General features: G+C 39.5%; 2 protein-coding genes and 3 long non-coding RNA genes across 8 annotated transcripts; 3 read left to right on the forward strand and 2 right to left on the reverse strand.

Moving 5' to 3' along the window:
• Nucleotides 1-25,895: 25,895 nt before the first annotated feature.
• Nucleotides 25,896-34,908, reverse strand: SPCS3 (signal peptidase complex subunit 3). Its single transcript, XM_070598368.1, has 5 exons — nucleotides 34,557-34,908; nucleotides 32,986-33,059; nucleotides 30,819-30,895; nucleotides 27,649-27,764; nucleotides 25,896-26,688 (listed from the first exon to the last, which is right to left on the reverse strand). Exons 1-5 carry the CDS (start codon nucleotides 34,697-34,699, stop codon nucleotides 26,556-26,558), a joined length of 543 nt encoding a protein of 180 aa, XP_070454469.1. The 5' UTR covers nucleotides 34,700-34,908; the 3' UTR covers nucleotides 25,896-26,555.
• A 3,065-nt stretch (nucleotides 34,909-37,973) lies between these two features.
• LOC139080086 (uncharacterized) lies at nucleotides 37,974-39,404 on the forward strand. Its single transcript, XR_011534246.1, has 3 exons — nucleotides 37,974-38,113; nucleotides 38,885-38,986; nucleotides 39,303-39,404. It is a non-coding gene; the product is annotated as an uncharacterized lncRNA (long non-coding RNA).
• A 2,737-nt stretch (nucleotides 39,405-42,141) lies between these two features.
• Nucleotides 42,142-58,453, reverse strand: LOC139080087 (uncharacterized). Its single transcript, XR_011534247.1, has 3 exons — nucleotides 58,310-58,453; nucleotides 57,622-57,749; nucleotides 42,142-44,154 (listed from the first exon to the last, which is right to left on the reverse strand). It is a non-coding gene; the product is annotated as an uncharacterized lncRNA (long non-coding RNA).
• On the forward strand, nucleotides 49,272-51,324 carry LOC139080088 (uncharacterized). The gene is made up of 3 exons (XR_011534248.1): nucleotides 49,272-49,399; nucleotides 50,991-51,103; nucleotides 51,190-51,324. It is a non-coding gene; the product is annotated as an uncharacterized lncRNA (long non-coding RNA).
• On the forward strand, nucleotides 57,217-114,404 carry ASB5 (ankyrin repeat and SOCS box containing 5). Of its 4 annotated transcripts, XM_070598366.1 has the most exons (8): nucleotides 57,217-57,327; nucleotides 63,558-63,842; nucleotides 105,602-105,681; nucleotides 108,025-108,132; nucleotides 108,842-108,992; nucleotides 109,161-109,295; nucleotides 111,067-111,258; nucleotides 112,064-114,404. In XM_070598366.1, the coding sequence occupies exons 2-8, from the start codon at nucleotides 63,647-63,649 to the stop codon at nucleotides 112,189-112,191; spliced, it is 990 nt and encodes a 329-aa protein (XP_070454467.1). In that variant the 5' UTR covers nucleotides 57,217-57,327; nucleotides 63,558-63,646; the 3' UTR covers nucleotides 112,192-114,404. The 4 variants fall into 4 exon arrangements, with proteins under 4 accessions (XP_070454467.1, XP_008523881.1, XP_008523879.1 ...); XM_008525659.2 differs by lacking the exons at nucleotides 57,217-57,327; nucleotides 63,558-63,842 and adding an exon at nucleotides 88,388-88,706; XM_008525657.2 differs by lacking the exons at nucleotides 57,217-57,327; nucleotides 63,558-63,842 and adding an exon at nucleotides 91,619-92,574.
• The last annotated feature ends 8,957 nt before the right edge of the window (nucleotides 114,405-123,361 follow it).

Genomic DNA, 123,361 nt, shown 5'->3' on the forward strand with positions numbered 1-123,361 from the left:
CAATCTCTCATCACACAAGATGTTGATAAGTGGTCTTGCAAGGGGTTAAATTGTGCGTGTGTGTGTGTGTGTGTGTGTGTGTATGTGTGTGTAGCAATGACTCGTTCACTCATTTATTATCAATCATTCTTGATTGACAGTTTCCTTTATTCCTACTCCTGCAGCTGTGTTTATCTTGCATAAACTCCTGCATTCTGCTTAATTTTCTGTACATGGCACCAACTTGAGCCCCAGTGTGATGCCACCTTGCTCTTTCTTGCTTTTGCTATTACTGTTGCTTCCTGAATTATCCGGGGCACCTGGCTCATGCTGCCCTTGCTCCGGATAGTTCCATTCTTGCTGCTGTAGTAAAAATTTGTCCCCTTGCTGGCTCTGTGGCTGAGTGGTTAAAGTTCTGTGCACTCTGCTTTGGCGGCCCAGGTTTGCAGGTTCAGATCCCAGGCTGAAGACACTCTCCACTCATCAGCCATGCTATGGAGGCATCCCACATACAAAATAGAGGAAGACTGGCACAGATGTTAGCTCAGGGCTAATCTTCCTCATGCAAAAAAAAAAAAAAAAAAAGAGGAAGATTGCCAATGGATGTTAGTTCAGGGTGAATCTTCCTCACCAAAAAAATCCAAACAAACAACAAAAAACGTCCCCTCCTAGGCAAGGTTGTTCTGAAATGCTCTTCTAAGTTAATTCTGGGTAGTGGTAAGACCAAGTTAGTGAAGCGAAATAACTGGCTTCTTGATAAAGTGCCACCAGAATGAACAGTCCCTCTGGGCACAAACAGACTTATCATTTATCCCTGACAGCAACCAGAGCCAAGATAAAAGAGAATATAGGTCTGTGGGGGTTTCAGAATCAAAAGACACTGCTAACTTTGTACTGTGTATATACTATGTATATGTATACTATGTGTATATAATACTATGTGTGTATATATAAATCTATACTATGTATAGATTTCAAATAATGCTCCTACTCAAAGATGGTCTGAGAGATTGGCATTGCATAATTTACTGTGTTTGTTTGGGTTTATTGTGAGGAAGATCGTCCTGAGCTAACATCTGTGCCAATCTTCCTCTATTTTGTTCCTGAGACACCACTTAGATGAGTATATATGAGACGTGGCTTAGATGAGTGGTGTGTAGACCTGGGATCTGAATTTGTGAACCCCGGGCCGCCGAAGCAGAGTGCGTGAATTTAATCACTAAGCCACTGGGCAGGCCCCTACTATGTTCTTTTTTTTCTTATTTTCCAGCTCAGAGATCCTAGAAGCTTGCACTGATGCTGAGTCTCCAGCAGCCTAGGTCAGAGGCTCTGATTACAAAACCCAGAGCCCCTGCCCCTGCCTTGTACCCTCTTGAATCAGGAGTAAAAAGTAAATATGTATTGTTATTAAGCCAGTGAAATTTGGGGATTGTTTGTATTTGCAGCATAACCCAGCCAATCCTGATGGAAACAAAGGGTTAGTTAAACGTAAAATAAATAAGGTAACGCATAAATTCATGTAACTGGATAAACAGAAATACATATTAATATGCTGATCTCTCTGCATCGGGGAACTCCCACTTTTCCTGAGGATACTGTGTACGTTGTATGTTGTATGTGACATGTGAATCGTGACTTGCTGACACATTGATTGAATGAAAGTCCCAGAGTCAATGGATATTTAACCTCTCTGATCTTGCTTCCTCCTGGCTCTGTAACCATATTTCTGCTTGATAATTAAGACAAATATTCAGTCAAAAGAGAACCTTGTTTTAGCTGGTATGTCCCATGGCAGAGGATCTCAAAGGGGCCAGGTTGTTCTTTGAACTTTCACTTCAAAGGAGTCATGTTTGTTTCTCCCAGGGGGAGGCGCTCCTCCCTTGGAAAGTAAGACATTTAGATAGCACAGCTTAAGTCATGAGAACAGAAATGAGAAGGACAAGCAATGCCAGGGGGTCATTAGGTGTGAATGTTCCCTCTTCATCCCTAGACCCATGAGTGTGGCTATGGTAACAGCACTTGTCACTGGTTCTGAGTATATACTGCATCCTACTGGAAAGTACTGCCAACTTGCAAGGTGTTATTTGTCAGATGGTTCAATAAATTAGTCTTCAAAAAGCCAATCCATCATTCTTAAAGACCAGCTATTCTGGGCAATGAGGTGAGACCAATTATTCCATAAAAATCAGCCTTACTTCTCTTGCCCTAAAACAATTTCCTCGTCCAGAAATAGTGTCGTAAAGGACACTAATACTGCTGAATTAGGCATTCAGAAAGTTCACAGCTGGTGTCAAAATGCAAATCTGTTTGCAAAATAAGAATCTATTCCAGTGATGGCAAATGCCTGCTTCCTTCCTATTAGGAGTGGTCTAATATATCCAATCAACCACTAGGTGACATGGTTGCCTCCCGTGCCCCTCAGGATACGATGCCATATTGGGGACCATCAGTTGATCGATGCTGCTGGCAGTCTGAGTGATCAGCAGTGGTAGAAGTCGCCTCTAATTTGGCAAGTGGGGGGATCTTTTTGATTGAGCCCATGAAAAACTGCCATGCCTGCTAACGTGGCCACTTAGTCCTGAACACACTGAACAAGAACTGGAGGAGGTGAAGACAGAGGCTAACATTACAGGGCAAGTCATCTTTTCCACTTGGTGATTAAGAGCTCTGTCTTCAGTGAGAGCCCTTTGGTGAGTGTTTACTTGAGCCACTAATGTTCTCACATTCCGGGCCCATTATTGAATATCCTGCCATATACTCTTACTTACTCATCATCAATTCTCCAATTTTACTTCTTCCAAGTGCTGACCAACCACCAAAACTATGAGCAAGTCCCCAGGAATTGGTGTAGATCCAGTCCTCTTGCAACATCTCTTTCCAGAAAAAGTGGATCATGAGACATACTACTTAAACAGCAGGTGACTGAGATGCCCTTCTCCACTCTCCTGAAGGCCATTTCTGAGTCCTGAGTACTATAACATTAGAGCATGTCGCTCCTGGCTAATGCAGAATGTTGTGTAGAGCCATCTTGGAACCAAACTCCATTGCCCTTCTTCCTCAGATAACTCCGTATAAGTTCACAGATGTGAGTTGAGAAAGGGATGGATGGCAATAAGCTTACTAGGTCATTCAGGGCTTCTCTTACCCCATATAATCCTTTCAATTTAATGTTGGAGAATTGTAATGATTCAAGGCTGGGAGGACCAGACAAAACTTATTTCATGATGAGACTCTCAAGTCTGATAGTTACCCGGCATTTCAAAGCCCAATAGTAAGCCGAGAATTCTCTCCAAAGAATATTTACTTTCTGAGGAGAACGTGGTTTTGTTCCAAAACCCTAAGTGTTTTCACTCTGATTCACCTGTTGGAGCCCACCACAGGCTCCACACAGCATCCCAATCAGGCGCAGACTCTTGAAGCATCACTGGACCCACCAGGACGTTGGCAGAACTGCTTGCATAGCAAACTGGAAAAATGGAAGGATCTTCTTTTATTCTGGGCCACACTTTGACTTATTGGGTTATTCAGTATTTGGATTGGAGCAGTACACCAAAATATGGTATATGTTGCCTCTTCAACCCAAGATGTCCAAGAAGAAAGCTTGCTTCCCCAGCGGTACTTAGTACAAGCGGCTGCCACCTGCCTTCCACTTTAAAAGTTACGTACTATCATGACCCAGATTTCTGAATCCCCAGACACTTCACAGCAGTGACAGCTCCCTGATATTTGTGGGAAAGAGCGCCCACCTCTGATATATATGTATATTCATAGGCTATCCGGCTCACAAAATTTTATCAACATGATATCTCCCAAGTCCTAAATCAGGAATAGATCTTGCGGAATGGTGACATAATTAGGCTCTCTGCTGACTAAATTATAGCAGAAAACGAAACTATCCCCAAGGGAAGAGAGTAAAATTTACTTCAGTGTAAAAGCAAACTTCTGGCATTCTCTGCTTATTGGGAAAAAGAGAGAAAAATGCATTTGCCAGATCAATAGCTCCGTATAAGTTGCTGAGGGCTGTGTTTTTGCTCCAACAGAGACACCTGTATGTCTGCAGGACTAGATACTGTAAGCTGCTGTCCTGATGCAACACAGCTAGATCCTAGATAAAGTGAAACAAATGGAAGTTTGATGCATTTCTAGCTCTTAAGAAAACATAAGAAAGCTCCAAGGGAGGGCGGGAAAACACCACTGAGTTCAAACCTAAATGTGAGCAGTAACCCAAACCAAAATTCAGGATTTTCCAGAAGGCAGAGGTTTCATAGAAAGTTAGAACCCAGAGACTGAGCCTCAGGCCCACAGAAAGGGGAACGGGAAGCGGGGAACCTGGAACTCCCACGATAAGTCACAGCCCTTGAAACGTCTAATAAGGTCGGGGGTCAGAACAATGAACTCGATCCAGGCAGAAGCACATGTAAACCCCGCTGGAGGAGAGTTTCACCACTTTAGGAGCTCAGTATCTCTACAAAGTCTGTCCTACCAGACGTGGGCTCACAATTTAAAACACAAACAAAACAGATTGCCCAGAAAATACCATTTTTCATACTGCTAGTGCGTTTGTTTTTAATCTGATTTTCAATGACTTTTAAAAAATTTGTCTTGTTTCAGTGAGAGGGGATTTATTGGCAATGTGAACACAGACGTGATCAGACTGACTTGTTTCTGTTAGCCCTACTCTTAAAGATTTATCATTTTTTTCCATGACGTTGGTGTTCAAACCTCGTCTCAGGTTATGAGATTAGATATTGCTTTCTCTTACCTTAACACTCTCAAAGCTTTTAGCAATTTTTATGTGAGGCAAGAATAAATGAACTGACAAGTGCACATTCTTGTGGGTAATTTTTCTTTATGCTTTTCAGGGTTGTAAATCGTGCACGTTAGACAGCAATGCTACATAGCGTGAAATGCTGGGGACTTAGTATTCTCCCCAGCTATACCACCAGAGGGCACCAAAGCGCCATTAATCAGCAAAAGTAAGCCAGAAAAAAGACAAAGATTGTATTGTTTTTTCCATAGTTTTTCACAAGAACACATCTGGCCAGGGTGAATAATCTCCACTTCTTGAGATACCAGGATAAAAGAATTACCAAGGCACGAAGGTGTGAGTCGGAACAGAGCATAGTCCCCTGCTTACGGCGCTTTGTGTCTTGGCACTAAAACGTTTACTGAAAAGAAATACATTTTAAAATCAAGACACTGGGAAAAAATTACTTCCCTCTCTAGTGATTTTATCGGTGGTATTGAATTAAAAATATTTCATTTATATGGAAAATTATTCTCCTGTGCCATCTCGCTGAATAATTGAAATGCAATGCACTGTGGACATATTTGCCTCTTTCTGCTATTAATCGTTGTGACGCTTGTTGGGCCTGAGTGTTTTTCTTCTATTGACAAGTTCCTTTGTTATGGAATTTCTGGCCAAGGATACTTGACTGCTTCGGTTCACCAGAAAATATGTTTGGTGCCATCAGATATTTAAAGTTGAATATGGATGACACATAGTAGGTGAGCAGTAACCAGTGCACGCCGTTGTCCTGAAGAAACCCCTGATGGGGTCCACCCGACTGTGTTCAGATCCCCCCAGAGCTGGACCTTGAGCTAAATTTCCAGAACCTGTTTTTCCACGTCTTTACCACACTCTGTCCTGTTCTCTGAATTCTCTCCTCAGGTCTCGCTCTTCCTATTCCCTGGGCCAGGATTCCTCTCCACCTGCTGGAACAGTGCCTGGCTAATAGGAGCACAATGAATGCTTGTTGAATAATGAATGAATCCCAAGAATATTATGATTGATCATGTTTATAAATCACCAACCACGGAGGAGCTAGTAATGTAGCAGCTATTATGAATTTTTGTTAGACTCTTAATTTCTTGACTCCTATTCTGGTTTGAACTGACTTTTTTCTAAACAAGGAGTCTTGAAATTGACTTTCAAGGTATTGACCACCAATTTTTCTTTAATGCCATTGAAGAAGGGTAAATGAGCACATCCCCATAGTCGAAGTGCTATTTTGTGAAACTTAAATTGCAATTGTATGTGTGGTATGAGTGTGTCATAAAAGCACAACAGACACTGAAATGGACCGAGTGTCCTTCATAGATTGGCCTGGAGATCTTCCACCTCACAAATGGGTCTTCCTTGCTGGACGGGAACTAATCAACACAGGAGACTTAGATTTGGAAGGGTTATTCCCTCTGGCCTCATCTAGTGATTCCAATCAGGAAGGCAGCCCGCCTGTTTTATTTCCCAAACCCTTCCAATAACATCACCCAATTTAGCACGCAATGCAGCTCAAAGAATATGTTGCAGAAAGAAACAGGTAAGACCATCGTTTGGATAAGACTATCTGTTTCTCCAGCAATGCTGTGGGCGACCTGAAGTTTTCCCTTGGAGTCTGAGCCACTTCCAGTTCACGGGTCACACAATGGGCAGCAGCATTCCACCACAGCGAGCTCTGCTCGGCCTTAGACAAGCCAGGTTCCTGCCCATCTCCACGCAGGGCGAGGGTCTCATCCATCTGGAAGCTTAACCTTCCTAGACCATTGAACCCGTTGGGAGTAGAATCTTAGCTAGGTGATTCAACGTGACATGTGCCCTGCCACCAACCCACTTTAACGTTTATTCTTTAATTAATAATCAATGCAATTACAATACGTTATTTCTTAACTCTGTAAGTCAACTGGAGAAATCTTAAAGGCGGGGCTGAGAACTCTCCACTTTATCACAAAAACAAAACTTCCAAAGAATGTTTAAAAGTGTTTTGATGCTGTCTGTATTACCACCCATCCTGTCCCAGGGTACAAGCAGTGTCTGGCCCATTTAAAATGCTGAATAACACACGCAAATGAGAAATGTAAAGCTGGTGAAATCTGAATAAGGTCTATGGATTGTACCAGCATCAATTTCCAGGTTTTGATACTGCACTACGGTTATGTAAGATGTCACCATGAGGAGAAATGGGCAGAAGGTACCATACATAGGACCTCTTTGTGCTACTTTTGCAACTTCTGATGAACGATAATAATTTTTTTAAGGATCAATAAAGACCTTTAAACAATGTATTGTCTCCTTCCCATCCATCATCCTTTCCAAAACCAAAATGATTGTTATATTACTTACCAGAAATGTGTTTCTAACTCATAGGGATGGGCAGGCAAAGGAAAACTTTCAGAACCTGTTAATTGTCTTGCAGGAATATTTCATTATCAGAAAGGTTATCAGATATTAAGTAGACACCCAATGGAGAGAAATAATGTAATACACTGATTTTAAACAGAAATAAATATTCGGAACTTGGCAGAAAAGGTGCTGAGTAAATACTTGTGTAAATGACTGTCTCAACTATTGTTGTATAATCAAGTGTAAGGAGCTGGTGATCAGTGAACTGTCAGTCTTTAAGTTGTAAGTCATGGGAGACGGAACAGCTTCAGGTCCCTAATCTCTTTGGGGTGCTGAGTCTCCTGATCAGGTTTCTGACATGTTACTTTGACCACTGTAACTTCCTGGATACCGACCCACAGTCTTGCTCCCACACGAGAGGATTCTGCGTTTTCCTTAGCTCTCCTAATACCAGTGACAGTGTGGAACTTTTTCTGAGCCCTGTGCTCCCAGAAAGAAGCATTGTTTAAGAAATTCACTACCTTTGATGTTCTGAGAAGCAGCTAATTTCCAGGGCCACCTCCCCCGAACATTCCGAGAACAATGGCTTCCAACCTTCCTCGTGACTTCCTTGTTTACCTGCCTTTTAAAATCCCAAGCCTCTTTCCGTTGCTTTGACACCCTCTTGTGCAGAAATGGACGTTCTCCCAGTTGCAATGGCCAGAATAAACTCATCTCCTTAACAGCCTGGGGCCATTGGTCTTGCACAACAACTGCCAGCCAGTCAAAGCTTCATTTCTTGTTTTTTCCTGGCCCTCTTATTCCAGATGGTTAAAATGAAGGTAAATTTTTACATACTTTTCAAGATCATTAATAAATTAATCTACATGGTTGAGCTAAGAAATTGATTTTTTTCCATTTTTACTAGAAAACACTAGAGCAAGACTCGCTGTTTTGCATCAAGTGAAATAACCACATAATTGTTCTACAATTATTTGTAAAAGAAAACATTTGTCTTTGCTAAGAGACCTTAAAGTCTGTGAACTGCTCAGCTGTTCCTCAACTCCCCTATATTTCACAGAAATAATAAAAACCTGCTATGCGCCAAGAATGCAGAAGGTCCTTTTCCCACATGTTTGTTTCCCACAGCAATTCTGAAAATAAGATCATTCCCGTGTTTGTGAGGAACCAGCACAGCCTGTGTGCAGGATGCCAGGCTTTAAACATTGGCTTTACCACTAACAACCCTCCTGAGCTTGGGCACATTACTCACCTATCTTTACTTCAGTTTTCTCCTTAAAATCGGAATGATAATAGTACCTCCCTCATAGGGTTATAGTAGCTCATTTAACAGTGAGTTCAATATACGCAAAGCACAAGTAATGCCAGGCACATGCAACTCAATCCATATCAGACATTACGTTTGGACAAGTTATTCTGTTATGAAACTGAGTAAACTTACCCAAGTTCACACAGCTTGAGAGGGGCAGAAGCTGAACCCAAACTCAAATATTTCTGACTTCAGAGCTGATATTCTTTCTCTTACATAGCACCACATAAGCCAGAAGAACAGTTTAAAAGAGTCTTAACTAATAAAGGTGATCCATGGCCCCTCCAGGACCAGTGCAACTGATCCCATCTCTTTCCAACAGAGTGATTAAACGTAGTCTTTCATGTGCAAAGTCACGTGGCCAGGCATGCACAGAAGAAATCTTGACCTGAAATGATCTCAGAACCAAAGATCCTCCACCCCTGGAACCAAAGGACCAGGACATGACCCGAATTTGAAAGTAGGACTCTCATCAGAAGCGAGGGGTACCCTCGCTGAGGAGGTATTAAAATTCCTTCCTCACCTCATCATAAATGTTTAGAACCCTGTCATAAAAGTTTCAAACCTTACCATCAATACTTGAAGCTCACCAATCAAAACCTGTGCCACCAGCATCTCTGTGTGCCAGCCTGTTCTCCCTAACCTCTTAAGTTTCACCCCAAATCCTGAATCAGAGAGACAGATCTGAAGGCACATGCCCCCATCTCCCCGTAGATCAAGCTCATAGAGTAAAGCTGATTTCTCCCCCAGAAGTTCATGCCATAATTAATTGGCTGTTTATGCACATTGGGCGAGAGATCCCAATTTTGTGTGGTAAGAAGTTGGTGACCATGAAGGGACAAGGTCCCGTGACCACCTCCTGAGGCTCTGGAATCCCTGGATGGGTATGGGGGCTTTTCATTGACCCTGAGTAGCCACCTAGACCATTTTTGTCTAGAAGCTTGACTGGATTCCATTTTCCCGCTGCTGTTCTCCAAGCCTCAAGGAGTTTTTTTCTTTTGGGAGAAGTAAACTCCTCCAGGATCAGACGTCTTTTGGGTGAGTGACCTTGTTAAATGCGCCTGTGCCAAAACTTGTCTAGTGTTTAATCAGGATCATGGGTTAGAGGCCCCACTGGGAGATTTTTTGCTGGGTTAAAAGTACCAAGGCTAGAATCATGGGTTCAAGGGAAACAATATAAAAGGCTTACAGCCACTGGGGTACTCAAAGGATTGGGTTATTGGCCCAAGCTCTGGGATAGGGTCTCAGAGTACTCTGGCTTAGAGTTCCAGAGTATTAGATTTCTGTGTCTGTTCATGTTTCTCTCTGTCTATTTTACTTGTTAAAATTTGCCATTTGAGGACTGAGTTTCTCGGTGATTGTAACAAACTCTCTTTAGAAATTGCCTCGTTTGTTGCAGCCACCTTAGGAAAAGCCCCCTAAAATGGGGATAACAGTAAACAGCTGGCACGATAACCTTGGATGATTTAAAATTACAGTGGCCGCTTTGGGCTCCTTTGAACTTTCAAACTGAGAAACAAAGAAATCTTTACAGAGTCAAGGACTCCACCGTTCAAACTAGAGGTTCCAGAAGCTGTAAATATTTACAGAGAACAGTAGAATCTTACCAAGCTTGTTCTGTGTCCTGAGGGCTTGGCTTGATAATCAGGTTGGGGGGAGGGTCTCAAAATATGGTCGGACAAAAATTCAGTTACACTCCATTTTGCAGTCAGAGACAGTCAGACAGAAATGCAGGTTGCAGTCCCATTGGTGGTTCAGGGTCCTACCAAACTGCCATCAGCCTCAGAGGAATTACATTGGCTGTTAGAAAGAAACCTCACTCTGGCCTTCATTGTGAGGGTTTTGGTTTTCATACTTGTCTACGCCGAGTATGAAGGAAGAATTAGGGGATCTGCTCACAGAAGTTCTCTTGGCTTGGTTTGGTTTCGAGATCAGATTCTAGCTTTTGAGCAGCCACGTCTAAATTCTGAAACAGTGGGAAACGCTAATTTGATCCCCACCTGTAGCCCCTTAGGCTGCATTCTCCCAAACTGGGCAACTTTTAGCTACAAGCCCATGAAAGAGGAAAAGGTGATATTCTTTTATAAAACTGCATGGGCACAATATTCTTTAAACTCTGGAGAAAACGGCCAGACAATGGATCCTTCAGCAACTCCGAGAAATCTGGTTTGAGTACTCATTGGTTTATTGATCCTTATCCTCCTAGAGAGGGTCACTAGTTTTCCTCTTCTCTGTCTTTTGCATCATTTGTCATAAAAAGGAAAAAGCTATAGGGTAAGATCCAGGCATCTCCATAAGCCTGTTGTCTGGGTGGGCCAGCAGTAAATTTTGCTGTAGGTTAGTATGTGCATAAGGTGAAAACTATTGCTAAGGGGCATCTTGAAAGCCAAAAAAGGCCACAAAATTGGTGAGCATGGGTCAAGCTGTTAAAAGCCATTAGGGCACTCGCCACCTCAAGGACTCCCATGATACGGATCACTTGGTCACAGAACGGGGTAGATGATGACAGATCCCCCACCAACCTCAAGAAAATGTCCATGCAACAAGGTACTCTGTAAAACACACACAATCCCCAACCCTGTGGCACCTCCCTCCTAGGTATTGTTTGGCTCCAAGGGACCTAAGGCTTAGCTAAAGATGTTAATATGCTTATAAGATGAGGTTTTATTTCTTTTGTCTTGTACGTTTTGAGAGCTTGGCTTTGTGACCTCTTTGGTCTCTGTTATCTGGAGGATGCATACTGGCAGGCATCGTGGTGGCTAGTTGAGTAGACTGAGTTCCAAGATGAACTCTCTTTCTTTGGCTATATCAGTTCTCAGAGAAGTTTGTCACAAGGGGTCCCAGTCCTCACAGGCCTTTCGTTGTATCAACTTTCGTTGCTTATTAGCGCAATACCACCTGTGCAGCGGAGGCCTTTGCTTTCTTGGACTCTTTTTGGGAGTGAACTTTCTGGATCCTGAGAGGGCTGCTTCTTTTGTACTCTCTTTTGGGGATGACTCTTGCGTCCATAATTAAGCCATAAAAGGCTACTGGTTTGAGATGCTATTAAGATCCTACTCATCCTTAAATTGGAAAAACTTCTAAATGGGACACATTTTTAGAGACCTCTCATAAGGACTAGTCTTAAGAACTGAATAAAATTTGGAGTCTCCGCTTCCTCTCATGGTCTCACAGATGCTAAGGAAAGCTCCACCTCCACCTCCAGGGTAAATTGGTTTAGAGTTGAGTTGTGCACTTGGAAAGAAGGTCTTTATTAAACACTTTGTGCAGACTTTTTAAAGGTGTGATACATTGTCCTGAAGTTTTAGAACATAAAAATCTTTTGATCCACCTCTTAAGTTAAAAATCTCCCAGATATAAAGAAGCAATTGGAAAAATGCAGCTGGAAGGCTGAATCAACCTCTTTTTTTTGTTAAAGATTTTATTTTTTCCTTTTTCTCCCCCAAGCCCCCCGGTACATAATTGTATATCCTTCATTGTGGGTCCTTCGAGTTGTGGCATGTGGGACGCTGCCTCAGCACGGTTTGATGAGCAGTGCCATGTCCGCACCCAGGATTCGAAGCAACGAAACACTGGGCCGCCTGCAGTGGAGCGCAGGAACTTAACCACTCAGCCACTTGGCCAGCCCCTGTGAACCAACCTCTTTTATCATTCAGTCTGTAATCCAGTTCTTTGGGGAACTGGAAACGACCATTTTTGTCTTGCAAATCCCTGCAAGGGCCAGAGGTATGGCTCTAGAAGGCAATTAAAAGCTCACTTGTCCTTTTTCCAATCCCAAGGCCCACCCCCCCTTTTCCTCTCAAAATGCTTGTAGATATTGGGAAGTTAGAAATGGATAAGGCAAATATGCCCCAGAAACTCCATCTTGGAGAAAACTTGAATGGTTTCTCTGTGCCTCTGTGATGTGGTTGGACAGGTAGATCAACCTATAATGCCATTTAAGTTACAACTCAATTTCTGCGGAATTAAGAGCAACTGTCCTGAAAAAAATCCTTGCAAGACTAGAAATACAGCTCTAGAGGCAGTTCAGATTCCACCCATTTCCCTTATCTCAAAGAGCTTGCACACTCTTGGGGAACCATCAGCCCATCATCACTTCCTAAGACTGAAGAAAAAAAGGAAAGAAAAATGGCCATAAGAGCACCCTCACCCAAAACCTAGCATCTTGAGTGTCTTCTCCACAAATATTACTAAAAAAGCTTAAAACAAAATTTGAATTCATAACTAGGGAGCCTTGTAGTACTGTATCTGATTCATGGCAGTAATTTTAAAACAACAGCTGTGGAGTGTCTGTGTATGTGTGTCTATCTGTCTGTGTGTGTGATATCTTACCTCTGGATGGTATAATTTTTTTCTTAAAGGAAGACTGACTCTGAGCTAATATATGATGGCAGTCTTCCTCTTTTTTTTCCTCATTTCTCTCCAAAGCCCCAGTACATAGTTGTATATCCTAGTGGCAAGTCCTTCCAGTTCTTCTGCATGGGATGCCGCAACAGCATGGCTTTATGAGTGGTGTGTAGCTACATGCCCAAGATCAGAACCACTGAACCCTGGACCACAGAAGCAGAGCTCAAGAACTTAACCTCTATGCTACTGGGCCGACGCCTGAATGGTATAATTTCTAAAGAGCTCTATTCAATTGGCTTAAAGTAAGTGCTTATATAAATTATTTCTAAATGTGATAGCAGCTAGCCCAAATGTCTTTCAAGTTAACATAATATAAATTAATCATTGGTAAATAGAAGCTTATTTAAGACTGGTTTGATTAAAATGGACATGTTCTCAAAATTATCAGCATTGGATATGATGCAGACATGCAGCATTTATTCTATGTTTATTTGTCAAATAAGGTCATGTTATTTCTCTCACAAAACTGGTTAGCAAAGGAGCTGGCCCCGTGGCCGAGTGGTTAAGTTCGCGCGCTCCGCTGCAGGCGGCCCAGTGTTTTGTTAGTTCGAATCCTGGGCGCGGACATGGCACTGCTCATCAGACCACATGCCACAACTAGAAGAACCCACAACGAAGAATACACAACTATGTACCAGGGGGCTTTGGGGAGAAAAAGGAAAAAATAAAATCTTTAAAAAAAAAAAATTAAAACCTTTAAAAAAAAAAAACTGGTTAGCAAAATAATAACTCAAAATGACCGCTAATTTTGCCTAATGTCTCATGAAGTTTTGTAGGCAATCTAAATAATTATCGGGAACAAATAAACTAAGTAGATGTGAAAAAAGATAAAAGTTTTTGGGCGAACTTTTTAACAATAATAATGTGTTATGGCACATGTATTTAAAATAACTCCCAAAATTTCTTTGGTAACTTGAAACTTTGAAGTTTTGCTAGGTGAAATTAAATGATAAAAACTCATTGAATATCTGGGTCATTTTCAAATAAGATAAAATACTGAAACATTATTGCTAAACATGTCTCTATCTACTTTGGGTTCTTATTATAGAGAAACTAAGAGATGTTTGGGTCTATTAGTAAACGTGTCCTGCATTTTATTAAAAATTGTACTGTGAAGTAGTATGTTTCTAGAAATTATGAAAAGTATTTATAAATTTGTCAAGCCACAGAATGCTAATGTAAAGGACAGATCGTCATTGTTTACTTCTTAGTTTTCAATGAAAATTAAGGTCTGTAAGTGTTAAGAATTTTAATTAGTGTGCAATTAAAGCTGATAAAAATTAATAAGGAAAATATCTTTGTATTCAAGTAAAGTAAGATGCATATTTTCAATAAAGAAGGCATAAAGAATTGAAATATTTTTATTTGTTTTGTTAAGAAAGATAAATTTGTCCTAAACTACCAGGAGGGAAGAAAGAAGGCATGGGACAAATTCTGAAAGTAAAAAGAAAGTTATAAAAGGGTTGTGGAAGAGGAACCCCGAGGAAAGAATTTTGTGCGTAGTCAAGCTGGCTAAGATTTAAACAAATTTAATTAACAAGTTTTTTTGTTTTGTTTTTTACATTTTTTAAAAGATTGGCACCTGAGCTAACAACTGTTGCCAATCTTCGTTGTCTCTTGTTCTTGTTCTCTTCTCCCCAACCCCCTCCCCTCCAGTACACAGGTGTAGATTCTAGTTGTGAGTGCCTCTTGTTGTGCTATGTGGGACCCCACCTCAGCATGGGCTGATGAGCAGTGCTGCATCTGCACCCAGGATTCAAACCAGTGAAACCCTGGGCCACCGGCGCAGAGCATGCACACTTAACCACCTGGCCACGGGGCTGGCCCTAATTAATAAATTTTATTATAAAAAGTAAGCTGGTGTAAAAATTAGAATTTGGTTCTCTCTCTCTTAAAAGGATAATCTTTTTGAACTTTTTTTTAGTCTACTCTTGATAAAGAGATTATAAAAGGTTTTTCTTTACTTTTGAGTAAATCTACCTAAAAGACAAATTCTATGTTTTGTCAAAATAATTTCCTATGTTCAAAAAGCTAAGGTCTTTCTATTAAGAAAACAAAGGTTTAAAAAAATTTGTTTAGGGGCAGCCCAGTGGTGCAGTGGTTAATTGTGTACGTTTTGCTTCGGCAGCCCAGGGTTCGCCGGTTTGGATCCTGGGTGCAGACATGGCACCACTTGGCACACCATGCTGTGGTAGGTGTCCCACATATAAAGTAGAGGAAGATAGGCCTGGATGTTAGATCAGGGCCGGTCTTCCTCAGTGCAAATGAGGAGGATTGGCAGCAGTTAGCTCAGGGCTAATCTTGCTCAAAAAAAAAAAAAAAAAAATGTGTTTAATTCTCTTTGTTTCCCTTAACATCTTCTGTCACTTTGACTAAATGGATAACTAAGCATTGTTGCACAGCAAGCAGTTTCCTATTTGACCAAGTGTTTTAAAACCTTTTGATATTTTTGACAAGCTTCCCCCCAAAATTCAAATCCTAGATGAAGTCTTTCTTTTGACTTGAAGGGAAAAAACATTTTTTTTTGAGAATTTTCAGAGGGCTCCTGGGGCTTCTCAAAGAAATTTGTTCTCCTGTCCTATAAAGAGGGAAGTATAAACTAATTAGGTATATTTGTTATGTTAAATTACAGAGAAAGCTCTGTCAAATAAGTGATGACAAACCTTCTTAGATTATATTGTGTGGTTAAATGTTATTAACATGTGTTTTAAAAATTATGTAATATTCCTAAAATTCTGATCTATCCTGGTTATAAATCGTAATTCTAATTATTATCTTGACATGTTGTACGTCACAGAAATAGCCAAGTTTCTTTGTCAATTGTCCTTTTTGAGTCTTTTTTCATTTGCAGATAGCTGTTTTACTCTGATGTTTTTGCAGATATATTTCACCTTCAGAGAGATTCATGCAAAGGACTCTGACACTCGCTTTAGCATGTAGGTTTCTGGTAAACAACAGATATAAAACTGAACTGGGAAAGAAATTATAGAGCTCTAATGGAGAAATTGATGGCCTCATGAAACTGCTAGCTGAGGGTTAGATCAAAAATTGATTACCTGGGACTGAATGAATTGATGAGGATGATTATAATTTTTATGACTTTTTCTTTGAGATACTGCTGATTTTTGATGTTTCGTTTTCTTCAGATTTAAGGAAACCTTTTTCTCTTTTCTCTTAAGCTAACTATGACTTACAGCAATTTGGTAAAATTATACCTTTGTAAGCAGAATTGAAACATTTATCTTTTTTCTCCCTATCTGATCCCTCCAGAATTTGGAATCTCTTAGTATTTTCTTCATGGCAATACAATTATGTGCATAAGTTCAATAAGAATCTGTTCTCTTTATAATAGGAGACAATGGGAAACACTGGTTATATTACCAAAGCTTTGACTGGAAGGTCATATTTGAGAGAAACATGCAGACTCAGATATGACAAGACAGCTAAGTGACAAAGATTGACTTCATGAAATAAAAGTCAGTTGCAGATATTGGCTTGGTACCTTGCTTACAGGTTCCCAACAAACTTACTAGATGAATAACGAATGTCAATTCCATGGCAAGCACAAAGGACCTCAGGATATTTTGGGGAACCTCAAGACCAGACAGGAATTCCTTATACACAAATCTATAGGTACTGCAGGCAGAGTCTGATGACAAGCCTTTGGCTTGGCTTCCCTGGCCTTGAGTAAGAGTCCTTTAAAGTTCAATCTGAGATTCCTTATGAAAAGTTCTAGCAAAGCAGATATAAAAGAGCCTACATGGGGGCCAGCCTTGTGGTGTGGTGGTGAAGTTCTCACGCTCTGCTTTGGTGGCCTGGGGTTTGCAGGTTCAGATCCCGGGTGCAGAACCACACATTATGTATCAAGCCCAGATGTGCAGTGTCCCAGATATAAGGTAGAGGAAGACTGGCACAGATGTTAGCTCAGGGACAATCTTCCTGAAGCAAAAAGAGGAAGACTGGCAGCACGTCTTCCTCTTTCTTTGGCTTCATAGCCAAAAACACAAAAAGAGTTTATATGATCGATTGCTATTCTTACTGTACTTATGTAAATAATTGGGCCACGTTTATTGAAACTAGACCTATTTTGCCAAACAATTAGTCCTAATTTGGCTATCTTTGGTAAAAATGAAGGTGATTTTAGAGAGAAAAATTATCTTTCAATAGAAACTATACTATACATCCATGGATATTAAATTCTAGTTCTGCTAATTGTTTTTGAGGATTTGTTTTATATCTGTAAACTGGACCAGATCCTGAATTCTTCTAGTCTCCTGAAATATCTGGCTACAAATCTCCATACTACTGTTTTCAATTTTTTCCACCATTTTCATTTGGAATCACTGAGAACTGAAACCATCCTTTTTCCTGAAGCCCTGGAAACTGAAGTTGGACAACTTGATATAAATTTAAGAGAGATTCATGTCTGTTGCTGTGTATCAGAAAGATACTTGAATACCCAATGACATCATCAGAGACACTTCAAACTGCAAAAGATGCTACAATCCTGACATCTAGAAATCTTTTTGAATGGCTGCCCCCTGGGTTCAGAAACTGGTTTATAATTTGCTACAGACATTGACTTTGTCTTTCTTTTTATTTCTCTAGTAATGCTTCTTATTAAATACCTGGTTACTTGCTTACACAATATAAGCCTAACTTTGAGAGCCCACCTGCATCACCATCTTACCAAGAGACTGGTTCAATAAGACAAAACAACCTATGCCCCTTATCGGCTGGAAGAAACTAGAGCAGTTGTCACTCTATATCCATCAAGACTGAGGAATGAGCAACCAAAAGGGGAGATTTGTAACCACAGGCCCTCCAGTACCAGTTCAACTGACCCCATCTCTTATCAACAGAATGATTAAGAATTCTTTCAGAAAATGTGCAAAGTCATGTAGCCAGAGTATGCGCAGAAGATCTTCATCTAAAATGACTTCAGAACCAAAGATTTTCCTCCTCATGAAACCAAAGGACAAGGACATGACTAGAAGTTTAAAGTCAGACTCTCATCAGAACCAAGGGGTCCCTCATTCAGGAAAATCCTGTGTTAAAATTCCTTTCCCACCTCATCATAAATGTTTAGAACTCTATCATAAAAGTTTAGAACCTCATCATGAATGTTTAGAACGCTGTCATAAATGTTCAAACCTTACCATATATGCTTGAAGCCCACCAACCAAAACCTGTCATGCTAACATTTCCACATGCCATCCTGTTCTCCCTAACCTCTTAAATTTCACCCCAAATCCTGAATCGGAGAGACAGATGTGAGGGCACACTCCCCCTTTCTCCCTGCATATCCATCTCACAGAATAAAGCTAATATCTCCCCTAAAAGCTGATGCCATAATTAATTGGCTGCTTATACACATTGGGCAAGAGAACCCCAATTTTGTGCATTAACAAAAGAAAAACTGATCAATCTGATTATATTAAGAACTTTGATTTATCAAAGGCACCATGAAAAGAGTGAAAGTGTGAGCCAGAATGTGATGTGTGTAATTAACAAAAGGCTCAAACTGAGACCATCTGAAGAATTCTACAAGTCAATTAAGATAGACAATAGAGAAGGGGCAAGACCTGAACAGGCACATTTACACAAGAAAACCAAATGAATGATAAACATCTGAAAAGAAGTCAAACCTTTTAGAAATCAAAAAAACATAAACTGAAACCAGAATAAGATACCATTGGACATCCACCAGCCTGGCAAAAACTAAGATCTGCAAAACCAAATGCAGATGAAGTATAAGCAAAGAGAACTTAACACTTGGGAAAACCACTTTGGGAAAGTTTGGGATTACGCAGTAAAGATAATAATCGGAATCTCCAAGACTTAGACATTTCCAATGTTAGGTGTGTTTGTCAGATTGGGGTCTGCAATTAGGGAGAATAGGACACTTTGTTCATGGGGACAGACTGCTTTATGGGAACCAGCTCTGCGCTCTTCTAAACTGATCTGGCAACAACACACCCCAGCTTGTGGTCCCCCTTCTCCAGCTCCCCTCACGAGGGAAGGTGTGCTCCTCCAGGATCTTACTAGGGCATGTTGCCACAGGGAGGAAACCTTGGCGGTGGAGAGAGAATTGGACAATTCCCTTAATAAAAGCACTCTTTTATTGATCCCATCTCACTAAGAGTTACAGTTATTTAGCAATTATTTATCAAAATTTGTAATATACGTATCATTTTGATCAGTTTTTACTATTGCTGATTATAGAAATAACTTACTAACCAAAATAACTTTTAAACATTAAAACATTGAGGTCACAGAAAACTTTGAAAGCTCAACTCCAATTTATGTACGTATTTTTGTTGCAAACAAGCGTGATAGCTTTATCAAGAAAAGACTTTTGAAAATAGAACTCTCTCTACTATTATCCATTAGGATAGAATTTTTCTGGGGAAAAGGCATACATACATGATTTTAAGAAGAAAAGAGAATGATAAAATTTTTAACAGTGAGGAAGAATTTGTTCATTAGAAAATGGTTAAAAATATCAAATCATTGTAGCATTTATATTCCATCTGATATATTTAGATACATTTTTTAAAGTGATGTAAGTCTTTAAAATGCTAATATTTACAATATGCCAAAAATTACTTGGGTTATACTATTTTAGCAAGATGAAAATTTTAGATGTTTAATAATGTTAGAGATTCTTTGTTTTCCCACAAATCTTTTATGCACTATGCAAGCAACAAAGTTTGAAGGTCTCTTTCCTAGAGAAACACAAACATATATACCAGGCTACCTGTGCAAGAATATTCATAGCACCTGTCCATCAAGAGCAGAGTAGGTAAATCAATTACGCACACGATGGATTGCTATGGATTACTATAAGCACTGGATTACTACGTGCAATGAAATGAATAAACTATAGCTTCACACAAAACATAACTGAATCTCCTAAACGTAATGCTGAGCTGAAGCAGACACAAAAGACACAAAAAAACTCCTATGGTAAGATCCACTTATGTTCATAACCAAGCAAAACTAACTTATATCGCTTAGGGATGTATGACAAATTACATCATTACTCGCGAGAATTCTCTCCCTGTCCCCATAAGAGGATTACGCAGTGCCATGAGATTCACTAGCCCCTGTTGAATTTAGACTCTTGGCTCTGCCACGTGACACACTTGAGCCAATGAAGAGTAGACCCTATGCTTGCCATGTTCAATCAGAGACTCCAAGAGGCATCAAGTTTCTGCCTCAAAAGAACTGTCCTTTCAACTTGGATTCTGGAATGAACACATGGGGAGAACACCCTAAGCCAATCCTAAGGCCTCATCGAGGCAAAAAATACATGTTTGTTTTTGTAAGCCGCTGAGATGTTGCTACAGTTCGTAATGGCGGCAAAACTAATAGCATGCAACATAGGTAGCAAAATTTTCAAGTAAAGCTAACAAAATAACACAAAAATGAAGACACTGGAGAGGGAAGAGGTTGTGATCCAGAAGAGGGACAGGGAGGGGGCTTGGGGTAGTGGGATTGTTCTGTTGATGGAAGTAGTGGCTACAGATGTGCATGCTGTGTAATTATTCACCTATATACAAATATTTCATGCACTTCTGTTTCCTTTTTCCTATTAAAAATGTAAAACAGGCAAAAGACCTAAAATAAACTTCTAAGAATTTATGGTTGTCCTTTGCCTACTCATTTCAAACATAAGTTACTCCATATCTCTACCTTCTTCTCCATTATTTAATATTAAGCATTATTACCAAGAGATATGACTATGAGACAACTTTTTACAGTTAAAAAAAAGTTCATTTATCCTTTGAAAATTTGTCATGGAATGTTCTGCAACGCCATCCTACATCAGACAACATACCTGTGTAAACTAATATAACTAAAGTTTTATTATTCACACTCATTTTGCTGCTTTTCATTAATCCATTCCATAAATATGTATTAAGTACCTTGTATGTAGAGGTACTGAAAAAACAAAGAAACATAGCTCTCCTTATCATGAAAAAAATCAAAATATAAACTAAGCGCCCCTTCATTGAAGCTTAAAAAAAATTACTCTAAGTTCTGGAGGGAGTACTAGGCTAGAAAGATTAGATTTGTCAAGTAACTATAATGCCTGATAAGTGCTTTAAAACCTAACTCTTAAAATCCAATATGTTCAGCCTTCAGAAAATCCTTAACACTACATACTCCAGACAAGATATGGACGAAATCAATGGGTTATCCCCTACTGGGATACAGCAGGGGCTGGTCAGGCAAAGCTGGTGAGCACAGGCAAAAAGTGACAGATGGCAGCTCGCAGGAGTCATGCTTCTCACCCATCATATACCTGTTCCTGAGAAGTGAGTGCCCAGCTGAAGAGTCCCCTTCCCAGACGCCCCATGAGTCTATGCAAGGCCATGCAATTCGTTCTCACCCCTGGAACATGACTTGGTGGTATGTGACACTTCTGGGCCAAGCTAATTAAGCAGGTGGACTTCTCCATTCCACCCCCCCCCCCACCACCACTCCCCCTGGTCAGTGAGCATCAAGTTTAGGACTGAGAGCCCTGGGGTGGCCGTCCCGAGGTAGGAGGCACGTGGGTCCTTCAGTCACGCCATGTCAAAAGCTGCCTGAAAACCACACTAGTCCCCTGCAGGAGCAAGAAATGAACTCTTATTTTCTTGTGATGATGTCTATTACAGCAGTCAGTCTTATTTTAACTAGTAACAAAGAGAATTTAATTGGGCTTTCAAAGGTGAGCTGAGGACAACAGGCAGGTGGCACTCAAGTCTCTCCTAATATAACAGTATTTTCAAACTTTCAATAACAAGGGAACATGGGTCCCAGCTACAGTATTACTAGTGCCTGCCTATCTCTGCACTGAGTATTATGACATTCAGGGGTCTCAGAGGCAGCAGCAGAGGCTGCAGCAATGGGATAAGCCTAAGCCCCAGACTTCTCCAACCTGGGAGACGCCCAGACAACTTGGGGAAGTCTTCTAACAGGATCCAATTCCCTCAAGTTCGAGCTGAGCTTGTTCCAGAGCCCTCTGAGAATCTCAGCACCGTCCTCATCCTGACTCACAGCCGCCCTGTGAACTCTCTCATTTAACAGGTAGGCCACAGCCCTTCCAAGCCCCTGAGAAACAAGGGAGTGGGCTGGTGGCACAGGAGGGTGGCACTGAGAAGGAAGGAGCAGAGGCTCTTTCGTCTCAAGCATCTACTACTGATCAGCACCTTTACTTTCAACTCCAGATGCCTATTTCCAACTCCCCTCAACAAATACACAGTGGGATATGCATTGACTCCACGTATTTCAAGGAGAAATGCCTTTTCACTATTCTCAAGTGGGAAGGAAAGGCCCAGGTAAGAAGCTATTTCAAGCTTGAGGTCTCCTCAGATAGACTAAGGCACACGCATATTGAAGTGACCAATTTTCTTTCTGCAGGGACAGCTCATGAATCAGGCAATGGTCTGCCGCACCCAGAATTCTTGCTGTAACATATCACCTGGAAAGAAGGAAAGGGACAAAGGAGCACAAGAGAAAACGTCTAAGGACTGAAGCTCTGACATACGATTGCCCAGGTTTGGAGAAAACAGAAAAAGCAAAATCTAGCTGACCTCTTGCATCATCCCAGAAAAAAACACACGTAGATTTAAAAAAAAGCTCACCCTCTAAACTCAATTGATTTTCTATTCTCTGGAGGGAGTATTTCTATCATTTCAGTCATCTGAGTCCATTGGTTAATGTTCTCTGAGAAACTCCTCTCTCTTCTGAGATAAAAAGGAACAGAATTTCCACAACTCAGTAAACTTAGTGTAGTGCAATGAGCCAGCTGTGACAGCTGTAAGCCAAACCAGCTGATGGGCCCAAGAAGCGGGGAGAGGCTGGGCAAACCAGACTTTCAATGGTCAGCTGTATATTCCAACTCATTTCTTCATGAGCTAAACAGACATTTTGAGACTTTTTATAGTCAGGTCTGTTTTCCTCTCCTAGAGTTATTTAAAGTAAAGCAATTTACCTATCAATCTTCTCACCTGGTCAGTCTCCCTTGGCTCTCATATTATGAAAAGCTCCGAACAGGGAGAACATGGGTCATGGCAGCTGGAGCCAAGAGCAGCATTTGTCTTGACAGAGCCCTTCAACTGGGCTTGAAGGGAAAGACATCTAACGTCCCCAGCAGCTCAAGAATGAAAAGGGCAGGCCTCACAAAGGAGGAGTGCTAACTGCAACGCAGCCCCCATGGTTTGGTCCCTTTACAAAGAGAATGGCTTCATTCCTCACCAGTATTTATTGGGAGTCTATTGTGTGCAAGGCAATGTGCTGTGTGCCAGGGAAGATGCAAAGATCAATCTGACAGGACTGCCCTCACAGAGCTGACAGTCTCTGGAGCAGCAAAGTCTCCGGAAAAGGTGTTCCAGGTGTAATCAATCAAATTCGCCCCTCCCCCCGCCAACACACACACAATTACACACAAAGAAAAAACTTGTTTACTAGATTTAGTTTCATCTATTTTCTTTTAGTTCAGCGCTTCACGTAAAAAGCATAAATCTGAAAGTCTTTTAAAATGCATACTTTTACTCGTAAACAAAATTCATTTTCATTAGAAAAAATGCTGACTATTTATTGCAATTAAGAAAATCCTCAAACATAGCTTCAGTATTTTCACGATTTTTTTCTTATGAATCTGTATTTGTGAAATAAACAATTTCCCGAATTGCATCAAAAACATGCAACAACTTTTTGGAACAGATCTCTTCAAACCACTGGCAGGCACATGAAAGGTACACGGGCTCTCCTAAAACCAAGGAAAGCTTCTGAAATAGGATAGATGTTTGTTTACAACCAAAGATCACAGCTTATGGTTTTTTCTCCCCATAAACCCATTTCATGTCAATTCAAAGTATTAGAAAATAACACCTCCATTAACCTATACGTCAAAGATCCAAAGCTTTAGCTCACTAAGCTTTAGACACCATGGTGAAAAGTGTTCACTGTAACCTGAAAGCCCATCTCTCAGTGCTATTACTAGGCTGGCCAGACCCATCAAAGAACTGTAAAATAATTCCAAGAAAGGAAATCCAAAATATCCACTTTCCTATTACACCCTAAGGAATTTCTTAAGTTTTTCGTTATTTTCTTTTAAGCATCAAGAAACCAGATGTAATCAACTGGGGGAATAAAAAACACTGATACAGCTGCTTGTCTAGGTTAAATTGCTAGAGAAAAGGGAGCACTATCTTTTAAAATTAACTCACTTCTAACTGTAATTACATAAGTGTCTTGCAATTATTCTCTTTTCCCAGAATCATCTCTGGGCTCAGACATTTCTATTCATACTTAGGTTTTCTTAAGTATGAAGCCTTGGGTCTTTGTGGAGACTTTATAAGACTACTTTAAAACACTGACACTAAGGTAGATGACACGGTTATCAAACTGAACAAAAGTCCATTTTTTTTTAAAGTAGAATCATGGTAAACGAACAAAGCTGTGCACACCCAAAAGTGAGTTCCTGAGACAGAGGTTTCCTATTCCCATATTGGAGCCTTCTAGTCCTGAGCAGTTCCCCTTAGTTGAGAAAGAACAGAACGCTGTTTATCCATTGTGCTGGCTGGGCCTTTCTACTCCTCTTCCTCACCAAATTCCAAAAAAGTGGGTGGGCTTGTCAAATACACTAACTCAGGTAAACGTCAACACTCATCTCCACCTCACGATGGACCCACTCAGCACAGAGGGATGACCGACTACTGAACCAGCACCCAGGTCTGGTCAGGACTGCAGGCTTACTGTGCACGCATTCCTTAATGAGAACACACTCAAGTTTTAAGCTTTGACGCCTGAAGATTGTGTTTCCATGTCTAGTATTTGTACAAACTGTATGAAGTTAAATTTTCTGGAGGTAAACTCTAACAGAAATAAAGTCAGATCAATGTGAGTTGTGTGTTAATTAGTCTTTCAATCATCTTCCTGTCTTCACATCACGAAGGTGTTCTTGTGTTCATCTCTCCGCTGAAGAGATACAATACACTTTACAGACTTGCGTGGTGTAAAACAAACCCTATCTAATTAACTAGTCCAATCTGTCATTTTACATATAAAGAAACTGAGCCCCCGAAAAGTTCAATAAAAAACTTGGGAGCCAAACCCCGTCCAGCATTCATGATCCTATAACTTTGACCTTTCACATGAACACATGCTCTTACATGCAACGGCTGTTAAAACTAATGGAATTTAGTGGCGATGTATTTCATGTAAGGTAAATATAATAAATTAGATATTAATTTAAACTACTCTTAGAAAATATTAGCCCTTTGTTAACTGCTGACCATGTAACTACAGTGCTTGGTCATGCTTGAAGGGAATGGACTTGTGGTTGCTTCCTTTGAGAAGGATATTTATTTGCCCATGTAGAAAAAAGTCATGTTAAATATGATCATATATTTAATCACGTACTATTATGTACTTAATCTCTGAATTATTTTTACATATATTTAGATTCTTATACTTTTATCATAAGTAAAATTAATCGAGATATTGCCTCTATATAAGTTGTTGGCAGCTTGAAAATTAAGTCACTTCCATACAGGATGGGAAATCTCCTCTAGGAGTATGACAGAAAGGGTGTCCATGGTCACAATAAATGTAACGAAAATTATAAGTAAATTTTGATTAGTCTGTAATCTGAGGTATAGGAGAAAAGACAAGCTTAGAGAATTCAGATCTGCGTTCAAGTTTTAACACCATTCCTTGCTAGCTATGTAACCTTGAAGCAAGTCAACAAACTTCTGGGTTTCAGTTTCTTCATCTGCAAAGAACTAACATTTGCACTACACGTAACCTCATCAGATTATTGAAGATAACACACAGTAAAGTACACAAGAGTGCCTGTAAATGCAAAAGCACACCAAATATTATTACCCCAGTAATTATTAAAATGTGGACCTACAGAAAACTTTACATAATTACCACTCAGTGGCACTAGACATGTTCACTAGAACAAACTTAACTCAGAGGGTAAACCATGCAAATATTTCGACTTTCAATGGCAACGCTAAGAAGTCACACACAGATATAATACAATGGAACATTTTTAGAGAAAGCACTGAAAGACACATATTTGGTTGACTTAAGAGACTTTAAAATGAGTTAGAATGATTTACAGCATATAAAGAGGTATTTAGTCTTTAAGTCTGGAGAAAGTTGCTAGTCACCTGTAAGAAAAACAAGCATTATGGGCATTCCTAAGACAAATGGAATAAAACTCCATCACTTTTGGCTATTTTGTAAACTAGGCTTCTCATAAATAATCATATTAATTTTTCCAGTAATCAGACATACTCTAAGATAGAAGAGAATGTCTACTTCTAAATCACATCCACTGTGAACTTGCATGAATGCAAGGCATAAAACAGAGTTCTCATAACTCCACAGGCACCTGAAAGTTTTAACTACCCTTCATGCTCACTTTATATTCCATAAAGAATAATGGAAATACAGAGAATACTTCAGATTTTAATTTTTACAAATCCTTATTATGTAGTTGTCTTATTCTTTTAACACTCCGCTCCGGTGGCCTTCTTTTTTTGTGTTTTGTTTGTAAAATTAAGTTTAAGTGGCACATTAACCTTTCCCTTCAAATACGCCTTTTGATGTTAGTTCTTATAACCAAAAAAAAAAAAAAACTATCAACCAAAAACAAAAGAAGATGCAAGGGAAGAGATAAATGAGATACACTTCGTTAAGTATAAAAATATGTTGTTTCAAATTCAGAATAATTTAATAACTCTTCGTTATTTCATATGTATCTGGAAATGGGACAGATACATGTCCTGATCCTGTCACAAGAGGTAGAATTCCAGCATTTGGTACAACGTTCCAAGACAGGGTTAAAGTGACATTCCTGTTTCCCCTATAAAAAGATACAATAAACAGATGTCAGCAGAAACACTTGTAGTTCAATAAAAACATTTTAATTCAAGCATTGAGGCATCAAATACTTTATATGCAACCAGCTATTCCTAACTAGAGTCCTAATCTACAAACTTTTCTCAAGTCTTTTGAAAGCCAAGAACAGCGCTGGGAAACACTAGCCTTCTATGTGCAGGTACCCCACAATGACCTAGCCAAACTCACTGTTGCAGTTCTCAGAGCATCAACCAAGAAGCTTGAGTGAGTAAAACACCGAGAATATAAAGAGAGAGATGAGCCAGAAATCAGAAGACAATGCTTGGAGACCTAATTCTATCAGTATCCAGATGGGCAAACCTAACAAATCAAAATCTCTCACAGCTGGAAATTTTTCATCTGCAAAAGCAGAGGTCTGGTTAAAACAGCTCTCCCCTAAAATTGCTTCCCCTGTTTACTCACAGAGCTGAGCTAAAAATGACCCAAAAGATCAACCATTCGAATGCCTTCATTTTGTATAAAAGTTAACCGAGGTTCACAGAAGTTAAGGGAAGCAAAACTAGAAACCTCAGCACCAACTCCGAGCCCAGCGCGGGCTTCCTCACTACGGTTTCCCTGCTAGGTCCCCCTCACATGGGTCACGGAGGGAGCCCTCCAACCATCAACATCCTACCTCCACAGCAGCAGGCCCAGGCCCCCCGGGCACTCCCGAGCAGAGCCCACAGGCCTTGACTAGTGTCACTATTACATTTCACAAACTGCCAAAAAACTGAGCTCTTATCTGACATCCTGGTTTGTGGGGCAGTATTTCTAGCCAATCTTCCACTTCAGATCTGTATAAATACTGTTCTTTTCTCTCAACTTTCCTCTTTTTACCCTCTAATATTTTTCTTTAGAATAGAAACACATCTTTCTCCCCCCTTCACGTTTCATTAAATGAAAAAAATGACAAAGAATTGCTCACTTGAGACCATTTCCATCGTCAAAGAAAAAATATTTTGTTTTCATATCTTTCAGCAGCAGCTTCGGATTATCACCTCTCAGAACAATCTTGTCCCAAAGGACAACTTGGTTGAGAGCCTACATTAAAATGAAAATTAATTAGACAACTCATCAGAAATAGCATCTTTGTCAAATTAAAAGTATTGGTAAGTAAACAGTTTAATTTGTATTAATGAATCCGACTTTAAGGGAATTGAGAAAATCCTAAAGCAGACAAAATGACGCCAAGTGGTTAGAGACAAGCAGCAGCATCACACTTTCCTTGGACAAAAGAAAGATATCTCCCTAAAGAAAATCATTCCTTTTGCTAAGGCAAAGGTATTACTTAGGGCCCTCAGAACTTAGTACAAGGTTTTAGACACGTGCTCTCCAGAGTGAGGTCCTTGGAGAAACAGAAGGGATTAGAATCCCTGGAAGGGAGGAATTCTTTTAAATCACTTTTCCCTGTACAATTTCGAAGACCCTCCAGACCGGTGTGGACCCTGTACGGGGAGAGAACTAATCGCTGTTCCATCACACTGTTAATACAGGTCACCACTGGCAGATTATGTCATAAAAGTTCATGTATCTCTGAGGTTTTTAAATTATCACGGAATCACTAAAGAAATGGAGCCTTTTAAAGATTTTTTTCCTTCAAATTAAAAAACATAGGCACATCATTGTTTTATTATGGTAAAACCTACAAGTCAGACAATTCTTTTAAGTCGCTATTTTGACATATCATAAACAAGCTGTCTAGAAAATTAGGGGCATGAAATGAAAAGAAAATACATTTGTGACCCCTACTAAATCCCAAGACATTTGCTCTTAGCAGGCTATCGTCCATTAGCTCGTGAGGCCAGTGCTCAGCAAACTGTGACCACGTTCACTAAAGAGAACTGCGAAGAGTTATTTCTAAATGAGGAGTCAAATCTTCACCTTTAAGCCTCTTTTTAAGATTAAAAAGAAACATCAAGACTGAAGACCAGAGAATCAAAGCCATGCCAGAGTGAAATCTTTTTATGTATATTCATTCACCAAAGCAAGAACCTATCAAATCCCAAACTGTGTTCACTTACTGGTCACGCTGGTTCTGACTGACAATGATGACTATAATTTAGGTATACCGTCACCAAGATGTCATAGTTATTTGGGGAATTTGCTGAGGCCTGTAGAATGTGTTTACAGTTGTTACTCATCTTCAGCATGATTTTTTCTATCTGTTCCTTTTAACATTTTGTTGATTCTTAAGGGCAGGGATAAAACTTATTCAACTCAATATTCCTAGTGCCTAATACCTGGCAGAAAACATATGCTCAAATAAATGTACAGTGAATGGAAGTGATAAAATTCCAATTAACTAATCAAACCAATCAACGGATAAATTTGTCATCCCTTGAAAATGAATACAGTTCAAGTACAAGACAAGAGCAGACTCACCTCTAACTATAAGACCTCCAGGCTATGCTGATGACAAACACAGGGTGACTCAAGTGAAAACAACAGGAAGCACACTTTAACTCCAGAGTTCACCTTCATATTTTAATTCACTTATCAGAATCATCCACCTTACACTTTTAGGAGATTTCTGTCTTTGCAATATTCTATATAGCTTAACCCTTACTCTAACTGCAACAAAAGCTCTAAATCAGAGTGGATTAATAAATTTCAATTACAAACTAATAGTTTTAATAGGTTTTAACCCAATAGTTTAATAGCTTTTAATTATAAAACTTCTGATAAACCCTTATTTATGATTAAAAAGACTACTTTAAGTACTGAAATTGGTGAATCCCATACAACTCCAAAACAAAGAAAAATATGTCTCAATAGACAGATATTAATTAATTGCAGAAACACAGCTTAATAAGACTATCAAAACAGCTCACATCATGTATTATAAAAAGAAAAATATAAATATTTAGATGGATTTTAAAATAAGAGATGATTAAAAAATTAGTTATCTTTACAGCTTTTGATTACGTATCTGGGTAAGAACATAGGTCACAAATTTTGTTGACTCAAATATCTTGCTGTCTATCTCTCTAGCCGTAGCCGTGGAGACAGAATATTTTAGCTTAAAGGGTACTATAGCTGAGTGAGCAGCGACACCACCGCCTCCCCATTTCCTGGTATACTCAGCGCAGCAACATCCTTTCTGATCTCATCATTGCAAATGGTCTCCTAAGGTTTTTGATCATGAATTAAAATTTTGAGCACAAATCCCAAAATACGTATCTTTATCTACAAATTATGTACATAATATATATTATCATTAGATAATATCATCCTTAGTAGTGAATATAACTTTGCATTTCAAACAGTCTTCTTGACTAATGCTGAATTTTCTCAGCCAACTTTTTATCAGATCTAGATCTATCTAGGTTCTCTTTTTGTTTTAATCCTTTAATGGGGCTGAGCGGCTCAAAAGAGGAACAGACATATCAACTCTGCCATTTTCCTGCTGCTAACATGTGCTAGGACCATTAGCATTATCTTAACTAGATAATACAATCCACTTCACTGGGTATATTCTGCAAAACTTTGCAAGATGCTGAAAATGACTGATTGAATGTATGCATGTAGCCTGATCAAGCTGTGGCCCTAGAGAATTGCTCCTCTTCCTCTGGAGAATTTGCATGTTGTAGAAGGCACGTGCCCATCTGAATTAAGAACTGACTATGAGTCTTGATGTCAGTCCACATAGCAAGTAGTAGTAAAGTTTAACTTTTATTTTAAATTGAGAAACATATAAATAGACTTCCGGTGTCCAGTATGGCATGTAAGGAGTTTGGAAGTTGCCACACTCCATGCTAACATCAAGTAAAAAGTTGAAGGAACTAAAAACCTGGAAACTCTTCTTAGAACCCTAAGAGAAGAAATAGTAGCTGTTAATTGTTTTCCTTACATACTTATGGATCAGCTTGCATGCACTCCATTCTGAAGACCACAATGCTAAAGAGTGACAGAAACAGACAGGAAAAAAAGACAGGCTATTAAAGGAGATAATGTCTTGGTAGAGCCACTTCTCCACAGGCTTCTGATTTTCATTAAACTACTCCAGTCAGGTATTTTGAATGTACAAAATTTATCCTCTTTCATAAAAAATGAGGTTTTAAATATCTATCAAAACACTTGTATATAAATACTTACATTATTTTTTGTTGAATATTCTGCTGATAGATAAAGAAACAACTGCTTAACATTCCAATCAAATATATTCTCTAGATGTAAACAAATTAAGGAATATACCAATCATGAAGCAGCACACAACTTTTAAAAAGATGTTACTCTTAATTATCCATAACAATACTGATACTGATCAGTGAGATTATCAGCATCCTCCCTTGCTCCTCCAAGCATTACTGGCTGATATACTTTGATTAACAGAAAAATAAATACAAAATTTAGTTTTCTGTAACATCAACTACCTAAGTCTAAAAGAAAGAGGACTGTATTTCAAGCACATGATTCCACCCCAGTTCTAAAGTATCACCAATCATCACAACTGAATTTAAGGATACGCAATGTGACCAAGGCACACATAATTAAACCAAGCATACTAAACTGTACATGTCGCTTTTGGACACATGCCACTCGAGATCAAAATATCTCAATCCACCAAGTGCTTTGGTAAAAATATGCAGCTGAACACTAATTTGGTTTTATCAATTTACCAGAGTGCAAAAAACTCACCAAGATTAATTACAATACTGGTGCCACTGAGAAATTAATGGAGTTAATGTTGTATTGTATTAAGCATTATATGTAAATGTTGTCATTTGATTATACGTGTTTACGTACTGATAGCAACACCTTCGTGACATGCCACTTTTAGATATGCATATCCACTAAGAATCACTATTTGAGAATGGAGACGTCTAGGAAAGCTCTTTCTAAGAACAATTTCAAGTTTTGGTGGCATCATTAAGAAAATCTGACTAAACTATAAATGAAGAGATTAAGAATATAAAATATAGTAGTTGTGATATCAGGAAATATCCTTACAATTCTCCAGATACACAAAGTTCCTGATTTCACACTAGATCCAAACTCCCTCCTACTAGAGGAGTTTTTTTTAACACCTGGCACCTGGGCTAACAACTGTTGCCAATCTTTTTTTTTTTTTTCCTGCTTTATCTCCCAAAACCCCCCCTGTATATAGTTGTATATCTTAGTTGCAGGTCCTTCTAATTGTGGGATGTGGGACACCACCTCAACATGGCCTGAAGAGTGGTGTCATGTCCGCGCCCAGGATCCGAACCCTGGGCCAGTGCAGCAGACCGCGAGAACCTAACCACTAGGCCACGGAGCCGGCCCCTAGAGGAGATTTTTTAAAAAACGATGTGAAGATTTAAAAGCAGACACAAAGTTTAGCATAGGAGTTTTCTGGTGGTGTACTCTATTTCCTTAATAAGTGACTCTAGAACTAATTCCTACTCTACTTCTAAACCCAGTAACTTATTTCTAAAAAATCAAGTTAAAAGTAATTCCATGGTAGGAAAGGGGCAGGTAAACTCCCCATGGCCATGATCTGCTCCAACTGTTCAGACAGTTGCTTTACACAAATTCAGACACTTCAATCTCCATAACCAACGTGAATCCTGGGGTCTTTCAAAAGGCAGGTGAAATCAGGCTAGAAGTGGCAGGGAACAATGCTACCAAGATATTAATCTAAGACCCTAAAAGAAGATTAAACTGGCCAAAATGATCAGAGCTGTCAAAAGGTGGAAATTCAAAGAGAAAATATTTAAGTCATCCCCATTTTAAAGTAACTCTTTTAATTGCTAAGATGTCTTATTATAAAAGTACTTATAAAAAGAACTATGACAAAATGCTAATATGGCCTACCAATAATCACTTTGATAATGACCTTCTGAACCTTAACAGATCCAAGTCAGTTTTTTAATATATGTTTCTCTCTGCTATCAAAAAACACAGACATATTCTTTGGGATTGTACGTGAAATATTCCATCTACGTAGGATGAGCACTGGTAACATTCTTCCTTCCTTAACCTAAATGATCTAATTTCATTTTTTCTTTCCTAAATACAGATTCAAAGTCCCTTGAAGCTTTCCATCTATTTAATATTTCTGTGAAGAATTTAAAGTATGTTCACATAATAACTCATGAATCTCTAAGTTTTCTGGAGGGGTGAATGAGGATGTATTAACACTATTTTACTGATAGGTATAGAAGTCTGCAAGGTCTGGTTGATTCAGGGGAGAGTCAGCCTCATTGTCCCCCAAATCACTAAACAAGACGAATATTATTATCCAACTACAGACAAAGCAATGAAATATTTTCTTAAAGGATATCAGCAGTTATATCAAACGTAATGAATCCCAGATCACTTCTTTCTCTGGGTCCGGTGAAGTCTTCGACATTTTTCCTAGAAGGAAAGATAAAAGTTTTACCATCCTTCAAACGTAACAGCACACAGAATTCACATCATTCCTCAGATAACGTGCAAGGCAGGCTCTAGTTGTGTGCACAGGTCAGAGCGCAATCGCCCAAAGAAACAAGGAAAAATCAGAGAAACATGTGAAGTGTGAAAACAGGATCAACATTCGAATCCAACATAAAAGCAGGTCTTCAGCTACTTTCCTAAACCTCAGAGAATTCCTAACAAAACCCAGGAGGGAGAGAAAAAGGCTCAAAGTGTAAATACTTGCTATCGAGAGATCTGGAAGAAGGAGCAGAAGAAAGTTACAGATGACTACAAGGTGGTGTGGAAAACTAAGATAAAATGGTAACTGCTACTGATTGACAGCCTACTACGTGTCAGGTCCACCAGGTGAGGTCCAGGTTTCACAATTATCTCAAATAATCCCCAGAACAGCCTACGAGTTGGGTATTACTTCCATTTTAGACAAAAGGAAATTAACGCCCCAAAATGGTAAGAAACTTGCTCAAGATTAACAGCAGCAGCAGCTAACGGTTGTTTGTTCGGCGTTTACTCTGCGCCAAGCTCTTCGAGACCCTCATGGACTTGACAGCGGCAGCGCTGACTTCCACCCGGGGTCTATTTGAATCTAAAAAATAGTGTCTAACAAACATCAACATGGCCAAAAAAAAGGAGGGGGTTAGCTATTAAATGACAGGATGGTTGGCGATTCTGACAAAGAACGAACCAACACTAAGGTGGAAGAACGTGACAGGACTTGTTGGAAGATGGGATGGAGGAAAAGATCGGAGAACCAAATTTTAAAAAGGCTACGTCTCAAAGAAAAAAGTGCCCGAGAGTAAAAATTATCAAGGAAAAAAAAAAAAAAAAACCAGGCATCAGCCAAAGGACAATGTCATTCCGAAATGCCATTTTTGGCATCTTCGCATATTTATTCGAGCGACTGGCTCTTGAAAAATAAAAACCACGCTGGAGCTGAGAGCTGGGATGTTCGATGCTCTCCCAACAGCTCCTGCCAACTTCAAAGCAGCTGCGAGCATTCACGGCCCCACGGGAGGAGGGAAGACAAAAACGGGAGAGGGGATGTCAAGCCGGGGGCGCGAACTCAGGCTGCGAGCGGCCCCCAGGAGCCGCCGCGGGAAGCACGGAGGCCGGCCCGGAGGCGGCGGCGGCGGCGCGGCTGTGCTGGTGTGTTGCTCCCTCATTGGCCGGCGTGGGCGGAGGGAAGTGAGGAACAGGAAGGAAGCGAGCGGCGACCGAGGACCGCTCCGAATGAACATTTAAGAGCAAGCCCGGGAGTTCGCCGAGGACGCCGGGAGTCCGAGGGGAAGCCGGAGCGGTCCCCCCGGACGTCCGCCCTCGGGGGCGACGGCCGCTCAGGTGGGGACCCCGGGCGGCGCCGACGCCCCGCCCGCGGCCCCCGCGCCCACCCCGGCCCGGCCCCGGCGCCCTGCCCCGCGGGCCCGGCTCGGCCGCACTCACAGCATGATCCGCGAGACGTGCAGCCGCACCGGCACGCTCCTGTCTTTGAAGGCGGTGGTGATGAAGCAGCCGAAGGTGAGCGCCGCCATCACGCTCAGCGAGAAGGCGAACAGCGAGTTCGCCCGCGACAGCACCGTGTTCATGGCGCCCGTCTCCCCGAGAGCCCTGCTCCGCACGCACCCCGGGGACCCGCTCCGGCCGCGGACCGGCTCCCTGCGACCCGCGCCTCCTGCGCCGCGCGCGTTCCGGGAGCGCGCCCCGCCGCGGCCCCGCCTCCTTTCCGGTCCTCCGACGTGAGCGAGCGCGCGCGCGCCCGCCTCCCGGGACACGCCCACCGGGCGGGCCGGCCCGCGCAGACAGGGGAGCCGAGCAGCGCGCGGGCCCGCCCCGCCCCCGGCGGCCTGTCGCCGCCGCCAATCAGCGACGAGCAAGGGAGGGGGCGGGGCTTCTCCACGGAAGGCCCGCCCCCCGCCGTCCTCGCTTCCCCTCCTTCGACCCCTTGGCTCGCCCGCGTCTCTTTCTCCGTCCCTGAGTCGGGTGTTCTGGAACTGCGGCTTCGTGATTGCTGGTGTTTCATTGATTTAACCTTAACCCCCGCGGCAAGGCAAGGTAGTTTGGGGCGTGTCCTGACGTGTCACGTTTGGAAGCAGCACTTTGCAAAACGCCGAATCCTCCCCTTTGTCAAACCGGTCAAAGTTAGCACTTTAGGTTTCTGTGGAGGGTGTGGGGAGAGGGAGGAAAAGAGGCCGCTCGGGTCCCTCAGAGCAGTCCGCCTTTCCTTTCCTTTCCACGTCCAACTTGAGTCCAGTTCCTATTAATGCTTTGCCTTCCAGGGGCAGCTAAAGCTGTTTTAGACGATAAGGGTTGATGCTACCAGTTCTCAATGTTTGCATTTTAACATGGTATTTCCCATAACTAAAAGGATAACCTCACCGGGTACTTAGGATCAAAGGAGATGGCTGTGGAATTGCTGTACAGCACTATGTATAAGAATTTAAAATCACCGAGCTATTAATATATATTGGCCATAAAGGGCCTCGGGGTTCAGACTGCCAGTCCCTGACTTTAAATATACAGTCTGCCGACACGTTTGTTCCTTTCACCGCTGGGGATTTTTGTAATTATAAAAATGGGATTCAGAGGGTCCAGTAATCCGCTGAAATTAATTTTTTTTAAAACTTTGCATCCGCAAATCAAAAGAGGTCTAGAAGACTTGAGCTGGTATATGATAGATGCGAACCAGAAAATGTTGATCTGACCCTGATGCTGGTTTACATTGTCCATGGTTGAGCCCTTTTTTCTTTGCTTTATTCATTAGCATTCAATTAATTTTCATACAGCAATACATTTAGGATTGTCACTAAGTGCCTACTATGTGCCAGGTACAGTTCTAGTTCTAGCCTTTGAGAGTACGGCGTTAATGAGGCTAAGTTGGAATAGAGCCCAATAATGAAAAATGAATGAACTAAAGAGAGATCCTGAGTTGCGTTTGAAACCTAAATTTTTATAGTCCAGGCAGCCACAGTTTATTCAACGAAGCATGTTAACTTAAAAAGCAAATTCTCCTATTAGTTTACCCTCAAAATGAGTTTATTTGGGAAAAGCCAAAAGAATTGCAATTGAGGATGTGCATGTTATGGCAAACCACTGGCAAATCCAGAGAACGAAGGAGGTAAGTGAGGAGGGGCTGTCCCACTAGGGGAAAGTAACAGTTCAGGACGGCAGCCGGCTTCGCATTGGCCAGGCTGTTGCTGGTTGGGGAGAGAAATCTTCCTTGTAGTAAAGGAATTTTACTTCCTAGGGAAGGTGCTGGCGGTGGTCTCTTCCTGTTCCCTGTAATCAAACATGTATGGCAGGGTGTGAGTGCTCCCCCTACAGGCCTTCCCAGCTCCTTAGTTAAGGTTTCTTTTATTAATTCCCACAAGCAAATATTTATTGAATGCCTACTGTGTTGCAAATGATACAAAGACGTGTGCTAATTACTTTTGACCCTCAGGAAGTTTATAAACTAGTAGAGTCAATAAAATAAAACCAGAAATCTGAAACGTGTAACATGAATACCAAGAAAGTTACAGAATGCTGTGGACGTCAGAAGAGGAAGAAATCACGTCTGTGGTGACAAGGGACAAAGCAGTATCTGTAAAATATTTAGCACAGTGCCTAGACAAGAGGTGTTTAGTATTCTTGTTATAGGATGACTTGGAGAAAGGATGCTTGTTTGTTACAGATCTTGATGTCTAGGAAGATTATTCCAAAAGAGACTGAACTACAAATACAGATGTGTCTAAGAGATACCCAGTGGTCTGGTCCAGCTAAATAATGTATGTCGAAAGGATTAGGCAGAAATAAGTCTGGAAAGGTAAATTAAGGGCCTATTGTAGAAAACCAGGCCAAGGAGTTGAGACTTTATATCACAAGAAATTATGTATTAAACAAGAGTAGCATCAGTAAACTGACAGCCATTTATAAGTTAGAGAGAGAGAGTATGTGACTGAGAATGACAACAATGGGATGGAGAAAAGGGAGACTGAGAAGGACATTTCAGAGGCAAAATCTGTATGATTTAGCGACTGCTTAGATAGGGTTGGGGTCTGCACAATATTGAGGAAAGTAGTTTGTCAAGCCACAAATGAAATTAATATTATTGTTATGACACCACTGTTTTGAACTTGAATGGGCGTGCCAAAAACACATGTAAGTCCGCAATAGGATCAAGATAGGGATGGAGAAGGAAATTCTCTTACTTGGTTATATTTCTCCAATTGTTTCTTTGGATTTTCTAGATATTTAATCATATCATGTTTATTAGAGAACATTTTACACCTTTTTCCTTTCCAGTTCTTATATTTCTAATTGTTTTCTCTAGTCCATTGCAGTGTCTAACATTTCTAACATAATGCTCAATAATCATGGAGATAATTAGCATCCTTTTCTTGTTCCTGACTTTAGCAAGAAGGTTCTTTCGTTTCTCCATCAAGGAAGATGCTGGCTTTGAGATGTGAGTGTCTGTGTGTGTGTATGTGCATACATATATTATATATATATGTATATCATGTTGACATTAAGGAAATAGCCACTAATTCTTTTTGTGTTCAGAGGTTTCTTTTTGCTTTTTTAACATAAATGGTATTGAATTATCTTCAAATGTATTTTCTGTATCTTTGGAAGTGATCATATAATTTTTCTCCCTAGCTCTGTGCTATAGACTAAATATTTGTGACCCCTCAAGATTCATATGTTGAAATTCTATCACCCATTGTGATAGTGTTAAGAGATGGGGCCTTTCACAGGTGATCGGGTCATGAGGGTGGAGCCCTCATGAATGGGATGAGTGCCCTTATAAAAGAGATCTCGGAGAACTCCCTTGCCCCTTCCTTCATATGAGGACACAGTGAGAAGACAGTCCCTCTGTGAGCCAGGAGGCAGATTCTCACCAGACACTGAATCTACCAGCACCTTGGTCGTAGACTTCTGAGCCTCCAGAACTGTGAGAAATAAATTTCTGTTGTTTCTAAGCCACCCAGTCTATGGTAGTTTATCATAGCAGCCTGAATGAGGTAAGACACTATTAATATGGTGGAATATATGAATGGATTTCCTGATATTGATACATTGTGCATTCTTGGAATAAGCTTCATTTTGTCATGGTGAACTAATTTTTTAATATGCTCTTGGGCTTTCTTTGCTAATTATTCTTTTAAGTCATTGTCATAAATATTCATAAGTGAAATTGATCTGTGTTTTCCTTCGTTGGTTATAATATATTTCTCAAATTACAAAATGAATTTGTAAGTTTACCTTGTTTTTTTATACCCTGGGATAATTTAAGTAGCATTTGGGTTATCTGATCTTTAAAAATTGGGTAGAAATTCCCATGAGATGCTATTCTCCTATTTTGATAGCTATTAATTGTTAATTCTAATTACGTATATCTGTGCTATCTTCCTTTTTCTTTATTATTTTAATTAGTATCTTTTCTTTGTTGATTTTTTCAAAAAAACTGTTTTTTACATTTCCTAATTAATTCTACTGTTCTTTGTTTTCTTATTCATTAATTTTTGTTTTTAATATTGTCAATTTTTTCTATTCCACTTTTCCTTGGTTTACTAGCTTTAGGAATTAGATATTTAATTGATATATTTTAATTTTATTGTTATGATAACTACTTTAGCTGTATCCTGAAATTTCTGATATATTGTGTTTAAATTTTGTATGTCTCCTTTGATTAAGGAGTAATTTGTGTGTGTGTGTGTGTTTTAAATTTCCAAGAAGAAGGACCTGTTTTCTTTTGATTGTTTTAAATTAATATCTGATTTTGCTTCATGTAGGCAGAGAATGCTGTTTTTATTATTTCTATTCCTTGGATTATTAAGATCTTCTTTGTGGCCTGAAGTATCATTTTTGTGAATATCCCATGTGCATTTGAAAAGGTGATGTATATTCTATTAATGGTTTACAGATTTTGATACATACCTATGAGATCTTCCTTATTGATTATGTCGTGTCTGTGATATACTTGTTAATTCTTTTTCTTGATTTTCTTGTATTGAGAGCAGTGTGTTAAAGCCTCCAAATGGTTTTTTTGGTTTGTTTTGTTTTTGTCTGTTTTCCTCTCATCTTTATGGTTTCTGCTTTATAAAATTTGCTGTGTAACTGTTAAATGTTGTGGATGATAATCTTTAGTATTATAAAGTATTCTTCTTTTACTCTTAATGCTTTTTGATCCAAGCATTTTTGTTTTTTTAGCTTGTTGAAGGTACCAAGATTACACAGAGGGAAGTTGAGGCTGTTATTTATCGAAAATAATACTGTAGACCTCAAATTAAAGTTTTGTGCTTTTTCACTAAACATCTTCTGCTTTTTGATAATTTCTACTCAGAAGCTAATTGCAGTAGCAAGAAGAGCTATTGGAGCGCTTTGTCAGCGCTTGAATAAGTAGAGAATGGTCAATTGGGGAAAACATTCTTAGTTATATTTCTGAAGAGTAGGAGACTTCTGGGATAAAGGTCAAGTTTCCTTCTTATCTGCAAATAATTATTCTTCTGTAACACTCAGTTAAGAAGAGAGAAGAGGAGTAAATTATTTTATGAGGAAATACTTTAAAGACAGCTGTGTGCACATAGATAGCTAAGCAGTAGATAAAGGAGGTAAGCCTCAAGAGATAAGCATTGCAATCAAATATGTTGTTGTTAGGGATATCTAAAGTGTCCATGAAACACCAAACTACCTAAGCAAGTTGCTGCAAAGGGGGATGTTATAGATCTGACACATTGAGGACTCCAATTTAAAATGTTTTTCGGAAAGAGACTATAAATTATACTGTCCATCATGGAGGGTTGTACATTTTTTTTCTCTCTTTCAATGTCCAGGATAGAATCTTGCATATTAACAGATACTAAAAAATTGTAATGGAATTGAGATACCCTGAATCCATAGACTGTAATATTTTTGAAGAAATTTCCATGGGAAAAAAATGCATTTCAGACAGAAGTAACAACTATTTAAAGCATAAATTGGTAAAATGGTATATAGCGCAAAGCTAAATTGGATATGTAGGCAAGAACAAACCGTAGAAGGCTTGAATGCCAGGCTCATAAGTTTGAACTTCATCCAGGAGACATTAGGAACCTTTGAGAATTTTAGATCAGTTGATTATAAAGATCATGTGAGCCATATGTTGATAAGTAATTTCTTAGGGTGAAATAAGTAAATTCTTAGGATGAAACTGCCAACTGGTAGACCAGGTGAAAGATTACTATAGTAGTTGAGATGTGAGATGATGAATGTGTGAATCGAGGTCATGGCAGTGCAAATGAGGTGAAGGAGCAGCTACATCTATGGATGTCCCCTAATTTCATCTATAGCCTCTAGATGCTTTTCATCTATAGCATCTATAGAAGTCTAGTAAAGAGTTCTTTAGTAGAACTCTTAGAATTAGCCGTATAAAGTCATTCAGCTTGAGTTCCAGTCCTGGCTCTAGCCGACTGGCATTTCATGGATGGAATTTCATGGATTACTGTTCCATGGATGAAGGCAGAAGTTATGAGACTCCTGGGTCAGAGACAAAGGACTTTCTTACTCATGGCAAAGCATGCACTATTACACTTCTGTGGACCCTTGTATTGGAAGGAAGTAAAAAGTACCTTTCAGGTAATGTGACTATACTACTAAAACTGAAATTCCTGAAGCACAAGTTCTGCTTCTGAGGTTTAGTCCCGTGTCATATTGCAAGAATCAGTTATAAGTGTATGATATTCCAGGGGTGAGTGGAGAAGCAAAGGACTAGTGAGCTGGTATAAGATCTGTTAACAGAGGCTGAGAAAGTGATCTTACTGTGTGCCCTGATTTTACCACATAAGGCAGGCAAGACCCTGTTCCCCAACAGTGTTCTGAGGACAGTTGTGATTGAGGCAACAATCAGCATGTGAGATCTGTGTTATACATGAACTCTTTGGTTGTCTTTCTGCATTTGTTTTGCTCATTTATATAAGACATATTTCACTATAAATTATCATATTTAGCCGTTGATAATTTTTGTGAAAACTTTCCTGGCAAAAACCCCACGTGATTCCTGATGCCAAGAGATTCTTGACACAAAGATCCCTAGACGAAATCAGTGAATAGATCATGTCTTCCTTCGTTTCTCACAAAAAGATAAAGAAAAGGCAAAACTTTAGTCAATCTACAAACTACATTCCTTCACTTTCTATCTTCATTGAGCCTTTGATATAGATGTGGATGCAGAGAGGGGTGTACATGACACTTACACTTCCCTTTGGTTCGACAACTTAGAGTGAACTAGTAATTCTTCTTCCAAGCCTAGAATCAATGTTTTTAATGTAAGAATTTTTTCTTGTGTGTGTAACGTCTTTTTAAAGTTATTGAAAGGTTTGGGGAGAGAATTGCTGGAATAAAACATGTAGATGATAGAGATCTGGAATATAGCTGTACCAATTACCTTGATTCCTACAGAAGTAATTCTTGGTAAATCTTTTCTCTAAAGTTGAGTTTTCTAGCAACTTAACCTTAACATGTTACATGCACTCGTTGGGCTTGATTTTCTGATTATAAGGGAATAATTTAGTGTTGGGGAACTTATAATAGAGGCAGTACTCAGGCGTTAGGCAAGTATGGTAATTAAGAATGTGTGTCCATGCCAGCTATAGGACGTCAGTGGATATTCAAGGCAAGACTACGAGAGTACTAAGTTGGATAATCAAGCTGAACTTAGAGGCAGAGACCATGGCAGACTCTCAATCCTATCTAAGCTGGGGGCAAGAATGAGAAGGGAATATTGCAACTTGGGGGCACACATGGCTACTCAGAAGTCACTAAGGAGGCTCAAGGAGCAAAGCTGTCATAGGTGGGCTCCCAGATCCCAACTAGGGATCTTTGGCTAACTATGCTGAACTCCAGAGCATGGGGGTCTGATGCTGTTGATAATCTTGCTTACTGCCATCAGGATTGACTAAACAGCTACAGACTGAACCTATAGCTCATAGGGAAGAGGAGGGGTCATATATCACAGCCATAATGAGCTGAGAAACAGAGGACAGAGGGAGAAGATATGGGGAGTGAGAGTGGCTGACATTAAATGCCTATTTTTATTTCTGTTTTAAAACAAAATATCGATAATTATATGAAGTGAGTGAATCAAATATTGAAACTTTTTTTAATAGGGTAATTACAAATCTAAAAGTTACTCTCATACAAATAAAAAAAGTCAGTTGTTTTTAACTCTCAATTATTCTATGGACTTTACCAAATTCTTAAAATTTCTTTTCAATCTATTTGTATGTATAATATTTAAGTTACTCTATAATCATATGATGAGTACTAAGTGCAAATGACTATTTTTAAAAATTTCAAAATCAAATAATTTCCAATTATTGAACCATTCCAACTATTCATTCTGTAAACAAAGAGCAGCCTGTAGTATAGATCTTTTCCCACTGAATAAATGCACATTGCTACTTGCTTTATATAAAGTATCCATCATAACACCTAGAATAGTGAAGGGACTCAGTAAATGACAGCTGGTAGTATCGTTGTTGCTAAAAGTCAAACAGTTTTATCTAAAAAAATATTTTGAAAGTAAAGACTTAGACATGCTATCAATGTCATGCTTACACTTTTTTCCCCAAACTTTTATGTAGTAATCACATTTAGATAGAACATTGAGATAAATATTAATTAAAATTTAATGCCATAGGTAATAGGAAGAAACACCAAGTGTATGAATCAGAAAGAAGACTTTAAAAGTACATTTCAGAGTGGAATGTAAAAGACTTTAGAGGTTACCTGTAGATATGAACATATTAAGTTAATTATTTAAATTATTTTCTATTACCTGACGTAAAAGAATGGCAGAAAGGTTTGGGAGGTGGGGAAAAGAGTAGGAAAAAAGAAAACTTATCCAGAAACATGCCTAGGAGGAAAGCCATGTGTCTGAAGGCTGCATGTGCATAGGATGGCCTCTGCAGATCAGAAGTCAAGGTCTTGGCTGTTTGGGAAGACCTTGCTTCAACACTAATGTGACAGAAGAGGCTGTTCGAACTCGTCTGGTCCTGTTTCTGCACTCAGCACTCCTGGGATGCCCGAATGAAAGCCACAGCACAACCACAGAAGCTGCAGCTGTGACTGTCATCTGTGCTCTCAGCTCTGCCATCACTCCTTTTCAGACCAAGCTCTAGATAGAAGTGGTCCCATATTCAAATTTGAGGTCACACCAAAGCTACAAAACAGATGTCAGATATGGCTGAAATAATAAATAGTATATGACAAAAACCTGAAGAATAAAGGAGAGGGTGATTCCCCAAGCTGTCCTCCGCCATTGCTTCCCGTGACCGTGGCTCTGCCTCTGCGAGAAGCGATCTCTTTGAATGAGTGAGGCTTATTGTCTACATCATTTTTATGATAGCTACCATTTACTTACAAGCCTCCTGTGTGCCAAGCATCCTGTTCCATTTACTAGGTGTACAGTAGTGAACAAAACAGATCTAGTCTCAACTCTCATGGCCCATAGCCTAGTGCACGGATAGACTTCAAACAGGTAACAAATCGATGATTCAAAATCGTAATAAGTGCTGTGAAGGAGAAGAGATTGCTGAGGGCGATTATAACAGAGATTGTGCGCGTCGGGAGGCCTGTAAGGAATTCTATTAAGATATTTTCAACTACAGGAAAAAGAGACTGAACCAAAGTGGCTTAAACGATAAGGGCATCTTTTCTCCCAGAAAGTAGGTCATGTAGAGGTTAAAGCAGGCTTCTTGGTGGGTGGATGCAGCGGCTCAGTCTTGTCAGTAGGAGCTCGGGTTCTGTCTGCTCTGCTGTCCATAGTATCAGTTTCCTTTTAAGACTGGGTCTTTTTATGCTTATAAGTTGTCTCAAACAAAATGGAAATTTATTTTCCTCTCCCTTAAAGATGGCTGTGACTAGGATTACTTGCTTTCTTATTCATATCCAGCGTGAGAGGAAAGAGAAACAAGCTTATAGACTAAGTCTTTCCCTTTAGTCTAATTGAGCCAGCTTGGCAGAAACGCTGCTAGTTGTCCACCAACATCCATTGTCTTCAATTTTTAGCAGAACATGGAGCCACCTGGAATAAAGATTACATTTCTCAGATTTCCTTATAACTAGGTATGGCCTTAGCAATGGAATATAAATGGAAGGAATTTGTGTAATTTCTGAGATGTATCCTTACGGGGCGAGAATGCCTTTCCTTGTCCCTCTTCCCTTCCTGCTACTTGAATGGGAATAGGATGGCTGAACATCTGCAGCCGCATGTTGAAGATAACAAAGCAATATAGATCCTGAGTGCTTGACACCTGTGGCACCATACCAGCCCTTGATGACATCCCTCCTCACTTCTTTCAAATGAGGAGAAACAAATTTTTATTTTGTTCAGAGCACCAACTGAGAGTGTTCTCTGCCATCTGCAGCTCCCAGCTGATATACTCTCTTTAAGTCATTGTCCAGAGAAAGGAATGCCATATGCTGGCTGACTTATTCCAGTCAGCATTCCTCCCTCGATTGAGGATGTGGTTAGAGTTCCCAAGTTGCAGAGGTTACATGAGGGAAGGCTGGCCAATTAGGTGCAATTAGGAAGGAGGAAGCAGGGAAAAGTTGCTGAGTAACTGACCAACAGTGACCACTACAGGAGATTATTAGTTAACCAGGCAGAGAGAAAAGGGCTGAACAAGACAGAATAAAAGTATGTATTGAGTCTCTGAACAGGAATGAACTTGAATGTGGGTGTGTTCGAAGAACTGAAAGAAAGTATGAGAAATGAAGGAGGAAAATGATGTAAGACAGGGGTCAGATTATGTCAGACCTTATTGCAAAGCTCTACCCGTGTTTACCCAGAATGGTCCTGGTTTAACTATGTTGTGCTGGGAAAATTGTAGTAGTATTTCCTATCACTTTCAAAAATGCCCTGGTTTGGATCATAAACTCTCAACATGTTAAGGAGTTTAGACTTTATTCTAAATACAATGGGATGCAGTCTTTCTCCTCATTTACTCTTAGTGCAGACATCCGGCTTTTCTAGTTGTCTCACACTTTATCTTCTAGCTCTCCCTTGTTTATTTTCCTAGGCCAAGCTAGAAAATTCTTCCTGAATTGGCTCCCAAGGTCATCCAGCCTCAAAGAACAGATAAAAGCCCATTTCCATCCTTCTGAGCCATCTGACATTCCCTCCAAGGTTGCTTCTGTCTGCACTTCTAATCCAGCAACACGATCATTGTATAAACAATCTTGCCTGTTGTTATAAACCATATCTTTGTTTTAAATATTCTTGCTTATGGCACTTCTTTTCAAATCTTTTCTAGCTTATTTTGACTGATCTTGTAGCCATCCAGTCTGCCGAAAATTATTCTGCTGTCTGCTTTTTGACCTTGCACAGAATATTGTACCTTTCCTAGCCCTGTTTCCTTATTTGTAAAGTCGAGCTATTAACAACTGTTACCTCGTAGGGGCTGTATTAGTCCACTAGGGCCACCATAACAAAACATGACAGACTGGGGGATTTAAACAACAGAAATTTCTTTTCTCAGCATTCTGAAGGCTTTAAGTCCTAGATCAACATGCATTCAGGGTTGGTTTCTGGGGAGACCTCTCTTCCTGGCTTGTAGATGGTGCCTACTTGCTGTGTCCTCACATGGCCTTTTCCATGTATGCACACAGAAAGATGGAGAGAGAGAGAGAGAGAGCTCTCATGTCTCTTCCTCTTCTTATAAGGAGACCAGTCCTATGGGATTAAGGCCCCACCCCTATGACCTCACTTAACCTTACTACCTCTCTATAGGTCATATCGCCAAATAACAGTCACATTGGGGGTTAGGGCTTCGACATGAATTTTGGGAGAGAGATAATTCAGTCCATTATAGGAGTATTATGAGTAACAAATGAAATACTGCCTGGAAAGCACTTGGAATAGAGTTTTATATTTTACATTTTGATATATTTTAGGATATATTGAAATAAAGATAGATATTTCTATGTATTCTAAATTTGTATTGTAGTGCTCAATAAACCTTGTCCGCTACTATTATGGTTATTATTTTTTTCCCTAAGGCTTAACTTTTTCATTTCATCCCTGCCCTCCTCTTCAACTCAATCTGTATATCCAGGCTCTCAATCCTTGGGACAGTCATGTACCAAATGGACTTCAATGAGTCATTCTTCATCCAAATCAATGATTCTCAGGTGTAAAATTTGAAATTGCAGTTTACGCTGTCTACAAGAACACAAAAACTTGGAATATGAGTTAGGTGCTTTATTGTGACTGGGTAAAGTGGGGCAGTATTACATACAAGATTAATTGGGAAGAAAACAATATCTTTGACACAAGTCATACTAAGTATTATTTGAAAGAATCCAACATAGTGATAACACTCATGATTATTGTCATTATCTGTTGATTCAAAAAAGAAAAAGAGCTTAACTCCTAGTGACTTTGATATAGCTGACACAATTATGATATGCGCAATCTTACTATTTTGTTATCACCTATATTCCTCTTATTCATCGTCTCTAGGTTTAATATAGTAACTCCGCTTGTAATGTAGTCAAATGCTATTTTAATTCTCCATCAGGTACATTATAGATCCGCTCCAAATGCTCGACCAGGTATTCTTAGGCCCCCCGATGTAAAGTATCAGAGCCAAGATGTTCTGGAACAATGGTTCCCAAATGTTGCTTCATGAGTTGGCTGCAAAAGAATCATCTGAGATATTTGTTTAAATATCACTTTCTGGGCCCTACTGAATCAAATCTCTGAGGATGATGTCCTACTGACTTCTCAAAATTAGACTTGTTGCAACGATCCTGGCTTTGTAAGAACTAAAGCTCGTGAAAGCCACTATCTGTAGTTAGATGACACTCCACCAGATTTAGTCATTAACTGCTTATTTTCTGGAAACCTAAGAATTTCATGGAAAATAATTTGAATCCTGCCTATTATTGTGGTTTGTAGATAGAAAAAGGAAGATGCAGAAGGTGTTGATGAAAGTCATTATATAGCAAGGGAGAACAAGGAAGCTGATAGGCAAGAAGATATCACTTTAAGTGAAGGATTAGTGAGCAGAAGACACTACCACCGCTCCATCCCACTTTCTGAGGTAGGAGGAAGCTGAATGGATGGAAAGCCTTAATATTAACAAAAAATCACCTCCCCTCTTTCCCACGCCCTGCAGTGAGTGACTAATCCGATTGTCAAGTGTGGGGAGAAAAATCTGGACATGCACACCTCCGTTCTTTATTTTTTTTGAGGAAGATTAGCCCTGAGCTAATATCAACCACAAATCTTCCTCTTTTTGCTGAGGAAGATTGGCTCTGAGCTACCATCTATGCCCATCTTCCCTATTTTATATGTGGGATGTCTGCACAGCATTGCCTGATAAGCAGTGTGTTGGTCCAGGCCCAAGATCCAAACTGGCAAACCCTGGGCTGCTGAAGCAGAGAACATGAACGTAACCAGTACGCCATGGGGCTGGCCCCTCACCTCTGTTCTATGTTCTGTCTCTTAGGAGCTAGTTTCTTACCAAGAGGAGGCACTCTCTGCTGTTCCTCCAGGAGCAAGCTCTTCCCTATCTCACAGAGCAGTCTGATTCAGTCCAGAGCTGCCAGCAACTGGGTAGATAAATTCTCCTAATTCTTATAGTAAATGTAAGAGTCAAATGGATGGTATCCTTCAACCCAGCCTCTACTGGCAATAAAGGCTATATTTTGACTCCTGTCTTCTGTACTATTTGTCTTCGTCATTGGGAAGGGATAAAAGGTGTTATTTGTTGTCTTCCCTCAGGACTTCATCATTTTGTCACATTGGCCAGCATCACTGAGAAATAAGTTATAAGGAACAAAACCCAACATGGAGTCATCAAAACTTGGGCTTGAGACTACGACTTTCATGTGTGGACAGGGCATGTTGGCCTGTCATCAGGGCCAGGGCCACGATCCTTTTAGGGGTCCCAGAAAATGTTTTCGTTTCTTTAAAAATCTGAAGAAAAGAAATAGATATAATCCAACTTGGATTTGTCTTTATATCAATGCAGTTGTAAAGTATAATTTTTGATATTTTATAATAATTCTTTTTTATTTGATAGAAGGGCTCCCTGAAGACAAAGTGCCTAGGGCCCACAGAAAGCAGAATGCAGCCCCCCGATGGTCTCTAGAAGCTTTTATTAGACTGGTCAGCCATTTACAGTGATGCAGTCAGCTTTTAGCTGCTCTGACCTAAGTTCAGTCGGCTGTGTGGATGTTGACCCTGGTGGGTGCGTGTAGCTTAGGGCCTCTCTGTTCTCTTCACAGGTGAATGGCTGCTCCTAATGAAGGTAGAATTACAAGTGTGCAAGGCTCCGAGAAAACAGCCCTTGGAGAGCATCCTTCTGAAGCAAAGGCAGAAAGACGTCTGCAAAGGTGCAGTCTCGAGGTAGAGGCTGCCACAGCTTGCCCTAGAGGTACACTTGACGTACATCTGCAGAGTGTGGGGCCTCAGCGGATGCTGCTGTGACAAGAGCTGGAAGGAGGACTCCTCACAGAGAAATAGGTCTTTCTGTATACAGACCTTTTAGATATTAGAAGGCAGAATGTATCCGCTGCTTTTAGAATGCGGGACAGCTGATTGCTTTGCTCCCACAAAACACTAGTAAGGTTTTAGAATTAAAATCGGGATTCCTCAAATTCGACATTTAGGTGTAAGCTGGACTACAGAACAATAATATTGAATTCATGTGGCTTATCTATGGGATCAAATATAAAAATGCCCAGAGAATCAGTAGACAAACTTGAAAGTGACAGTGGGCATGAAGACTAGAACCAAGCTGCTGATCAAGCCTGCACTACCTGGACTGAGGAAATGTGCCTGGGGTTTTAGAATTCAGAGTGGAGGAGAGAGAGTATCAGGAGAAATTTATACAGGCCACTCAGGGAACAGGCGTTCAAAATCCCCAAAGTAGCTTCCAGTTCGGGAATTTATTCAGAGTGATTTTCAAGTTGCAACAAATGTGGAAAACCTGATGAACACTTTCTCTCAGATACAAGTTTCTTGAACCTAAGCAATTCTACAAGAAGAGACAGTGGCAGCAGCCTCGGAGGCACAAGACTAAAAATGTCGCCTTACAAGATCCGGTGGAGGCCCTATTCCCTTAGAGAGCTCTCACACAAAGCTCAGATTGCCGGAAATGTGAGGGTCAAAAGGGAAATGGAAATTCAGATTTTTTACTGGACGGGAAGAAAAGTACCCTAAACAAGACCTGATCACTGGGACTGTCTCCACTGCAAATTTAATATCTTTTCAAAAAAGACTTCAGTGTCACAAGTGTCACTCTCTGAGAGAGGAAATAGTAAGTATGGGTGGGCTCTTCCTTCCAGATATAGTAAATTCATCGTACCAAATTAAGCTCTCGCTGAGAGATTTCTTCCGTGTAAGTTCACAGTTATGGATACTGTACAACTGGCATCTTTTGATAGGCCATCTGGTGAAGACAGAACCCAGATTTTTTTTTTTCACCTACTCTCCTATGCTCAGATACTACAGAGTTTCTGCCATGGCTTTTGGCAATATTAGTTCTGGGTTCTAGGAATGTAATTTTTCCTGGGATAATTTCCAGGAGCAGGTAATTGCTTTGTGTCCTTCGTTTGTTGGGTGTGGGGCTAGGGCTGTTGATAATCTTAGAAGTCCTACTATCTCCCTGAGCCTTCTAATAAGTGAGGAACAGCAGAGCCCTGGCATTGAGCTAACAGGGCTTCTGATGCCCTGAAGGTGTTACAGTCACTCGAGGGAGAATCTAGGCTGGAGCTGTTGCAGGAACTCCAACGCTCCCTAGTTCCTGAAAACAACTCTGACTGTGGCTGAGCAGAATAAGAAAATAATAAATTCATGCTTGGATCTTAATTTAGCTGAAGATTCTTTTGACTTTGAACTGGTAACTCACAAAAGCAAATCACTTTGATTTTGTACTTCTATCTCTTTACACGTGAACATGCTAACAGATTTATTCCCTTTTTAAACTTGTGAAGTTCAACAACATATTGAAAAAAGCACAAAACAAATGTATACCTTAAGAAATTATTATGAAGAGGTAACGTAGGTTCAAGAAAGGGCATTGCCCCCAGCATGTGCACACCTCCCTTGTCATACCCCCTGCCCCCCAAAAATACATAGTAATTTGGTAAATGCTGCCTAGCTGTTCTTCACTATACTTTTGCCACCTAAGTATGCATCCCTAAAAACAGTGGTTCAATTTTGCCTTTATGTGATCTTCATACAAATGAAATTGTATGGTACTTTTTGGGGGGTATAGGAATCATTTCCTCAAAGTTATGTTTGTGAGAGTCATACATGTGTATAGCTGTAGTTTGTTTTCATAATGAACTAAATGCCTGGGCCTGGTTCGCTGATGGTTTGGCTAAGCTGAAACCAGATGGGGTCCATTGAGCTCCCGCAGCCTTCAGCCTCAGTGTCCGCAATGCAGACCAGAAAACAAATGTGCTGTCTCCACTCGGTGGGTGGAATTCAATTTTATTCTCATAGCTCTGGCCAATACTCTCCTTGATGAGCCTTGCTAGATTTTTATGGATTCTTGGGCTCTTGCCAATGGCCTAGCTGTTTGGTCTACCACTTGGAAAACTGCAAACTGGCAAATTTAAGACACTCCTCTGTGAGGCCACAAACTGTGGAAACAAGCTGTGCTACTAAATGAACCATCTGGGTCACTCAGGTAGATGTCCGTGGTAAGGGCTCATTCTGATGAGACCAACTCAAGCTGCTGAGTCTGCACCACGCAGTTTTTAAACATTGCTGCCTGGATCCATCATCGCACTGAACATGGCAACACATCCACCATAACAGCTTGGGCAAAAGCGAATGATTCTGTTTTTGATGCGGAGACTAACACTGCATCAGATATGTGACTCCTGTCATTTGTCTCCGAGGACAGGAGGCAGTATGGCATGGGACGTGCCCCCACCCACTCCTGGCAGTTTGACTACATCAGAACTTTGACCCTCTCCTGGAGCCATAGATGATGCCTTACAACTATTAACAGGTTTTTTCTGTTTATGATATTTTCTGTTTTTCTAGTCCAATCATTTAACAACTGTCTCTTGAAACTAACCTGTGCCTTGTTTTTAGCTTTCTGGGCCATTTTCAGTTCCTCAATGGTGTGCTTTTTATCACAAAAACTACTCAACAACAGATGGACAGTCAAGGTATTCGATGAATCTTCCATGCTCTCTTCAATCCACAGGTGTCTGATACTGTTGAGCATTAGAACAGCTTCCTGAATGATAAACTAGGAAAGAAATTCTGTCTTTACCTCCCTCACCTCCTCCTCATCCACACACTTTAAGGCAGATTGGTCACTGAATGTGGCTGTCAGCAGAAAAGGAGCATCCCCTCTCATCTGCTTCCTCGGTAATGATAGAATGAAAGGATTGGGGAGTTACAGAGATTCATTTTGAAGGTTCAGGATTCTTCCCTGACCATTCCCAGGCATAATGCATCTTTCTTTGTCCCTAATAGCAAACCAGCCTGGTTAATACACCCTCCTGGTGGCAGCCCAACAAAAAGGGGCCCTTGGGGTTTCAAACTTAATTCTAGGTGTGCCACCTGGATGCATTTTTTTGAGTTGCGTGGTCCTAAATTGTGAGGATAATGATGACTGGTTGTGGACACTGCTTGCCATGTCCCACTACAATGGCCCACATAGGCTAAAGTTGAAGATGTAATGGGTCTCTGTGTTTTACAAAAATTCCCTTGTCCCTGTTGCGTCTGACCATTCTGAACAAAATGTCTGAGTGTGAGCAGAGGATGCTTGGGAAAAAGGTGAAGTTACAGCTATTGGAATGGAGTAAGACCATCTTGTGCCAGTGGAATGGGAACTACAACCTGGGCACATGAAGAGGAAGTACCTTAGACCCTGGGGTGTGCAGCAAGGGAGGAACATTAATGATCTTTGCCCTTCAGAACTGCCCTCAGAGCCTTCCTCGCAAAGTAAAAGTAAAAAGGCCCATTTCAGCTTTCCCAAACTGTTCACCGCACCTTCAGTTTATTGGACAGCTGGACCTAGTGTTCCCAGCCAAATGGTCATAACCACAATTTGATCACCATTCCCCTTAACTGTATTGAGAAGTCTATTGGAGACAGCCAGAGATGGCCTCGGCCCTGCACCTCCCCATCGGTACCTCTGGAAGTCTTCTGCACTTCCACTCCCATAGCCATCACTTAGTTTTTCCATAGGGTGGGTGAATGCTAGCAGTTGTAGTATGGACAAACCAGACAGATTTCACTGACTGCCCTCAGGCAGTCTCTTCAAAATTAAGGACTAGACTCAATTATCAAGCTAAGCTGGAAAATTTAAGATTTACCAGTCATTGCAAGGCCGTGTTTGAGGCACCTGAGTTCCCCTCCCCCCAAATAATGTAGGTATCACTTGGGGTGGTCCAACAATTGTAAACAATACTTTCTTTCCAGGGGCACCATGCACATCCTTGGGGTGGTACATCTTGTGTGGAAGCCAGGCATTAACTTGCTTCCATCCTGAAACCAAAGTGGCATGCGCCCGAGGAGTGATTTAGAAAACACCACCAGTAGATCAGGTGGCCCTCAGAAGACAGCAGATCTCTCTCCCAAAATGAGGCTACCTTTTGTTACTTGGAGTGGCTCCCTAGAGAGATAAGGGACTCATTATTTATGCATATTCTGAGGATAATTATCCCTACAATGAGAGAGTTATCCCTAATTTGGAAAAGAAGGTTCAAAATTTGTCCCTAACTTTAGCTAAAATAATCAATGAAATACATCAGTGCTGGAAGGCATGCACTGATGCTTTATAGGAATTGTTCAGCTGGTTGGGTCCAGGACTCTGGGGGAACAGTTGACATCAATACTGCAAGATTTTCCTCATCCTGCTGCTTGGAGTCTTGTTAGCTGTAGCCTTAATTACATGCTGGATGAGACAAATTAGATGGATTTGGTCCCAGCCTCTGTTGATCAGATTAGTCACGGTGGCTGACAGAGTGACATACTCGTGGGAAAATTAGCCAGAAGCCAAGATGGTGTACAAATGAGGGGTGAAGATGTTGGCACACAATTCTCCATGGGTGTCTTGTGTCTGTGCTCTTCTAGTAGGCAGAGGCACTTGCTGCCTTTTTTCTAGACTATCTTTTCAAGGACGTTTGTATAGCAGATAGCCTTGGGACATAGAGATCAATGTCTTTCTCTGGAGCAGAGGGCAGGTTTGTTTATTGCACAGTATAATAATGATAATGGTCTCCCTCCAGGACAAAGTTTAGGCAAGATTGCTGCCCATTACAAAAGATCTGGGTTCCTAAAGCTTGGAGTTCCTCAGCTGTGGCGCAAACCCACTGCATGTGCAGCATACAGCTGGTCCCCTCCACATTGCCCCGGAGGGATTGGGAGGCAAGAGGAATTGATGCAAACACTCTGCTCTTGCTACTTTTTGTGCCACGAATAATAAAGTCCTTTGACTTGAAATAAAGTGTTTGATCCAGGTGGCTCATGTGTTCTGTCAGCAGCCTGAAACTATAGCAGGCTAATTGATTACGTTGCAAGCAGGGTAAAATCTCAGATCCCTCACAGCGCTTGACAGGGAGGATTTTTGTTTATTTATTTATTTTAAGCATGCTTGGGAGTCATCGGGCTCTTAAATTTGTGGATTGATACCTTTCATTAATTTTGATAATCTTCCCAAATTTTGCGTCTGACTATTCCCTCTTTCCTCTCTTTCTAAGACCTTGATTAGACATGCACTAGATATTCTCACTGTATCTTCTATTCCTCTTGTTCTTTGTCTGTCTCTTTTATCCTGGTTAGTTTTCTTCTGACTTATCTTCAGGTGTACTAACTTTCTTTTAGTTATATCTAATCTGCTAATATACCTATCTGCTGAGTTAATTTCAGATATTGTGTTTTTCAGTTCTAGGATATCTATTATTTTATTTTTTGCTTTTTAGTTTTTCTTTTTGAGGAAGATTAACCCTGAGCTAACATCTGCTGCCAATCCTCCTCTTTTTGCTGAGGAAGACTGGCCCTGAGCTAACATGCCTGCCCATCTTCCTCTACTTTATATGTGGGACGCCTACCACAGCATGGCTTGCCAAGCAGTGCCATGTCCATACCCGGGATCCGAACCAGTGAACCCCGGGCCGCCGGAGTGGAACATGCAAACTTAACCCCTGTGCCACTGGGCCAGCCCCTTTATTTTTTGCTTTTAAATTGTGATGTCCTTTTTAAAGATTCCAGTTTCCTGCTGAGATGTTAAAATTTGGCTTCTGTCTCTATAAGCATAGTAAAATATTTGATATACATACTAATATACATTTTGTATATTTCTGGAAATTTCACTATCTGGAATACCTATGAGTCTCTTTCTGTTGTTTGTTGTTGTTTGTGCTGGTTCTCATTCTTGCTGATACATCTTTTCATGTGTTTCCTTATTTGTGAATGAGTGCTAGATATATTTCAAAAAATATGTATAGAAGTAATTTAAGGCCTATGATATTACCTTCTTCCAAAGGACTTTTTTTTGTTGTTGCTTTCTGGCAGGTGCCCATGGATAGTAGCAAACTTGAATCACTTTATCCAATTTCCAGGATTGAAATTTTCTAGACCGTATAGACTGTTGTCATTGGGAGGGGCTGGTTTATTTCTGGTCTGTTCTTACTCCTAGATTTCACCTCTTTTGGATATCAACTCAAGTGGTGAAGTGAGCACTTTACCGTGACCCTCAATCTTGGCAGGCCTTGTACTTCAACTTTCATTCCTTCTTTCCCCAAGAGCCCGTTAGAAGGATTGCTTAACCTCTCTGCCATCTCTTTGTGATAGTCAAAGCTTTTCATGTTCCTAGGGCACAAGTAGCCCCAAACCCTATGCCAGCCTCTCTGGATTTTCCTCTTGCCCTAAATTCTTGGCCTGATGATTTCTCACTTTCTTCCTAGCTTGTTGATACTGAGAACATGATTTTAATATTTCATCCAGAAATTTTTGTTGTCTTCAATGGGAAGTTTGTTCTGAATTAACTAGCCTGCCATACCAGAAGCCAGGATTTATTTATTTTGTCAGTTTAGTTTTTATTTTATTGCAGTGTAATTTACATTTATTTATTTGTTTGTTTTATTTATTTTTTTTGAGGAAGAGTAGCCCTGAGCTAACATCTGCCACCAATCCTCTTTCTTTTTGCTGAGGAAGACTGGCCCTGAGCTAACATCTATGCCCATCTTCCTCTAGTTTATATGTGGGATGCCTGCCACAGCATGGCTTGATAAGCAGTGACATGTCTGCACCCGGGATCTGAACCAGCAAACCTCGGGCTGCCGAAGCGGAACATGCAAACTTAACCACTACACCACTAGGCTGGCCCCAAGTGTAATTTACATTTAGTAAAATGCACAGATCATAAATATACAGTTGATGAGAGCTTTTTTTCTTCAAATATATATTCCATGTTACCATCACCCAAATAAAGATAGCTAATATTCCCATCTTCCTGGAAAGTTATCCCATTCTTCTTTCTGGTCAATCCTTCTGCCCCACCCCAACCCTAGAAATCAGTCTTTTAATTTATATCACTAGATATTTATATTGTTGATCTTAAACTTCATATAAAAGAAATCATAAACTATGTACTATTTTGCTCAACATACGTTTTTCACATTCATCTATGTCTTGCACATATCAATGGCTTAATCCTTTTATTGTTCAACTATATTAACTTATATAAATATAACATAATTTGTTTATCCATTTCCTATTAATGGACATTTGGAATATTTCCAGTTTGGGGTCATATGAATATAACCATTATGAACATTTTCAGGATTCATCCTTTAAATTTTAATTTCTTGTGGGAAATGAGAGGGCATTCATATTTAAATCTAAAGTGTGTCTATGTTATTCCAGATTCTTGAATCACACCAAGCTACATCTTCCAACTTAATCGCCGTCAGTTTGTTTTAGTTGCCATATTTTTTGTTATTTTTAAATTTATTTAATAAATTCTTAAAAAGCACTTAGTATGTGCTAGACACTGTTCCAAATACCTTTAAACAGTAACTTATAATAATCTTGACAACCTATTGAAGTAGTTATTATCAGTATTCACAGTTTACCGATGAAGAAATGGAAGCACAGAAAGGTTAGTTAACTTGCTGGAGGTCACAGAACTAACAAGTAGGAGGGTCGGGATTCAAATCCAGAGTCTGGCTCCGGTGGCAGTGATGCCTGTTCGAGAAAATGTTCATATCTGAGCAGAGAATACCCACAACATACCCTCAGATGACCTGAGAATAAATAATTAGGCCCGTTAAATATGCTGCAGCAGCTCTTTATAGTAAACCATTGTACAAAAAGTGGGTAAATATGAAATATTAAATGTGCTGCTTTGAATAGCAGGATTGTTAAACAGAAGAGACTTGCCACAAATCAAAGATGGAGAAAAGACACAATTTAAATACCTATTGACCCAAGTTAATTCTTCACTCATGTTCACTCACTTATTCAGCGAGTGATCTTGCACTTTCTCTGTGTGAGTTGCCAAATCCATGTGACAAATACGTGAGGGGATGAAGGGCACCATTATATTGCCAGTCCCTCAGTGTTGTTGTGGAGTCTGCTTTCCCTTGCCATTTGCAAAAAATTCTTATCTTGGTTTTCTGGACCTCAATGTCGTGCATATTGATCTTCGTCTTTGCAAAATATTTAGAACCCACTACTGCCTCTGGTGATACTATAGACTAAGGCCAGGTGAGGGAGCTCCCCAAAGAACTCTATGTAGAAAGCTTGACCAGGCCAAGCTAGGAGGCAGTTACCATGAAAAAATGAAGCCTGAATGTAACTGTAAGGACAAATTGAGCCTTGAGAATGGTTCATGCACCAAGTGAGCAAGACAAGAGAGAATATGAAATGCTGAACTGACGCTGAGGTTGACAGTCAAGTGAATGCTTCTCTTGACTTTTTGTTGATTTTACATTCTGGGCTTTAGACAAAGAAAAGAGCAAAACAAATTGCATAATTGAGGGAAAATCTGTTGTTAAAGATGCATATTTTATTTGTTCCAAGTACAGACGGAGTCACCTGATGCTGAGTTTAACACCGTGAGAACCAGGGCCTTATCTGCCTTGATCAGTGCTGCTCCCAGCCCAGTGCCCAGCAGGGCCTGGCGCACAGTACGCGCCCAAGAAGTATGTGCCAAACCAGCAGCCACATCTTCCCTTGCAAAGCAGAGGAGTAGGTGGGAGTTATTTAGTGGTGGTAAGTTGGAGTTTGAGTTATTACTGGAGGGCGAGATTGTTTATTTTAGAAAGGGCGATAAAATCAGGGGCTCACAAATTGAGGGGTTGCCTTTAAAAGGAAATTAAGCAAAATGCAGGTGCAATTATACAGCCTTACAAGTCTGTGATGGAACAACTATCGTGTTTTGTAGGAAGGAGAACAGGCCTGGAGGGTTAAGGGACTTGCCCAAGTTCCTCCAGCTCATAACTAGCAACTGGGGCTTCTAAACTGGGGCTTCTGAAGGCCTCGCCCTAGCACTTTCTGCTGCCTTACCCAGTTTATCCTGGGACATGCATGCCAGCTGCTAGCTGCTCCTCAGAGGAAATGCCCAGGCTTTCAGATGGCCGTACAGCTTCCACTGTCTTCTTTCCTCTGCTTGTGCAGCTTTAATTCACAGGCTGCTGTAGGGTAAGAGTAATATATAACAAAATATATTTTGCTGTTGCCATTCTTATTATCATGGTCATTATCACATCTTCAGGTAAGGCTGTGCAGTTCCAGAACCTTAGTTTCTTAAACCGGGAACCACTAGAATTCCAGTGGAGAGCAGCTTTATTTTTATTCAGGTCTTTTATTTTTCAAACTCTCAAAATATGTGGAGCTACCAGCTTTCAGTCAAGTTTTCCTGGACCGCACATATATGACTAGAAGCTGTTTAACCTAAGGCAGCCTCTAGTTAGGGCTGACCACAACATGTGATGTTTACTGTGACTCAATTTTTAGCATAGAGGCTGTTCTGAGTTTTGGAAAAAGTCTGCGACTTTTGCCAGTGAACCTAGATGAAATATAAATTAATGACAACTTTGTGGATGATATTTTATTTTTCTTATGGATTATCGTAACACTAGCAGAAGTTACTCTTTTTTTCCATTCTACTGGAAGCACAGCTAGAGGCCAAACACAAGAATTGACTCCCACGTAGTACAGTCAAACAGAATAGAATCGTCTCACCCAGACTTACCCCAGCTGACAATATAAACAACAATTATAGCGATGGTTATAATCTCTATGGAGTTCATCCTTCATCAATAGTTAAAGACATCTCATAGGAACCTGAGCCATCAGTACCTATAGTGCTGCTGTGAATACATTAATTATTTATGACAGAAACATTGCATCACAATGGCTAAGTCTATATTAGGTGTTGAGACAACATGCTTTGGTTCACCTTTGTGAAGTGTCTATTTCCATTCCAGTTAAACAGAACCTACAGGATCTACTGAATGGAGAGAAGGCTAAATTCAGTTATTAATTCCCTTTGAGGATTTGAACTTAAAGTGTAAACATTTCTGTTTTTATTTCAAATTCCTCTGTATTCTAAACATGTACGGCTCCAGTGCATTCTAAACATCTAAGAGCTTCATTTGCCTTTATTTTTTTCTCATGAGATTTCACAGAATTGAAAAATGAGGGTTATCTTTTCAATGGTGTTGTAATCCCAACAGTGAGCTATTATCCTGCCAATAACAACTTGCATAATCTTTTTCCTTTCGTTTTATCAGCTACCACTGACCTTCAGGTTTATGAGCAAATGCCTTTTCTCAGTTGGCTTTCATAAATACTCCTCAAAAGCCCGGCTCCAGGGTTGGGAAGATGCCTGCCACTGTACTGAACATGAGCAACCTTGCTGTTGGAATGTAAGCCTGCACTTTTATTTTTTGGAATATTAGGAATAAAAAAGTCAATTAGGGCCTTTTGATTTCTATCAGAGAATAAAGCAGCACATTTCTTTTTTAAAAAAGAAAAAAGAGTCATTGCACTGGAGTCACTATATTTCCTCTACTTAAAAATATTTGTGCTAGGGGCTGGCCCCGTGGCCGAGTGGTTAAGTTCGTGCGCTCCGCTGCAGGCGGCCCAGGGTTTTGTTGGTTTGAATCCTGGGCGTGGACATGGCACTGCTCATCAAACCACGCTGAGGCAGCGTCCCACGTGCCACAACTAGAAGGACCCACAACGAAGAATATAATACAACTATGTACTGGGGGGCTTTGGGGAGGAAAAGGAAAAAAAATAAAATCTTTAAAAAAAAAAATTTGTGCTAAAATTTATCAACTGGAAAACACTACAAACAGGCAACTTTTGTCATGTCCCATTGACATTTTCGGTCTAATAACTTGGGTCAATACTCTAGCTAAGTCAAAACAGTTTAGCCCTATCATCTCTGGAAATGAGATTCTCTCTTCCATGAGAATTTAAAGACGAATCTGGCCACATTTGAAAGTTATTATCCCGTTCAATATCTGAACGACATGAAATGAAGTCCCTGAAATATAATTTAAAAATGGGAATTCATGTAGGACCCTGGGATGCTGAAGGAGGGTGAGCAGGAGACCTGGAAGAGAAAGGGTGGGAGCCCCAGGAGGTGGCCTGATAGAGGACTCTCCTCCAACATCTGTGTGACGGAGAGGAACAGAGACAGCACCTAGAGAGGTGGCAGTGGGAGGAAGCCAAGGAGCCTTGTTTCTTTGGAAATTGCTTTAAGGATCATCCTTTCACACTGATGTCCTGATTCCTACTCCATTATCTTATTAAAATAATAACTTGAGGGGCCAGCCCAGTGGCGCAGCAGTTAGGTTCACATGTTCCGCTTTGGCTGCCAGGGTTCGCCGGTCTGGATCCTGGGTGTGGACGTGGCACCGCTTGGCATGCCATGCTGTGGTAGGCGTCCCACATATAAAGCAGAGGAAGACGGGCATGATGTTAGCTCAAGGCCAGCCTTCCTCAGCAAAAAGAGGAGGATTGGTAGCAGATGTTAGCTCAGGGCTAATCTTCCTCAAAAAAAAAAATAACAAATAACAGTGACTTGAAGGTCACCAGTGAACACCTTCTGGCCAGACCTAATGTCCTCTTTATCCCCATTCTTTTTGATCTTAGTCATTTGACTGTTTTGAACACTCAAAGTTTTTTGTTTCAGTTTTTTTTTGAAGAAGAAAATTAGCCCTGAGCTAACTATTGCCCGTCCTCCTCTTTTTTGCTGAGGAAGCCTGGCCCTGAGCTAACATCATGCCCATCTTACTCTACTTTATACGTGGGACGCCTACCACAGCGTGACGTGCCAAGAAGTGCCATGTCCGCACCCGGGATCCAAACCGGGGAACCTTGGGCCACTGAGAAGCAGAATGTGCGAACTTTAACCACTGCACCACCGGGCCCGCCCTCAAAGTTTTTAATGTACTAACTTTCACCTACTTGATTCTTTGCCCTCTCTGTCTGCTTCCTCTCTGTTGTTTATATAGGGGCCACTCACCCACTCTTAGCTTTGAAGAATCCAGAAGTATTCACTGAGTCATGAAACATTCCTCTTTTCCTTTATTCCCATTTGTTGAGCGCACATAAGATTTCATCTCATTTAATCATCAGAGCATATATAGCCTGCCCTACTAATGTAGGTAGCTGATTAAATACAGTCTTATACTGATCTCTTCACTGGGCGTGTGTGTGAATCTGTGTCACTCTGTCTCCATCTCTGGATGCATAAATTGTCTTTGTTCATTCAGGTCGTAACTGCATAAAAATAGAAGATGTGAGTGGTAACTTGAGCATCTATTTTAGAGTCAGAACTATTGCTCACAATGAACTTTTATACGTCACTAAAGCTCTCTGAACCTGATTTTCTTCATCTTTAAAATGTAAATAACAATAATACTCACCCTTCTAAGATAGAATAAGATAGTAAATGAGGAGATATATCTAAGACATGTGGCATATAGTGGACTCTCAGTAAATGATTTCTTCTTGTGTTTTTAACTTCTCTCACATCATCCATTCTAATGACACAATTGTTGTGCTCAATTTTGGTTTGATGGATGGATGGATAGATGGATTGATTCACTGAAACTAACAAGGTTAAGATGGTTGGGATATACTGGCTAATCAACCAAATCTTTCTACCACATCCTGTCAACATGGTAACTTATAAAAATATTTACCCAATAAATCATTTAAGTTCTTAATCAATCTTTTATTTATTTATTTATTTTAAGAAAATGCTAATGCCAGGAAAATAGGTGCAGAATACTTTTCATTTGTCTTTTAAATGTTAATAAAGTGATTCATGGTGTTATTTGGAAGAGTCTGTAATGTGAAAAATACATGATGAGTTTGCTTACTGTGAGTTATTTTATGTAGCCTTAATTTTTATTTAGTGATTAGTAGAATTAGAGGTGGTAAAAGTTGATGAAGGAGTGTATACACCAACACAGAAAATAGAGATGGGAATCAAGGAACTCATTAAAATAAAACCTGACATCTTGACATAAAATCCTAAATACTGCATAGTAGTATTTTTCTGCTAGTAAAACTATAGCGATTTAAACCTAATGCCCCAATTAGAGCAGCCTTATTGAAATAAAAGTCTTCCTCAACCCCGAAGAATCCAGGTCCCTGATTAGCTGATGTGGAGATGATTATTTATAATAACATTTACCGGTAAAGAGGAAGGAGTGAAACCTTAGACAGACATTTAGATGTGACTTAGGCGGGTTTTATTTCTGATTCTACAGCACCAAAGTGGAAGTCAGTGCAGTGACTCAGAGCATTGTGATGGTCCAGCTGTCCACGGGGCATGCTTCTCCAGTGTGTAGTCACGCATCCCCGTGCCAGAGGGAAGACTAACAGCAGGGTGATCACCATGTAATCACTTAACTGACCCACTCTCACCACTAGTGAAAGAGAGGAACATACAGTTACTGTGTCTTCAATACTTTGAAGTTCATTTTTATCAATTCCCAAAGCACATGTGAAATGGCATGCTAGGTCCAATTCATGGCCACTCAGTGTATTCTGTGCCTCTGAGGACCAGACCAATGGCCATTTTCATAAAGAGCTCAGTATTTTCTTTCTAATATATTGACCTAGTTTTTTTTCTGGGAGGCACTCAGTCATTGGAGAAAGAAGAAGCCTACTTTATTTTACAGCATTGTCTCCTTTGTCTTAGAACTATGTCGTACAAATCAGTCCAATCAGAAAAGATAAACGTAAAACGCATACAGCAAAGCAGACAAGCACACAACGCTTACCAATATGACCAATCGTTGATATACTCTTTTATTCCAAGAACAGCGACTTCTATTTTCTTATGTCTTTGTTGTTATTTGTTATTTTGGAGCTTCTCAGAAGAATTGGGAAGCAATATAAGAATTAATAGGCCCCAAATCTGTTCATATAAGTGTATAAATAAGCTCCCTGTTTAATATGTCACTTTACCATTTGGCGTATTATTTTTGGCTTATGTGCCAAAATATTGCCATCTACATTGCTGTTGTTAATAATTTATTCTATTTCTCTTTTAAAAATTTAGTTTGCCTAAGGATGTCCTTATGGACAGTTGCATTTCGTTCATAAATTAAACCAGATTTAGGTTAACAAAGATTCTAGCCCTAAAAAGCATATTGTCTCACTTGGTGTTGGATGGTCTAGATGAAACACTTATGTTGACTTGATAATTCTCTGGATATGCCGCCTTCTCCAGAAAACATTTTCTGACTCTTCCCTATCAGGATTAGGCCCTTCTTTGTGCTCCCAGAATACTCTGTGTTCACTTGTATTTATCTGATGTCTCGTCTGTTTCCTCCTCTAGACTATGAGATCCTATGGCAGAGACATTACATTCTTCTTTGTCTCCCCAGCATCCAGCAAAACGTGTGACACATTGTAGATGCTTAAAAAGTGTTCACTGGATGAATGAAGAGTCTAAAGTTATTATTCTATGGTTTTCCAGTCTATCCACTTATAAAAAAAAAGTTTTTTCTGACAGCAGTGAAAGCAACAGAATTGGCTACTTTGATGAGTAGTTCTTAAGATCGTCATGCCATGGACTATTTGATGAGTTAGTTCATGGTCTACAATTAGGACCATTTAAAAGGCTTCCATTGATGAACTTAATTTTACCTTGCTATTATGAATATCATTTACAATAACAACAGGAACCCCATACACAAAATCCTCAAAGTGTTTATGATCATTAGATACTAAAAAAGGAAATAATCGGTATACAAATTTCAATACCTAGATTTTGAAATTCAGAGCAGAGAGGTGGGGTGTCATTTTAGACGGAGAATGGAAAGTCAGGAGTCTTGCAATGGGGCACGTGTTGCAGTTGCTTCCATGGAATATTGTCAGACCAATAGGAGTTTGCAAAGAACTTTTATGGACAGTATAAATATTTTGAGCTGGAGGTATCATTACCAGCTGATATTTTCTTTCCTCAGGACCAGCTGTTCAGGAGCATCCCGGACCGGAGCCAGGCACATTTAAGACTTGGATCTAACCAGTGGCCGCTGCAGATTGTAGTGCAGCAATGTCGGTGTTAGAAGAAAGCCGGCCATTTGCTCAACAGTTATCCAATGTCTACTTTACGATACTTTCACTTTTTTGTTTTAAGCTTTTTGTGAAAATCAGCCTTGCCATCCTTAGTCACTTCTACATTGTGAAAGGCAACCGCAAGGAAGCGGCCAGGATAGCAGCTGAATTTTATGGAGTAACCCAAGGACAAGGTATGTTTACCGTCATGCTCTCTTGTTTCCAGTTGAGTTTAACTACCGTTTGATCCACAGTCCAAAAAAATATGCCATGTTTTCTTTATGGACTGCTTCAAAGTGATTATTTTGTAAACTTCTCTGTATGGAAAATATTTGTTAACTCACTTCGTAGCTTCATAAAAAAGAAAATTAGTTTGCTGTGTAAATGTCTGGGTTAGTAAAATCAAGGTATCATTGCAAAATAGATTAATGGAAACTACTATTAAATATATATTTCTATCAATAAATAATTTAAAACTTTAAATATTTAATTTTGTAAGCCATAGTTTTAGAGGTTTCAATTACTGATCACACTTCAATTGTCCTTTAACATGTACTTGAATTTTTATGATTTTTAAATCAAATCTTTAGTTATATGTAAAATAATTGTTAGCGGAGAAGATTTGAAAATTTTGTTTTTCACAGCTTTTGTTTTACCAAGATTAACCACTTGATTATAAAATAAAACACAATGTGTCAAATATTAAGATTTATGGCATGTGTTTTCCTGGTGAAATTGTTGTTGCTTTGCTCAATTTGCAAAAAATTGATTATAAGAGGATAGGAACATGAATTAACAAATTTAACAAATGTGTGCAACCAGGTACATCCATCCACGTTTCTTAGGAGAAATTAAAGTATGAGACCAAGTGAGAAACGATAATTGTAGCCATAGACTTTAAAGGTTTTAAAACCATTTACACTTTATTGGATAGATATTCTGTACAATAGAAACAATTCTCATAGTGAGCTTCAAGGTGATATTTTAATTTCTTATTGTCTTTTGATTAATTTCTGGTTTGAAAATCAGCAGGCAATATGAACATTTGAAGGCCCAAGTACCTCTAAAGTAACTTAAATTTTCAGAATCAAAATATACTGTCAAATAATTAGAGAATGTAATTTAAAAAAAAAAGCCCTTAGAATAGAAAGCTTGCCTTCTTAAAATCTGCTTTCCTACATTTTTTGATTTGTGGAATAATTCATTTTAAAATCTAGGTTACTCTGTAGGTACATGGGAAGTTGAGTGAAGGTTAGAAAGTCTGTTTTGATGTGTGAGGTAGATAATGAGCACATTTTTCCTCAGGAAGATAGTTCTCACAGAAAGTGAGGAATTTATGTTCTTGTTCAAAGTGAGGAAAATCTAAAGGCCAGGATGAGATTCTCAGAAGGCAGATGAAGTCTAGAGGACATGGGCAGTCTTAAATCTTCCCCCACCAGCTCTGCTTCCGAACAGGTGTACTGTTTCAATGTGGCATACACTGTGTTGGTAAATGGAATATTTTGTTAAAAAACAAACAAACAAACATAAAAACTAGATTTTAACACAAAAACCATATTTCTAGATATAAGACTAAATAGATTATATGATCATAAGATGGTAAAATATGCTCTCATGGGCATCCTATAAGCTCATTACTTCAGAGTCAAATCTTGCCTATGTATTATGAGAATTGCCATAGGTAAAAATGTGAAATATTGGCTAAAAATCCACATTGTTTTTGTAGATTGACCAAGGTTTTTAAGAAACTATGGAAGCTCCTTTTTATACATATTTACAGATAACAAGAAACCATCGTCCCTCTTTAGCCTGATCTCAGTGAGCTTATGCTGGGAAGTCACGGGAATGTATGAAATGGCTTCCATGTTCCCGTCCACTTTTATGAGTCTATGTTAAGATCAGTTAAAACTCTAGGATTCCATCCCAGCAAAGAAAGAAAGAAATCAACACTCACTAATAGAAAATCCTTTTCCTGGGAACATAAAGTTTAAAAAAAATTTTTTTATTTTTTTTAATGTTAAATCTAACAAAATTCTCCTTTCCAATATCTTACATTAATCTATATATTAAACAATAGAATATATGTTTTATTCAGTGTAAGCATAATTAGTCTCAAATTTTATTTTAATATTAGGAGGACAATGTGGTACCTTACAAATTCTTTCTTGATCTCCTATCTCTAAGAATTAATTCTTCCTTACTGAGGAAATTATTACTTTCTCCATTTTAATATAGCTTTTTTTTTTATTTACTACAATTAAACTATTTTTATTTTGTTTATATTTTTAGAATTAACTTAGGCTTAATTATCTTTGTTTAATCTAGCAATTTCCTCCTTCCTAAGAAAGATTATCACCTTCATTCCACTTTGAATTAGGTTTCTCATTCCTCCTTTCAAGACTTAGCCAGACTGTTCCCCAACATTTCTGATGTAGAGTTGCCAAATTCTATGAAATAGGAGATGATGTGTGTATTTTCATGTCTTTCATAATCACAGAAGACCCTGTTGACAACATCCTGGATGTCCTCCCCATGGGTGGTGGTGCTTTGTTATGAAATAAAAGAAACTGTGTCTTCTTAGATACCATTGCAAATCAGCTCATTGTATGAGACCAATGGAGGGTGGTCTTTTTTAAAGCACTTTCCAGGCAGGCTGGAGACCACAAGACCACATTCTTGTTTTAGTCCACAACAAGAATGCTGAAAGCTAAATGATAGCTAAAATAACTCAAGATCATTTCCTTCTTGATCCCTTTGCTATTCCAATAAACCTTACAAATTTGCCTTCTCATCTTTTGTACCAAAGACTTTTATCCACTCCACCATCAAATTGAAGGGATTTATTTGTTATGCTTTTATATATAACTAGCTCCCGTATCCTTCTTGCTGTTAAATGTCCTGATTACAACCTCTGTATATCAGAGGTCTAGTCTAAGCCAGCACTATACTTTGAGACTAACAGTGAGATTAATAGGAGTTGAAAGATGTTTTCAGCTGTAATATCAAAGACTGCAGAAAGCAAATGAGGATGTAAGGGAGAGCACTGATTTGATGAAACCACTCCAAGGGCCTAGAAAAAGCCATGAACTACTAACATCCAAGCAAGCTTCAAGAGGCAGCAGCTCTCTTCTGTGAAGGGTAATACGTTTCAAGTTCTATCATCGGCTCTGAAGAAAGATCATTCATTTAGTCATGTGCACAGGGCCAGTTCTATACACCTGCTATCAAGGCACTGAAGAAATAGGATATAACACCTCTAAGTAGTTTATTCTAATTAAGGAGATAGTATATCTACCTAGAATAATTACTTTCCAGCTATACTAAATACCAAATAAGTCTAAAGAATGGAAAGGTCGATTTCAGATTTGGACTTTTAGAGATATCTTTACTGAGGAAGCAGATCTTGAGTTGACCCCAGGAATGAGCAGAGGCATGGATTTAGGGGTGCACAGAGAATATTAAGAGGTAGTAGGATTAGCTGGAGTAGAAGTTTCACACGGTATAAAAATGATAACAAATTGAGCACAGATATGAAAGAATTTGAGTGGCAGGCTAAGCAATTAGAACTTAACTTTGAAGGCAGTAGGAGTCACTGACAGTTTTTGAGTGAAGGTGGGAAAATGGGAAAAGTATAAAATCCTGATTTCAGGCAGATTTACATAGTAGTGATCTCTGGAGTTGGGCAATGGGACAAGTTTGAAGTAGGTAGCTGAGTTAGGCCCCTGCCATAGGAGATGAGGACCTAGACTTGTTTGGTGGTGGTGGTGTCTATTGAAAAGAAAGAAGGACAACAAGAAATACGTAAAAAAAGAAAAAAAAAGGAAGAAAAGAAGGGTGAATCTGATGATACCTTTAAATAGCATTGGCAGAGAAGTGATGTTATCTTAGGGTAACTGATTGTCTCCCAGAACTAGATATTAACATGTCTAAAGGAAAAATATGTTGGAAGAGGATGCATTAGCCACGCAGATGAGTCCACAGTTCCCAGTCAATGCCACCCTAGAGATGTGGACACAGCTGTTGGCGAGTCTGGTGGGCCACCTCCCTCTAGTGTGAAATATCAGGGGAAATCAGGAAGCAGTTGAACTAGAATCTGAAGTCTAGTCTTGCATTTGAGTGATTTAATGTGTTCCCTTTGCTGCACTTTTTCATCACCAAGTAACCTCCTGAGCATGATTTGGCTCTCTGTCTAGATCTGTCCCCAGAAAGAGAATGTGCTGGCTTGCCCCCAGGAGTGTTTTGGTCCATCTGACATTTATGGTTCTCGTTGTAAATTAATATATTTGATCTTGATGTCAGTCTTTAGTGTTTTGTGGTCTTTGAGTTGTAAGTCTACCTCTGAGACGTGAATTTGCCCCAGCTTTGCTGATAGATCAAGTTTCTGCGCCTGCAAGGCCGTGGACTAAATTGTAGACTGTGGAAAATTCATCAAGATAATGTCTCTCCGTGAGGCTGCTTGAAAAACAATCCTGTGATACTCAACCTCTTCAGACACTCCTTTCATGTTTGAAACTTCACAGAGAACGTAGAATGTATGCAGAATCATCTGTTAGAGTATTTGTGCTTGTGATTTCATAGATTTGGTTTTAGGGTTGCCATTAAGCATGCTTTTTTGTTTTTTTCCCACAAGTCTATTGTTAACAACTCGGAAATAGGCTTCAGTGTAAACATGCCACCCCAAGTCAAATGGCAAAAGTACTTGTCATTTTGGAGAGTAGTGTAACCCTGGATAGGAAAAGCAATTTTCTATAAGGATAAGAATTTTCGGGCCAGCCTTGGTGGCTTAGTGGTTAATTTCACTGCGCTCGGCTTCAGCGGCCCAGGTTCGGTTCCTGGGCGCGGACAGACACCACTTGTCTACCAGTGACCAGGCTGTGGCAGCAGCTCACATACAAAAAAAGAGGACGATTGGCAACAGATGTTAGCTCAGGGCAAATCTTCCTCAGCCAAAAAAAAAAAGAAGAATTTTATATCTTGTAATATGATTTTTCTCTGTCAGTAAAGTCCATCCCGGGTTTAAAAACAACTTCAGAAATTTAACTTTACAGCAGATGCCAGCAATGGCAGCAGCAGTAATGTTCATTATACTTATTTCCGAGGAGCAACTTGTTTCATGTGATTTTTGGTGCTGCTGTGCTGACTGTGTATAGGGTTAGTTATGTTAGGAACATTTCTCTGAATCTCAGCAGTGAAAAATTTCAAGAGGCAAATCTGTAGGATGACTTCTTTCATGGTGTTCATTATAGAAAGGTCTAAAAATACCTTGAAGATGTGAGAATCTTTGGACACATTTTCTATACTTAGATGGAACTCTACAGAAGAATAACTTGAATCAATAGAACTCCTCTTCGGTGACAAAAGACATGACATTATAATCAATAGTGTTACAAAAAATTTTTTTGAGATTTTAATTTTGTTCAAGCTTCATTATTTTTTGGAAATGCCAGAGCACTTTCTTGGAAGAGACCATTATAATGGTGTGAATTAGAAATGGAATCTGGGAACAAAGTTTCCAAGTTTACAAAAGACTTTGTTATATTTTAACATATTAATATCTTTCTGCTTCCTCTATATTTGGAGAAATGCATGAATTTTTGGAATTAAAGAACTTGGTGTAGCTGACAACAGCTTAGGAGGGATCAGTTTTCCCAAGAATATTCTTCTCATAACTTTTTGTTCCTCTCTTCTTTCTTCAGTCCTTCACTTATATGCTAATTTGTTACTATAGTGGTTACTTGTATATCTTCTATGTCAAAGGCACTGTGGCATTAAGGATAAAACATACAAACAAACCATGGTGTCTTTCCTAAAGGTGTGCATGGTCTATTGGGAGAGACAGACAGGTAACCAAGGAATTTAAAAGCATAGTAAGTGCTATTTTACAAGGTTAAAGAAGGTGCTAGAAGAGCACACAGGAGAGGGTCTAGAGAGAAGAACAGTTCTGCTTGGGATATGCCAGTGAAATAAAAGCTGCACTAACATCCATCGTCTCTCCCGTCATCATGCACGCATCCTTATTCATAATGCTCTAGAGCTTCCCAATTCCCCATTTTCACTCCCTATTCACTTTTTCACCTCTCAACCGATTATTATTATTACTATTATTTCCAGCTCGTCTATCTCCAGCCGAAATCTTTACCTGAAGACTCAGAGTTTCATTGTTAAAAGAATTTATTTTTAGGAAAGAACAAGTATGCTCATTGCTTATTTACTAAGCTTTTTGAAAAATGGCAGGTATTTTGGTGAAAAACTTCAAAATGAATTTTGTGTATATTGTGAGGTAACATTGTTATAGTCAACTCTATAATTTTACATAGTAAGAACAGTGAAAGTATGAAAACTAGGTCTCGACCTTGAGCTTTCCAATGTACTATATTTTAGGAGATAGTAAATTATTAAAATAAGCTATTTTTCTTATTAATTGACATAACAGGTACAGTTTTTAATTTAATTCAATTCAATTTAATCCAAATGATTAGATACCTACTCAGTTTCTGGTACAATAGTATGTCCTACATGTACATTGATGAATACATTTATACACATATATATGTGGGTGGACATATATATACATATTTGTATATTTACCACATAAGGTATATGACTTACTTTTTGAGTGAAAGGAGACTTGGGTGTCTGGAGTAAAACCTGGCCCATGTAAAACAATTGAACAGCAAGCAAGTAGAAATTCATAAGGTGCTAAATTGAAAACAGCTATGTTCTGCAATGAACGTTCTCTAAGGAAATCTCTTGAGAGTATCAGACACTTCTTAGAGAAGATGGAATTTAAGGTAAAACTTCAAAGGCAGACGATACCTGGTTGTGTCCATGTAGACATGAAAGCAAGCTGACTATGAAGAAAATGAGAAAGTTTAGGATGTGAAACTAAACAAGCCTGGCTCATCTGGAGCACAGGTTGAAGTATAAATATTAGGTAAGGATACATAGCTGAGTGGTTGGTGCCAATGGGAAAAATAAATATACATCTTCTCAAATTATACATCCAAAAGTAAAAAGTTCTACTAAGCACCTTCTAGTGCCTTTACTGGATTCAGCCTACGAAAAAGAGTCATTAGCTAGTGATGGGAATACATATTTTACAAAGTCCTGGGTGTCATAGTTACTATGTCATTATGTGTATTTCGTGAACTACCTCTCAGCAAAGATGGAATACACCTCAACATCGCGTCAGCATGCACGTCCTCAGAGTGGCTCCAAGGCAGGGCCCAGGATTCCTCAACAATGTTAGCTCATTAAGCTCATTTCCTAACCTGAGGAGGAGAGAGGAAAGTTTAACTGCAGTGACAGACAGCCATGTCATTGAAAGCAGGTGGAGTATTTGGAACACCTTTTCCTCCAAAACAGTTTTAAAGAAAGAGTTTGCTTACGGGCTGTATAGAACTTTTGGCGTTTATTCTTTACCAGCTGCATAAAGAACAAATCATTCATTCTTTCCAGCCTTCTCTCAGCAACGCTACAAAGCAGACCATTGGCTTTTTAGACCAGAAATGCCCAAAGAATATCAGGTCAGGGAAGGAGAGGCTTAAGGAGTCTCATAAATTGTTGAATTGTTAGCACTTCCGGAGGCCTGTGATTAAACAAGTCCACTCTGTGAAATTTAGGTTGAGGGAGAATGTATATCAGAATGATCTTCTTTCTCAGTCTAATTCTCCATCTGTTACTGTGGGACAGGATTTTAAAAATATGTCCTCCAAGTAGATGTAGGAGTTTCCTAGAAGAGCCTCAAGGACTGAGCGGCGAGGGTGGCGTGAGGGGACAGGCTCCGTGGGCCTCCTTCCCCTTTCTAAAAAGAACAGCTCTATTTTCATGAGTCTTCGGAAGTTGACTTTAAGAGGAATTTTTCTTTAAAGAAAAAGATAAAATCATGTTTAAAACTAAACTGCCCTAGTTTATTTAAAATATTATGTAAGTTACCTGCATGCTGATAGAACGTAACCACAGCATAAAATGAGTCAATACTGAATATCCTTTCAACATTCTTTCCTAGGGATTAGAACAACAGTATAAACATTTTGGGCCTGTCAGGAATGCGCATAACTGTGCAATGGCGAGAAGGCATCCTCTCCCCATCAGGGCAGCTAAAATTTCCATGTCACCATTACCTACTGAGCAAAATAGAAACATTCAGAAATACATACACTCTTTCCAGAAGGCTTATAGTCTTAAACTATGAGCGGAGTACAAACAAACTGAAATTTAATACCGAAATGCCATTCACGTTCTTAAATAGAAACACTGGCTCCTCTCAGTCGTCAAGTGTGCAGCTTGATTTAAATGAAAACTGACAATGATACAATTGACGTGAAAGCCCATCCTTGAAAATCTGTGGTCTGCCATCATAATGCTGTGAAGTTTCTTGTTAGTTGACTGAGTCAGGTAGGCTGCTGCCAAAGTGCTAGAGGGAGCGATTCTTCTTCTAAAGAGGTCTCGACACACTACAATGGCAATTAAATAAGCATCGTGTGAGTAATAACTCTGTGAGTGATGAACTCCTCAGAAACAACCAAACGCATCTTTGATTAGCCACTGAGATTTATGAGCCACTTCTGTTTTCCAAACTCTACCTCATTCACTAGAGAAATGAGGATTCCCGTCATCCATCAAATGAAAGTAGTAAGTAATTTTTAGAATGAAGTGATGCACCAAGGGAATTTCTGAAGTTGGAAGCTTTGTGTCTTATTTCCCTCCTGAGTCGCAATCCAGAATGGAGAATTAGGAAAAGGAAAAGGGGCTGATTCCTTTAGAGTTCAAAGAGACACAATCACAGATCTACGGAGTCTGGGAAAGAATGAAGACTCCTTCACAGGGACTCTCCAAGAACCAGAAGAAAAGCAGCTAAATGAAAATTTGAGCATTTCTCTTTCTCTCTCCACTCCCTGTAGTTATGATGAACTTAGTAAAATCTAGGATAGGAGCTGAATTTTATGGCTACTTATCATTATTCAAAGAAATCAACCAAACAGAATGGTTTGGGTTGGAAAGACTATTTCCTGTATAGTGAATTTTAAATCCTAAAACAGTGCTTGCTTATCTTTTTGCTTAGATATGTGAGTTTCCAAGAATGTGAAAGAAAGGGGAATCTGTTAAAGTAAGCTCATGATTTAGGGTCCACTGGAAGTATTGATAATATTTTTGGAACAAAAACTTTTATGAAACAATTAGATTTGATATTTGAGATTTTTATAATCATTTAAAGCTTAATTCTAAAAAGAATTTATGAAAAGTGTTTAACTTTAGCTAGAAGAAGGAAAAAAGAAGTTTGTAGTTAACCTAAGGTTCATGAGGGGAACATGATTCTTGCCAAATAACTTGGATACTGAATTGTAACAGAACTGTGGGGAAAAAAATGTTATTCTCGGGCTGGCCAGGTGGCGCAGCGGTTAAGTTCGCACATTCCGCTTCTCAGCAGCCCCAGTATGGATCCCGGATGCGGACATGGCACCGCTTGGCACACCATGCTGTGGTAGGCATCCCACATATAAAGTAGAGGAAGATGGGCATGGATGTTAGCTCAGGGCCAGTCTTCCTCAGCAAAAAGAGGAGGACTGGCAGTAGTTAGCTCAGGGCTAATCTTCCTCAATAAAAAAAAATGTTGTTATTCTGGAGAAGGAAATTACAATTTACTGAGCAAAGAGACACTTGGTCCTTGAAATAACTGCCAATGGTATAATAGGAAAAACAATGCCTTCGAGATTGAAGAAGCTCAGCAAATATTTGTGGAATGAATAAAAGACCTTCAATTAGAGGGAAATGGAGTTTAAAGTCACATTGCAGATAACACAGTGATTTAGCCACACATAAATGGTTCTATCACGGCTCCAGCAGTTTCTAGCTGTGTGACCATAGGAAAGTGGTTTAAATTCTGTAGCCTTCAGTTTCTTCATCAGTAAAATGGAGATAATGATTCTGACTTCAGAGGGTTAGTGTAAATTTTTTATGAGATATAATTTATTACCACAGTGTCTGGCATATAGTTAAGACTCCATAAATGTTGGCTCTTTATATTGTACTTTAAAAATTTTTAAAAACAGCACAAAACCGTCCACAGTTTAGTAACACAGAGAAGCATCAATAAGAAAAGATGGTGAAATTATAATAAATTGTGTTGCCAAACAGTTGCTGTAAGCATGTGGTAATACTAGGACATGTATGCTCAGCACGTGTACCGCCCCAGCTTCCTGTTAGCTCTTTAGGTAGATGGTTTCAGAACTTAAGTGGTTGGTTTTATTTATATGTTAATTAAAAAATAACAAACTGAAGCTCTGAAAGTTAAGAAAGTTGTCAACCTTTCCAGTTAGTAACTGGAAGAAGTAGAATTTCAACCCAGATCCCATAGGCTCCTGAGCTCTCATCTCAATTAGTTGCCTCTCCCACTACTGCTCTTTCACAGCATGTGAACAAAGGACAATGGCAAAATGGACCCTCCAGCCCATGAGGTCTCTGTGCCATCCATGTAATTTGTCTCCTGGCCCTTTCTATACAGAATTTTTTTTTTCCTTGAGGAAGATTGTCACTGAACTAACAACTGTGCCAATCTTCTTCTATTTTGTGTGTGGGATGCCACCACAGCATGGCTTGATGAGCAGTCTGTAGGTCCACACCCAGGCTCCAAACCCATGAACCCCAGGGCCCCCAAAGTGGAACCCATGAACTTAGCTACTATGCCACTGGGCTGGCCCCTCCATACAGAATTCTAACTGTTTAAAAAGTAAAATACAAAATTTCTCTAAACTCTAAGAAAAATAAGCAGTGCATTTTGTGTCTTTAAGACTCAAGATATTCTTGTCATTCAGATAGCTTCTCTGATGGGGAAAAAAGCAAGACATTCTGAGCCATCACACAGGATGGGAGCAAAGCAATGCAGAGGGCCCGGTTTGTGTGGCTGGGCCTAGACGGGATGCTGTGGTGGAGAGCCTGCTTCAGAGCTGGGAGTTCTAAAATTACTTGCAGAAATTTCTTGTAGGATCTTTGTCAAAGAAACTCCTCTTGACAGAAAATCTTTGGGCTTATTGTTTTTCTGGGCAAACCTGGTCGAAGACCTGGTTGTGGATATAACGTAGGAAAACCTGGGTTTTCTGGAAGGGCATTATGATAGATGTGTAATGGCGTGTGACAATGCTGTGTGACAGCACATTTCTGGTTATTATTTTATAGTAGTTGCCATAGAAAGAGTTGAAGCTGCTTAACCTCCAACATACTAAAGCACTGGATATTAATTTCCTCTGCCAAACCATCCTTCTGTCCCTTTTCTTTTCTTTTCTCTTAATCTCTGGCAACTAAAAAAGGAAGGCAAACAACAGTAATGACAGCATTAACAGAGAAGAGCTGAGTCAGCTAGTTCACGGATTTGGCTTTTCTCCTTTATTTTCTCTGCTCATTGCTGCCAGCTGGTCTCTCCCGGAAGCCAGCAAAACATGAGTTTTTCACTGGACATATCTTACCAAACCTTTTTTTTCTTATGAGGAAGGAGAAAATAAGCCTTTTTAAAAAATAAACAGATTATATCTGGAAATAAGGACGCAGAATTATTTCATAGAATCATTGAATAACCTCAAACTCTATCAATATTTTAAATTGCCTGGAGCCCTACATGCAGGTTTGCAAAATATCCCTGCAAGAGGTTTCAGGAACACTTGCTGCTTTATCAGTCCACTCCAAGGGTTTTCCGAAGGTGGCTCAGCCTCCACTCAAAAAATAATAAATCACAAATCATGATTTTGTCTTCTCTCTTCAGTATGAGACCATCGTATATATGTATATATTACAATTGGCAGACAAAGTGATGCAGGCAATAGGAATATTAGGGCTGTGTTGCAGGTCTGAGGGGCCACCTTCTCCCCTACAGTTTACCTGACAAGTGTGAAGCTCAACCTCAAGTCAGAAACAAGGTTTTACTACTGAAAGCTTGGCAGGAATATGATGGTGGACAAAGAACTTCCTCAAAATGGAAATTTTATGGTGATAAACCAGAGAGTAGTATTTCTGAGTAAAACCGCAATACATGATGGCCCCCCAGATTTTCAGAAGGTAGCTCATTCTAGCCTAGTCTTCAATAGACTCTGAAGGAATAATGCTGCTGATACAACACTAGCCATTTGTTTTATGAGATGATAGAAATCCAGTTCCAAGTTGTAGTATCAGAATTGTAATATCCTAGCAGAAATGCTATTTTTAAAAATAGCTAAATCCTAGGTGCTTTTAAAGCTATGTTTAAAATTTTGTAAAATACCGATCAAATATATATATATATACTGGAATATGTGCACGGTTGTGCTTTATAAGTTGTGTATAAAACAGCTTTTAGTAAATTACTGAATTTTTATCTTACCACGTAAACTTGTTGCTTGAAAGAGTCCCTCTGGAAATAAACAATCTATTCATTTTATAAATGCAAATTTTTCTTATGCTACCTTTTCTTAAATTGAGGTACATGTATGTGTTGCTTTTCTAGTAAATATTATGTAGTTAATATTGTAGAAGGCGGAGAAGATGAGAAATGGAAGAAAAGTAAACATCCTGTCCAACATTACATGAATCATCCCTTGTTTCTCAAATTCCCGGTAATTGGACTCAATGTGTGTGGTTAGTGAGTCTCTTTTGACATTTTCTATTTCTAGCTTTGACTCGACATGACTTACCTCACACTTTCTAGTGATAGTATGTCATATTTTTATTGTCATTCACAAAGTCTTTCCATCCATACTATCCCTTTTCATCCTCATAATTGTCCTCTACCCAGTAGACGGGATTGTGCTTCTTTCACAGAGAAGGAAACAGGATAAAAATGTAGGGGAACTTGCTCAAAGTGATTGATCGCATGAGAGGAAAGTCAGAACTTGAGCTCTGGTTTTCTGATGTTGCCTCTGACATCACTCATCCTGACCATTCGCGGCATTTGTCTCTTTGATTTATATTATGAAACAAGTAACGTTCTTTTTCCAGAGATCTCTCTGTATTGGGTTGTAGTCTTTCTTTCAAGGTCTTTGTAACCATCCTAGCCAGACACAGAATGCCTTACCCTTTCTGTGCTGTGCTCTCCCCATCCACGTGATATCCTAAGCAAATTCAACATGGACTATCCCACCCAGTTGGAGCATTGCCAGCTTGTAAGCCTTCTAAAGACAGGGTCTCATTTCATCCTGAGAGCTTAGAAAACTGCCTGGCACATGGCAGGTACTTAATAAATATTCAAGGAAGGACGGAATAAAGGAAGAAGGAAAAAAGGAAGAGAGAAAGCGAGGGGATTCAAGCTTACATACATGGATCTTACGATCATTTTCAAAACAGGGATTTGCCTCTTCTAATCACGCCTCGTCCGGTGATGTGGCCCCCGTATACACTGGATAATGTCAATGGAGAGATGCTGGGAGTTATTTCTCAAAGAAAGAATGAAGTCGGAAAACCAATGCTTTCCAGAAATTAAATCTATAACTGATGCCCTCCTCTCCTCCTCCTTCTTAATCAGACTTATTGTGTCTTTTCCCTGATTCCTTTTAACCTCGTGAATTGGCCTTAGCCCTCCTCCCCAAATAAAGCAAACCCTTTACATGTTTCTTTTTAACTGGAGTCAGTTAATGGCTGTTAGTGTATTGAAGCATCTTCTTCATCTCCTGTTAACTCAGATTGCTCGCCTTTTGGTGAGGCGTGCTCCTTGTTTACCTTTTGACTTCTCATTTTAAGCAAATGCATTTCTATTCTTGATATTTTAAGCTTTCTGAGCCAATCTTCAAATATTATTCAGTGTTTTTTCTTTGTTCATTTAAAATCAAAGTCTCAGTATGGTGCTTCAAAGGTTGTAGAGCAAGCAGAAAACACTGCAAACACCAGATATCAGAACTGTAGTTGACAGAACGGTGCTCTCTTTTCTTCTCCAAAGCAGATCAGAAAATTGTCAAGCGTTAGAAGGTGTTGCAAGAAGGGCTTTGGCTGATGTAAAACTGAGAATCAATACCTGCTGGAAACAATACCTCTGGACATTTGTCCTTTACCCTTCGAGCCACTCTGTATGTTCTTCATGTGCACCAAATTCTTTAGTAACTGTTTTAGTTAGCAAGGTGGTAGGAATCATCCAAATAAATAATTTTTTAAAAATCTTGCTTCTGCCCACACACGCAACTGGCTTCTTCACACACAGGCAGCTAGAGGATTACCACGTGGGGAATGGTGTGTTTCAGTGTCAGGAACTCCCTTCTCTATAGCTGAGGAAACGAAAGAGAAAGAGAGAGCAGCAGCCCCCACACTGTGGGGTAGGCCTCTTGCTTGGAGACAGTGGGACAAGGACAGGCTGCCCACAGGACACCGGAGCTGGTCTGCCAGTGTATGCCATGCCGCCTTGGAATGCATAGTTGGAGTTGAGGCCACCACATCTGAGTCTCCTGACGTTCTACGCTTTCTGCTTCAAGACCTGCTTTTGCAAGTGTGTTCAACATGGCAGAAACAGATGTCAGCAGACCTCTCTCTTCAATTTTCTTGAAAACTATCAGCATAAAACACCCTAGCTGCTGCCAAGGCCTAAACCTTCCATGAGCACATGGTTAATGGTAATAAAGCTATCCGTGGCTAGAACTATGGGGAGGAGAAGGATTATGTGTAAAATTGTTCTTCCATTAAGTCCTTGTCCATGGTACATATCAGATTTTCTTCCCTGCAGCTGTTGTCCTCAGACCCGAGAGCACAGCTTGCTGATTTCAGTCCTGCTTGGATTTGTGGACCTGTTTACATTGCAAGCTGGCAGTTGGTAGAGAACTTTGTGTGAACAAAGTGTGTAAAGAGAACGAAGGGAGAAAAGTGTCATTTATGAGAACGGTAAACACTAACCCAGTTCTTAGTTACGTGCCAGTGACTGTTATAAGCACCTACAATCATAAACTCACTTAATCCTTACAAAAACCTTATGATGTAGGTGCTCTTGGTTATTAGATCTGCTTTTGCCTTCCTTGTTTTCTATTCGCTGGTTCGGATTTGTCTTCCTGTGGCGTTAGGCACAACATCGTACCTTGGAAGGAGCACAGGTAGGAAGCAGGCAGTGTCGGTCCCAGTCATGCTTTGCTGGTAACCTCTGGTTGACTTTGAGGGCACCAACCGCCCTCTCTCAACTTCAGTTTCTTTATCTGCAAAATGAAGGAGTTAGCAAGATCAGTAGGTTTTGAATCTTTTTTTTTAAGCCGTGGACCTTCTTGTGTGTGTGTGGTGATCCAGAAGCTCAATCTGGAAAGGTGGTAGAGTGGAGGCTGCACTGTCTGAAGACAGAGCCCCGTGCTTGGCTGGTACACCCCAAGGTAGTTCTGTTGAACTCAAGAGCCCTTTGAAGCCATTTATAAATCACTAAAGTAGGTGATATCTAAGTCTACTTTTAGCTCTGAAATGCTATGAATCTTTCATGTTATTTTGACTATTAGTGAATCATTTTTATACCAGAGAAGCTTTTAGCACAGAGAACCAAGTTACTTTTCGTGAATGTATTACCCCTATGACCTTACCTGCCCTATTCCAAAACATAGAGAGTGTATTCAATTGAACTGCTCAGAACAACTGTCGTGAGTCACCAAATAACGTATAATGACAATTATTTAGAACAGTCCCTGCAGTCTTTCAGACAGATTTTCTCTTACTCGCTTCAAGGATCACCCAAGGTTACTTGAAGCACACTGTTGGCTCTTGGCTGTTGTACTGTTCCATCCACATATTTTCTCATCCTCCCCACTGTGCCCACTTCCGGTACTCAGAGAAAGTCCCAGGTCACCTTGGGTGCTCTGTTGGTTCCACAGAGGTGAACAGTAACTCCTCTGCACAAATGGGAAACTATCTAAAATGTCTTACCACCCTCAGTCACAAAGCAGATATTCAGCATGCTTAGGCAGTCGAGGTGAGCAGGCAGCCCCAAATACAGCAGCTTAGAATAAAGGACCTCAGAGTAAGAGGAGCCAAGGGCTTCTTCTTCTCTTATTGGGGTGTTATATTTTCTGTTAATTTTCTCCTCTATTTTAAAATCTTTTTGGCTGGGCTCTTTTTGTTAATTAGTATTTTCTTAATCATAAAATAAACCACATCGGGAAAAAGTGAACAGAACTCATTTATAGAATTTAATAAAAGACAGTAAAGCAGAAACCCATTTAACCATCATCCAAGACAAGAAATAGAATGTTCTCGGAACCCAGAAGACTTTCTGGCACCCTTTCCTGAGCACAACATCCTCTGGCTCTCCCCAAAGAGAAGATGACTAACTTTTACATTAATCATTTCCTTGCCTTCCTTTATACTTTCTCTCCTGTGAATACATTCCAAATGGATAAGGTTTGGTTTAGCTTGTTTTTAAATTTTACGTACATTGAATCACTCTCTAAATAGTCTTTCATGACTTACTTTTCCCACTGAACAGCATAATAAAAAAGATTTCCTTCTTTGTATCTGGAATTCATTCATTTTCAATAGCGTAAATTTCATTCTCAATTTAGGGCATTTGTGAATGATACTGCTGTAAACATCTAGTACAAATAAGTTTATAGAGCTCTGGGAGTAGAATTGCCAGGTTATGCAGCCTATATATCTTCAGTTTTTAGATAGTGTCACACTGTTTTCCAACGTGGTTGTACCTATAGTGAAACCGGCAGTGTATGAGAATTTGTGGTGCTTGCCATTGTGGCTAATATTTGATATTGTTGGTTTTCTTAATTTTTGCCAATCTGGTGGTCATGTAGGCATATCTGATGGTTTAACTTTCATTTCCCTAATAATGTCATCTTCCTATGTTTATTGGCTATCTGTACATCCTCTTTTGTAATGTGCCTGCCAAATATTTTACCATCTATTCTATTGGGTCATCTGCCCTTTTTTCATTGATTTTTAGATGTTATTTGTATATTTTAACAATTAGATAGAAAATGAAAAAAACTTAAAAGAACTGCTTACAAATATCTTCTGTGATTCGGCTTTTACTTTTCATCGTTTTTCTTTTGGTGAACAGAGCTTTTAATTTAAAAACACTCAAGTTAGTAAATCTTTCCCATTTATGTTATTACTTTTTGTGTGATTTTTTTTAAAAAAATCCTCCTGTACTTCGAGATAATGAAAGTATTTTTCTGTATTCTCTTCTTAAAGCTTTCCTTTCAAATTATTCACTTGGAATAGGGTTTTGAGTGGTTTTAAGTCCATTTTTTTCTAGGTGGATAGTCAATTATAGTCACCCCATTTAGTGGAATGTCAGTCACACATTCTATAATCTACAGTCAGTGCAGTGTCCCTTCTATCTATTCGTGCATCAAATATCATGTGTCTATTCATGCAAGTGTCTGTTTATGGGGTTTCTTATTGGTTACATTTCTCCAGACCTAAACTACATTACATTGATTCCTACAGCTTTAGAATATGTCTTGATACCTGATAGAGAAGCACTCCCACTCTGCTCCATTTTCTCAGTAGTGTTGGCTATTCTCAGTGATTTGAAATTCCATCTATCAATTTTAGAAGAAACTTCTATGGTTCACAAAACACCTCTTGGGTTTTTTGTTGGAATTCATTTAACATATCAATCATTTATTTGAGGGAGAATTCACATCTTCGCAATACTTGGCCTTCCCATGAATAAACATGATTTATTTTCCCATTTATGTAGGTTTTGTTTAATGTCTTTCAGTAATGTCTTATTATTATCCCCTGAGGAGCTCTTACACATTTTTGCTGAATTTATTCCTAGGTACTGAATTGTTTTATGCTACCATAAATAGCATATCTTGTTCATTTTTTCCACTTTCCACGTGTACATTGTATGCATAGAGAAATACAACTAATTTTTCTATATTAATTTTATAACCAGCAACCTTGTTAAACTCTTCTATTAATTCTATTAATTCTGGTTCTGTGGGGTGGTTTAGGTAGAAAATCTTATTATTTGTAAATAATACCAGTTTTGTTTCTTCCTTTCTAACTGCTATACTATTTTTTATTTCTTCGTCTTCCTTTATTCTATGGGTTAAAATCATCAGTATAATGTTAAATAGAGTGGTGATCATGACTGTCCATTTTTGTTTTTCGATTCAGTGGGCAAGCTTTCAACATTTTCCCATTAAGTATGTTTTCTGAAGGTTTTCGTTTCTTTGTTTTTGTAGATAATCTTTACCATTTTAAGGAAGTTCCTTACTATTCCTGACATGTCAGCTGAGTTTTTTTTTTAATAACTCCAGCACTTTTAGCTGTGCATACATATGGACATTCTATTTACTGAAGGAGCTGGCTTCTACAAGTGCTTTTTGTTTTTATTGAGCATGCCTCGTATCGTCAATGATGTAGTTGATGTTTCAGCCTTGTTATCAGAACACGGCCCACAGTGCCTAAACTCACTAAAGAAGGGACTGCACTGTGGCATGGGTTGCTAACACCTGCATTCTGTGGTCACGTCTGGTGCTGTGACACTGGCTTAAACTATCCGATCTTTCACAATCCACTCTGTACATCTCAGATACATGGATTGCACATTCCTGATAGATGCTCTGGAAAGTTCTTCTTTTTAAAGATGAGATGGGAGTTTTTTTCAACTTATCAATAGCTTGTCTCAGAAAAATCTGATTTAACAACCTCCTTCTTCCTTTCTCCTTATTGTATCCTGGCCCATGAATTGTGTTCATCGTGTCTGTAACAGAACCGTTACTAATTTTATACCAAGGTCAATTTGGGGGGATTTTTGTGTGTTTTATTATGTTTGCATAGTTTGCATCATGTGTCTCGTTGCTTCCTGCTACTGAACTGATGAATGATTAAAGTGATCTGGAAACTCCTGAAAAGCCAGGTTCGAAGGACAAGTTTTAAGAAGGGTGGTGGCTAACGTGAGGCGTGAGTCATTTTAACCGAGGCGACTGTTCACAGTTTGGCTGTTGTCACTGGGTAATGGGATAAAATTGAGATTTATCAAAGAAGAGACATTTTTAGAGGAAGACTTTCTTTCTGCACTGGATGTGGGGTCTTGTTTCTAAAGAGCGGATCCAGATTTAATTCATATATAGTAATAGAGTGATAATTGGCAGATAACAAGACGCAGTTTTTGTATTTTGTGCTATCCATATAAGTAGCTGTGGATGCAAATGTGGTTCACAGGCCACGCCCCATACAACAAGGAATTTGTGCTTTGGTGTATAAGGCATGTGTCACTCCAAACTTATACTAGAAAGATGTCACTTTCAATCCTTTCCTAATCTTTGCAGACAAGATCAAGTCTGAATAAAATTTTAGGCACAGACAGTGTTAAAAAAACAAATACAATATATGACTTTAGGAGAAGAAGAGGGGAAAATGGAATTATAAAATTAATCAAATCTAAACTGAAGAAAGGGAACAAAAAAAAATAGAAAAGATGGGAAAAATACAAAGTACAAAAATAACATCGGAAAAATATATCTAAATCTAAATACATCAGTATCTAAATCTAAATATATCAGTAATTTAAATAACTATAGACTGAGTTCTCTCGTTTACTGATAACAATTTTCAGATTGCATTTTCGTAATATCCAGCAATATATTTTTTTAAATAATCCATCTAAAACGTAAGGATTCAGAAAAGTTGAAAATAAAAGGATCAGGAAAGAAGTGCCCAAGGGAGATATTATTTGAAAGTGCTGTCACTATATTAATAAGAGATAAGTAAGACTTTAAGGCCAAAACCATTCCTTAAGTGCCACTATATAATGATAAAAGGTTGAATTTACTAAGAAGCTCTAACAATTCTGTGTATCCACCCAATAAAATTACTTCAAAATATAAAATTGAAATATTGAGATCACTACAAGTGGAGAGAAAAATTTTAATAGAATTCTCTTAGTAATCGATAGGTCAAGCAGACAAAAATTTCTGACTATATAAACATATAGAAGAAATTAAAAAGATCTAATTGACATATGGAATTCTACATCCATATTCTTTTCATGTACATTTTGAACATTTACAAAAATTCAGTATGCACAGGGCCATAAAGCATGCTCAATACATTTCAAATGATTAGTATTACATAGACCAGAGGTTGGCAAGCTTTTACTGTGAACGGTCAGAGAGTAAGTGTTTTGTTCTCTGAGTGCCATATGGTCTCAACCCTGCAGCTGCAGTGTAAAGGCAAAAATAGATGATATAGAAATGAATGGATTTGGCTCTGTTCCAATGAAACTTTATTTACCAAAACAGGCGGTCAAGGTGCTGGCCTGGTGGCATAGTGTTTAAGTTTGTGTGCTCTGCTTCAGAAGCCCAGGGTTCGCAGGTTTGGATACCAGGCGATCAAGCCATGCTGTGGCAGTGTCTTTCATACAAAATAGACGAAGATTGGCACAGATGTTAGCTCTGGGACAATCTTCCTCACCAAAAAAACCCAAAACAGAACAAAATGGATGATCGGCTAAATTCGGCCCATGAAACAGTTTGCTGACATCTGATATAGAACATACCCATTGCCCTAAGTAAAATTAATGTAGAAATCATTAACCAAATGTAATTGGAAAAAAACTCATATGTTTGGAAATTAAGAAAATATCTTTAACTCATAGGTCAAGAAATAAAAATTATGAAAAGAACAACACAATCAACTTCCACAGACTGAAGGAGGAAAGTAACAAAGCTGCAAGCAGAAATTAATAAAGTAACATAATAAACAAAGCTGAAAGATGGTCTGTTGAAAAACTGCCAGGATTAGTATAACTCTGTCAAAACAAAGGTGCAAATAAACAAGAGCTGGCATCAAAAAGAGAACATAATAGCAGATGTTGCTGATATTTTTAGAGTAAGTGGTTATTATGTAACAGCTTAATGCCAATAATTTTGAATATTTGGAAGAAATGGACAATTTTCTAAAAATACAACTTATCCGAGCTGAGTTTTGGAAGACATGGAAAACCTAAATAGTCCTAAAATCACTAATATAGATATAATCACTAGTTTTAAAACTTCCTCAAGAAAACCTCCAACAGCAGATAACTTTACTAGTGGCTTCTACTAATCATTTTAGATAGAAATATTTCTAATGGGTGAACACGACAGCAGAGAAAGTGAGGGACTAGTCCCCAACTCATTTCACGTAGCACCCTGCTACCCATGGTGGCTTTATACTGTGTCAACTTAGTTATGCAGGAATTGCTTCCCATAATTTCCTTTCCAGTGTTGTTCTTGGTTGGGAATGTCCAGAAGAAAATTTGTATAAGATTTGGGTGGCAGAGTGGAGGAGCTGCCATTTTACACTCTGAATGTTGGTGTAGGTACTAGGCGCTGTGGCTGCTTGCACACCGCCCTGCTCATCTACAGGGAGTTCAGCCCCCACCAGCTTGCTCCCCTTCGACTTCTCTGAGTCCCCCGCTCAGTTCTGTGGTGAAGGACGCCAGCTTCTCCTCGGGTCACCTACATCATTCAGGTTGGAGATGGTGATAGGCAAATACCATCCCAGGTTCCCCTCACAGGGTCCAGTACCTCTTTGCTCTCTCCCACTTCACATTCAGCCTTCATTGCCCACTGTCAGCCACACAGCCTACGGTAACTTCAAGCCCAACATACCTGCAAAGACAGCAGACTCGAAGAGACTTCTGAACCCGCAATTGTGGAAGGTATAATTGGTATAATAAATTCCTCATTCTAGAACATGCTGAGTGATTGAAATTTAACTGTTACATTACCAAAACTCGAAAAGGTCAGTGGAAGAAAGGAAAATTATAGGCCAATCTCTCTCATGAATATAGCTGCAGAAATCTTAAATAAGATTTCAGCAAACCAAACCTAGCATGAGGAATCAGCTATCTAAGAAATCTATTATAATAAGGTTTCCTAGTTTAGATAACATCCTGGCCCATAAATTGAGCAGAAAGATAATATCCTATTAGGAGATACAACCCTGCTTTTGCAGAAGCACACAATGAAACCTGCAAAAATTACCCTGGGATTATTTTGAAACAAATTGCAGACATATTACTTAATCAATAAGGAGAGAATGGATTGGACGATGGCCAGACTGGACATAGGGGGAACAGTTAGTAACTATTAAGCACAGTAACATACAGTCGCTTGGTCTTTGATTCAAGGGTGATGGTACTGGAAATGAATGAAAATCAACATAATCAAGGGAAATTTGGGGAGAAAAATCAGCATGATGAAGTAATGGCTTGGTTTATGCACATTTCCACATCAACATTTGAAAGCCCTGGAGTAATGACCCTTAAATTTATCAAGGAATTTTCAGCATAAGACATTATAGTACATTATTGCACATTTACGAATTTTCATCAGTTCTTTGTCTGTTAAGCTGGCATTTACTTGGGGAAAAACTTAAGTAAAATTCAACTTGGGTTGAATTGAATTCAACCCAGCAAACTGGCACTTAGGGACTGTCCAAATTATCTGGCTTCATCACTATTGGCAAAACCTTCCAGAACCTAGGGACGGTTGATAAGGATGTTCGACAGACTTCCATGCTTCCGAGAACTGTTTTACATACACCACAGTCACTGAGCAAAGAATGAACTATGAATATTTGTGGGGTTTACTAGTAACTGAAGTGCTTGAGAGTTGTGAGTTTTTAATTTTCTTTTTAATTTTACTACTAGATAGAGAGATAAGATTCAATGAAGAAAGCATGAATGATGCATTTATATCTCCATTGTACACTAGTAAGAAAAACACCACAAAAACTAACATTAATTGAGGGAGTACTGTGTACCAGGCATTGCTCTGATCTATGTATTAATGTCATTTAATTGCTCATAGAAATCCTGTGAAGTAGGACTGTTATCCCATTTTCCAGATAAGGAAATTGAGGCACAAAGAAATCAAGTAACTTTCTCAGGGTAACAAGTTTAGTATTTGGCTGACCTGGGATGCAGGCCCAGCTTTGGCAGTTAGATTGCAGAGTGAAAGTTCCTAACTGCTAGGCTATATCAGAACAAGTAGCTTTATGAGAAAGTGGTTCTACTGAGATTTGTTAAATCAAATGTAGGTAAATTGCTGATGCAAGTGAGATTGATAAAAATAGTCTAAAATCTTTTATTTGTAGGTATTGTGGTTAAAAAATAAAATTAGTGGCCAGCCCCAGTGGCCTAGTGGTTAAGTTTGCCACGCTCAGCTTTGGTGGCCCAAGTTCAGTTCCCAGGCATGGACCTACGCCACTTTGTCAGTGGCCATTCTGTGGTGGTGGCTCACTTACAAAATAGAGGAAGATCAGCACACACGTTAGCTCAGGGTGAATCTTCCTCAGCAAAAAAGAGGAAGATTGGCAACAGATGTTAGCTCAGGGCAAATCTTCCCTAGCAAAAGATAAAAAATAAATGAAAAAACAACATTAGGATTTTTTTGATGCAGTACGTACTTTCTTCTAAATGTATGTTCAGCAGAAGTGTGGAGAAATGTTGAGTCCTGTTTTCAAAGACAGAATTGATATCTTTGGTAAGATTTTCCTTGTTTATTTTTTTCTTTCACAACGGCATCTTTCATTTTGCTATCTTTCCGTTAATTTCAGCGTGCACGCTAGCCCAATGCTTTCAAAGACACCACATTAAGAATAACAGCAACTGCCTAGTTTTCCACAAATTGTTTTGGGCTTCATAAGCATCTTAGTAAGGGAAATATACTGTCTATGATAACGTCATGTACTCTGAATTGAGAATCACTATTTACTGCTTACAATTTACTTAACTTGAGTGAAAATTGTATGTAAATCAGATGTTTTATGGCAGATCAGATACTTCTAACAATTAGGAGGCATCATTTCAAACTAGCTATGGGAATTTCTGAGTTTGTCGTGACTCTAAGAACCTTTGATTCCAGAAGTACAAAGTTGCTTCCATGGCAATGGAGCTCCATGCAATTCTAAAATGCCTTCTAGAGTTTAAGGTCCAGTGGGCAGCGACTTTTCTTTTCATCTTGATGTCCTCAGGACATAACACCTGGTTGGCACCTGATAAATATTGAATAAAGGAGTGAATGAATGAATGAATGACATTTCAGCACTTTGTTCATTCATTATGCAACTGAAAATTAACATACTTTAGAAGTTAGAGTTTATGCTAGTTCTCTCATGGTTGAAGCACTAGGTGTTTTGAATTAAAATTGTCTTTTATTATTTTCTTTCTACATATAGGGATTATTTGTGTCTTTTAAAAAAAATATTTACATCATTCGGTGGAGTTTAAAATGTTCCAAATTCAGGGACATCTCCTATAATGTTATACAAGATATTTTAAACATTTTGAGATTTTAGCTCTCGATATTAATAAACATTTGATTATTGTAGAAATCACCTTTAAGTAACAGCTAAAGGAGACTTACTCTTCATTGTTCAGTTTCCTGGACACTGGGGACAGGTACATTTTCCTCAATAGGAGCCCCTTACCATCTTGTTTCAGGATCTTCAATAAAAGTATATTTTGTGCAAGCATACAATGTTGTTTCAGATTATATTTAACTGGATTTTATATTATGCTTATAGTTTTTTTGATCATACCCCCCAAAAGTTGGAAATATTGAAAACATCTCCTTCTATAAAGTTTATTCTCAAAACCTTGTACACGCAGGCTAATAAAATATCCTTCATCATAGTGTCTAGGCACTGCTGTGATGTGTGTGGTTTTGTAATAATCCCAACCATATTCTCTCTAATTGTGATTTTTCAGACCCCTGTGGCCTTTCCTATCCACTCAATTCCAACTGAGAGAGGAGCTACCATGGACCACAAGATGTCACTGTAGGTTTCCCAGCAACCTTTATATAAGACATGAATGACCCTTGAAACAAGAGTTAACTGTTAGATAACAATCACTCTATTTTCCCAACATACTCAGGTCAGACTTGCCCTCAGACCTCAGCTGCCCTCATTCCCCATCACTAGGCCAACAGATTTAGGTACTCATGTTAAAATGAAACAGAATAAAAAATAAAACGGAGCAAGAATGTGGCTCAGAGATGACTCTTAGAAGTTACCTGTGTGTGTGGCCTCTTAAAGAAACCCACAACAAGGCAGCCGCCAAGAACTGAATAATGGCCTGTTCCAGATGCGACTTTTCAAGGGTGGAAATTTGGCTCTCACAGGTAAAAGAGAGTCTAGCGTATTTTGGGGATGATTTAAGGTGAAGATTTTATCTTATACTTCATGAGTCCTTGGTAATGTAGAGAAAACAAACACTCTTTTTTGAAGATGGGAATGTTAAACTTTTTAAAAGACATTTAGAAGATAGAGAGATTACAGACTTTTGCCTAAAGAGAAAGTATTTAAGTGTCATACCAATTTTGGTGTCATTATAGAAGGCAGTTTACGAACTGAGCTGCTCTTTAGAAAATAAAAATTGCCAACCGTATTTGCTGATATATTGGAATTATTGTTTTTGTGTGATTTTGATATTGTAGTTATGATTACAAAGAGTCCTCATCTTTTAGAGACACAAACTGAAATATTTATGAGTGAAATGATATATTGAGATTTGCTTCAAAATAATCCTAGAAATGGAGGTGGGGAGAGAAAAGGGTGGGTTGTAGATGAAACGAGACTAGCCATGAGTTGATATCTGTTAAACTAGATGATAGATACCATGTATGTTTGAGATATTCCATAGTCGTAAGTGGGTAAAGTGCCAGCCGGGATACAAGCAGGAGTCTCTTCATCTTCATCTTCTTTTTCTGACAGTGCAGGAACTTCCTGACCTATGTCCCTAAACTCAGAAATATACCCTCAAAAATCTTTATCTGTGGATTACTCACTCATTAGTTCAGCTAAATACCACCTTTTGGAAGCAATGAGCACCTGAAGCTTGTGATTGGCTGTGCAAACTAAAAAAAGAGTTTACATTTGTGTCCCAAATTTAGCTTTTAAAACTGTAAAAAAGTGATCCAACTTTCTAGTTTTTCAGAATTCCTTGAAAAAGTTTCTTCGCTCCTAATGGTGCCTTGCATGATTATGTAGATTTCTGTCATAATCTCTCTTAGATTTCAACTTTCCATTTTGAAGCATCTAAAAGTATTAAGATTTCTCTCTTATAGAAGTGCCTCCATCTCTTTGATGATTTCCAGTGTCCTTCTTTGAAACTTTTCCAGCCTTAACATCGTTTTCACACTGGGGATGAATAACCAGACCTAACACAGGTCCCTGTGTTTTCAGACACAGTAACACGGGTTAAAATGGGAATAGAATAGCTCTTGGGAACAGAATTGCCATTTCATTTTCCATATCCTTCCTACAAGGTTTGAAATTTTATTTTACCCTTTGTAGGTGGTAATAGAATGCCATCTCCCATGCATAGTGTATCTTAGATGCCTTTTCCTGAGACATAATAGTTCAGAGCCCATTATCTTCTATAGAGTTGATTTGTATTGTTCTCCTTAATGTTTTATCTAGTACTGGTTTGCTTTAAAACCTCTGCCGACTCCCAGAGCCCAATATCCTGCAGTTTATCCAATCCACTTTTGTGTTTACACTGGGGAAGACGCTAGATTCTTCCATACATCTAGAGATCTCACAGTGCTTTCTTATTTATATAATCATAGATACACAGCATTTAAATGATTCTGTCCCAAATGCGTTCACTTCACTGTGCATTCTCTTTTATGAAATCATAAAGTTGAGCATACTCAAGTCATTCAATCTTTTGTTTCTTATTTTTTTTCTAGTAGATTAGCTGTAACAATTTCCTTCAGTTCCATGGAGTCATTTTTAAAAATTGCTTATGCTTTTGATACATTTAAAATTTTGGAAAGACATAATTATTATCACCTTAGTCCACCTGATTATTTATGTGAATTATTATATGTTTTCCTCAGGCCAGCACACAGCTCAGTTAACTAAGCATATGATTATAGTCAAAGCCAATGGTTTTTCTCCCCACTGCTCTGGAAATTTGTTTATTATCCCTCGTGAACTATAGAAAGCCCTTTTGAAGTATTCTTGGGAATTCCATATTGAAATTACTCTTTAAAGTAAATTTTTTTTTGAATGCCCGCTATTTGAGGTGCAGTGGCAGACCTGTGAAATAACAGATGTATGCCCTCAGTCCCTCCAATCAGAGCGCACAGCCTGGTGGAGGAGACAAACATGTGAACAGGTCCTCATAATACCAGGTCTCAAAAATTGTTTTAAGAATAAAAATTGTCCCATTTCTTATAATAAAGCATTCTATACTTATTTTACAATAACCAGAGAAAAGTCAAAAGCTTAAAATTGAAATTTCTTTTAAAAACAAAAAATAGTATTTACTTTTACTATGTGGCTTGTGTAGATCACCACACTCCCCCTCTGGGTACCAATTAGGGACAAAAAGCCAGTGGTCAGTGACAACTGGCACAGGAAGAAACACTGGATTGAATAGGACCCTCACTGGCCACACTTCAGACTTTTCCAACCACCTAGGAATGTGCCCCACACACAAATAGCCTCGGCTGAGCTGGCCCCATGCTCCAGTTTTATTGGGAATGTCTGGCCTCCTTTGTAGTAACTTAATATGCCCAGAGCTCATATACCACCTGCCCTTTGTATGTGAGTCACAGAACCTGAATCAAAAACTGTTCGAGCCCAAAAGAGCAATCTGATCTTAGCTCATATTACAGAAAAGGAAACTGAGGTATCATTAAACTCCTTGCCCAGGTCACATAGTTGGTGGGATTGGAAGTGAATTCAAGGTGAGGAAAAGATATTCTTGGCATTAATTAGTGAGAACGTTGAGGTAAATATTGGCAATGTAATATGGCAGCAAATATTAATAGGGAGTGCATGGGAAATCCTTTTTTTCATGAAATGTTTTTTCACATACCCAGCTTGTTATGTGAAGGCAATACCCCAATAATTGTTTTCTTCTGTATATAGCGATAGAAAGTAGAGCCTAAAAAATAGTGAAAAATACAGATACATAATAGAATCTGTGATCATTTTTTATCAAGACGGATCTCCTCTGTTCATGCTCTGTAACATGATCACCAGCTCAGTTAATCCCCTGGAGTCCTATCCCGGGGCACTCACTGCTCTTGACTCACTCATGGAGGACGCACCTTGTTCAACCCTCCGTGCCAACAACAAATACCAGGCACAGGTTTGGTTTTTCCTTTCATCTCTCCAGCTACTCTTTTGTCTGCCTTTTAGGGTGAAAAATCTCAGCTGTACTTAAATTGACTGCTGACATCTTTTGGTCTCGAAATGACCTCCGGAAAAATCACAATAGTGAGTTGTGCCTATATAAATAAGAGGACTGTGATTTTGTAAGGAAGCCAATTCTAAACTTAGATCCTTACAAGATAAAAACATGAGCTCTCTACCAGCTGACCCTAATGCACATATGCTATTTATTTCCGAGGATGGAGGAGAAAGGCTAACTTGTCACTGATCACTACGGAGCTTTCTGGCTGCGACGTTCTCTCTGTAGCTTTTATCAAGGGCAATTTTACATTGCATAGCCTTGTAGCTAATTCAAATAGGCTTTCCAATTTTAAAGGTAGAGCTATTTCTACTCTGTTTCCGACTAGGAGAAGCAATTTTACACATTTTTACTTGCTGTATCACACAAGTCGTTAATTACTTCCGGCTGCAGCTGAGTCTCTGCTTTAAAAATAGAAAACGCTGCTGCATTTCTGGCCCATCCCCCACACCCACGCCGCACCTACCAGCCCCACTCCCAGTGTTTCCCAGTGTTAGAGTTCAATGTTGAGGCCATTCTCCAGTTAGCACACAGGAATCTTTGTAAAAGTTGAAGGGAAGGAAAAGGTAGTTAGAAATCCAGTCGCTGACATTTTTTCTGGCTAGAGCACTTGCATTTATGACACCTGGTTGTCGCAGGCAGAAACATCAACCGCACCATGCCCGCAGATATTGCTGTTGAAAGGAACTGCATTACGCAGATCCTCACGAAAAGAAGGCTAGTGAGTGTAGAAGACTGTTCTTCTAAACGAAAAGCTAGCTGGGGTATTCTGACCAGTCAAGGTTAGTATAGCAGCCATTGCAAATCTGTTGGTGTTGGTGTCCTGAAATAAACTATATTGACCTGTTTTTGCAAATACTAACTTTAAACTGCGGGTGCTTTCCAGAATGCAGATTCTGAAATGGGAATGTATGGCATGGCAAAGGACTGCACTGTAGTTTCACTTTTTGGTGCATGGAAAATGCATCTGCCGACTCACTTTTATGACACCCTGGTCTCTGGGTTGTTTACCTCCCTGTGTCAGCAGGTGTTTCTGAGTAGGTATGGAAACAAGGAAAGACACTACCAAGCAGGAAAAGACTGTTTATAAGCAATTAAATATAGAAATTTTTAATCATTTCAACTGAACCAGAAAGTAGTTGGATGATGTAGGCGGGAAAATGAATAGAACAACTTCTTTAAAGTGCTCTGGCACCAAGTTATTAATTTTAATAATAGAAAAAAATAAAAGGTGGAAAGGAGAATGAGCACAGTACCAAAGAGGAGCTATGTAAGTAAATAATTTTTAAAAAGATTAATCTAAGTGTAAATTTTAGTAGAACGCCAATATGGCCAGTGACAGACTTAAGGTTGGAAATGCAGATTTAGATGTAAAAATGGCCCCTACTTCCAAAAAAAGTTGTATTTACTATGTAATAGTTGGAATCTGAAGAATATTGCTTATAAATTGTTATAAATTTTAAAAACATAAAAGGTGTAGTTTTAAATAGGATAAAATACTATCATTTTTTAAAAAGATTGAGAAAGCAACCTGATTCTTGCCCCCCACCCCAACACACATTTCCTTTTAATTACTTTTTAACAATACAATTTTCAATAAAGATTAAGGACAAATTTGCATGGATAAAAAATGGTTAGCTACAGAGAAGAGAAGACAACTTAACAATTCAACAAGTGTTTACTGAGTGCTTACTATGTGCAAGGCATTGTGCTAGATACTGGGAAGCAGTAACAGTCTCAGGGTCCCTACAGTCCAAGGGCAATGCAGGCAATTATTGTAGAATAAAGAGCATTCTATCATTTCTTAAGTGAAGAGTAAATCACCTAAATCTGCACTTGACCACAAGTGTGAGCAACAGAACAGGGTTGGATGAAGTGGCAAAAAATTAAAAACGTAAGTAAATTAATTTGCCTGGATGGGTCTCACACATCCTCAATGAAGACAGACTGCAGAAGAAGTTGAAAATAAGTTTTGAAATTATGTTAAAAATCTAATTTTGTGTGAAGAAAATACAATTTTACACAATCATCTTTGACTTAGTTTAAATATATTGAAAATATAATGAGAGAAGTGTCCTATGTGTCAATAAAAAAGAACAAGTCTTAGCAAACTTTCATTAGATTTAGCTTCAAATTTTTCCAGCACTGTTAATGAGAATGTAAATAGGCCCAGTCTTGCTGGAGGTAATTTGATGACATATATCAAAATTTTAGGAATTTACCCTAAGCAGGTAATAAGACACATTCACAAAGATGAGAAATAATGTTGATTTCCCAAAACTAAAAGCTACCTCAATATCATTTAATGGGGGATTAGCTAAATATAAATAATGGTATATCTATAAAATGATGTATATATTATAAAATAGTCATTTAATAATGTTATAGAATTATATTTTGTGACATGGACCAATGACCATGTGCTATCCATATATGAAAACAAAGGTCAAAAGCAATATGAATAGTATGGTTGATTAAAAACTGTGTATTTAGAAAAAAGCTGAGAAGGATATACAACAGAGTGTTTGTAATGGTTATATTTGGAAAATAGCATTATGATCTTTTGGGTGTTTTACAATTTATTTATTGTCCTATTTAATATACCACTTTTATAACTGGGTAAGGCAATACAGCTACTGTTGCTGTCTTGCTATGCTGTTGCTACTATTTCAAATATGCATATTATTATATGAAAATGTAGAAAGCAAAATTCCACAGTTCATTTTTAGGAGTAACTCTTCACTTGTTTAATTAGTTAGTTAGTTATAGTATTTATTATGGACCCATTATGAATTAACAGCCCGCTAAGTACACTACGAGTTCTGAGGTTGAAGAGAAATATTGTATCATAAAATTTTATTGAACATTCATAAGAACTGAGTTTGGTTCTTGGCTCTGTCAGTTATGGATTATAATGTGAGGCAAATCATCTGACCTCTGTGTTTGTCTGTTCGGGCTGCCATAACAAAATACCATAGAGGGGGCAGCTTAAACAACAGAAATTCATTCTCTCACAGTTTTCTAGGCTGGGAAGTCCAAGATCAAGGCGCCAGCGTGGTCACATTCTCCTGAAGGCCCTCTTCCTGGTTCATTGCCAGCATCTTCTCACAGTCTCCTTGCATGGTGGAGAGACTAGGGATACACTTTTATAAGGCACTAATCCCATTCGAGAGAGCTCCACCCCTCACCTCCACCCACCTTTGAGAGGCTTATACAACTCCCAAGGACCCCGTCTCCTGTTAACATCACATTAGGAATTAGGATTTCAGCATAGGAATTTTAGGACACAATTCAGTCCATAGCACTCTGAATCTCAATACGGTGGAATTAATAATTGTGGTTTTGTTAAGGACATACGTTGTGTCAAACACTTTTGCAGGGCCCATTTAACCCTTACAACAGTGGGGAAAATTAGATATTTTTGTTGTTGTTGTTGTTGAAGAAGATTAGCCCTGAGCTAACATCTGTGCCATCTTCCTCTATTTTGTATGTGGGTCACTGCCACAGCATGACTGATGAGTGGTGTAGGTCCGCACCCGGGATCAGAACCTGAGAACCCAGGCCGCCAAAGTAGAGTGCACCAAACCTAATCACTATGCCATGGGGCCACCCTGAGAAAATTAGATGTTATTGCCTACACTTTATAAATTAGGAAACTGAGATTTATCAATTTAAGGAAACTGACAGAGTTGCAATAGCAAATACGTGATAGTCAGATGTCTAATCCAGATATACCTTCCTCCACAGCCTTTTTTTAACCCCCTACACAGTCCCACATGACCTCTCAGACAAAGTCCTTGTGAAGATCCACTTGATCATGTCTGAGAAAGCAGAAAAAGCCCACTGCAGAGCAGCACGAGTGAGACTCTGATTTAAGAAACTCTGAATTTGCAGACTGTATATGGGCAGCACAGGAGGTCACGTGACAGAAATGCTCACACGTAAAGGAGCCACGGATCACAGAGGAGAAGGAGCGCTTTTGTTGGCGTTAACAGAGCATTTCTTGGAGGAGGGAGGTTTCGAGCTGAGCTTTGCAAGAGGGGCAGGATGGAAATCAAGGAGAAACCATCCTAATCTAGAGAGAAAGAATCTTACTCTGCAAATTGACCTGATCAAAAATGACAACCTCCTTTAGTTTCCAAATTAAATCTGGCCTCAAGCTCCCATCCCCCAGGCTGCCTGGGAATTTCTTCTTTTTTAATAATATCTCCTCCCATCTTTTCCCTTAGACTTGTGCAAAGATGGGAGCTGAATGCTGGTGCATTAGAAGGGCACAGCTGGCCTTTAGTCCATAGGCTTCTTGCTGATGAAGCCACTGACCATCCTTTGAAAGAAAGTCCAGCAAATCTGCCACCTCCATGCCAAACTTAAAGCATACAACTCTGTCCTGAAGGTGGGAGTGTAAGAGCCTAGGGCCCATCTCACTCGTCCAGTCTTATCACCTCTTGGGGGCATGGCCATAGCGTGGACCTGGTTTCCTGCATGAAAAACCTCTTTCTAATGCTCTCTGCCTCTCCCACTCTCTATTCCTTTTGCTCCTCGTATCTCACACTTTCCTCCCATCTCTTTGTTCTTCCTTCTCTCCTCCTTTCTCTCTCACCCACCAGTGTACATTCCCCTCTCTAGGAGCCTGACTCCTCACTTAAGAGAAGTGATCTTCAAGCCACTTCTGCTGTTTGGACTTCCTATGCTCCCATAAACTGAGCAGGAAGAGCAAGAACCAAAATACCGATACACCTCAATAAACTACTCTGCAACATGAGAAGGAGAATTGAGCAGGGGGAAGATGCTATGAAAAAAGAAAGAAAAAGATTGTTTGGGGGGAACGTGTACAACAGTCTAGTTTAGCTTAAGCAGGGGGTATGTAAAGGTAAGTAGTAGAAAATAAAACAAGAAAGGAAGATAGTTCTATATTGTAGATCACCTTTAATTCCAGGATAAGAATGTCAGACTATATTCCATGGGGAGCCATTAAAGTTTTTGAACCTGAGAGCAGCAAGATCCCAGAGTTGTTTTCAGGACAACCCCCCGTGCTGTTGTGCAGACTGGGAATGTATGCCCAGCGTAGGGCTTGGCTGCCCAAGGAAAGGGGAGCTTTTTCCAATTTTCTAAAAGGCACAGCATGGGCTAGCTGGAACTCTCGGTGTTTTGGAAGTTTAATTCAGTGGCAGTATTTGGCAAGAATGGTGAGATAGAGACTGGTGTCAGGAAAAATCATTTAGGAGGGTACGGTCCAAATTGAATTCAAACGGAAATAGACCATGCTTAATTCATCTCTGTGTATGTCTGGCATCTAGCAGGGTGAAAATTGCCTAGTAGATCACTGTAAATGTTTAATGAATGAATAAATGGTTAACAAATGTGAGGCGCAAGATTATTGTTTAAGGAAATACTCTAATGACTCGTCGACCGGAAAGACAAGAGGCTTGGCACAATTTAAGAACCAATGAATTCAGGAGTCAGAGCACCCAAGCTCTAAAGTGTCTCTACAACATCAGTCGACGAATATTATTGATATGCTAGATGTTGGGGACACAGCAACCGACAAACTATACCAAGTTCCGCTTTCTGAGATCTTACATTCTAGTGGGAGTAAATGCTAAGAAGAACAGCAGACCAGGGTAATGAGAGAGAATGATGGCGGAAGGACAGGGAGGGCTTCTTCATATACGATGGTCTAGGAAGGGCTCTGATAAGGTGATCTTTCAGGGGGCAGAGGAAGTCAGAGAGTAAGCCACGTGACGATCTCAGAAGGAAGCACTGCAGGTAGAGCGAAGAGAAGAGGATGTGGGGGTGTGAGGGAAAGCCAGTGAGGCTGAACCAGGAGGAGGGAGGAGGGAAGAGGTAGAACCTGGGGTCAGAGAGGAGCGTGGAGACACTGGCAGGTCATGACAGGTACTTTGGATTTTACTCTGGCTGAGATGGGAAGCCACCGGACTCTTTCTGACTTTAAAGGGATCATTCTGACTCCTGTGTTTAGGACAGACTGTTGGAAGAGCATGGGTGGAAACATACAGACCCATCAAGTGTCTTGTGTAATAAGTCAGGTGAAGGTAATGGTGGCTTGGACAATGGTAGCAGCAATGGAGGCTGTGAGATTACAGTCAAAGTCTTGGTTACATATGAATGGTAGAGGCAAAAGGATATACTGGCATTTTCCTGTGGGGTGAGGAATTATGGATTACACAAAGGTTTTGGCCTTGAAGCACCTGGATGAGCGGAGTTGCCATGTACCGATAGGGAGGAGATTTAGGAAGATCACAGTAAGAGTTCAGCTTTGGACATGTTAAGTTGGATTGCCTATTTAGATATCCAAGTGGAGAAGTGGAAGAGCCAGCCGGAAATACAAATCTTGATTTAGAGGAGAGAGCTGCTCTGGGTATGAATTCGGGGTAATCACCATGGGATTAATATTTCTATCAATGGACTAGAAGAGAGCCCCACAACAGCGAGTATAGGTAGATGCAAGGACTGAACTTGGGATGATGGAGATTCATGAAAAATAAAAGACTTAAAAGAAAAGCCTAGGCCAATAATAAATGTCTGCTTGCAAGGAAAACCATGAAATAGTCAATGTATATGAAGTCTCTGCAAAAATCATTGTGCTTAAATTTAAGACCATATTATTAGTGCCAGGTGACAGAGAGAATGGTAACACTGTTTAAACCAATAGAAGAGCAAAAAGAAATAGCTGGTTTTGAGAGAATAATGATGAGTTTGCTTTTAGAAATGTACTGAGGGGCTGGCCTGGTGGGGAAGCGATTAAGTTCGCACGTTCCGCTTCTCGGTGGCCAGTGGTTCACTGGTTCGAATCCCGGGTGTGGACATGGCACCACTTGGCACACCATGCTGTGGCAGGTGTCCCACATATAAAGTAGAGGAAGATGGGCACGGATGTTAGCTCAGGGCCAGTCTTCCTCAGCGAAAAGAGGAGGACTGGCAGTAGTTAGCTCAGGGCTAATCTTCCTCAAAAAAAAAAAAAAAGAAAGAAAGAAATGTACTGAGATGTCAACAAAATATCTATGTGAATGTCCAGAAGTAAATTTTAAAATGTGGCATTAAAATCCATGGGAGAGGCCAAGTAAGGATGACAGATTGGAGAGTTACCTATAAGGAGACAATAATTTCCCTAAATTTTGAGTTATTCTATTTTTTGTTTCGAAGATGTAGTAAAAAGCTCATGGAGCAGATATATGGAAGTAAACATTTTAAATGGAGTTTGGATTGTACTGTCCTATATCAGTTGTGTTTAGGGCTATTCAAATGTACTTCACATTCACCACAACCCTGTGGTGTAGATGGAATTAGCCTTCTTTTTCCATTTGAGGTTCAAGAGGTTAAATAAGTACCCAAGTGATACATCTAGTATCTGTGCTGGAATTTGAACTCAGGTCCGTGTGAAAATGTCAAGCATAGCACCAGTGATCAAGAATGATTCCTTGGGATGATGGAGTAATCTCTCCCGAGAGCGTCACTATTTTCTGAAAAGGGTCTTAAAAACTCTTTCTTTCTTGGTTTTGGAGATTCACTGGGGAAATTGCTATCTTCTCTTAGTTGAAAATTTAGTCTTTTTTCTTAACATAAACCACAGCAGTGTTGTCACTTATCCATTGGATTTTTCTGTTCAGCTCCATACACTGTCTTCTTATGAGATAATGGAGGACTCTAGTCAGTGAACAAGAAACCAATGAGAGTGAGTTGCAGATCCAGACAATTCATTATACACACCTGAAGTTCCCCAGGTAAATCTGGTGCTTTCAGATCTGGACTAGCATTATTCTGAGGAAATTTTCAGAGAGGTGATAAGAATGGAAAGACAAGGTCAGTCTCAATCTTTGAAGATACTGGTTTTGGCAACACATGACTTCCCTCTTTATCAACCATGTCCTCAAGGATTTATGTGGCTCTTAATCTGATAAACAGAAAAATACACACTAAAGGTCAGTACACACCTGGTGATTTTGAGTTATTTTGTAAACTTGTGAGTAGGGATGGGCCAGATGTTGTTGAGCCTGAAGCTTATCCATATTTTGGAATCTTCTTTAAGAAAAATGACGTGAAATTAGATAGAGTCTTAGAAAGTGTCCGTGCAAGTTGGGGGTCCTGAACTTAAGTTTCACTGACTTCATGGTAAATCTACTTGCATTCTGAAGTAGATTGTTGATTCGATATTTTATGGCTAAGCAAGCTATAAAATGTATTAACATTTTGCAGTGAGATTCGTGTATGAAGCTATCATAGCCTCTCACCTCTTCTTACAGTTTGCTGTTTGAGAGAAGTGTCCTGCCTTGCCTAGTTTGAGACCACTGAGGAAAAGTGGGTGTGACCCAAACTCAGAAAGCCATCTGCACCTCTCCTAGGTTAGCTCTCGAAGGAATCTACATTCCACTCTGCCGAGGGAAATAAGATGGGGAGAAGGCAAAGACTTTCTAAAAACTAAAAGGGTTTCATCCTAGCCATGGGAGGAAATCCAATTGTAATACTTTTATTTCATTGCAGGGTACATACTGCAAGGAGAAAAACTAAGTTAGGATGAGCAATTTGTCAACTAAAGAGGAGCGATCAATAAGAAAAGGCAATTTTGAAAATAAATCAGCTTTTCAAAAGCCGCTTCTCTTTTTGGAGGTGAAAGGTCATACTACAAGGAGCCTAGGGCTCCTTAAAATGGCCGAATAGAACTAGCAAATGACAAGCGATTTTTTTTTTCATGCTGATAAAAAGAGAGATGAGTCGGATTTACCTCGACAGTGGCTGGCTTGAAGTGCCGTGGGGAGATGGTGACTTAGGTATGGTATAGACCCTTCTCGAACTGTATATGTCTAAACCGTGAATGTTTTTGCTCTGGCAATGTGATGTTTACAGAACAGGGCAGGCTCTCTCTCTGTAAATTATATAGCAGATGTCTGGGAACTCGTGTTGTTTCTAAATATAGTCGGTGACCTCCTGTGCAGCTACAGAGAGACCATAACAGTAGGCATTTGGATGGTGAAAGTTACAACATTTTGTAAAACAATTTTCACACTGAATAATTTATCCTAAAGAGTTAAACTGAACATTTTTAAAATCTCAGATACCCAATTAAACTCTAACAAGATGGAAAAGTTCCTGAATTATTGTATATGAAGATATTTGTATTTTGTTTGGTCTTGAGAAAGTTTATAGAAATCTTTCTAATAGAAAGCATATCTTTATTAAAAGGTAAGGTATTTAATATTGAACACATTGGAATAGGAATTTGCAGTTGCTAAAGTTCAGACTTTGAAGGGGAGAAATAGGGAGGAGTGGAGACTTAGTTCAAAACAGAAACTGGAACATGGTAAAGTATCTTTTGATTCTCACATGTTACCAGATTAATTACAGATATTCTTCTAAGGAATTACAAGGATTCAAATGAGGTGGCGTTGCTTGGGAGTTTAGTACGCAGAATTCAAAACAAACAAAAAATGTGTTTCATCGAATGGCATGCATGTACTATGAATCACTTTTTAGTAGATTGATAGATCTTTATTTCTTATAGCTTACTTAGGAAAGAATATTGTAGCTGGAGCTGTTGATTGTTGGCATAAACACATTTATAAATCATTCAATTGCTTTTATATAGTTTATTTAATTAACTTGATAGCACTGAAAATCATTTTAGTCAGTAGATGCTGTTATTTATGGCTTGAGTTTCCCTAGTTTTGGAGAGAAAGGATTGTTCCCCAAAATTCACATTAAAATCTCCCCTATTTATCGGTTTATGTTTAGCAAAGAATACTAGGTGTTATTTCCTGTGCATTTTTACAGCAGGCCCTTAGAGGCTCATTTCCAATCCTCCTTCAGTCCTGCCTCACAGGTAGTGCTCTTCCCATTTTAGGAGGAAACTGACTCTCAGGGAGGTTAGACGTCTTCATGCAGGCTGCAGTCCTACACTGGAGGCAAATCCAGGCCGGCCTGGCCCCTCAAGTCTTTTTCCTCATGAGCCGCTGGGCTCTAGACTCCATCTCATTTCTCACTTCCTCTGGTCTCCACTTCCTTCTCCTCCTTCTGCTCCCTGCCCTGCCTCCTCCTTTATGGAATAATGGCAGACAGCAGGGGTCCTCTGCAGGTGAGCAGAGCTGAGTTAACGGGGCAATGCACTGTTAGTGTTACGGGCACATTGGGTTCTTATTGTCCCCCAGGACAGAAGTCAAGAGAGACAACAAACCGGAGCAGAAAAGTAAAAGTTTATAAGTTTACGCGCAGGGGAGGAGGCACAAGAGAGCCAGTGCAGAAAGGAAGGTGACAGGTGACCGGCTTCTTAGGGAATGGGATTGTGGGGCTTTGATTAGACAAAGGCTGGGGAGGAGTGAGGAGTGCCTGTCATGGCCTCTAGAGGTGGAGTTGTGCTTGTGCCTGCACTGTCATGTAGCATGCTTCTATATGCAATGCATATGTCATTAGCATGCTAGCTCCCCACCCCTGGGTGTGATTTTTACTGTGCTAATGGGGCTAGGGTCACCTTCAGTGGACTCCTGGGTACTAGGGCACATATGTAAGCCCTGGAGAGTCCAGAGGCTGCAGAATGTGGATTTTGGTAGTCTCTGTCTGATTCTCCCAGCTTGCCGATTGATTAGGGGCCCTACCTTGTTAGGCCAGGGGACTTACGGATGGCCCTATCTTGTTAGGCTGGTTCCTGTCTCATTAGGAGCCTTTGTACCTGCCTGAAGGGCTGAGGGATCCCTCACACAATACCATCTATTGTCAGTGGTTTTGTCACTGACCACCCACCCACACTTTCCTGCAGATTACTGTGATGTTTAACTCCTTTTTCATCCCAATGGAGGTCACATTAATAGAAATAATAGCAAACGCACACACATAAAATCTAGTTTCAGCTTTTTTTCTATCCATCATAATGGACTTAAGTCTTAGTGATAAAGAGAAGGCTATGTGACAGTCTGGGGGGAAGGTAGGGGTTGGGTTGTGGGTGGTAAATTCAAATACTTAACTGTCTCGATTTTGGCCCTTTTGTGACCTGTTTTTCAAATGACCTTTTTCCTTTTTTTCTCTCTTTCTTTTGTGAACACCAACAAGCAATGCTGAAATTGTTCAGAAGACTAATACAATCATTTTGATGGACAAACACACTAGTATGCAAAAGAGGAACATCAAGTTCCCCTCAGCTGCAAATATTGTTAGCTTTGCAGCCTCTTAAGGTCATAATATCCTAGAAAGAAGTGAGTCCAAGAGAAATCCAAAAGACTATTTCTCTGGGCTTTTCTCAATCCCAACATTTGGTTAATTGCCATGTTAGCTAGTGACAATGGAAGAACAGGCAGTGACAATGAATCTGCATCCTATAATTCTGCATGCAGCTTTTAGAAATAAATTGAGGATAACAAAACCTTTAAGCCATTATACAGGAGGCAACACATGATCGTTATAAATATGAAAAAGGATTATTTAAATTCAAACATATGCTTAGGCATAGATTATTTAAAACTTTATTAATTTACTATGCAGAGCAGATTAAACTGAACATGATACTTCATGTATTCAATCTGTTTGGAAAGTTAATATTATAATTTTCTGATTTAAATATTCACAATGAAATTGGTCTATGTTCTGAAGTCCTCAGAGTTTCACTCTGTAATCAAATTGTTTAGTTTAATGATAAAACAAACGGATGTGTATGACTTTTAAAACATCCAATTTCATCTTAGAAGCTGGAACTCGAAACATAGTTGTTCCTCCAAAGAACATTATTTATGATGGTGACTTCTGAATTTTATTTAGCAAGAACATAATTTTCCAATTTCTTATAAGTTATTATTTTGCTGTCAAATCTTGTCCTATCAACAAGTATTTATTGGTGTGCATTATTTCAATTCTGCTTTTAATATGTAATAGGAGTGTTACACACTAAAAAGAAATAATACACAAAAGCTAATAACAATAACTCTTCTTTCAGTTGAAAACTCAAAGAATTGGATGTCTGGCTTACTAATTTTTTTGGATAAGCAAGAAATAATGCTAGATGGAAAGGCAAAACAAAGACAACAGTGCAGTGTCTCAACCAAGGAGTATTGGCCCTAGAGTTAGACTGTGTGACTCCCTTTGAATGATTCCATTTCTTCTAGCTCTCATTTCCTCAACTTTAAGATAGAAATAATAATTTTCTATACCTCAAAGAGTTGTGAGAACTGGATATTGTACATAGTACTAAGACAAGGATCATGCACACAGTAAACACTATTTCACATTAGCCATTATTACCATTGCTCGTAAATCAAAAGTAAGGAGAAGAAAGTCTCTGCTTTCTTTCCCTTAGGATTTGGATTTTCCATAAAACCCCATAAAATTGTTGGGTATAAAAGACTCATGACTGGCAGTTGACGTCTGTCCTCTAAACCAGGTTTACTCGATTGTTTCATTAACCTTGTGATGTGTGTCCCACATTTTATTCAGTGGAATTGCTTGGACCTCACTTACGGTGCTGTGGCAAAGTTCTACTATAACATTGCAATACAGAAGCATAGGCATCTGTGTCAACTTTTCCAAAGCTATGAAATGTAGGAGCAATGAGGTGGCTTCTAAAGGACCACCCCCTACTATGTTTCCAGTAATTTTGCTGACTTATTTAAGTAAGCTTTAGACATGCTTTTCCTAAAATTTATGTTTCTGATTAACAGCTAAGTAACTTTATTTCAATAGCACTGGGACTGATTGACAGTTTTTTAAAAGATTATTTTCATTTATTGCATCCTATGCATCCAAAAAAGGGAGAAGGGGTGGTAGACAAGGAGACAATTATTAGCAAACATTATCACATTACAGTGGGAAGATCTGTCTGTTCAACATTGCTTTAATTTGTAAGCTAATCATACCCTTTAAATTAACGTTTTCCTGATTTGCACAGTCTGCATGTTTAATCACTTTAAGACCTCCAACGTGATCTCCCGCATCCGTTAAATGGTCCTGTTTCCATTACAGGAGAATCACTGTGCACCAAGCCTATAAAGCCACCTGGGTGGGCCACAAGGATGGGAGAGGTGGGAAGGGAACCTGTACCTCGGGGAGGTGGCTGGGACGGCACTGATGTTTCTCATTGGAGGAGTGGAAAATGCCTGTGCGGGGGTGCATGACACATCAGTGCTTTTTCCACTAGGGCACATAGTTGGAGGGCTTCCGTGCCGCCATCCACCGACCACTGGCACACAGAGAATCGGTGACCCCTGAGTGAGCCAGTGGCACTGTCACCACCACTGCAAAGACCGATGCCTGTCTGCTCCTCCCAACTTGTGACACCCCCTTTCTAGGGCCGACCCAGCTGGTTCCACAGTTCAGGACTCAGGGACGAGCTACTCACCCTCCTTAGCAGCATGTGCAGCCGCCTTGCCCTTCAGAGCAGGGCAGCCTGGGGTGTGGACAGCAGGGGGACAGCAGAGTGGGCTGGGAGTGAGGAGAGCTGGGTGTTCCAGCGGCTGTCCCTGCTAAACATGCAGAAAAATTGCTTCCCTGGGTCCTGTCTGAAAAACCACGAAACAGAGCTTTTTCAGTGCATGTGGCAGATCTAGTCACCTTAACTCTCCTCCTCTTTGGAGGATAATTCAAAAGGTACAGTAAGTCTGGGGTAGCTCATTTCCAGAATATGCGTTGTGGCCCTCTGGATTTGGAAACTGCCAATCTGGATCCTTCAGAGAAGAACCGAATTTCCTGGTATGTGGATAAGTGTGTTGGTCACCTTCTTGCACACCGAATCTGGAGAGTGCATATTTCACAGGAGTTGATTGTATCTATCAGGGTTGACTTTGACTGATAGATTTTGTTTTCTGTCTTTCCTGACAGGTTCCTGGGCAGATCGATCGCCACTACATGAAGCGGCAAGTCAAGGTCGACTTCTTGCTCTGAGAACGTTGTTATCACAGGTGAAATATTACATACTGCCTAAAACATGCCCTGCCCATGAGCATAGGCGTTAATTGTCAAAAGTAATGAGCTCAAAAATAACAAAACTGCTTAATAAATTTTACTGGTCTTATTTTAACTCATCTATCAGTCAAGTCCATAGTTTCTCAATTATCTTTGAAATTTCTTTATAAATATTTTGGTATAATCTTATGTCTTAGTATTTCAAATTTCCCATACAGTATATTTGTTCATTGATAGACATATTAAAGCAAGAAGCAATCCGATGTATGTATTATTCATTAAGCATTTTAAGTATGCTTAATTCTGTACAATGTAGACAGCTGATCACAGACTTAGTTTAGTCATAAAATATCCAAAAAGGGGTAATCAGACCAGATGCCTCAACAATCTTTTTTACATTATGGAATTTGTTATGAGGAATTTTGTCTGAAAGCTACAGAACAATCATTCCTACACCTGCCTGCTCATCATACACAGAAGAGGGAAAACAGATTCCTTACTGAAAGAGAAAAATCTCTGGCTTGGCCTGTGCATTTTTAAAATTTTCCAACATGATTCAAATGCACACCCAGATCTGGAAGGTATTGCTCCAGTTCTTCCAATATCAAGGAGAAAGGAATTTTCTCAGCTGGCTATGAGGGAAGGAAGGGTAGTGTTGTCCAGTTTAAACAGCACTGCCCTGGGACTCAGAGGACCTGGATTCCAGGCTGGCACTGGAGGGGAACCACACCCTATCTGACCCTCCATTTTCTCATCTGTAAAGTGAAGATGTAGGACAAGATGCTCCTGTAGGGCCTTCCAGTTCCATGATAACCATGTGACCATGCTGTCAAAAGGTCAGTAATTTCTAAGGGCTACCCACCCCCGAAAGGGTCATGCAGTTAGTTCTTTGAGAGAAGAGCTGTCTTAGGATATTTCTCAACATGGATCTCGTATCCACCGACAGGCCAGCCTAAAAGAAGCAGAGGCTGTCCCCAAAGCCCTGTGTGAAAGAGAATCTTGACCTTCGCAGATGCTTCTGTCATCGGGTCAGCCTAGTGAACAGCAGTTAGGAATTAGCTCGCCAAGCCTGACTTTTGGCCAGCCAATTTGAAATCTTTGACAGGATAATTTAAGGGATCTTAAAAATTGCTACTTGCAGAGCCAGCTCAGTGGCACAGTGGTTAAGTGTACTCCACTTTGGTGGCCCGGGGTTTGAAGGTTTGGATCCCAGGTGTGGACATACACCACCCATCAAGCCATGCTGTGGCGGTGTCCTACATACAAAATAGAGGAAGACTGGCACTGATGTTAGCTAAAGGCCACTCTTCCTCAGGCAAAAAGAGGAGGATTGGCAACAAGTGTTAGCTCAGGGCCAATCTTCCTCATCAAAAATATTGCCACCTGCTAGTGACAAAGATTTGGGGTGATTATTTATTATCTTGCCTTCATTTTAAGATTCTTTGTGTCCATTCTTGTATTACAGATCATGGTAATCTGTAATATGCTATGAGGATTTGGCCATGAACATATTCCTGTTACAGTGCTTAATATGATTGTCAATAGACAATGAATTACCAAAAATAGCAAGAAGGCAAAGAATCTCATGTCCTAATAATATTTAATTTTAGTCTGATGTCATTGGTTTAATTGGAATAAAATTTTTTAAAGTGTTTACATACTTTTGATTGAATGATAAAATAAAATCGAATATTTTCTATATTCTGGGCACTATAATAATTGTTTTACATGCATCATCTCATGTAATATTCGTGATAATCCTAAAATTTAGAAGATATTATACTTGTCCAGATTAAAACAATTACTGCATTATGGAGCAAGATCAAACTCAAGTCCAACCGACTCCACAGTCAGAGCTCTTAACCACCAGCATGGAGCCTAGTCACCTATCTAGGGACAAAAATTCACAAAGCAGTTTACTATAATTTAACATTTTTCCTCCCATTCAGGGCTGACCCATAATTTTATAGCCCCAATCAAAATAAGTGATCCAGCCTATAAACGGTCTTTAGCTCTACAAAATAAAAAACAAAATAACAATAACAACCAAAATAATTCACAAAGACCAAAAGTTAAAAAAGCAAAATTTAAAGAAAACACTCAGAATCTATTGAACACAATGCTTAAGGCAGTATTGGGTTTAAATAGTGTTAGAATAATGGGGCTCAGGAATTTTGACAACCGAATGACTCAATGGTGTTTGAGCTGGCCATTCCTGCTAAACTGAAACTTGATTTTCATGAGATTCTCTGAGCTTTTATACTACTCTCTAAGCACAATCATAGAGACGATTTTATGACTTTTTGCTCACTTTTCAATATTATTCATGTTGTGTTTAGGGTTATAATGTAAATGCAGTGACCATAGACCATATCACCCCATTGCATGAAGCCTGCCTTGGAGATCATGTGGCCTGTGCCAGAACTCTTTTGGAAGCTGGAGCTAATGTAAGTACCTTTTAAAAGCATTAACAATTTCACATGTACTGACTAAGAGAATCAAGCAAAGTTCTGATTTTGCTTTTCTTTCCTTCCTAGTAGTTTCAAAAATAGCAGAATAAAAATAAAGCTCTCAGATTGCCTCCGCCTTCTCATTGCACTCTAAGAAGGATTTCCAATCGTTGCAAAAATGGGTCGCATGCTGCTTAAAATAGAATATTCTTTAGACTATTTCCTGCTTTCTTGATTCTAAATAGCAGTAGATGAACATCTTTATGCCTATAATGTTTGCCCATCTTCGGATGATTTTCTTTGGAAAAATTCTCAGAAACAGAATTTCCAGTTAAAATTGCCACCAACAAAGCAGCTTCATCATGACTCTCATCACCATCACATTTGTTGACTTTTTTTTCTAACTGCAAAGTACCTAACCAATGAATTAGTTTTTCTATATTTGATTCTTATGTATTTTTTTCATGATTTTCACTAGTTGCATGCCCACTCCTGTGAATTATCTACCACATTATATTTCTGTTTATCTCTTAAAGTGTTAAAGCTTTGCTTATTGATCCGTATGAGATAAATATGCTTTGTCATATTTACTGCACACATTTTCCCAATTATTTCTGTTAGCAGATCACATAACTTTTAAAAATGTCTAACAGTCAATCACATATGATTCTGTGAATCTCATTCTTAGATTTTTGGTTTGGTTTAGGTAAATGCAATCACAATAGATGGTGTGACTCCATTATTCAATGCATGCTCACAAGGCAGTACCAGCTGTACAGAACTTCTTTTGGAATATGGTGCCAAACCCCAGCTGGAGTCATGTCTTCCTTCTCCCACCCATGAGGCTGCCAGTAAAGGTAACAGTTATGGGATCAAGTGACAAGGGGAGAAAGTTCCTGCAGCAACATGCAGTGCTCCATTTATCTGTCAATGAATAACATTGTGTGGAGAAGCATGAGGTGAAGTGTGTGTGGCAGGGGTGGGCATTAAGGAAAAGTAAACTCATCTCTACTTTGTGTTGTCAGGTCACCATGAATGTCTAGAAATACTGATCTCCTGGGGCATAGACGTTGACCAAGACATTCCTCATTTGGGAACTCCTCTGTATGTAGCTTGTATATCACAGCAGTTCCATTGCGTTCGGAAGCTTCTTTATGCAGGTAATTTTCTTTAAAATATCTTCCATTTTGTCCATTGATGCAAGCAATTGTTCAGATCCATATTTATTTCTCTAAGCTCCTTTAAAACACATAAGTATAGAAGCCATACAAAGAACACTATTCTTAATAATTCCACTTCATCTCAAAGCTCCAAATGTCCTACTTATAAAAGGTCATAAAATTAAGATCCTCAAGCTTATCCTCCTGAGAAACTTTTCCTAATCTTTTGAGACCACAGTGGTCTCTCCCACTACGGGACTGGGAGCTCTTGTAAGATGTGGATTATGTCTTTTTTCTCATCATCTCTTTTCTCTAGCACAGTGCCTGTCATGTGGTAGGTGCTGAAAAAGTATATGAAATGAGTAAATGCATTAGTATGCTTTTTATTGTTTATGACAATCATCTGGCCTCTGATATATATTTTTATTAACTCCTTTATGTGTTACTCATATTATCTTAGCTAAATTATAAACTTCTTGCAAGCGGTATCTGCATCTACTGTTTGATTCCCATCGCATCTAGTAAGAGTCTTAAACATGTGTTCCGCTAATAATCATTGACATTGTTATTTTCTGGCTGTGTTCTCCCATAAATCTCTATAACTAGAAGAGTTTATTCTTTATTACTTTTCTTTACTTTGCTAGGAATATTATTCTTTTCACCAAATATTTTATATTGGGTAAAAGAAATATTGAAAAAGTCCTGTCAGTAATTGTGGATTGATTGTTATTCTCAGGCTCTGTTCTCCCATAAAATTGATATAACCAATGGAGTTGATGCTTTCTCTATGGAGATCTTGTCATGGAATATAATTTTGCCACTAAACATTTTATATTTGGTTAAAAAATATTGAAAACCATTACATTCATTGAAACTTGAAAGTAGCAAGAGGGTCATAAAGAGACTTAAAATGTACTGCTTCTTATAAACATCATTGGTTTTATTGATAGTATCAGAAAACAGAGTTGAAAAGGACATAAGGATTTTTATTGATAGACATTTCTTGGGGTGGTAACCATTTATGTACTGGAAAATGGGATTATTATTCTTTACAATATTTAGCAGCATTTATTTGTTGCCCATGCGTTGAACGACCACCATGTGCCACAGCTTGCACTAAGATAAAATAACTGTGCAATAGGTCATTTAACATATAAGGGTTTTTTTTTTAATGTAAGCATTTTTTAAAAGCTTACTTTGCATGCAGAAATATAACATGCCTTTCCCTTTAAGAGGCTCAGTGCCTTCATGTAGTTATTGACTTAAACTACAAGAGTGAGAAGTGGTAGGAAAATCTACATATATTTCACCTAAATAGCTCACATATCTAGATTCATGAGTTTTCCAAGAAACAAAAGAGCTCCATGGCCTTAGAATAAATGAAAATAATAAGAGCAAGAAGCTCTCGAATAATCCTAAAAGCTATCAATCTTGATTAAAATAGATATGAGTGAACCTAATTGTGCACTGTTCATAATAATAGTTAATAGGATTACTTTGGGAACTGTTTAAAACATTTTTTAAACTTTTTATTAGGAGATCTTTCAAGCATAGCGAAAAATATCAGAGAATATAACAAACGTCTGCACTCTCCATCCAGAGGTAACCAGGTTTAAGATTTAGTATATGTATATGTGTATACATATATAAAGAACTCACTACAGATGGAGTTGGGGTCCTCTTTGTGTCACACCTTCCTCCCCGAGCTGAGGTAAGCGACTCGTCTAACAATTTTTGTTTGTATTTATCATCATTCCTTATTTACATGTAGGTGCTGATGTCCAAAAAGGCAAATATTGGGATACTCCATTGCACGCTGCTGCTCAACAGTCCAGCGTAGAAATTGTCAACTTACTGCTGGAGTTTGGCGCAGATATCAATGCCAAAAATACAGAGCTTCTGCGGCCTGTGGACATAGCTACCACCGGCGGTCTTCTGGAAAGATTACTGCTGCAACATGAAGGTGAGAAGAGAGCCCACGGGTGTTTAACAACACAAGATACATTTGCCTGAAATAGATGAAGTTCCAAGACACTTTGTTGGCATGTAAACTAATAATGGCATAGCAGTTGGAATATTTTTTGTGAAAGTAGAAAATTTTTTAACTTAGGTTTTATCCATAAAGAAGATATCACGATGATCTTTTCTTTTTTCCATCTTGCCTAAACTTTATTTTCTTGTAGTTAAGTTAATTCTTGTTTGTTTTAACAGTACATAATATATTATTCTGTTTGATATCTGCTAATCCATACTTAGAAATCCGCCCCATTTTATAAGTGCATGTGCTTTCTCTAAAGTGTCCTAGAAATATTGTCAGGAAATATTTTCACACTTTGTTCTACCACAGAATTTCTTAAGCCTGGTCCAGACGCTATAATGAAATTTGCTTTGGCTTAAATAGTAAACCTAATTCGAGACAAAATATAATTTAAAAATTTCCCCCTTTAGGGCGTAACACTTCTTGGGGCTTTTGATTTCTGCCTCCTTCAGAAAGCAGAATTTGTTTCGGAGGCATTAAATGGAACAATAATTTCATAAGCCTGAAGATTATAATGTTTTAGAGAACTTATATAGAATATACCTCATTATAATAAAATCTTAGAAGTAAAAGCAATATAAATGCGTATATAACTTTCCCTACCACAGTGGTCAGACTACCCTAGTTTACTAGAAACCGTTGTAGTTTGTTATGGTTTGATTTCATGTGTCTTACAACATATAAGAATCCATTTTGATCTTAATTAACAAACACTTTCATGTTTTTGTAGCTACCCCAAGCTCTCTTTGCCAGCTTTGCCGACTCTGCATCAGAAACTACATAGGAAGATCAAGACTACACCTGATGCCACAGCTCCAGCTGCCAACGTTATTGCAGAATTTCTTACAGTACCGATAAAGCAGTAAAATAATTCTAAATGTTTGAAAGTCAAAAATTTCTATTTCATCTGCATAGTCTCTATTTCGTATTAGGATATGCTAAAGATAGGGTAAAAGTGAGTTTGAGACCACACAGGGAAGAAGTGAATGAAACAGCAATTTTAATTTTAAATGTACTAGTGAGAGCTACTGCTTTTTGCATTTTTATTGCTTTTGGACTATATATATTTAAAACATCTATATCTTATTAGCTACTCTCATATACCCTTTTGTTGATTTAGGAAAAAATGAGAAATTATCCATTTTATGCTTTTTAGAGTGAAAAAGAAAAATGTGACCTCTTACTAAAATTATTCACGTATTATATTCTAAAATGTCTGTATTCTTCAAATAATTTGATAACTTTTTAATTTTTACCCCTGTCATTGATTATCTATGGATTTTTTTATATTAATACAAAATATGAGTTTGGTTTGGGGCTGGCCCCGTGGCCGAGTGGTTAAGTTCGCGCGCTCCGCTGCAGGCGGCCCAGTGTTTCGTTAGTTCCAATCCTGGGCGCGGACATGGCACTGCTCATTAGACCACGCGGAGGCAGCGTCCCACATACCACAACTAGAAGGACCCACAACGAAGAATACACAACTATGTACCGGGGGGCTTTGGGGAGAAAAAGGAAAAAATAAAATCTTAAAAAAAAAAAAAATATGAGTTTGGTTTAAAAAAGACCAACTAATAGGCTTTTTGAAATAAAGATGACTCTCATTCAGGAAATCCACCATGTTGAAGGCGCAGTTATCGTTACAATGATCAATTCGTAAAGAAAAGATAAATTGCTCCCTCCCTGCGAATTTCTCACTAGTCGCTTCACCACCGTGTTGGCTGGACCTAGTCCAGAAACCAGCAGGACTAAAGTTATCACCACCGACCTTTCACCCTCAGATGTTTAGAGCATCGTACACCTGCTGAGGCTATTTTAAGACCTCCTCCTTCCAGGGGTAGCTGTAGCCTCTTAAGGTCTCTCTTCAGTGTTTTTGTACATATCACTCCAGCCTTCCTCCATTTCAGAAGTTGTCAATAGCTGGTGATCCCTGGGCTGAAGAAAATGAACTTCACATCTAATTGATAAAGATGCCCTGGGTCATACCCCAGGGATCAGGGAAGTCCAAGTCTGTGGAAAATGGAAGATAAAAACTGCTTAACTTGTGGAGTTTTCAATGAAAAGGAAAAGGGGGTGCCACTTAGTAAAGTTAGAGACCTTAAATCCCTACATGTAGACCTTAATAGTGTTGTTTCTGATTCTTCTTAAACAAAGCTAGGGTTCAGTGTAGACTGTACTAGCAAGGGAGTGTTGTGTAAAGAAGATACTGCTAAAGTAGCGTCCTCTGCAATGGCTTGCCCTTTTTATTCTCTTCCGCTTTAACTGTGCTGAGTGCAATATAAAACCTAATAAACAAATGTTGTGCCTCCTTTGTAATTTAGACTAGATTTGAGTCTACTGTGGATTTAGAAGTAAAATAATCAAGATACTTACAACTTTGTCTAAAGTAGAAGAAAATATTTTGATGAGTTTTATAAATTTATCAAATTTTGATAAAATATTTTGACCACTATTTTAATAACCCAGGGGCCTAGTTTCCTTTCTTCGTTGTTCTTGGTTGACTCCCAGAGACCCATGGGAAATAAACTATTAATGTACGTAACCCCAAAGTCACTGAGATTGCACTTGTTAAAAATCCTTTGTTTAGATTTTCAAAAATAGAGGTAAGGCTATAGCATGTTTGTTAAAAAATGTCTTCTATGTGGCTGGTGACTTTTAAATGTATCTGTTTTACTGAATATCTCAGTTTAACAAATGTGTAGTGTCCTCATGGATAATGAGCATTTGTTTTTTTATTATAGAATAACCTCATTAAATATAATTAGATGTTAAAATTGCTTTTTAATTAAAAAAGATTTCTACTAGTATTTTCCCTGAGCTAGATTGAAAGTCTCAGAGTGTAAGAGTAATGCAACACATCCCTCTTCATTGGTCCTGTGCCAATAAGAGAAGTAAATATCAAATATTAAAATTAAAATTGACACTTTGAAATTTTAGTATGCTGGTACCTTGCATCTTAGCTTGAGTATGATTGTCTTATCAAAGAACTGTTCTAGTTTAAATAGGTAATATGTTTGTTAATATATTAAAGTGTGATTATTATCCCTGGAATAAAACACTTTTTTCTGTCCTAATTAGTATTTGATTTTATAATGGAAGGTAATGGAGAATGTGATTCAATTGTGCTCGTTTTTTTTTACCACCAGCTTTCAAACCACTGTTCCATGGGCATTAAGAGCAGAGTCATGGGGATTGAAAATAGATACCTTGAAGTCCTTCTAAACCAAATCTTATTTTATATATTTATATATAACTATCATCCAAGGACAAAATTCCACAAAGATAAAGACCAAAAAAAGTACTATTTGACATGAGATTAAGAAATATAGTGAAACAATTACTGCAATGAGGAACTGATGCAACATTTATTTGGAGGAAAAAGTAGTTTCTGTTATTGTTGTAACCGCAGAGTATATTTGATGTTTCTGAGGAAGTAAACAGAAACACAGTGTGAAAAGACGGCTTCTCCGGAATGAAGGTCTCAACGTAGCTTTTGTGTTTCAGTTGTTGAATAATGGCACTCAACCGAACTAAATGGTTATCCATTCACAAAATAACTTTAAAAATTATCCTCTCCCTCGGATTGCTCTTACTTTTTTTACTCTAATTTCTCTACTTTCGTATTCTCGTTATCATTTAGAATTCGTTTAAGGCTTGCCGTCTCTTTTAAAAACCTAAATACTCACACTCAGACATTTTCAGAATTGATGGAAGAAGGTTTATTTAGAAAATCCAGGCTAGTTATTTCCTCTCCATTTGCTCTAGGATCCTAAACATGTCACTTCAGCTCTGTAGGTCTCAGGTTTCTCATTTTTTTAAATGATAGGTTTCTTCCTATTTTGAGTAGTGTGTTCAAATTCAATGAGTCTCTTAATGAATAATTTTCGGGGTCCAAATATATTTTTTAAAACACTTATGGGGGGGTGGCCCGGTGGCGCAGCAGTAAAGTGCACACATTCCGCTTCGGGGGCCCGGGGCTCGCTGGTTCAGATCCCGGGTGCAGACATGGCACCACTTGGCAAGCCATGCTGTGGTAGGCATCCCACATATAAAGTAGAGGAAGATGGGCATGGATGTTAGCTCAGGGCCAGTCTTCCTCAGCAAAAAGGGAAGGATTGGCAGCAGTTAGCTCAGGGCTAATCTTTCTCAAAAAAAAACCCAAAACACTTTTGGTCTATAAGAGGTTTATATTGTAGGTGCAAGTTTTATAAACCACATATTTAGGTACAAAAGTCAACTTTATTTTTCTAACAGAACTTAATTTTTATCCCAAGCTTCCCTTTCACCCAGTGAAGTCTGGTCACTTTTGGGTGAACTCAGTCAATTTAGTGATTTCTGTGTCTTCAGGTAAACTTTTCAGATGAACTCAGTTAATTCAAGCCTGTCTTCTCCCACTCCATTTCTTCCTGGGGTGGCATCTCAATTCCCGAAGATTTCTGTGAAATCCACTTTTCAGTCAGAGTGTGTATCTGCCAGTGTCTGTCCTCTGGGAGACTCACATTCGTCAGGAGAGTGAGTGTTAGTCGGATGCATGAGGCAGTGATTAGGTGACAAATCGCGAAGGGCCTTTACAAGGAAGCTCATAATATGAAAGTCAAAGAACAGATTTGATTCTCCCCAAACTCATCTGGCCTCCTTGCCTTGGCAAATGTTGTTCCCTCTGCCTGGAAGACACCCTACTCCATCCACTACTTTGTAATTGCTATACTTCCACCATCAATGAGCTCGGAAATTACTCTTCCAAGAAATCTTCCTGATCCTCACCCTTAGTCGGGGTTATGTGTCCAGCTGTTTATTCCCTTTGGGAACCTGTGAAGACTTCTAATCACACTCATAATGCTATCGAGTGACTTTTATTTACTTGTCTGTCTTGTCCATAGACCATGAGTTCATTGCAGACAGGACTGTGTCGTATTCACATCTTCCTCCTCATCAGCCAAAGATAGTTTATATCTCCTTCCCTTAAGGGCCATGGTATGCCTCTTCAATTTGCTTGAAACACAAAAGCTCTTTCTTTCCCTGCCCACTAAGAATGTGTGTGACCGTAGGTGGAAAGATAGCATCCTCTCCGCTAGAGCAGGAACAAGAGAAAGGAGATGTCAGATTAATTCCACTGCCTCCTTAATCACTCTCCCTAGCACAAAGACTGAAGTAGAGGACTTCCTTGATAAAGAGAGTGACTTTATCATGTGGAGTGGAGAAATTTGAGGAGTCAGGAACTGCTGACCCCAGGTCCTTTGGAGCAGTTACCACTGAGCTCTCCCTCGCTCCCCGTCTGCTGCACAAGGATGTTAGATAAACCTCTCATGATTATTGAACTCCGAGACTTAGGGTTGGAATACAATTTAAGTTCTGGGGCAATATGCGATCAGACTGGCATAGCTTTCTCAAGAACACTATTAAAAGATAAATAAATCCACCCAAAACTTATTCATCTTTATTGAACAACATAGGCATTGAAAATTTGTCACACCTACAGCTACTACCAAGTCCAGCACACGCAGTATGAGTGAAGTGCCACCCCACTCCATAGCTGATTGTGCATCTTCCCCAATATCAGACAACAGTCAGACATGTGACTGGTGTGTATAGCAGGGCATGAAAAGATGAGTTGGGCCAATGAGATTCTCTGACTGATGTAAGATGTTGGAAAAATAAATATGCCATAAAGCAATTAACAAAGGGATGTGAGATGTAACGAATGAGATGACATAGAAATGCCAGGAGAATAAGATTGCAAGGGCATGAGACAGAGGGCCAGAGAGCCACAGATTTATTCTGATGGTAGGCTTCTGCACAGAACGCAGAACCATGAACTCTGAGAGGAGATTTTTCATGGACTGTCTCTCCTTGCCTGCCTGCATCCCACCTGTCTGAGGTAGCCCAACCCTAGGGCCACTGCCACAGCAGCAACAAATAAAGAGAATCCCAGAACTTTCAGAGTTGGCAGGACACTATAATAGCTGAGCACTGACCATGAGCTCCGGCACTGCAGAGAGTACCGCGTTCCCTCTAATCATTTGAGGTAATGTTAGTCTCTTTTCCTTGAAACAAAAAAAGATAACTAAAAGTCAAAATAAAAAGATAAGATACAAACATTCACATCCCCTCAAAAAGGAAAGAAAATCCTATTTGGATACCCATGCTTAACTGGTCTTAAGGCAGCAAAAGTTTATCAATAGAGATGGAAAGCCCCTTGCTCCCTAGCACTCATAGCTAGTCATTTTCACAATAAGACTAAACAACCATGCCAAAGATGGAAAACGACCATTTACGACGATGGATAAATGGTCCTTTTTTAGCATGTCCAAAATACCCATACTCAAGATGGGAGAAAGCAGAGATAAAAATATGATGTAATCTACTATGGTAATCCTTCTCTTAGGAAGGTAATTAAATTTTTGTCTCCTGTGCTGATCCCATGTAGTCCTATGAAGTGAAGGCAAATTCATAAATATCTAAAAGACTAGGCCAGAGGGAAGCCATCCTTCCATTGTTCAAATGGTCTAGCTAGGGACCCACTAGCCCTGCTTAACCAGCTCTGGCACTGAGGTCCTTGTCATGTATATTATATACTAATTTCCATTAAGTAGTTAAAACACTTAAATCTTTAAAGCCATTTTGTAAGTCCAAGCAGCCAAAATGTGCCTTGATGGGGAATGTAAACATTGAAGTGAATTGCATCCTCTTGCAAGGATGCTAAGCAGTAATGTGTCTGTGGTGGATACACATAGAGGTGACACAATGACTCTTACAGCCGACAATCATTATCTTTAATAGCTCCAGAGATAAGGCCATTAAAATCTTGACTGCAGTGAAAGTGGAGCTCTAAAATCCCTGTCTCCTGCAGGCCAATAATATTACAATTTTTTTAAAGCTAATATAGCCAGATCTTTACCTTTGACATCTCCCCCCGCAAAAAAGTAATTGTCCGGACAGGATTTTCCACAATAGAAAGGGTGCACTCCAGGGAATATAAATGACCTAAATATAAAACAAATATCTAACTGGAATTGCTCTCCTAAGTGGATACATTCACTTTACATTGTACAAGAAAAACAGATTAAGTCCAGTTGCTAGAAATATGAGATTGCAGTGTCTGTGCCAGAACACTAAGAGAGCACGCTGGTGAATCACCGAAAAATGAAGATTCCCAAAGACCAGGGAAAGAAAAACTGGGTTCTTGGGAGGCCTAGAACTTGATATCACCCAGGAGAGGATTTAAAATCTATCATTTGATGCAGGGCAGGAGGAGTGGTGAGTCACTATGGGCAATGTGAGGACAGCTCCCGTCATGGGGAAATGTTTCCCCTCTACAGGGTCCTAGAAAATTATCCAACGTGAGGAGTGTTGACAGAGAACATATGAAACGTGAGGAACGAAGAACGGGTTTTTCTTCCCTGCAGAGGTAGTTGAGGCTGGACTGCGTGGCAGGATAGGTCCTCAAACTTCCTTTATGAGAGTGTGAGCATCCTGAATTAGACCAAAAGGATAAAGATATGGAGAAAACATTGTTCCCAATCTCCCCTTACTCGTAAACAAGGTGGAATTAACACCCTACACCAGACTTTTAAAAAAGAAAAGTTTGAGGTTTTTTGGGGGAAAGGGATGCTGTGGACAAACAAGGAACCAGTGATTCCATCTCTCCATGGATCATTCCTGAGCTCAAGGCAGGATTCTTATAGTTGATTCATTCTTCAACATGGAGGAAGCAAACTTTTTGGACATGACATCATCTTTCAAGCCTAGAACTTCAGTTGCTTATTCAAGAGGGGAGCCAGGGGTCTTGAGAGTGAAGTCTGTGCCCCTTAGCAGTCCCATCTGTGGCAAGGATTCAGTCTTCTTATAGTTGCCCCTCTGGATCCCATGCCCTACCCTTCTCATTATAAGAAGGAGAGGCTTCATCACCATTGGTCCCCTTTCCCCAAGGGTGGTGGCTGACTGCACATTGATAACACTTGCAATGTGAGCAGAATGGTGTCTTTCTCCCATTCCTCTTTGCTCTCCCAGGTGGAGGGAGCTCCTCTAGCAGAGCACTTCTGGGGTCTCCTCGGTCTCCCAGCCTGCATCCTCCACCACTCCCACCTCCCAAGGGAAGGGGTGACTGAATGGGACCGACTAAGCTGAAAGGAGAAACTGAGCATGCACAGCCCCTTCCTCTCCCAACCTGAACTTAGCAACCCACAGGGGCAGCCAGCCTCCACTCTGCTTGCTTTGTTTCTCTAGACCACACAGTTTGCAGCCATTGATTCTGCCCTGTCCTAGTCCAGCACTGCCCAAGACTGGGCAGACACTCAATCTTAACCTCTGGGCTCAGTATTAGGAGGACCTTGGCCCATAGACACAAGCCACATTCTTAGATAAAAACTTATCAGTAATAGACTGGATTTTTTCCAAGTGTCTCAGTCTTCTGTCTGATTTCAGAATTGTTTCAGAATTCAGGAAGGGAAGGAAGAGGGTTTTTGCTCCCCTTTTACAGATCAACAAAGTAGCTTACTCGCAAGGTCCACACATCATAAGCAGGAGCCGACTTTTCATTATCTACTTTATCTTGTAGCGACAACATTTAAGAACACTAGGAAATGAAATCTATTAAAGACAAGTGCACAATTATAACCTTTGTTTATTACCATTGTTCTCACTCTTCATGAATACATATGCTGTTCTCCTTTCGCCGTCTCTCCAGGCCAGACAAGTGTTGGTAGAACATAGTTCTAACATTGCCCGCCCCCTCCTTCTGTCCTCGGGTCTGGGAAGGCAGCTGCATTTCATTCATTGTGTTATCCTCACACAATGCTTTTCAAGAATCCTCACTATCTACCCACAGCACCGTACTTACCTCAGAATCTATGCCTCTCCTCTGCACTACATTTTCGCAAGTTTGAATTCGTCTAGAACTGGGTTTGTCAACATTATGGACATTTGGGGCCAGATAAATCTTGTCCTGATGGGCTGTCTTGTGCATTGTAGGATGTTTAGCAGCATCTCTGGGTTCAACTCACTCAACCCACGTCAGCATACCACCTCCTCCACCACCCGAGTTATGGCAACCAAATGTCTCCAGACGTTGCCAGTGGTCCCCTCTGAGAACTACTGATGTTGAATAATCCCGCAGTGACCTCATTAGAAGAGGTATAATTCCTTTGACATGCAAATGCCTGAAGACATATTTGGGGTGAGTTTTGGGGGCTGTTAAGGGGTATCCAGGTTCATAATTTCACAATAAAAGAGGAACAGCTACATAATTTATCAGTCTCAAGGACAGTGCCCCTCTAAGTGTGGAGCTTCATGCCACCACACAGTTCCCACGCCCATGAAGCCAGCAGCCCTGCAGTGGAATCTGGGTGGATTCAGGCATTCAAAACCTGTCCTGGCTGGGACTCTCCCTATCAGTGTGAGGGGTAGACGTCCTTTTACGCTCTCTATTGCCCAGAAGGTAAATTAAACGCACACCCATTTCTACACCACCTAAAGGCAAATATTAATTCTCAAGGACACTATAATTCACACACATAACAGGGAAAGAAATAATTTCATAACTACCTCATAATTTCTGAGGGATCTGTCTCACAGTGAAGTCACATTGTTATGTTTCAAATTATTATGCAGATCCATACCCGTTATGTGCATAAAGACATATTGCCTTGGGTAAGAATTTACTCCTTGCAAGGAAAGACGCAATTTAATTTTCAGCCAAATGGTCTCAGTCTGGGGAAATGGAAAACAGTAATTTTATACTTTCAGTTACATTCTCCTTAGGAAAAAAAAAAAATTGAAGGTATTGAAAAGAATCTCACAAGCTTTCTTCTTGAGTTCTGAATGAGGAGGAAAAATTACATCATCAACACCCCCATATATGCTTGTTTAGGTAACACGGAGCTGGACTCTGTTCCAGGGCCCACACTTAAGAGGGCCGCATGCTTGGTTAAATGGTCTGCTGTCATCATCTTGAAATTCTTAATTTTTGAACAATGGGCCCCGCAGTTTTACTTTGCACTGTGCCCCGCAAATTATGTTGCTGTTCCTATTCTGCTGTGACGCTATTAACACACCAGTAAATAACATCCACCTGGAAGAGAGTATTCCTCTTCAGGTAAGTCAGATGGAACTTTCTCATGTAATTCCTTTGTGCCATTCTAGGACTTAAAAGAACTGGAGGGAGACAGCTCTACTCACAAGGCAGGAGGCAGAATTAGCTTTTCTCCTTGTGAATGCAGCTTCTCCCTCTATTCTCTTGAATCCTGCACGAAACCGAATTAAACTTAAGACCTGAAGGGCATAGAGGAACTGAAGTAGATTGTCTACAGAATGTCCCCAATAGTTCCTTCTGTCCCTGTGCACACTCTTTTGCAATATGACTTCCTCTCTTTTGCATCAAGAGCCTATTTCCCCTTCTCTTGAATTTGGACTGGTCCTGCTTCTTGCTGTGACTAAAAAACATGGTGGAAGAGATGTTGGGTTACTTTTGAGCCTAGGCCACTAGAGACCTTGCACCTTCTGCTTTCATCCTCTTGGAGGCCTGAGCCCACCATGTGAAGAAGCCAGGGCTAGCCTCTTTAGGGACAAGAAACCATGTGGAGAGAAGCCCAGCCAACAACTAGCACCAACCAATGCCGAGTGGGTGAGTGAGGACCTCATAGACCTCCAGCCCAGGTCGAGCATCCAGAGAGCTGCAGCCACCTGAGTGACGTCACGCAAGAAGAACCACCAGCTGAGCCCAGCCCAGATGCTGCCCCACATCACTGTGAGAAAACAAATTATTTTTTAATAACTCAGGCCACTAAGTTTGGGAAAGGTTTTGTTACACAGCAATAGATAACAGGTAGGAAATAGATACTTCCTACTAGGGAGTTACGAGGATTTCCATCTTATTTCTTCTCCTCACTTCTCAGTTCGCATTTTTCCTTATCTTGTAAGGAACTGGGAGGGACCCCGTGCAGTTCCGTGTGGGATACAGAAGTCGCTATTGGTGATATTGACTGAAGGTGGGAGGGCTGTTTTCCCACCAGCAGGAAATTTTTCCTATTTAACACCTTCATTCTTCCAGTTACATAAGGTCAAAATTCTGAGTTAACCAGGAGGGAAGAAAATGAGAAAAAATGTAAAGAAATATGGTAACTGACAGATAAAATCTCTGAGATCATTTCCTACCTATAGTCCCCCAAATTGAGTCATGGTAGAGTTTTCAAAAAAAATCCACAGGAATTATTTCTTTTTCTTTCTTTTTTTTTTTCTTCTTCTCCCCAAAGCCCTCCAGTACATAGCTGTATATTCTAGTTGTAGGTCCTTCTGGTTCTGCTATGTGGGACGCCACCTCAGCATGGCCTGGTGAGCAGTGCTATGTCTGCGCCCCGGATATGAACTGGCGAAATCCTGAAACAACAAAGCGGAGCACAAGAACTTAACCAGTTGGCCACAGCCCAGCCCTGGGAATTATTTCTTAAGTCCACAAATGCAACACGTCAAAGAGGATCAGACTGCTTTACAAAAGAGGATTCTAATCACAACAGAGATAACTAGTGTTCACTACATAGTCCATGGGCTCCCCTGCTTCCCAGGTCTCCCTCCCAGGCGTGGGGAGATGACATGATAGACATGAGCAGAAGTGACATGGGTCACTCGCAGGCTGGGACGCTGAAGAGCCAGTGTGTATCCTCCGTCTCTCTGGCCCTTTGCCACAGCAACCTCAGAGGCCTCACGTTCCAGGTGGAGCACTCTGCACCGTCCTGGATCCGAGTGTGTGGAAACCACTCCCCACCCCACAGACCCACAGTAGACACGCAATGTCAGCAAGAAATAAACCTTTCATGTGTTAAGCCACCGAGATTTGTGAGCTTGTGTGTTGTAGTAATGATTACTTGACTGATATAACTTTCATTTGTTTAACCTTCAGCAATCACAGTGTAGATCCAATGGCCTCCCACACTTGCCTGTCACTTTATAGCTCTTCGATTCATTCCCATACACACTCACAGTGTATGTGGTTAGAAAGCTTTAATTTAAGTCTCTATGTATTTATGGAGGGAGAAAG

Source organism: Equus przewalskii, chromosome 28 (assembly GCF_037783145.1).
Source record: "Equus przewalskii isolate Varuska chromosome 28, EquPr2, whole genome shotgun sequence".
Classification (NCBI taxonomy): domain Eukaryota; kingdom Metazoa; phylum Chordata; class Mammalia; order Perissodactyla; family Equidae; genus Equus; species Equus przewalskii.

Excerpts from the sequence above, each read along its gene's own strand:
- SPCS3 (XM_070598368.1), bottom strand. The coding sequence starts at position 34,699 with ATGAACACGGTGCTGTCGCGGGCGAACTCGCTGTTCGCCTTCTCGCTG. Across the intron at positions 33,060-34,556 it reads CACGTCTCGCGGATCATGCT|GAAAAATGTCGAAGACTTCA; the intron begins GTGAGTGCGGCC and ends CTTTCCTTCTAG. Across the intron at positions 26,689-27,648 it reads GACGATGGAAATGGTCTCAA|GGGAAACAGGAATGTCACTT; the intron begins GTGAGCAATTCT and ends ATCTTTTTATAG.
- ASB5 (XM_070598366.1), top strand. The coding sequence starts at position 63,647 with ATGTCGGTGTTAGAAGAAAGCCGGCCATTTGCTCAACAGTTATCCAAT. Across the intron at positions 105,682-108,024 it reads TGAGAACGTTGTTATCACAG|GGTTATAATGTAAATGCAGT; the intron begins GTGAAATATTAC and ends TGTTGTGTTTAG. Across the intron at positions 108,133-108,841 it reads TTTTGGAAGCTGGAGCTAAT|GTAAATGCAATCACAATAGA; the intron begins GTAAGTACCTTT and ends GGTTTGGTTTAG.